The 121,896-nt window shown below is 46.8% G+C and overlaps 2 protein-coding genes across 4 annotated transcripts; both read left to right on the forward strand.

Annotated features, from left to right (window-relative positions):
- The first annotated feature begins 48,669 nt into the window (after positions 1 to 48,669).
- On the forward strand, positions 48,670 to 83,109 carry SLC25A33 (solute carrier family 25 member 33). The gene is made up of 7 exons (XM_049877847.1): positions 48,670 to 48,907; positions 57,646 to 57,825; positions 70,500 to 70,577; positions 72,763 to 72,863; positions 74,651 to 74,717; positions 77,784 to 78,064; positions 82,641 to 83,109. Exons 1-7 carry the CDS (start codon positions 48,852 to 48,854, stop codon positions 82,841 to 82,843), a joined length of 966 nt encoding a protein of 321 aa, XP_049733804.1. The 5' UTR covers positions 48,670 to 48,851; the 3' UTR covers positions 82,844 to 83,109.
- A 3,625-nt stretch (positions 83,110 to 86,734) lies between these two features.
- On the forward strand, positions 86,735 to 113,090 carry TMEM201 (transmembrane protein 201). Of its 3 annotated transcripts, XM_049877850.1 has the most exons (12): positions 86,735 to 86,937; positions 93,966 to 94,083; positions 94,814 to 95,008; positions 96,294 to 96,470; positions 97,759 to 97,864; positions 97,955 to 98,111; positions 98,751 to 98,954; positions 105,291 to 105,523; positions 106,926 to 106,997; positions 107,658 to 107,957; positions 108,721 to 108,858; positions 110,161 to 113,090. In XM_049877850.1, exons 1-12 carry the CDS (start codon positions 86,825 to 86,827, stop codon positions 110,256 to 110,258), a joined length of 1,911 nt encoding a protein of 636 aa, XP_049733807.1. In that variant the 5' UTR covers positions 86,735 to 86,824; the 3' UTR covers positions 110,259 to 113,090. The 3 variants fall into 3 exon arrangements, with proteins under 3 accessions (XP_049733807.1, XP_049733805.1, XP_049733806.1); XM_049877848.1 differs by having other exon boundaries at positions 97,759 to 98,111; positions 110,161 to 113,088; XM_049877849.1 differs by lacking the exon at positions 86,735 to 86,937 and adding an exon at positions 86,958 to 93,691 and having other exon boundaries at positions 97,759 to 98,111.
- Positions 113,091 to 121,896: the final 8,806 nt, after the last annotated feature.

A 121,896-nucleotide genomic window follows, 5' to 3' on the forward strand; every position in this document is an offset into this window, starting at 1 on the left:
CGCCTCTCTCCGAATATGTCTATAGAGTTTTTCTGTCTCTGTGGGACTGCCATGGGGTTGCCTCCATGTGTTCTTCCCCTAGAGTCACTTCTGGCTTTGTCTCAAGATGGCCACGTTGAACTGGGCAGTTGGTAGAGCCCCTCCATTTCGTATTACTCCTCACTGGACTTGTTCAATTTTTCCTTTCAGTTGTTGTTTGATTCAATTCTTTATCCTTCCTTTTTGATGTTCAGGGTTCCAGGGCTGTTGTCTGCCTTTGTTTCACTAAGTTTTTTGGGTCTTTGCTGTAAGGGGAGGATAACGTGCATCTGACTAATCTGACATCTTGGTTCTGCCTCCACAGGAGTTCTTTTTGAGGTGATTAAAAAGTCTAAAATTGACTGGGATGATGGTTTCACATAGCTGTGAATATACTAATACCATTTAATTGTACACTTTAAATGGTGAATTGTGTGGTATATCTCAACAAAACTGTTAAAACAAACACAAGGGAGACTGGAAACCCTGGTACAGAAACCAAAGAAATAAAGTTCTTTGAGGTGACACTCAGATAAGAACACAGTTGCAGCCCCTGCAAAGGTACGAGAAAGCCCAGCTCTCTTCGTTTGCAAGTTTTCAGCAAAATTCAGTTTTGGCCCTCACCTTTACCTCACACATATCCCTCGTGTTTGTGTCCAAAATTCCCCCCACCAGGCAGGAGTGTGAAAGCTCAGCGGATCTCTCAGGGAGTCATGAGAGGAGCTGAGAAGAGCCTGCCATGCCTTTGGTCCTGGGCTGGTTAGCGTGGTGTTGGCCGCCCCCTGGCGGGCACTGTGAATTCCAACCCAGTTTTTTTTTTTTTTTTTTTTTTAACCCATAGAAAAGGACAGCTGGACTAGATCAATCTGATGTTGACTTTGCCTGGCGCCTTCTCCCAGCCACAGCTGTACCTCTCGGTAGCCTCCAGTCCCTGTGTGCCCAGGGAAGGTGAGTCTCAGTCCCTACATAACCGCTGCTTTTTGATTTTTAACACTTTTTATTATGGAGAATTTCACACATATTCTTAAAAATAGAGAGAATAATATAATGAACTCCCATGTACCCAGTCCCTGGGTAGTACAAATTGTTAAAGCACATAGCTGTGAACCAAAAGGTTGGAGGTTTGAGTCCACTCAGAGGTACCTTGGCAATCTATTTCCAAAAAATCAGCCGCTGAAAACCTGTGGAGTGCAGTGCTACTCTGACATACGTGGGGTCACCATGAATCAGAATGGACTCAACAGCAATTGGTTTTATGTACCCACCAACAATTACCAACATGTGAAACAATTTCATTTCAACTTGACCTCCATATACTCCCCTGTCAGCATTACTTTTAAAGCAAATCCGAGATAGTATATCACTCCAAATCCCAGAAAGCGTAATTCCACGTGTCTCTAAACGATAAGGACTCTTAAACATCACCACAATACTACTATCACATTGAAAAAATTATGATTCAGCATCATTAAATTAATCTAGTCGGTGTTCATATGATCAATAGTCTCATAAACCAAAAACCAAACCCACTGCCATGAAGTCGATTCAGACTCATAGCAACCCTATAGGACGGAGTAGAACTGCCCCATAGAGTTTTCAAAGAGCACCTGGTGGATTCAAACTGCCAACCTTTGGGTTAACAGCTGTAGCACTTAACCACTGCGCCACCAGGGTTTCCAGTGACCCTATAGGACAGAGGAAAACTACTCCCTAGGGTTTCCAAGGCTGTAAATCTTTATTGAAGCAGACTGCCACATCTTTCTCCTATAATGCTATTGGTGGTTTTGAACAGCTGACTTTTGGTTAGGGGCCGAATGCTTTAACTTCTGGGCCACCAGGGCTCCCTAATAATGTAAAAAAAAAAAAAAAAAAAAAATTGTAACAGTTTGTTTGAATCAGGATCCATTGAGATTGGCTGATCTGTCATTTAAATTTTTATTAATAAATGTTTTTTTAGAGCAGTTTTTGTTTTACAGAAAAATTGCACAGAAAGTTCCCATATACTCTCTCTCTGGCCCTGCCCATTGTTTCCCCTGGTATTAACAGCTTGCATTTCTGTGATACACTTGTTACAACTGATGAGCCAATGTTGATACAAGATTATTAACTGAAGTCCACAGTTTACATTAGGATTCACTCCTTGTGTTTTACAGCCCTATGGGTTTTGACAAATGCATAATTGTCCTGTGTCCCCCATTACAGCATCATACAGAATCCCTTGAAATGCCCTGGGCTCCACCTATTCATCCCTCCTCCCTCCCCCTGAATCATTAGCAACCATTGATCTTTTTCACTATCTCTATAGTTTTGCCTTTTCCGGAATGTCATGTAGGTGGAATCATATAGCATGTGGCCTTTACACTTAGCATTTCTCATTTAAGGATCCTCCACAGCTTCAGAGCTTGATAGCTTTCCCTTGCAATTCATTGGTTGAAGAAGCCTTCTTTTCTCTCTGAATTTGCCAGTGGCCTGGGATTGCAACTATGTTAATGAACAGAGGGAAGGAAGCTGTGGGCTGACTGTGTTGTGTTGGAGCTACGGCAGTTTTATTTGTGTCTCTGTCACCGTTTCCTGGCTTTCTGTAAGAAAAAAACCATTGCCGTAGAGTTGATTCTGACTCATAGTGACCCAATGTGTTACAGAGTAGAACGGCTCTGAAGGGTTTTCTTGGCTGTAATCTTTACAGAAACAGATTGCCAAACCTTCCTTTCGTGGCACCCCTGGGTAAGTTCAAACCGCCAACCTTTAGGTTAGAAGCCAAGGGCAAACCATCTGTGCCACTCAGGGACCTTCAGCTTTCTGTGACATGGTTCTATTGCTTTTGTCATGGAAAAATGATTTTTTAAACAGAAAATGCACCTGAGGACCAGGACCAAAATTTTTCTTAACTCCTTTGGAGGTTTCTGAGCCCCTTAAGAAGGGTTCTATCTGTGAAGAAGATGATGTGAGCACAAGGGACCCTGAGAGGCAGGTCTGGATGTGGCCACGTGAGGCCGTCCTTGGTCTCTCTCCCGACTGGCTTCCTGGCTCAGCTTCAGCGTGTGGGGGGCCCTTGACCACCCTCTTTGAGCCACCCTTCTTCTCTGGGTTCAGTTGCCCTACTCTCCTCCTTCTGAAACCGTCTATCATCTTCAAGCCCTGATGTCCCGATCATGGAGCCTATTTGCTGGCAGAGCCTTAACTTCCAGGGGGAGGTCAAAGTTATGAAACTTAAGTATTGTGACCCAGGTGTCACTTTGAGCCAACTTAGCCCTTTGAGATTATAAAAGTGGCATGGGGGGTGGTATATGTTCTCCTCTTACTTCACGAGGGGGAAGGAGAATCAAGAGTAACAACCCAAGGCTGATTCCTATGAGGCGGAGAGGTCAGACGTGCTTCTTCTCTCCACCATCTTTGCTAATTCTGACACCAACTCTCCCTCCCGCGTCACTCTACTTCTGTGCTGGGTTCGATTATTCATTGCACTGTCCGCACAGAACTCACAGACAATACGATTATCGGGTTTATTAAGGGAAGTAACAGGTTACAATTCAGGCTCAGGAACACTCAGGATGCAGTTCTTCCATCAGAACAGCTTTTTTCCGCTGTGTTCACAGGCACACCTCTCTCTGGCCCTAGGCCTCTGCCCTGCTCAGGCAAGTGTTACAAAGCTCTTTTAGCCTCTGCCAATTAAGTGCCCAGAGGCACCACACTCCACCAGGAAGCCTTGGCCCAAAGGCACTCAGCTTTCCCACTCTATGGACTGGGAAGCCCACTGCACGGTCTCCTGCTAGACACTCCTGCCACTGATTCTCGCTGTCTTCAGGGTGGCAGCTCACACTCCCTCTCAGTCTCCTGGTTCCAGGAGCTTCTCAGCACAGGGATCCCAGGTCCAAACGATGCGCTATCCTCTCCTAGCTGTCCTTCCTTGGTGGTGGTCGGACCCTCTCTTTCCTGCCTCTGGTTTGGCTCATTTCAAGTCACAAGGTAAAACTGACCAATCCCTTTGATGGGCCACAATTACCCTATCTGCACAGTCCCACCTGCAAGACCATGGTGAGAAAGGCCGCACAAAAGTAATCTATCGCACCACAGAGATTCAGGAAAACTTGGCTCGAATGCACCGATTTTACAACTTGTGCATGTCCAGTCTCAAACCTCAGACAAAGAGACACAATTTCTTCTAGTTTGCAACCTCACTTCCCCGTAGCCCTGCTGTCTTCACCCCAGTTGGGTCTGCCTCCATTCAGCTGCCAGTCAGTGGGCCTGGGTCCCTTTGCCAGCTTCCTCCATAATCCTATCACACTGAGGATGCCCTGGGACCAGTACCTCTACTAGGAGCCAAGGCTGGGTGTGGGGGCAAGACTCCCAGAGTGGGGGTCAGGGCTGGCGATGGATACAGCTGGGCTAGGGCTAGGGACACATTTACCTGAGTGATGTCATTAGCCAGAGGATGTTGTTGTCGATTACCATTGAGTCGGCTCTAACTCATGGTGACGCCATGTACAACAGAATGAAACCTTGCCCAGTCCTCTGCCATCCTCACGATCATTGGTATGCTGAAGTCTGTTGTTGTGGCCACCTGTGTATTTTGAGTGCCTCCCAATGTAGGGGACTCATCTTCGATGACTATATCAGACAATATTCTGTTGTGATCCATAGGGTTTTCATTGGCTAATTTTTGGAAGTAGATCACCAGGCCTTTGTTCCTAGTCTGTCTTCATCTTGAAGCTCTGCTGAAACCCATCCACCATGGGTGACCCTGCTGGCATTTGAAATACTAGTGGCATAGTTTCCAGCATCACAGCAACACACAAGCCACTGCAGTACAACAAACGGACAGATGAGTGGTAGATCTGAAGATGAGTACTAAAAACCCAGAAAGATGCTGCTATGAATTGAATTGTGTCCCCCCAAAAAAGATATGTTGAAGTCTTAACCCCCAGAATCTGTGCATGTGACCTTGTTAACATGAGTTCATACTTGAGTAGGGTGAGTCCTAATCCAGTCTGAGTGGTATCTTATAAAAAAGGAGAAGAAGCACAGAGAAACAGAGGAAGGAAGGCTGTGTAAAGTTGTCCCTACAAGCCAAGCAATGTCTGGGGCTACCAGAAGCTGGGAGAAACAAGAAAAGATCTCCCCCTAGGCCTTCAGAGAGAGCATGGCCCTGTCAACCCTTTGATTTTGAACCTCTAGCCTCCAGAACTGTGAGACAACACATACTACCTAATTTGTAGTGTTTTGTTACAGCAGCATTGGGAAACTAATACAGATATTATTAATAAATATGTACCCTCACTACTTTGTCCTCACAAACTGGCTACCTAATGGGATTTTTAAAGTGGAATCTAGAATTTTCCCCTCTTGGCCAGTCAAGTATTTCAGCAGTAAATTATCTCTTAATTTCTTCCTTTCACGAATTAAACTACAGTACTACATCAGCTTCAGAATTTGAAATACGTACTTTGCAGATTTTTTAAATCCTTGTTTGAAGTTGCTAGAGGAGATGGGAGCCCTGGTTGTGGAATGGTTAAGTGCTCACCACCAAAATGTTGGTGATTTGAACCCACCCAGCGGCTCCTCAGGTGAAAGACTTGTCAACCTGCTTCCGTGAAGATTGTTGTGTGCCATCAAGTCGATTCCAACTCATAGCAACCCCATGTGACAGAGTAGAACTTCCCCATAAGGTTTCCTAGGCTATAATCTTTATAGGAGCAGATCACCAATTCTTTCTCCCGAGGAGCAGCTAGTAGGTTCAAACCACCCACCTTTCAGTTAGCAGCCAAGCACTTAACAATTGAGCCACCAGGGCTCCTGCTGTAAAGAATACAGCCTAGCTGATCAAAAGGCAGAAAATATAGAACAGAATTTCAAATTTTCACGGAGTCCAGATTTTCTGGAGCCATGGAGGCTGGATGAACCTCTGAAATTATTGCCCTGAGATAATCTTTAATCCTTAAACCAAAAATATCCCCTGAAGGTCTTAAACGCTAGCAAGCAGCCATCTAAGATGCATTGATTGGTCTCAACCCACCTGGATCAAAGGAGAACGAAGAACACCAAGGACACAAGGCAATTACGAGCCCAAGAGACAGAAAGGGCCACATGAACCAGAGACTACATCATCCTGAGACCAGAAGAACTAGATGGTGCCCAGCTACAACCGATGACTGCCCTGACAGGGAGCACAACAGAGAACCCCTGAGGGAGCAGGAGAACAATGGTATGTGGACCCCAAATTCTCATAAGACCAGACTTAATGGTCTGACTGAGACTAGAAGGACCCCGGTGGTCATGGCCCCCAGACCTTCTATTGCCCCAGGACAGGAACCATTCCCGAAGCCAACTCTTCAGACAGGGATTGGACTGGACAATGGGTTGAAGAGGGATGCTGGTGAGGAGTGAGCTTCTTGGAGCAGGTGGACACTTGAGTCTATGTTGGCATCTCCTGCCTGAGGGGAGATGAGAAGGTAGAGGGGGTTAGAAGCTGGTGAAATGCACACGAAAAGAGAGTGGAGGGAGAGAGCGGGCTGTCTCATTAGGGTGAGAGTAATCGGGAGTGTGTAGCAAGGTGTATATGGGTTTTTGTGTGAGAGACTGACTTGATTTGTAAACTTACACTTAAAGCACAATAAAAATTATTAAAAAAAAAAATCCTCTGAAGTTGTCTTAAAACTGAACAACAATTTAGCTTAATTAGTAAAGACTGTCTGTCTTGAGCATTGTGCTCTTTTAAGAACTATCTATATGGAACCTTATGAACAACAGCAACTAGAAAGATCAGATAAGAAACTTGGGAGGGAATGAGTTTATGTTAATGGGAGAACAGCTCAGAAAAGGAAAGTGAAAATAGTTGTACAACTCGAAGAATATAATCAATGTCACTAAATTGAACGCGTAGAAACTGTTGAATTGGTGTAAGTTCTAACGTATATCCTCAACAACAAAAACAACAAATTATTAAAAAAAAGATTACAGCCTAGAAAATCCTATGGGCAGTTCTCTGTCAGATGGGGTTGCTATGAGTCAGATTGACTTGACAACACCTAACAACAACAGAGGAGATGGAGGCTAGAGCCCCACCAGCCCTCTCCACTTGGGGTCCCCACTGTGTGCCTTCACACTCAGCCTCCCTCTCAGGACCTGACAGTGGGGCCCTCCTGGACTCTGCACTCCCTGAGGGAGGGTCCCAGGAGAAGAATCTCTGTACACCCAACCCTAGCAACTCTGCTTAGTGGGGTGGGCTTCCCGGGGCCAGTGCAGTCTTCCTAGGAGGTGACACGAGGGGTAGGATTTTCACGAGTGGGGCCGTGGGGGTCTGGCTCCCTCCACCTCTGGTAGGGTGTCCTGGGAGAACCTGAGGGACACAGCCAAGGGGTCTCCATCCCAGGCATGGTTGGTTGTAGGTGGGTGAAGGGGTTTGGGGCACAACCCTCTATGTTGTTGTTTTGTTAGGTGCCATCTAGTCAATTCTTGGCTCATAGAGACCCCATATGAAAGAGTAGAACTGCCCCCATAGGATTTTCTATTTTTTAATCTTTATAAGAGCAGATTACCAGGTCCTTTTTCCATGGAGTTGGTGGGTGAGTTTGAACCACCAACCTTTCAGTTAGCAGCTGAGAGCTTAAACTATTTTGCCACCAGGGCTCACACCCCCAAACATCCACCTGTCTAGCCCAGGATGGTGGCCCAGGACCCTTGAGAGAGAAATCTGGGAGAAAACACATCATGGCCACCTGTGGGGATGCTCGATTAGTAAATCCTAGTGCCCACCCCTAGCAAAGCCACCAGGGCCACCATGGGCACTATGGGGGTGGCTGTGCCTGCTGCGGCCACCAGGAGGCACCGCAGGGACCAGTCAAGGATCCCCAGAAGGCTGCAGGACTCTGCCCACCCTGCATCCAGCATCCACGTGTATTATCTCTGTTAATCTTCACTGACACTGGAGGAAGGTACTGTTACTGCCCCATTTTACAGGTGTCACCAACCTGCCCAGCCTCCCAGCTGGAAAGGGGCAGAGCCAGTACCACACCCCTGACACTGGGCTCTTCGCTGTTCTGCCCAGGGGAGGGAGACCACTAGCCCTTGCTTTTCAGTCACAATTAGCTGCTTTCATTGGCCCCTCCCAAACAGATGAGGCCTGGGGACCTCAACATGCTGGGACTGGGAGACCCTTCTGCCAGGGTCCCTCCCTCCCAGTCATTCCTTGTTTAAGGTGCTTATGGGGGAGGAGGGTGCTCAGAGTTTTGGGCTTTTTTTCTTCACCGAGGGAATAATTTTAAACCGGTTTTGGGTCCCATATGCTGCCTCCCTCACCTACTCCAACAAAACTGACCCAGGAGATCCTGCTGCAGGCTTCCAATTGGGAGAGCTCCCTTCTTCCCTCAGAGAGAATATTTCCAGCACCGCAGAGCAGGTAGACGTGGCCAGGAACCTGGAATCCCGACACCGTCCTCCTTTCTCCTCTGCCCATCCTGGGATTGTGCCCTCAGGCTCTGCCCTCTCAGGCTGGGTCCCACCCCAGACCTTTCTCAATGGACAGGGGGCTGAGCATGCCTGGGCCACACCTCCACTACTCCACATTCCTCATGTGGTAAAGCCCAGGCTCCATGGCAGAGCACCCAGGCCCAAACACCTGTCCGTCTCCAGCAGTCTTTCTGGTCTCACCTTCTCTCACCCTCCTTGCTTCCACTTCCAGACCCTTAGTTACACTCTGCCCACAGCAGACCACAGATCAGCATTTGGTGCACTCATTCTGCAAATATTTACTGAGAGCCTTCTGTGCCAGGCCCTGAGCCTAGTGCTGAGGATACATGGTGAACTAGACACTGTCTCTGCCCTTGGAGCCTGTGGTGCAGTGGGAAGGAGATGTGAGTGACCCCTCATTGTAATACAGGTAGATAGGCACCATAACAGGGGTGGAACAGGACCTTTGGAAGCTGCGTGGTTTCAGGCTTCCATATCTCTATTCCTTCACTTCTACACTCCTTTTAGAACGTGCATTCCCAGCTTCTTGGCATAGCAAAATCCTATTTATCCCACAAAGCCCAGTTTAAGTGTTCCTCTTCTGTGAAATCTTTGTTAGTTGTCCCAACTGTCCAAGCAGAATTCACTGCTCCTTCATCTTTGCTTTTGCAGCACTTGACGTACACTCTAAGCTCTACATTTTGTGTACATTATGCTGGACCTTCCTGACCCCAAGTGCTGCTCCTGGGATGACATAATCCTTGTCCCCAGTGTTCATATGCAGCCACCATGCCCCATCAGCCAGCCTGTGCTTCTGTCTTCAGCTACAGCACTCCCCTCCTCACCAGATCCCCCCTGGTTCCAGGCTGCCCAGTGCTACCTCATAGGTTGTCCCCATCTGCCCAGTCCTCAGGATAAGAACATATTTTCTCTCTCTTTTTTATGTTATTGTAGTGAAAATGTACATAACAAAACACATGCCATCTCAACAATTTCTCCACGTGACCTTGATTACATTCTTGGAGTTATGCCACCATGCTCAATATCCTTTTCCAAACCATTTCACCACCATTAACATCAACTCACTGCCCCCTAGGCAACAACTCCCCCTCTCCCTTTCCATCCCACCCCTGATAACCACTAATAGCCTTTGGTTTCTATATATTTGCTTCCTTCATCCAAGTGAGATCATTCAGTATTTGCCCTTTTGAGACTGACTGATTTCCCTTAACTTGTTTTCAAGGTTCATGTATCTTGTGGCATGAATCAGGACTTCATTTCTCTTTATGGCTGAGCAATATTCCACTGTGTGTATAACATTCCTCTGTTGATAGAGATCTTGGTTGTTTCCATCTTTGGCTATTGTATAAATGCGCAGCAATGAACATTGGTGTACAGATTTCTGTTTGTGGAACATGTTTTCTCTTGATGCCTGCTGTTCCTTGGATTTGAAAAAAAGTATGTTTTAGGAAAATCTTTCCCACTGCCTCTCTCTGCTGTGAACACTTTGCCAGCCCTGAGCTGGCACCAGACTATCACCATTTCCTCCCATGATTAGAAACTCTTGAGGCCTGGGCAGGGCACCCTGTATGGTTGGGCAGGGTGTGCGCTCCCCAAGGCACCACATCGAAGGGGATACCATTCACATCGTAGACATCCTAGACATTGTAGATCTGTATGTTTGTGGTAACAATTTCCTCGCCAGTGGCAGTGAAGTGTCTTGAGGAAGGAGTACCTGGGGGAGCTGAGGCTAGAGTGAGCCGGCTGCCTCTAGTCCTGAACAGTACTGAGGACATTGGCCTGGCCATGACCAGGAAAGAGCTGGGAGGCTGAGTGTGGTTTCAGGTTCAGGTGCAGCCACTGAACTGTGGTTCTCACTGTACTGTACTTTCTGCTCTTGGTATCACTCCTGGGTCAGATGCAAGCAGTTACTGATTAACAGAGGCCTATGGGAATCTGCGTGGGGCTTTTAGGATGAACTGTGGGCATGTAAACTTTTAAAAATCAAATGTAGGTAAAGAGGCATCTGGCATAGAGGTTAAGAAGGAGGCATGTGGAGTATGACCAGCGTTGGTTTCAGGCCTAGCTGTGTGTGACCTTGGACAGATTACCATTTTCTTCATCTATGCATTGGAGACAGTAAGAGTAGAAGAAATACAATTGTTATGGATGAAATTGTGTCCCCCAAAATATGTGTTGGAATCCTAGCCCGTAGTCCTAGTAGCGCAGTGGTTAAGAGATATCCCTGCTAGCCAAAGGGTCGGCAGTTCAAATCCACGAGCTGCTCCTTGGAAACAATCCCAGGAGCGGCTAGCAGTATAGCTTTCACAGGTCAACAGGTGGAGAGGAATTTTGCCCCAGTTTGAAACACACCCAAAGTCTCACCCATACGTGATTTAGATGACTCAGAAGATGAGATTTTTGGACTTAGATTAGATGCTGGAATGGGATTAAGTCTAATTGTTCATTTGTTTCTGCGTTTGTTTGTTTTAATAGAGGAAGGAGCCTACAAAGGCAAAAATGACCAAACCGAAAAACCAAACCAGTTGCCATTGAGTTGATTCCAACTCATAGTGACTCTAAGTGTGCAAAGAAGAACAACTCCATAGGGTTTTCTTGGCTGTAATCTTTAGGAAAGCAGATCTCCATCCCCTTCTTCTATGGTACCACTGGGTGGGTTTGAACCACCAACCTTCAGGTTAGTAGTTGAGTGTAAATCATCTGTATCACCCAGGGGCCTTCCAAAAGTGTCCAGGGCCCCCAAAAGTCACAGTATGGCTCTGAGCCCTACATTGGATGTGTTTTGTTTTTTCACCATATGTTTTAAGGCCCTTTCTCCAAGGACTTCAGCCTATTTTATAAATAAAAATGAAGCTCTAATACATCCCTCTCTGACAAAGACAAGCCGAGGAATAAATTCCAGGCAAATGGTCTTGGGAGCATGGTCACCTCCTCCCCCTTCCTCCCACAGTCAAGATATTTGTCCAGAGGGAAAGTGAACAACAACAAAAAAAAAATTTGCACATTTGAGCCTTCACAGCCTTGAAAGTGAATGGCTCCCAAGAACCAATGCAGCTCTTTGCGTCTGGATTTACCTGGCTATGTTCAGGTTCAGATTCTCATTTGGAAAAAAATTAATAAAAGGACTTGGCATGGGAGACTCAAACAAACCAGTCTGACCCAGGAGCTACTGGATCCAGGGCATAGAAATAAGTGCACTGTGGCTGGCTCCCAGGGAGGCTGTGCTGTACACTGCGTCCCCATGAGGGCCAGGCGTGGCTTTCACCCTATGGCATCAGCTTTGTCTTCATTTGCTGCAAAGAGAGGAGGGAGCAGAGGGAGGTGGCTCAGATGACTTCCCGTGAGCCTCTTCACCCGTTCTGGAAGGATGAGTTCTGGGCAGCTCAGGAAAGGTCACGGGGCTAAAGTTACTTGCCTTGAACTGGTGTCCCTCAGAGCCCTGTACCCCAGAACACACACCTGTTTGTTTTATTATTATATATATTTTTTAACAACCAATGATGTTTTCTTTTGGGGTGCCAGGACAAGGGATGAGAGGTTGTGCCTGGGCAGTGTGATGAGGAAAAGCCATTCTTAGCGGCCGTGGTGTATGCTGGGCTGGGCAGGCCTGGGTGCTGGGTAGAGATGAGGGGACCTCACCTTCAGAGGGAGCCCAGTGAGCCCACCCTGCTGAGCAGGCCAGGGGCAGGGGGGTCAGCCCCTGTGTACTGGTTCTGACCACTGTCCCTCTGACAGGGCGTGTCTGTGCCTCTCAAGCCTTTAACATCTTGCCCAGCACTCCTGCTTATTATTGTTAGTTGCTGCTGAGTCGGCTCCAACTCATGGTGACCTTACATATATTAGAACGAAGGGTTGCCCAGTCTTGCACCATCTTTATGATCACTGGTATGTCTGAGCCCAAAGTTGTAGCTATGGTATCAATCCATCACATTGTTACATTCGTTTTCACTGAGCCCCTACCAGACATCATGTCCTTTCCTAGCAATTGATCTTTCCTGATAACATGTCAAAAACAAGCAAGCCGAAGTCTCTCCATCCTCTCTTCTAGGGAGCGTGCTGGTTGTATTTCTTCCAAGACTGATTGGTCTGTTCTTCTGGCAGTCCATGGTTATAGTCGATGTTCTTTGCCAATGCAGCAGTTCGAACGCATCACTTCTGTCTTTCAGAAGAATTCTACCCTGCTCACACACAGCAGAACCAAGCGAGGGGCCATGGTGTGTCCTCACCGCTGGCTTCAGACTCGTGACCTCGCCTGTACAAGCCTCCTCTGGGGTCACGCCTGGCTCTGACTTCGCATTCCCCACATGACTAGAAGCATCCCTCTCCGGCAGAGAGTACTTTAGGGGCTGGTGGAGGCAGGAGGAGGTGCTGTAGGAGGGATCTTTGGGACAAGGCAACAAGTGACTGGCAGCCTCATTTCCATCATTGCCACCTAAGGCTTGGATTTAACTCTTTAATCCCCCATCCCCTCAGGTAGTGATAGTCCAGTCCACAGACTTGAAGATCCCGGAGCTGGACGGGTTAAAGTCAGTACCATGTTAGATTCTGGCCCTTGTGTACCTGGTGGCTGAGGGCAGGCGCTCTGGAGGGAGCCAACTGCATAGCAGGCCCCTGCTCGGACACCTCCACTGCCAGGTCAACCCCCCTGAGCCTCCCTTCCCTCATCATCAAAATGGGAGTATAATAGCACCACCTCGCAGGATTCCAAGGATTCAAGGGTGTAAGGTAAAATGCTTAACCTATGTAGCCATTGCATTCAAGTTGATTCTAACTCCTAGTGACCCTGTAGGACAGAGTGAACTACCCCATAGGGTTTCAAAGGCTGTAAATCTTTATGGAAGCAGACTGCCACACCTTTCTTCTGCGGAGCAGCTGGAGGGTTCAAACCACTGACCTTCCAGTTAGCACCTGAGCTCTTAACCACTGCACCACCAGGGCTCCTACATAGTCCTCCCCAAAAAACAAACCAAACCAGTTGCTGTCAAGTCAACTCCAACTCGTGGTAACCCCATAGGTGTCAGAGTAGAGCTGTGCTCCATAGTGTTTTCAGTGGCTGATTTGGGGGAGGTATATTGCAAAAAAAAAAAAAAAATTTTTTTATACTGCCAGGCCTTTGTTCCGAAGCACTTCCAGGTGAACTTCAACCTCCAATGTTTTGGTTAGTAGTTGAGCACTTACTTAACTAGTTGCACCACCCAGGAACCACACATAGTCCCCAGCATGTGGTAAATGCTACTGTATTTTAAAATACGTATTGTAGGTGAAGTGCCAACACCCGGGTGAGTTAGTGCTGACATCATCTGCTGGTGGCAGATATGGGGGACCATGCACTAGGAGATACACTGAGCATCCAGGGTCACCACTAATATGCTGAGAGGTTACAAATGAGGCATCAAGAGTCTGAGGTACAGCTGGAATGCAGGGGAGAGCAAATTCTCAGTAACTGCTATGAACACTCACTTGGTGCCCTTCTAAGTCCATCCCTCTGTGACAGTCCCACTGACTGAGAACCACGTGTGACGCTCCCTCTCAGGCTAGTGTCTGGAATCCAAGTCTCTGACTGCTTTGCCGCTCCTTCCTAACTCTTCCTGCCACAGCCCTGGCTGCGTTTGATCTGGCACCATAAAGTGGCTTCCATCCGAGGCAGGACAACCGTTCCACAGACGAAACTAAAACTGTGCACCTTGCAAAATAGTCCTGGGTCGCAATCCCATTTCCCAGCCTTAGAGTAGAGACCAGTCAAACCAAACCTGCTGCCGTCAAGTCAACTCTGACTCATAGCGACCCTATAGGACAGAGTAGAACTGCCCCATAGAGTTTCCAAGGAGCACCTGGTGGATTTGAACTGCCGACCTTTTGGTTAGCAGATATAGCTCTTAACCATTATGCCACCAGGGTTTCCTAGAGTAGAGAGAGATGACAATTAGAAGCTAATAGGCTGTTAATAACTTTTCATTGAGCATGGCCTGCTTCCTCTTTGTTCCTGCTTAATTTTCATCTCCCCACAGCTGAAGACCTCACAGAGGTGTGTGATGCGGTTTACTGACCAGTGGAAGAAGCCTCTTCAGCTGGTCCTGCCTTGGCTGAAGCTGCTCCACCTGAATTGGGGCTGTCATTAGAGTGACTATGACTTTGACACATCCTGTTTGTGAGTTGTTGTTGTTGTTGTTGGGTGCCATCAAGTCAATTCTGACTCATAGTGAGCCCATGTGACGGAGTGTAATTGCCCCATAGGGTTTCTAGATTGTAATCTTTGCAGGAGCAGATTGGCAAGTCTTTCTCCCACACAGCCACTGGGTGGGTTAGAAGCATGGAGTTTTTGGTTAGCAGCCAAGTGCTTAACTGTTGAGCCACCAGGGCTCCTTCCGTTTGTAAGTGCTATATTACTAGTTGAAATGAGTATTGCTTCAAAGCAATCAATAATGTATTTTGTTCTGTTTTGTTTTGTTAATGTTTTGTTGAGATATAATTCACATACCATAAAGTGCGTGTTTAAAGTATACTATCCAATGGTTTTTAGTATACTGTATTCACAAAGTTGTATAACCATCACCCCTATCAATTTTAGAACATCTTAATCACCACCAAAAGAAGCCCGTAACCGTTAGTTATCACTCCCAACACACTTCCTTCCATCTCCCGGCAACCACAGAGTTGCTATGAGTTGGAATCAGCTTGACAGCAAGGGGTTTGGTTTTTTTGGTTTATAGATTTACCTGTTCTGGACATTTCATATAAATGGAATCGTAGAATATGTGGTCTTTTGTGACTGGCTTCTTTCATTGAACATCATGTTTTTGAGGTTCATCCATGTTATCAGTTATCAGCATATTATCAGTACTTCATTCCTTTTTATGGCTGAATAATATTCCATTGTATGGATATGTCACACTTTGTCTATCCATTCATCAGAAGGTGGACATCCGGGTTGCTTCTACCCCTCGGCCATTATGAATAATGCAACAGTGAACCTTTTTGTAAACAGTTTTTGAGATAGTGCTTTGCTTTTGGAATTGCCACCCAGACAGTGTATCAATGTCCTTGAGAGAACCAAGTGCATCATCTTGTCTGCAACCCTAGGAAAACTTGGGTAAGAAACTCCCTCAAGTACTTTATACATAGACAGATGCAGCTTAAGCTTCAGGGTTCCTGGCAGTGGTGTTCACAGGGTCAAATGTTTTTGCTAAATTTGCAAACGTGAGATACTTTACTGCAATCAGTTAAATACTGTTTCTTTCCACTCCAACTCACTGCCCCTCCTGGCAATGGCACTGCAGTGGCTGTAGGCGTCGTCAGAATCTGTTAAGGGGAGGCTGAGTTGGGTTTGGTGGAGTATATTAATGTGTTCATAGTCGAGTGCATTGTGTTAAGTTATTGTAGGAAAACCAAAACCAAACTAAACCAGTTGCTGTTGAGTTGATTCCAACTCATGGCCACCGGTGTGTGTCAGAGTAGAACTGTGCTCCACAGGGTTTTCAATAACTGATTTTTGGGGGTAGATTGCCAGGCCTTTCTGCCTCTTATAGGAAAGGCTTCCAGAAATGTTTCCACTGCTCACTGCAGCTTACCCTGCGTGGTGACAGGATGGTGCAGAGCCAGAACTGTGTAGCCAAAAGATGTAGGACAAAGAACAATAGATGACTGACTGTCAGTTGTTATTTTTTTAATTGTGATGAAATACGTATAACAAAAAGTTTGCCATTTTAACCATTTTTAAGTGTAATCAGTGACATTAATTATACTGACCATATTGTGCTACCATCGCCACTATCCATTTCCAAAAGTTTTACATCACCCCAAACAGAAACTCAGGACCCCTTCAGCAGTAACTCCCATTCCCTGCCACCCAGCCCCTGGTAACCACTAATAAATTTTTGTCTCTGTGCTCGTGCCTAGTCTAGATGATTAAATTAATTTTTAAATGTTGTTTTTAATTTTCTTATTTTATGTTCACCACTTTGTGGTGATTTCTGCTAGCTTCGCATTGGGCAAGCAAGAGAATAAGATCAGCTTGGGCCCTGTATTGTTTGAGGCACCTGTGAGAACATCCTAGCTGAGGTCCAGGGGGCGGTTCTCTAGACAGATCTTGTGCCCAGGAGAGAATCTGGACCGGAGGCGCTGACATAGAAGCCTCCAACATATGTTGTTGTTGGGTGCCGCCAATTTGATTTCAACACATAGTAACCACGTGTGACAGAGTAGAACTGCGGCATCGGGTTTTCTAGGCTGTAACCTTTATGGGGGTGTCCTTGGCAGGAACAGTTCCAGTGTGTGGTGAAGACGGAGTCAGGCTGAGGACAAACACAGGATTCAGTTATGAAGGGGAAAAGGAATACAATGCCATGAAGGTCTTCAAAAGACACTAAATGCTGGTGGGCAGGAGCCCGGAAGAAAGTTCGATTCAGTGGAGATGCAGAAAAGAGATGGGAAACAGTTCAATGGTTGCCAGGGGTTATGGGGGAAGAGTGTTGAACAACTGAACCTAGAGGTTTGGGGGAGCATTGAAGCTGTCCTGTATGACATTGCAGTGGTCAATGCGTGACACTGTACATTTGTCAAGACCCATTCGAGTTTTATAGCTCAAAGAGTGGACTTTTTAAGAAAAAAGAAATTAATTAGGAGTTCAGGAGATTCCAGAATGGAATGCAGACTGTGATATAAGAGTTTAACTACAGGCAGTCCCCGATTTATGACGTATTCGAGTTACAACAAACTGCACTTACAACCGTCTGTTTTGGGGGCCAGTTTTTTGTACATCCTATCTGTAGTAGTGTACACTAGATACAGTGTTACAGCACGTAATTTGCTGACGTTATCATCGTCAGATGTTCACTCACAGATATTCAGTTTTGTGATTTGTTTTTCAAAACACTGCCATTCAGCAGGTGATAGGAGGCAGTTATGGAAAATGCATGCAGGAGATATGGAAAAAAATGCTGAGTTATGTGAGCATGCTCCAAACATTTGATCAGGGTAATATGGAAGAGATCGATGGGAAAATCATCCATATGGCAAGAATGCTGAATTTAGAACTTGATATTGCTGTTGTGGAACACCTTATAGATCACAAAGAAGAGGAATTGACAGATGAAGACTTTATAGATTTTGAAGAGGAAAGAAATGCTGAAGAAGAAAGAAATAATGAGGAAGATGAAGGAGAGCAGTTGTCAAAAAAAATTAACAGTGAAAGGATTAGCTGGAGTTTTTTCTAAACTAAATCAGGGGCTTCAGTTGCTTGAAAACATGAACCCAAACGCTGATTGCTTTGCTAAAGTTGATTGGCAGATTCAGGAAGCAGTGAAATGTTACTGCAAAATATATGAAAAAGAAAAAAGAAAAGGACTATACAGAGAACTCTTACTAATTTTCTGACTAGAAACGCCATCCCCAGTCCCAGGAATAAACCAGATGATCCGTGATCTTCCATAAATGGAGTTATTACTACAACTGACAAAACACCAATGACATCATCAAACTCTTCAATGTCGGGGTAAATTTTTATGATTGGTGTAATTATTATGTATGTATGTATATATGTATTAAAATATATCCGTAAGTTTATATGTAATGTTTCCAGTGCCCAAAGACAAATAAAAATAAAGATCAGATTTATAGAAACTGATAATAAGGCAATAATAATGAAAACCAAAAAAAAAAGGAAAAAACGAAACAAGATATTCAACTTATGTCAGAACTTTCTATGAAATTATCTGAACGGAACACTGTCATAAATCAGGACTACCTGTATATTACAAATGTATGGCATAACCCCACTGAGGAGGTGGGGGGAAAGGTGCTAACTTTAGTAACTTTGAAGATGAGTGGAGGCTGTAAGACTAAAGACAAAAGTAACTGCACATAAGCACTGTACTCTAGCTGATAAAGTCCATTTCTCATGGGAGTACATGCAGGTTAACAATTCTGAACCACTATACATGTATACTTGGTGCATTTGAATTATGATGTTGGCAAAGAATATTGAATATACCATGTACTGCCAGAAGAATGGACAAATCTATCTTGGAGGAAGTACAGCCAGAATGCTCCTTAGAAGCGAGAATGGTGAGACTTCATGTCGCTTACTTTGGACACGTTATCAGGAAGAATCAAACTCTGGAGAAAGACATCATGCTTGGTAAAGTAAATGGTCAGTGAAAAAGAGGAAGACCCTTGACAAGATGTATTGGCATAGTGGCTGCAACAATGGGCTCAGACATAACTATGACTGTGAGAATGGCTCAGGACTGGTTAACATTTCATTCTGTTATACATAGGCTCAACAGTAGCTAAAAAGAATGGAAGTAAAAGAGCTTAATAGAAGACTTCAAAAGGCATTTTGAAAAGAAAAAGTAAAATATTATCATGAAGTGTGCAAAGACCTGGAGTTAGAATGCTCAGCATTTATCAAGCTGAAAGAAATGAAGAAAAAATTCAAGCATCAAGTTGCAATATTGAAGGAGGATTCTACCAGGAAATTATTAAATGACAGAGGAAGTATCAAAAAAAGATGGAAAGAATATAGAGAGTCACTATACCAACCATTTCAGGAGGTAGCGTACGATCAAGAACTGATGGTACTGAAGGAAGAGGTCCAAGGTGCACTGAAGGCATTGGTGAAAAACAAGGCTCCGGGAATTGATGGAATACCAACTGAGATGTTTCAGCAAACTGAAGCAGTGAGGCAAGTGCTCACTTGTCTATGCCAAGAAAGTTAGAAAACAGCTACCTGGCCAACCAACTGGAAGAGATCCATATTTATGCCTATTCCCAAGAAAAGTGATCCAGGCGAATTCCAAAATTATCGGACAATATCATTAATATCATACGCAAGTAAAATTTTGCTAAAGATCATTCAAAAGCAGCTGCAGCAATATATTGACAGGGGACTGCCAGAAATGCAAGCTAGATTCAGAAGGGTGCATGGAACCAGGGATATCATTGCTGATGTCAGATGGATCCCAGCTGAAAGCAGAGAATACGAGAAAGATGTTTACCTGTGTTTTACTGACTATGCAAAGGCATTGGACTGTGTGGATCATAACAAATTATGGATAACATTGTAAAGAATGGGAATTCCAGAACACTTAATTGTGCTCATGAGAAACCTGTAGATAGATCAAGAGGCAGTCTTTTGAAAAGAACAATGGGATACTGCTTGGTTTAAAGTCAGGAAAGGTTTGTGTCAGGGTAGTATCCTTTCACCATACTTATTCAATCTCTATGCCGAGCAAGTAATCTGAGAAGCTGGACTATATGAAGAAGAATGTGACATCAGGATTAGTAGAAGACCAATAAGCAAATGATAAAACCTTGCTTGCTGAAAGTGAAGAGGACTTGAAGCATTTACTGATGAAAATCAAAGACTATAGCCTTCAGTTATGAATTACACCTCAACATAAAGAAAACAAAAATCCTCACACCTAGGCTAATAAGCAACATCATGATAAATGGAAAAAATATTGAAGTTGTCAAGGATCTCATTTTACTTGGATCCACAATCAACATCCTTGGAAGCAGCAGTCAAGAAATCAAACGACATATTGCATTGGGCAAATCTACTGCAAAAGATCTCTTTAAAGTGTAAAAAAGCAAAGATGTCACATGAGAACTAAGGTGCACCTGACCCAAGGCATATTTTCAGTGGCCTCGTGCATGCGAAAGGAAGACCAAAGAATTGATGCCTTTGAATTATGGTGTTGGCGAAGAATATCGAATGTACCATGGACTGCCAGAAGAATGAATGAACAATTCTGTCTTGGAAGAAATAAAGCCAGAGTGCTCCTTGGAAGCAAGGACGGTGAGACTTTGTCTCACATATTTTGGGCATGTTGTTAGGAGGGACCAGTCCCTGGAGAAGGACATCATGCTTGGTAAAGCAGAGGTTCAGCAAAAAAAAAAGGAAGACCCTCAACAAGATGGGTTGACACAGTGGCTGCAGCAATGGGCTCAAATATAACAATTGTGAGGATGGCGTAGGACCAGGCAGTGTTTCATTCCATTGTACATAGAGCCGCTATGAGTCAGAACTGACTTGACAGCACCAAACAAGAAAAAAAACAAATACTTCTAGTGTCATGAGATATTCTTCCCCCCACCCCCAACTGCTTAAAAATGTAAAAATCATCCTTAGCTCATGGACCATACAGAAACTGGCCCACCAGCACTCGTTGGCTGACCCTTATTCTAACCGAAGAAACCATCAAGCCAGATGTATAATAAAATGCTCTTGAGGCTAACTGATTAATCGGCTTTTCTTTGTTTTCATCCTTATTGATGGACGTGATTCCTGGTGTCAAATCCAAACTATAAAAATTAAAAAGTTAAGTTGCAGCTGTCTTCGAAGCATGACTTCTCCCCTCCATCCCCTCCAGGGCATCATCCTTGAGTGGGAACACCACCTGAAGTCACTTTGCAGCAGGACTTTGAACTGGTTGGTTCTGGTTCGAACCCCTGCTGAGAATTTGCATTTCCACCCCAGATACACTGAATAAGAATCTACGTTTTAACAAGATCCCCAGGTGATTCTTAATAAATTTTGAGAACCACTGCTTTACTAGTACAGGAACCCTGGTGGTGCAGTCGCCAGTAACCAAAAGGTAGGCGGTTCGAATCCACCAGCCTGTCTGCGGGAGAACGATGTGGCAGTCTGCTTCCGCAAAGATTTACAACCTTGGAAGCACTATAGGGCAGCGTGAATTGGAATGAACTCTACAGCAGTGGGTTTGGGTTTTTTTGTTTCTACTAGCGATTTTGTTTTTTAGTGATTCTCATAGCTGTAGGATCGTTATGAGTTGGAATCGACTCAGTGGCGACGGGTATGGTTTTTGTTTGGTTTTGTGGTTCTCAGAATTGGTCCCTAACCAGCAGCATTCGCATGGCCTGGGAACTTATTAGAAATGCAAATTCTTGGCAGGGGTTCGAACCTGCGTGAACCAGTTGGAAGCCATGCTTTGCAGTTTGCACCTCACTCAGACTTTCCCCTCACGACCTAATCTGCCGTCCAGGAACAAGACGCTTCTCAAGTCCTGAGTATGGAAATGTGATAGGTGACTATCGGCTCTGGTGAGGACACAGGTGGGGCCAGGTCTCCGTGCATGTTCTTGACAGCCAGGGTCGGAGCGCCAGCTCAGGAGCTGCTGCCAGTTGAAAGGCTGGCTTGTCCCTGGTGGTTGCCTAGGAAGTACTGGCAACTCAGACTCCTCCTAGAGTCTCAGCTGATCCCCTCCACCTCACAGGAGGGGGAGAGGAACGCTGGAGGAAGGGAACATCTCCAACGCTCTCACAGAACAACAAGTACCCGGGGACCCCTGCCAGGAGGAGCCAGCCTCCCGAGGGAGTGTCAAACAGGCAAAGAAAGGCAGTAGCAGCAAGCTGGCCAGTGTGTGCCCCCAATCAGGAGGAGCATTTCAGACTCCACTGACCCTCACGTTTTGAAGGGAGGACCAAAAAACACCAAACCCTTTGCTGTCAATTCTGACTCGCGGCGACCCCATGTATTTCCGAGGAGAACTGCTCCACGAGGTTTTCATGACTGACTTTCCCGAAGCGGATTCCCAGGTCTTTCTTCTGAGGCTCCTTTGGGTGGGTTTGAACTGCCAATCTTTTGGCTAAGTTGCTGAGAACTTAACTGTTTGCACCACCCAGGGACTCCTTCTGAAGGGAGACCAGTCTAAATTTCTCACACTGTTCGAAAGAATTTCCGTGTTATTGCTTTCAAGGACATGGGATTATTGAAACTAAGCTCACCAACTTTCTGGAGAAAGGCCCTGCCTTGATGAAGGGCTAAGGGCATTTCGGATAGGCCTGGTTTCTGTTATCTAGTCATTGTGAAGGTGCCATCTGGGCGGGCACAGGCTGGGCAGTTGAGACTCAAGCAGGGAGACCAATATAATCAAACCCTTCTCCACTGGGATATGTGGCCGAGGTGCTGAGCGTGCAGAAGAAGCAGGGTTAGCAAAGCCTAGAGGTGGAGAGCAGGGACCTCCTTGGGGAAGTGACACTAGGGGTCAATCTACAAGCAGGAAAAGGGGAAAGAGTCCTAGCAAGGGCACAGCACATACTAAGGCATGGAGGCACCAAAGACTGTGCTGTGGGAGTGCGGCGGGCGGGAGGGTCTAGAACTTTTGCAGCGGGGAGCAGATAATGCTTTGAAATGTTGGGTTTGAACGTATATTCAGCTGGGCCTTTTCGGGGGAAGTCCTGCAAAGCCTTGGAGAGGGAGCTGAGCTTCTGTCAGGCCTCCCCCTGTCCCCCAGGGACTATCAACTGGGACTGTTTAACTTAATGGATCAGACAACGTGGAGCTCCACTCGTATCCCCTCTGCCAACCCCAAAAGTGACCTGCAGATGGTCCCGTGCAGCCCCTGCTCCTCCTTGAGGGTATTCCCTGGCTGTGGGAACATGCCCGTTCTGAGGAGGCAGCCAGGAGTTAGCTCCCTGGGAGCAACCGTTAAATCATGAGCAATGAGAGGGCAGATAAAACACCCCGCTTGCTCACCCCTCGAGGGGTGACTGTGAACTGCTTTCCACATTGTCTCCCAGGGGATCCCCAGAAGGATTGCGCCTTAGGACCCCACACTGGTAACTGCTCATCGGCGCAGCCTCTATGGCTCCCTCCTCCCCTCACTGAGGGGGGGCCTTCCTCCCTGTGCTTCCTGGGACCACCTCCCAGAAAACACCAGTTGCTGTCAAGTCGATTCCAACTCGTGGCAACCCCATGTGTGTCAGAGGAGAGCAGAGTATCACGGCGACCCCATGTGTGTCCGAGGAGAGCAGAGTATCCTGGGACCGATATGTGTCCGAGGAGAGCAGAGTATCACGGCGACCCCACGTGTGTCAGAGGAGAGCAGAGTATCACGGCGACCCCACGTGTGTCCGAGGAGAGCAGAGTATCACGGCGACCCCACGTGTGTTCGAGGAGAGCAGAGTATCACGGCGACCCCACGTGTGTCAGAGGAGAACAGAGTCTCACGGCGACCCCACGTGTGTCCGAGGAGAGCAGAGTCTCACGGCGACCCCACGTGTGTCCGAGGAGAGCAGAGTCTCACGGCGACCCCACGTGTGTCAGAGGAGAGCAGAGTATCACGGCGACCCCACGTGTGTCCGAGGAGAGCAGAGTCTCACGGCGACCCCACGTGTGTCAGAGGAGAGCAGAGTATCACGGCGACCCCACGTGTGTCCGAGGAGAGCAGAGTATCACGGCGACCCCACGTGTGTCCGAGGAGAGCAGAGTATCACGGCGACCCCACGTGTGTCCGAGGAGAGCAGAGTATCACGGCGACCCCACGTGTGTCCGAGGAGAGCAGAGTATCACGGCGACCCCATGTGTGTCCGAGGAGAGCAGAGTCTCACGGCGACCCCATGTGTGTCAGAGAGCAGAGTATCACGGCGACCCCATGTGTGTCCGAGGAGAGCAGAGTATCACGGCGACCCCGTGTGTGTCAGAGGAGAGCAGAGTATCACGGCGACCCCATGTGTGTCAGAGGAGAGCAGAGTATCACGGCGACCCCGTGTGTGTCCGAGGAGAGCAGAGTATCACGGCGACCCCGTGTGTGTCCGAGGAGAGCAGAGTATCACGGCGACCCCGTGTGTGTCAGAGGAGAGCAGAGTATCACGGCGACCCCGTGTGTGTCAGAGGAGAGCAGAGTATCACGGCGACCCCGTGTGTGTCAGAGGAGAGCAGAGTAGGCTTTGCAGTGACTGATTTTTTGGAAGCAGATCACCAGAACTTTCTCTCGAGGTGCCTCTGGGTGGACTTGAACCTCCAACCTTTTGGTTAGCAGCCAAATGTGTTAACCATTTGCACCACCCAGGGACTCCCCGCAAACAAACCTCGGACACCCAAACCCTTGTCACAGGTTGTGCTCTGGGGAAACCAAAAGGAGACAAAACTTTGTAGTTTGGTGCTTTTTGGATGCCAAAAGCAAGAAACCAAACTCATTGCCACTGAGTTGATTTCCACTCATAAAACTGAAACTGACGACCCTATAAAACAGGGTAGAACTGCCCTATCGGGTTCCAAGGCCATCAACCTTTATGGAAGCAGCAGAGTGTCTGGTGGGCTCAAACCACCGACCTTTTGGTTAGCAGCCGCCAAGTGCTTAGCCACGGTGCCACTAGTGCTCCTTTCTGGATCACGATAGTATCAAACCTCAAACCACATGAGGACAGGCCTATGGGCACAAATTTTCTGAGGAATTTTTTCCCTTCCTCCTTGAGTCCAGATGGACAGACAAGTCTCCTTACTTATCCTTGATGGTAGACAAACATGTTAAAGTTCCCCTTCACATAGGGTTGGTCCTCAGACAGCCCTGCCTGCACCCCTCCCGCTCAACCATCTCGGCCCAAACATCTGGGCTACAAAGTGCAGCAAACAATTCAAAGGCAGCCGTGATGCCCTCTGTTTTTGAGATTTCCCATAGTTTCAGAATAACTCAGTTTTACGTCTAAAAAGTCATTCGTTAGGTTTTGCCTTGGATTTGTAGCTTTGTAATGGGGGCGGGAGCGGGGCATGGAGCTGCTTTTCAGGATCTAAATCAGCCGTATTTCCGGAACCAGAGGACTCCAGAGTCAGAGCCAAGGGCCTCTAGGCTGGCAGCAGGTGCCTTTGCCATTTCATAGACACCGTTCAAGGCTTTGCATGCCTGCTTCTCCCTGACAGTGTGCCAGCCATTGCCATTGTCACAAGCTCATGAAGCTTGAATTAATTCAGCTTTGGTGTTTGTACTGGGATGTATTCAGAACATAGGCTGCTGTAAGACAATCCTGGATGGGGTGGGGAGTAAGACCGACTGTTAAAGGTAAAAGGCCATATCTATAGGGTCGCTATGAGTCGGAATTGACTTGATGGCAGTGGGTTTGGTGTTTTTGGTTTTACTGACATGAACATGCAGCCTGCCTCTCTACCACAACCACACCCCACACCCCCACACCTCTCCTCTCTTCACTCACCAAGCTCCAGCCACACTTCCTCCTTCTTTCAGTTCCTCACACAATCCCAGCTCATCCCTGCCTACCTGCTGTTGCCTCTGATTGAGACACTTCTCCCAGAGCCTTACAAGTTTAGCTCCTTCGTATCCTCCACATCTCAGCCTAATGCCACTTCTGCAGAGAGGCCTTCCCTGCCCACTCTTTCCATAGATAACTCTAGATCATTACAGCAGTTACTCAGCACAACACCCATTTATGCCCTTCCCAGCATCGGGCACAAGGCAATGATTTAATGTGCCCTTTGTTTCTTTGTTTGTGGTCGGTCTCACCCACTGGAATGCAAACTCTGTGAGAGGTGGGGACCATGTCTTGTTCACAGCTGAATCCCAGCGCCCAGACATTGAGGAGGAATTCAGGCATAAATTTCACACAAAAAAGAAAATACAATATTATCAGACTTTTCATGATTTGATGGTACCACTAAGACTTTTGGCTCTGATTCCACCATTGGCAAGCAACCTAATGGTGACTCTTCAGTGGGAAGATGAAGCAGGCGGGGCAGGGAAAGGAACAGATATGGGGAGGGTGAGATGAGATGTGGTTTGGTCCACATTAAATTCTACTTGCCTATTTGTAAAAATGTCGTGGTGGCGTCTGACCTCTTCTAACTTCACAAGGTGGAAGGAAAATCAAGATCAACACCTGAAGGCTAATTCCTATAAGGCGAGGTCAGACATGCCTCCACTCTCCAACCTTTTTACCATTTCTGATATCAAGTCCCTCCCATGACGCTCTCTACTTCTCTGCTGAGTTCCATAATTCATTGCTATGGCTACACGGAACTCACAGACAATACTCGTGATTATGGGGTTTATTTTAGAGAAGTACCAGGTTGCAATTCAGAATCGGGAAGTTCTCAGGATATAATTCTTCGGTCAGAACAGCTTCTTGGCCTGTGCCCACAGGCAAGCCTCTCCCTAGCCCTTGGCCTCTCAGCCCCTTGACTCCTTGGCCCCTTGGGCCCCTTGGGCCAGCCTGGCCTCTGCCCTGCTTGGCCAAGTGTTACAAAACTCTTTTAGCTCTGCCAATAAGTGCCTGAAGGCACCCCGCTCCACTGGCAAGCCTGCTGCCCAAAGGTACTCAGTATTCTCACTCTGTGGGCTGGCAAGCCCACTGCACTGTGTACTGTTGGTCTGCTAGTTCTGCTGACTCTGCTGCCACTGTTTCCCTGCCACTGCTTCTTGCCATCTATCACTGTCTCTGATGTCACAGCTCTCTGTCTCCTGGGTCTAGGAGGTTCCCGGCACAGGGACCCTGGGCCCAAAGGACTTGTACCCCTTCCATCTCTTCTTTCTTGGTGGTAGTGAGTTCCCTCCTCCACTTTGAAATTAGCAGGATGGCAAAACTGACAAGCCCCCTTTTTAGGGTTCCATACACCTTATTTGCATGGTCCCACCCACACAAAGGTGCCATGCACCTTATTTGTATTACTAGCCAGCCATCCAATCCCCTTGGTGGGCCACAAGCTCCTTATTTGCATAGTGCCACTCAGTCTTTTGGTGGGAGTTACAAGGCTATGGCTAAAAGGGCCATATTAAGTAATTCACTGCACTGTGCTATTCAATACCCACCTGGCATCATGTAGGTAGATGGATGCTCCAGAACACACATCAGGGAAAGGGCAGAGCTGCAGGTAGATATTGAGAGTCACATGGATGCCATATAGAAGGTTTTTAAAGTCTTGGGAGTAGATGAGGTCACCTGGACAGAAAATAAATAAACCAGTGGCCATAGAGTTGATTCTGACACATGGCGACCCCATGTGTCGCAGAGTAGAACTGTGCTCAAATGGGTTTTCAATGGCCTTGACCTGTCAGAAACAGATTGCTGTGCCTTTCTTCTGAGGCGTCTCTGGGTGGGTTCAAACTGCAACCTTTTGGTTAGTAGCTGATCACTTAACAGTTTGCATCACTCAGGGACTCCTGAGAGAGAGTATAGCCCCCAAATCACAGCACTAAGAAACTTGGTGGGTTTTGACCAGTGTTGTTGTGTGCCATTGAGTCGATTCTGAGTCATAGTGAACCTATATGACAGAGTAGAACTGCCCCATAGGGTTTTCTAGGCTGTAATCTTTATGGAAGCAGACATCCAGTCTTTTCTCCCTCAGAGTGGCTGGTGTTTTTGAACCACTGACCTTTCAGTTAGCAGCCAAGCGATGAACCATTGCCAACCCAAGGCTCCTTTTTTGAGCTGTGGGGACCACCCAGCATATATCCTTCCATGGTGGGCATTAGGGCATTGCAGAAAGAGCAGAATCAGTCATGGTAAGACTTACTAGCTGTGTGTCTCAGCAAGAGGCAATGTCTTCAAGCCTCAGTTTCCCCATCTGTAAAATCACTGTGAGTCACACGGCCTACCTTATTTATACATCAACACTTCTCCAGTGCCCTTCAGTGTGGCGTTGGGAATGTAGAGGAGAATGAAGTGCCCCTGCCCAGGAGGAGCCATGGTGTAGTGGAGAAGCCCGAGGTAGGGTGGTGAGAGCTGGAAGGAAGGAATGGGCGCAGTTCCAAGGAGGCAGGAGGGGCTGCCTCTAGCTCTGAGACAGGTATGTGCTGGCGAGACTCTCAACAACCGGGTGAAATAAACATGCTAAGCACCACTTTATAAAAGAGGGAAATCAGGTTCAGAGACATTAGGTGACTTGCTCAAAGGCACACAGCATGAGAGTGGCAGAGCACACAGTGGAGCACTCAAGTATCATTAGCTTTGATGGTAGTGTCCACGACCATCGCATACAAAGCACCACCCCACCTTCCTCCCCCTCACCAGTAACAGAGTGATTGTTAGGGATTGAATTGTGTCCCCCCGAAATGTGTATCAACTTGACTATGTCATGATTCCCAGTATTGTGTGATTGCCCACCATTTTGTTATCTGATGTGATTTTCCTATGTGTTGTAAATCCTCTCTCTATGATGTTAATGTGGCAGGACTAGAGGCAGTTATGTTAATGAGACAAGACTCAATCTACAAGATTTGGCTGTGTCTTTAGTCAATCTCTTTTGAGATATAAAAGAGAGAAGCGAGCAGAGAGACAGAAGACCTCATAGCACCAAGAAAATAGTGCCGGGAGCAGAGCATGTCTTTGGACCCAGGTTCCTGCGCAGAGATACTACTAGACCACAGAAAGATTGATGACAAGGACCTTCCTCCAGAGCCAACAGAAAGAGAAAGACTTCCCCTGGAGCTGGTGCCCTAAATTCAGACTTCTAGCTTACTAGACTGTGAGAGAATAAACTTGTTTGTTAAAGCCATGCACTTATGGCATTTCTGTTATAGCAGCACTAGATAACTTAGACAGCGATCAGTAGGGAAGATGGCTTATAATACGGAGGATCAGTTTACAATAGGGAAGATCAGCTTAACTTGAATTTCAGAGGGAGAAAGGCTAGGGGTGCACCCTGCCTTGAACCTCTAGTCCAGTCTTGGGTGGAGGCTGGAGCCATCAAACTCCTTGTTCAATCTGATCTAGGTAGCCTTGGGCAATGATTTCCTCTCTGTGCCTCAGTCTCCTCATCTGTAATATGGGCACAATAGTCTCTACCTCATAGGGTCATTGTGACAATTAGGTGAATTAATACAAGTAAAGCACAGAGCAACTCGTTGCTGTGAAGTCGATCCGAACCGATGGCGACCCCATGTGTCTCAAAGCAGAACTGCTCCATAGAGTTTTCTTGGCTATAATCTTTACAGAAGCAGGTTGCCAGGACTTTCTTCTGTGGCACCACTGGGTGGGTTCAAACTGCCAATCTTTAAGTTAGTAGCAGAGAGCAAACCGTTTGGTCTTCCCAGGGACCTTGCACAGAAAATGGGCTCCATAAATATTAGGTAGAATTCTGGGTGCCCTTTGCAGACCTGCTCCCCCCCCACTGACCTGGGCCCAGGGTGGCAGCGTCGCAGCTCTGCCCTAGCTCTGCCCTGGTTAGACTGTGGTGATTGCAAGCCTGCGGCTGGAGCCAGCTCCCCTGGCAGGGTGAGGAACATTGGATAATGTCCAGGAGCTAATGAATTCTTCAAACCCTTAGGGCTTGTTGGCATATCATGGTTTCAGCCCTCTGAAGGGTGCCCTGATTCTGCCACTCTGGGTGATCAGGCCCTGAAAGAAAGCCCATCGGAGATTATCTCGTCACAGCCCAAGCTGCTCTGTTTCACGCAGTTGCTTGACACATGACAGTCACAGCCAGTGGCACCAGTGGAGACCTGCGCCCATCTGCTTAGTCTGCATGGAGCCACTGGGACTCCCAGCTTCGCTCTTAAGTCCTCTGTCTACCAACTCGTGGGTTGTCTTACAGGAAGCCAGAGAAAGCTGTTATTTCTCAGAACGCCTTGGGGCACAACTGAAGTGGAGCTTCGCCAACAAAAACAGCTCTTCCCAGTTCAGCCTGGCCAGGGCGGCTCCTCATTGCTCTATTGTCTCTCCATTTTCTTTCTGGGGGCAGATTCTAGATCAGAGTGGCCAGGGAGACTCTGGGGGCACTGAAGGGCTCACCAGTTCGGGGTCTCTGAGATAAGCCTTTTGGCTGTGATCCAGGTAACCTCCTTTGATCCCACACTTTTAAATCGCAGCAAGCCCAGGGTAGGCCAGGAGAGCCCAACATGATCAGTGACAAGTTGAGGAATCGAGGAAGAACAGGACATGGCCCCCCACCATCCTCTGGCTATAACACGTGGTCCCATGAACGCTGAACTCCCAAGTTAGAGGGGTCTCTGAGCCCCTCCCTCCTGGCTACAGGAGCTCCGTCACCCACCTTCACAGTGCACCTACCCATTATAAGTGGGCCTTCTCAATGGGTGCCTCACAGAGGCTTGAAGAGCCAGCTGTGGGCTGTAGGAACCATGGGTTTCATTCCCACCCCCACCTGACCCCTCACAGAGCCTTTGGCGTTTTCCCTCTAAATAACAGCCAATCCCCTCCCTCCTCCCCCTCTCTTGTCTGCACCATCAGAACACCCTCCTCATCTTTCTGATTCCACTCTTCCCCCCAACCAATTCTGGGTCCACACAACGGCCAGGAGTATCCTTTTCAAAAGCCAGCCTGAGCCATACCACAGCTCTTGAAAAACCTTTCAATGGCTTCCCATTGCCCTTGAGGCAAAGCGCAAATCCATGGGTCTTCCGGGTGGATCTGGCCCACCTCCTCAGCCAGGTCCCTCTTTATCTCTCCCTTCCATTCTCCAGCCCTGTGGGACTGGTTTTCAGATGACCTTTCTCTCCAGCCTCAGACCCTTTGCCCCTGCAGTTCCCTCTCCCTGGACCATTCTCCCCACCTTTCTTTTGGCCTGGGATAATTACTGTTCCACCTTCAGGTGTCACCTCCTCAGGGAAGCCTTCCCTGACCCTGCCCAGACAAGCATGGTATGATGAGGGGCTTCTCCTCTAGGACTTGTCCATTGTCCCTCTCTCCACCGGAGTGAGCTCCAGCCAGACAGGCAGGACTTGTGAATCTCACCCACCAGGGATACCAGGTGCCAGGCTCCCAGGCTTGCAGTGGACGAGGAGGCAGATCATTTGGGGGAATGAATGAATGAATGAGTGATACTTATCCTGCTTTTCTGTGTTGCTCTGCCCCACCCCTCTGTGATGGGAGGCTGCTGGAAGAGTTCTCACTGTGGTCCAGATACCGCTTGCTTCCCTCTATGGGATGACAATGTCCATGTTGATGGTCTGTGGCCCAGCATCCCTTGGTGTTCAGAGTGGTCAGCACTGGGTACCGGGCTGAAGAGGGAAAGGGGCCCCCTTGCCAATTCGGGGCCACCCTCTGTCGACAGGAGCCCAGAACCCCAATCCTTGTGCCCAGGATCCTGAAATTCTCTTGCTCAATAGCCTCTTAAACTGCCAGCTCCCAGCTCACCAACCAGCATGGCTTAAACCCACACGGAGGGAGACAAAAGCATAGCAATGACAAAGCTCTGGTTCCCAGGCACAGTCTCTGGCCTAGGCCCAATTTTCTTGTCATCTTGCCACAACCCGATAAGGCAGCTACTACTCTCATCCATCTCCACTCCATGACTGGGGAAATAGATGCTCAGAGAGATGAAGTAACTTCCCAAGGTTCTGGGATTTGAACTCACACAGCTTCGCTGTAAGGCAATCATGCCTAACCTCTGTGTATGTTGCCTCTCTACCCTGGCTTGATGGTTAAGCACTCACATTCTGCAGGCACAGGCAGCTGGGTTCAAATCTTGACTCTGGACAAGTTATTTAACCTCTGTTAAGCTCAGTTTGTTCATCTTTAAGATGGGAATAATCAGAGGGAGGGAGGAAAAAGTGCCTGCCCCAGCCAGCGAGATAGTCCAATTACAAGTCTCCTTGGTTGATATTGAGTGTGCATCAAAGTCTAAGCATTCTTCAAAATAGATGGGAATTGACCTTCTACCGAAGGTGCTTTCTTTTGAAGAAATGATCAGGAATCATGTGGGTAGGGACAAAAAGCTCACAAAGGGTTTGAAAAAACAGGTTCCAGCCTTGTGGACACGGAGATGGAAACTCGCTGGCAATGAATTGTCCTTGCCAGAGGAGCCAGGAACAATGCAAGCCTTTCATGGTCAAGAAAGCTTGGCTGGTGAGGCCTCATTAGGGCTGCACCCAGAACTTGGCTCAGGAGAAAGTAGCAGCCTGCTGGGTAGTCGTCCTTTGCCCCCAAACAACTCCACCTGTCACCGTGCCCTCCAGCACCTAGGCAGAACACACCTGGGGCCTCAAAATGGGGAAACAGGCCTTAGACTTTCTGCAAAACTCCAAACCCAGGGGGAAGGTTTTCCAAGAGTCAGGAGCTTTTGCAGAAAAACAAGGATTAAAGACACAACTAGAGGTTCGACAGCCAAAAGTCAGAGGAGGAGCAAGAAGCCGGCAGGCAGCAGGTCATCAGGAAGCCTCAGGTCTGCATAGATTCCAACAGTCACAAAGGCCCAAACAAGCTCCTCCTCAACCAACCCCCTTCTCCCGCCCCACCCAATGTCAGGGAGCAGGACTTGTACCTGCCTGGAATCTGGTGTCTCGTAAGTGAGCTCTGTGTAGCACTGTCTACGCACTTTCTAATCTCTAAATTGATATGTTGTTGTTGTTAGCTGCTCCTGACTCATGGCAACCCCACCCACAACGGAGCAAAACACTGCCTGGACCCCATGGTCATCTTCAGATTGGACCATTGTGATCCGTAGTGTTTTCATTGGCGATTTTCTGAAGTAGAACGTCAGGCCTTTCTTCCCAGTCCATCTTCCATGGCAACACGCAAGCCTTCACTGACAAACATGGGGTAGGAGGGAGAAGTAGAGGAGGGTGTGGCTGTGCATGGGGTGCCGTGGCTGGGAATTGAACCTGGGTATCCTTTTTTTTTATCCTGCATAGAAGATGAGAATTCTACCACTGAACCACCAATGCCCCCTATATGTTGTACGTATGGTTGTATATTTTGTCTGCTTTGCTTTTTCTCTCTCTGATCAGCTTAATGGAGATAAAGGTTATATATAATTAAGCACACTTGTCTTAAGGGTATAGTTCAATGAATTTTGACAAATGTATATACCTCCATGAGGATATAGAACATTTTTATCACCTTTGAAAGTCAATCACCTACCCATTCCCAGTCCTGGACATCCACTGATCTTTCTCAGTCACTATAGATTAGTTTTGCCTTTTCTAAAATTTCATATAAATGGAATCATGTACTCTTTTATGTCTGACTTCCCTCTTTGTTTTTTGATGCTACTGTAAATAGAATATTTTTGAATTTCATATTCAAATTGTTTGCAGCTAGCAAAAAGAATTATTTTTTGTATATCGACCTTGTGTCCTGAAACCTTGCAAAATTCAGTGATTAGCTCTGGTAGTTATTACATGAATTCCTTAGGGTTTTCTATATAAACAATTACATCATCTGTGAATAAAGACAGTTTTACTTCTTCCTTTGCTATCCTTATTTCTTTTTCTTGCTTTATCGCACTGACTAGGAGCTCTGGTATTACACTGAATGAGTAGTAAGAGCAAACATCTTTGCCATATTGCCAATCCTAGGAGCAAGTGGTCAGCTTTTTACCATTAAGTATGATGTTAGCTGTAGGGTTTTTGTAGACACCCTTTAATCAAGTGAAGGAAGTTCCTTCCTATCCCCAGTTTGCTGAGAGCTGTTTTCATGAATGTGTGTTTAGTTTTGTCAAAGACTTTCTCTGCATCTGTTGGGATGATTGTCTGATTTTTATCCTTTATTCGATTACTATGCTGAATTATACTGATTGATTTTCAAATATTAATCCAATCTTTCATTCCTATTTGGTCATGATGTCTTATCTTTTTTTTATATTGCTGGGCTTGATTGCTAATGTTTCATTAAGGATTTTTATCAGTTTTTAAAATAATATTTTATTGTGTTTTCGATGAAGGTTTACCAGCAGTTTAGGTTCCCATTCAACAATTTCTACACAAGTTGTTCAGTGACATTGGTTACATTCTTCACAATGCATGAACAGTCTCATTATTGCCATTCTGGTTGTTCCATTAGATTTTTATCCACTTTAATCACTGCTGTATCCCAGAACCTAGAACACCGTCTTGAACAGAGTAAATGCACAATAAATATACATTGAATGAATGAATGCAAGAATGGAATAACTTCCTTGATATGAGATTGCTGGGTCAAAAGTGTAGCTATAGAAGCTAAAAACAAAAATGGAGTTACTTATGCCCAGTCTGGAAGAGCATGGCTGCTACCTGGTTTCACAAAGCAAAATTTTAAGCTAATAAGTAAACTAAACATTTGTTGTTGCTTTTGTTGTTGTTGTTCCAAAGAAAGGTGATCCAACAGGATGCAGAAATTACCTAACGCTATCATTAATATTACATGCAAGTAAAATTTTGCTGAAGATCTCTCAAAAACGTTTGCAGCAGTATATCGACAGGGAACTGACAGAAATTCAAGCCAGATTCAGAAGAGGATGTTGAACCAGGGATATCATCGCTGATGTCAGATGGATCCTGGCTGAAAGCAGAGAATACTACAAAGATGTTTACCTGTGTTTTATTGATTACACAAAGGCTTTGGACTGTGTGGGTCATAACAAATTATGGATAACATTGTGAAGAATGGGAATTCCAAAACACCCAATTGTGCTCGTGAGAAACCTGTACATAGATCAAGAGGCAGTCGTTTGAACAGAACAAGGGGATACTGTGTGGTTTAAAGTCAGGAAAGGTGTGCATCAGGGTTGCATCCTTTCACCCTGCTTACTCAATCTGTATGCTGAGCATATAATCCAAGAAACTAGACTATATGAAGAAGAACAGGGCATCAGGATTGGAGGAAGACTCAGTCTGTATTATGTGGATGACACAACCTTGCTTGCTGAAAGTGAAGAGGACTTGAAGCACTTAATAATGAAGATCAAAGACCACAGCCTTCAGAATGGATTACACCTCAACATAAAGAAAACAATCTAATTTTTAGAAAAAGTAATTAGCTTGTTTCTGTGTATATATGTATAATCAACAGTCCCTGCTCTTTAACTCCTGCATTCCAAATAAGCAGATGCCTGGTTATTTGAGGGCCACTCAGCAGAAATTGATTCCCTCAAACCTTCGACATTTGTATTCTTAAGCAAATCAACATTTTAAAGAAGAAAGGATTTCAAAGGACATTTTAATGAAAAAAATTTTTTTTTCTGAAAATCTGGTTAAAACCACTGGACTTCTCAGACTCTCTTTGTTCCCTTCTGATTATATAAACCCCAATGTTGGCACATTTCTTTGGAACATGAGGTTTAGGCTGTGTGCTGTCTGGTCCTGGAATCATTGATTGAATAACAAAGCTCTAGTACTGTTTTCAACTTTGTTTCCATTCTCAGAGTCTTTTACATTTATGGTGTCAGAAGTGGGATTCCCTAGTGTCTTAGGCACCTAGTGCTGCTGTAACAGAAATACTGTAAGTGAATAGCTTCAACAAAGACATATTTATTCTCTCACAGTGTAGTAGGCTAGAAGTCCAAATTCAGGGCAACAGCTCCAGGGGAAGGCTTTTTCTGTTGGCTCTGGAGGAAGGTTCTTGTCATCAATCTTCCCCTGGACTAGGAGCTTCTCCACACAGGAACCCCAGGTCCAAAGGACCAGCTCTGCTCCCGGCACTGCTTTCTTGGTGGTATGAGGTCCCCATGTCTCTCTGCACACTCTTCTTTTTTATATCTCTAAAGAAATTGGCTCAAGACACTATCTAAGTGCCGCTAATCCATCTCATTAGCATGGTAGGGATAGGATTTACAACATGTAGTGAAATCACATATCAGATGACAAAATGGTAGACACTCATACAATACTGGAAATCATGACCTAGCCAAGTTGACAGATATTATGGGGTGACACAACTCAACCCATGACACCTAGGTAGCCTCTGAGATCCTGGGATCAATTGCCAGTTTTGAGCTTTGGTACCAAGCTGAACTGATTGCATTCCTTTGTCTCCACTTTATTTCAGGGCTACTCGGGTTAAAAAAAAAAAACCTCTCAGAATCTGAGCTCCTCGCCTTGTGTAGTAGCTCTTCTTAGATTTATTTTTCTATTTGTGTTTTGAATTGCTGACTTTGGAACTGCTGTCCTGATGGGTAGCATGAACTCCCATATTTATTGTGACTTTGGTGAATCACAGTGCTTCGGACTGTCTCAGTATGGGTTATGCTGAATCCCAGAAAGCAGCTGATTTTCCTAGTGGAATTCTGGCTCGCTACATGGCCAAGAACTATGGATCTAGGCCTTGTTTGTATTTGGATATTTGTTTGAGCTCCCTAACGACAGTTAAATCACTGGCCATTTTAGGGTATTTTCCAGTTGGAGAGACTAGTATATTTAAGATCTAAAATAAGAGACTAGGTCTCTAGCCAGCAAAATGAATTAGGTTCAGAAAAATGGAATCAGGTTTTGTATGGTTGTTACGAAGGAATCCCAGAGACTTTAAGTGCACATGGGTTGAGCATCATAGATGCTCTTACGGCACTTGCCACCAACAGAAAATCACCCACGAAAGGATAAGCTGGGACGTGAGATGGGCCAGAGCTTTAGGCTGTCCATCTCAAGAAAACTCTCATGCAAAGGAGGCACACTGAAACAAAACACTGACCTAACCCCGTGGCAGACTCCCTGCTAGGAATTTAATTTGATTCTGGGAAACTAAAGTTTCAACCTAAGAGAATAAAATTCTTGGACATCCTTGATAAATGAGCCTGAATTTCCCCCCACGGGGATGCTTGTTTAGGGTTCATGTTCAGAAACGCTATAAGCTGAATATACTTGAGGTAATTTAGAATTTCAGTGATCACTTCGGGAAAATGAGTTTTCATTAGCATTTTTTTTTTCTTTTGAGAACTTTAGTTTAATGCTCAGTTTTAGGCAAAAGATCTGAATAAAATCCCTCCATCTGAGACTCTGCCAAGTTAATGAGTTTATCTAGGACCTGTTTTTCTTTTGAATTGAGTCAATCTCATCCAAGAATTGTTGTATACATTTTGAGAAACTGGCTTCTCCATATGTTTGTCTTGTGTGGTGTTGAGTATAAGCCTGTGTTTTGAGATAGCCTCACAGAACAGTTGTCTTAGTTATCTAGTGCTGCTATAACACAAATATCACAAGTGGATGGCTTTCACAAACAGAATTTATTTTCTCAGTTTAGGAGGCTAGAAGTTCAAATTCAGGGCACTGGCTTTAGGGGAAGGTTTTCTCTCTGTGTCAGCTCTGGAGGAAGGTCCTTGTCTCTTCAACTTCGGTTCCCTGGTTCCTTTGAGATCTCCACGTGGCTTGGCATCAATCTTTCCCCATCTCTTCTTACTTGCTTATCCTAACCTGCTCTTTTTATGTCTCATAAGAGATTGATTCAAGACACACCCTATACTAATCCTGCCTCATTAACATAACAAAGACAAGCCATTCCCAAATGGGATTATAACCACTGGCATAGAGGTTAGGATTGACAGCACATATTTTGAGGAGACAAAATTCAACCCATAACATTCCATCCTCTGGCCCCCAAAATTCATGTCCTTCCCACATGCAAAACACATTCACCTCATCGCTTCATCCCAAAAGTCTTTAATCACCCTGAAGAGATAAAGTACTTAGGAATAAATGTGACCAGGGATGTAAAAGACCTATACAAAGAAAACTACAAAATACTACTACAAAAACCAAGTGAGAGCTACATAAGTGAAAAAACATGCCATACTCATAGATAGGAAGACTCAATATCGTAAAAATGTTAATTTTACCCAAAGTGATCTACAGATATAATGCAATCTCCATCCAAATACTAACAGCATTTTTTAATGAGGTGGAAAAACTATCACCAACTTGATTTGGAAACGAAAGAGGCCCTGGATAAGCAAACGATTATTGATGAAAAAGAACAAAGTAGGAGGCATCACACTATCTGATCTCAGAACCTACTCTATAGTCATAGTAGTCAAAACAGCCTGGTACTGGTACAATGACAGATACATAGACCAATGGAGAATTGAGGCCCCAGATGTAAATTCATCCACCTATGGTCAATTGATCTTTGATGAAGGGCCAATGCCCATTAAATGGGGAAAAGATAGTCTTTTTAACAAATGGTGCTGGCAAAAATGGATGTCCATCTGTAAAAAAAAAAATAAATGAAAGAGGACTGATACCTCACACCATACACAAAAACTAACTCGAAATGGATCAAAGACTTAAATATAAAACCTAAAATTATAAAAATCATGGACAAAAAAATAGGAACAAAGCTAAGGGCCTTAATACATGGCATAAATATAATATAAACTATAACTAACAACGCACAAATACCAGAAGATAAACTAGTTAACTGGGAGCTCCTGAAAATTAAACATTTATGCTCATCAAAAGACTGGGGAAAAAATTAATTGACTACAACATATCAGACAAGGGTCTATTCTCTAAAATCTATAAAATACTTCAACACCTCAACAACAAAAAGACAAATAACCCAATTAAAAAATGGGCAAAGGATATGAACAGATATTTCACCAAAGAAGACATTCAGGTGGATAACAGACACATGAGAAAATGCTCATGATCACTAGCCATTACAGAAATGCAAATCAAAACTACACTGAGATACCCTCTCACTTCAACATTACTGGCACTAATCAAAAAAAAAAAAAAAAAACAGAAAATAACAAATGTTGGAGAGGTTTTGGGAAGATTGGAACTCTTATGCACTACTGGAGGAAATGTAAATTGGTACAACTACTATAGAAAATGATATGGCTCACCCCCTTAAAAAGCTAGAAATAGAAATATTATATGATCCAGCAATCCTACTCTTAGGAACATATCTTAGAGAAATAAGAGCTGTCACACAAATAGACATATGCACACCCATGTTCATTGCAGCATTATTCACAATAACAAAAAGATGGAAACAACCTAAACATCCATCAACAGATGAGTAGATAAACAAGTTATGGTACATACACACGATGAAATACTATGGAATAATAAATAACAATGATGAATCTGAAAAACATCTCACAGCATGGATGACTCTGAAGGGCATTATACTGAGTGAAATAAATCAAGTACAAAAGGACAAATATTATATGAGACCACGGTTATAAAAACACAAAAGGTTTACACACAGAAAAAAACAATCTTTGATGGTTATGAGAAAGGGGAGAGGTGGTGAGGGGAAATCACTAACTAGATAATAGTTGTTGTTAGGCACCTTTGAGTTGGTTCTGACTCATAGCAGCCCTATGTACAACAGAACAAAACACTGCCCTGTCCTGAGCCATCCTCACAATTGTTGATATGCTTGAGGCCATTGTTGCAGCCACTGTGTCAATCCATCTCTTTGAGGGTTGAGGGTCTTCCTCTTTTTCGCTTATCCTCTACTTTACCAATCATGATGTCCTTCTCCAGGGACTGATCCCTCCTGATAACATGTCTAAAGTACTTGAGATGAAGCTTTACCATCCTTGCTTCTAAGGGGCATTCGGGCTGAACTTCTTCCAAGACAGATTTATTGGTTCTTCTGGAAGTCCATGTCATATTCAATATTCTTCACCAACACCATAATTCAAAGGTGTCAATTCTTCTCCGGTCTTCCTTATTCATTGTCCAGCTTTCACATACATATGATGCAATTGAAAACACCATGGCTTAAGTCAGGCGCACCTTAGTCCTCAAGGTGATACCCTTGCTTCTCGACACTTTGAAGGGATCTTTTGCAGCTGATTTGCCCAATGCAATGCATCTTTTGATTTCTTGACTGCTGTTTCCATGGGTTTTGATTGTGGACCCAGGTAAAATGAAATCCTTGATAACCTCAATCTCCTCTCCATTTATCATGATGTTGCTCATTGGCCCAGATGTGAGGATTTTTGTTTTCTTTATGTTGAGGTGTAAGCCATACTGAAGGCTATGGTCTTTGATCTTCATCAGTAAGTGCTTCAAGTCCTCTTCACTTTCAGCAAGCAAGGTTGTGTCATCTGCATAACACAGGTTGTTAATGAGTCTTCCTCCAATCCTGATGCCCCGTTCTTCTTCAGTGAGTCCAGCTCCTTGGATTATTTGCTCAGCATACAGATTGAATAGGTATGATGAAAGGATACAACCCTGATGCACACCTTTCCTGACTTTAAACCATGCAGTATCCCCTTGTTCTGTTCAAATGACTGCCTCTTGATCCATGTACAGATTCCTCATGAGCACAATCAAATGTTCTGGAATTCCCACTCTTCGCAACGTTATCCGTAATTTGTTGTGATCCACACAGTCGAATGCTTTTGCATAGTCAATAAAACACAAGTAAACATCTTTCTGGTATTCTCTACTTTCAGCTATGATCCATTTGACATCACCAATGATATGCCTCATTCCACGTCTTCTTCTGAATCAGGCTTGAATTTCTGGCAGTCCCCTGTCGATGTACTGCTGCAACCATTTTTTAATTATCTTCAGCAAAATTTTACTTGTGTGTGATATTAATGATATTGTTCAATAATTTCTGCATTCTGTTGGATCACCTTTCTTTGGAATGGGCACAAATATGGATCTCTTCCAGTCAGTTGGCCAGGTAGCTGTCTTCCACAATTCTTGGCATAGACGAGTGAGCATCTCCAGTGCTGCATTCGTTTCTTGAAACATTTCAACTGGTATTCTGTCAATTCCTGGAGCCTTGTTTTTAGCCAATGCCATCAGTGCAGCTTGGGCTTCTTCCTTAGTACCATTGGTTCTTGATCATATGCTACCTCCTGAAATGGTTAAATGTCCACCAATTCTTTCTGGTATTTGAATAAGAGTCTTCCTTGTGGGTGAATGGCTATTATCTAATCACTGTTGGCGTTGTCCTTCAGGGTAGATCTTGAAATTCTTTTTAGTACAATGACTGTGCCTATTCCTTCCATCTTCTTTTGATGCTTCCTGTGTCATTTAATATTTTCCCCGTAAAATCCTTCAAAACTGCAACTCAAGGCTTGAATTAAAGTGTTCTGGACTTCCCATTTTCTGCAATGTTACCCATAATTTGTTATGATCCACACAGTCAAATGCCTTGGCATAGTCAATAAAACACAAGTAAACATCTTTGTGGTATTCTCTGCTTTCAGCCAGGATTCATCTGACATCAGCAGTGATATCCCTGGTTCCACATCCTCTTCTAAATCTGGCTTGAATTTCTGTCAGTTCCCTGTAGATATACTGCTGCAACCGCTTTTGAATGATCTTCAGGAAAATTTTGCTTGCATGTGATATTAATGATATTGTTTGATAATTTCTGCACTCAGTTGGATCACCTTTCTTGGGAATAGGCATAAATATGGATCTCTTCCAGTCAGTTGGCCAGGCAGCTGTCTTCCAAATTTCTTGGAATAGACAAGTGGGTACTTCCAGCCCTGCATCTGATTGTTGAAACATCTCAATAGGTATTTCACCAATCCCCCAGAGCCTCGTTTTTCACCAATGCCTACAGTGCAGCTTGGATTTCTCCCTTTAGTACCATCAGTTCCTGATCATATGTTTGAAATGTTTGAAGGTCAGTGAATTCTTTTTGGTACAGTGACTCTGTGTATTCCTGCCATCTTCTTTTGATGTTTCCTGCATTGTTTAGTATTTTCCCCCTAGAATCCTTCAGTATTGCAACTCGAGGCTTGGATTTTTTCTTCCTTTCTTTCAACTTGAGAAATGCTGAGTGTGTTCTTCCATTTTAGTTTTCTATCTCCAGGCCTCTGCACATTTCCTCATAATACTTCGACTTCTCGAGCCGCCCTTTGAAATCTTCCTTTCAGCTCTTTTACTTCATCATGTTTTCCTTTTGCTTTTTTTTTTTTAGCTACTTAATGTTCAAGAGCAAGTTTCAGAGTCTTTTCTGACATTCATTTAGTTCTCTTTCTCTCCTGTCTTTTTAATGACGTCTTGCTTTCTTCATGTATGATGTCCTTGATATCATTCCATAATTTGGTCATTAGTGTTCAACACATCAAATCTATTCTTCAGATGGTCTCTAAATTCAGGTGGGATATACTCAAGGTGGTACTTTCGCTCTCGTGGACTTGTTCTAATTTTCTTCAGTTTCAATTTGAACTTGCATATGAGCAATTGATGGTCTGTTCCATAGTCTGCCCCTGGCCTTGTACTGACTGATGATATTGAGCTTTTCCATCATCTTTTTCCACAGATGTCGTTGATTTGGTTCCTGTGTATTCCATCTGGTGAGGTCCATGTATATAGTCGCCTTTGATGTTGGTGAAAAAAAGTATTTGCAATGAAGAAGTCATTGGTCTTGCAAAATTCTATCATGCGATCTCTGGCATTGTTTCTATCACCAAGGCCATATTTTCCAACTACCGATCCTTCTTAGTTTCCAACTTTCACATTCCAGTCACCAGTAATTATCAGTGCATTCTGACTGCGTGTTCGATCAATTTCAGACTGCAGAAGCTGCTAAAAATCTTCAATTTCTTCATCTTTGGCCTTAGTGGTTGGTACATAAATTTGAATAATAGTCATATTAACTAGTATTCCCTGTAGGCATGTGGATAGTATCCTATCACTGACAGAGTGGTACTTCAGGATAGATCTCGAAATGTTCTTTTTGACGATGAATGCAATGCCTTTCCTCTTCAAGCTGTCGTTCCTGGCATAGTAGACCATATGATTGTCTGATTCAAAATGGCAATTCCAGCCCATTTCAGTTCACTAATGCCTAGGATATCCATTTTTATGCTTTCCATTTTATTTCTGATGATTTCTAATTTTGCTAGATTAGGATATTTGGAGACTTGATACTCTTGGTATATTCTTGGTATATCCTGACTATCTGGTATTATGTCTTAAGAGTATCACGTGTTATATCTGAAGCTTTTTGAAAATAAGATTAATCATTATGTTTAGAGATATTTTTGTCTAAAGTTTTTTTTTTTTTAATTGACTTTATTGGGCTTTGGGTTACTTTTTAAATTAATTACCATCAGATCTTTTACTTTTAAGAATTATTATTATAAGTTAATCATTGTCATTTTTAAGTTGTCTTCTGCAGGTAAATTTTACTTTCTGATTCACTCAAAACACTTGACCAAAATATTTCAACAAAGACCAACTATATCAGACTTACGAAGAGGACTCTAATATTTTGAACGGGGATACAATTGGAATGAATCGAGATTTCTAGAACTCTTATGTAGAAACTGATGAAGTTTTCAAACTGCTGCTGAGCCAGAATTTCATGAAACCAAAATTAACTACATAGGACTGAGTAAACTAAACAAATTACCATAAAGTTTATATGAGAATATTGCTATTGTTTGGCATTCTATTTTCTAGAGATAAGAAACTGTTTTTTTCCTTTCCCTCTTTTAATGTAACAATCAGCAATTTCAGTAACTAATAACACTATGCTGGCTATAGAATACCCTATGGTAAGGGTTTTTCTCATCTCCTGATTCTTGTTATTTGACTTGGTTATGTGACTCTAACCTTTGGCCTTCGCTCCCACCAGGATGGATTAGCAGATGCACTATAGGATTGAGCTGGACTAAAGGTCAAATACTAACTGATTTACCTCTTCTGGCTGATGTCCCCCTTTTAAGAGCTCATTAGTCCAGATCTGTATTTCAATAGTATAATCCTTTAGCCTCTATTTTTGCACCTCAGTGTCTTAGTTGTCTGGTGTTGCTATAACAGAAATACCACAAGTAGATGGCTTTAACAAACTGAATTTTGTTTTCTCACAGTTTAGGTTACCAGAAGTCTGAATTCAGGGTGCCAGCTCTAGGGAAAGACTTTCTGTCTCTGTAGGCTGTGGAGGAAGGTCCTTGTCTCTTCTGAGCTTCTGCTCCTGGGCAATCTTCATGTGGCTTGGCATCTCCTCCCCCCCAATCTCTACTTCCTAGCCTGCTTGTTTAATCTCTTTTATATTGCAAAATAGATTGACTCAAGAAACACCCGACACTAATATCCTGCCTCATTAGTATAACAAAGACAACCCATTCCCAAATGAGATTATACCACAGGCATAAAGGTTAGGATTTACAACACATATTTGTGGGGGACATAAGTCAATACATAATGCTCAAATAGGGTTAGAGGATGTTATGGCACAAGTCAAAGCTCTGACTAAATGTATTCAGAGTATTTTTAATAATTTTACCCATGGACTCTAAGAAATGAATACTGAAATAACTATGATAAGAAAAGTAATTCTTCAAAATGGAAAGGCTCTTGAGATTCTCACCGCTGTTCAGGAAGCCTCCTGTGCCATTGTTAAAAGTGTTGTGTTTATATTCCTGATAATGGTGCTAATATTACTCATAGGTTTCCCATACGCAACCTACAGTGTCAAATCCCAATAATCCTGTTCCCCCTGTGACTGATATTTTAAGTAATTGATTTAGTTCTTGGGGTGGATAAAGGAAGAAAATATTGATTTACCTTGGCTTGTTTCAATTCATCTTTGTATCTATCTTTATAATTATATAATGCTGTTTTTTGCTAATCAACTGTTGTATTTCTGTGGAATGTTGTGTACCCAAATCTTCTCAGCCCACATATAAACTAATGTTAATCCCTCATGCTTTTCAGCAAAAAATAAAAATATGTAACCCTGTGCCTGTTGATATACAGGTATTAATATATTTTTACACAAATAGCGTGTATTTTCTGGATTTGTTTGCCTGCTTCCCCCTCCCCCCACGAGGCACTCTCAGTAAGTGCTGCCATGCCAATCCTCTTCCACATGTTGCTGTAAAAAAAAAAAAAAAATTTTTTTTTTTTTTGAGCATAGCGCACTTAGTAAAATACCTTATGGGGGAAGGGTGTGGCTGGCAAACAAACGCAGAAGGCACTTGTTATTTGTGTAAAAATATGGTAGCTAATGTTCTTCAGGCTGGCTAAGGAGTTCTCAGATTTGGCCTAAACCTTCCCCTGATAAAACCCTGAAACACCTCACTCAGAAGAGGAGGCCTATTAGCATGGCAAGGTGAAGAAAATATATGTGAGGTAAAATGACACTAAAATAAGACAAACGACGGAGTGGTCAACAATAAGACGTAAAAGGAAGATTACTCCATCTGTAGATGATCAGTGCCTCCTAGTGTAGGCTTGGTCAAAAAGCAAGAAATGTGGCTGTGGAAGCTAAAAACAAAGATGGAGTTACTTATGCCCAGCCTGGAAGAATACGACTGCTACCTAGTTTCACAAGGCAAAAGTTTAAGATAATAAGTAAATCTAACTTTTAGGAATAGTAATTAGCTTATTTCTGTAAATTTATGTATAATCAACAGTCTCTGCTGTTTAACTCCTGTATCCCAGATAAGCAGACACCTGGTTATCTGAGAACTGCTCGCAGTGATTAACCTCCTTCAGACCCACGGCATTTGTCTCCTTAAGCAAACTAACATTTCAGAGAAGAAAAGATTTTGAAGGACATTTTAATGAACCTCTGAAAAAATGGCTAAAAGCGCCTAGAGTTCTCGGACTCTCTTTGTTCCCCTCTGACGATATAAACCCCAATACTGCCACATGTCTTTGGGAGGCACAGTTTAGGCTTTATGTTTCCCGATTCTCAAATCAATCAAATAAATCCCTAGTATTATTTTTTGAGCCCTGGTGGCTCAATGGTTAAAACACTGAGCTGCTAACCAAAAGGTTAGCAGTTCGAACCCACCAGCCTCTCCCCAGGAGAAAGATGTGGCAGTATGCCTCCCTAAAAGATTTACAGCCTTGAAAGCCCTATGGGGCAGTTCTACTCTGTCCTTTAGGATTGCTATAAGTTGGAATAAACTCCTTGGCAACGGGTTTGGTTTTTTGCTTTTTTTAATATTGTTTTTAATTTTATTTCTATTCTCAGAAATTCTTTTACAGAGGACCTGTGCATTTCAACATTTTAGCAGAAATTGCCAGACTTCCCACTGAAAATGTCCCACCAACTCATATGCCAGGGAATAATGCAGTGTGGTACAATAGAGCTCTGAGCAGTGGGGGCGTAGGAGGGAGAAGCCCTTGATTTCCCAGGTGAGCAGAGAAGCTGCCATTTGAGCCAGTCTTAGAGGAGCTCCAGGAGTCTGGCCAGCAGAAGAATGAGAACAACCTAGGCGGAGAAAACAGCGTGTTCAAAAGCACAGAGGCATGAAAGATGGTTGCATCAGCCACTATCTGGAGGTGTGACCTTAGGCACATCCATCCTGCTTATCCAGAAAAACAGAATGAAAACAATGGTGCTGTCAAACCTTATGAGTATCCAAGGAGATAATTTAGGTGAAAGACCTTGGAAACACGGGAAGGCTGAAAGCATGGCTGACATGAAGGAAATGGGGAGGGCTGTTGATGTGCCCAGAACAGCACTAGGCTGAGGAGGGGTCGGGACGTATTGGGAAAAGAAGGCAGGAGGCCATGGGTTGCACTGGAGTTAGCAGCCTGGGTCCCAGCCTCAAACGCCTCTGTGAGCAGGAAGCAGAGATGGAGGACTGTGGTCCAGGGATTTAGGATCCTGCCCAGAGGGGGAGCAGTTCCCTCCTGGTTGAAGCAGCAACAGTACTGTCCTCTAGCTCCACTCATGCCTAATAAACCATCTTCAACTAAGAAAAATACCAACTTTCTAAGGGACTAAAGCAAGGGATTTGGGAGATGCAGGGAGTATGAAGAAACTTTCTTTCCTTCCTCTCTTCTTTCTTCTTTTCTCCATTTATTGAGCACTGCACTGGGTTTGGTTTTTTGGTAGTATGATTTCAGAGCCCTGGTGGTCCAGTGGCTAAGCGTTGCCTCTTAACCAAAAGGTCGGCAGTTTGAATTCACCAGCTACTCTTTGGAAACCCTATGGGGCAGTTCTATTCTGTCCTATAGGGTCACAGTGAATCGGAATCGACTCAATGGCAATGTGTTTGGAGTATGACTTCTCTCTCTAGGGCTGGGAGCAAAGGCTTTAATGCAGAATAATCACTCTATTCATATTTTGGATGACCGGTCGTAAGAGTGGTTTTTAAGAGTTCCAGAAATCAAATGCAGATTGGCCAGCTAACACCTGTGTTTGCACACAATTCCCCCGCTACTTAAGCTCTTCTTGTGTTTACGTGCAGGACATCAAGCTGCTTGGTCTGGTCCAGGTACCGCTTTTAACAGCTCTGGGATGGTGCGCTCTGCTTCTGGAGGTGGGTGGGGTCAGGGTAACAGACTGAAGGGGAGAAGGGGTGGCTGGTGAGAGCAGTTAGATTTTGCTACAAAGTAGATGAGAGACAATGAAGACTGGAAAGCAGCAGCAGAGCTAGAGGAAACAGAGAAGGAGATAGATTCAGGAGAATTTTAGCACGTAGAAGTGCCAGGTGAATGACGGGCTGCTTAGAAAAACAGGGGGGTCTAATGCAAGGCAGATTTCTGACCCTGGAGGCAGTGGGAATGGTGTTGTCACCACCACGACAGGAAATACAGGAAGCAAAACAGGTTTGGGGGAAGGGAAGAATGAGTTCTATTTGGGACATGTATGCATTTATATCCTTGGGCGTTACTAGATGGTAGGTATTGTGTCAGGAACAAGCGGTGAACAAGAGAAACAAAGTCTCTGCACTCCTGAAGTTTACATTCCCTGAGTGCATGGTTGGCAAGAAACAAATAAATCAACAAACAAAGTAACTGCATAAGCTTATCTCTGGCTGTTGAAATGAGGTTATGTGATAGATTGTGTGGGGAAGGGTGGTCAGGGAAGGCTTGTCTTTGGGGAAGACCTGAGGTTGAGTTGATGCCAGGCTAAGTTTGGCAGTGATCCAGGAGCATACAAATAGAGAAATAGTCTGGATTTATAAACCTGGAGTTCAGAAGTCTGGGCTGGAGATGATTAGAAAATACAGACCAAAAAGCATGTTGCAAAATACGCGCAGCGTAGATAATACTATTTATAGAACGATCAAAAATACACAAGGTAATAGTAGGAGTACAGGGATTTTGCGCTGTTTTCAGCCCCCCCCCCCAAACTGGGTGGTGAGTCCAGGACTGCGAGATGTAATTTTTATACCTTTTTGCACATCTTAAATACCACAAAGCAAACTAAAAAAACCAGTCTATTAGAACTAATGGTAACTCATGTGTGTCAGACTAAACCTGTGCTCTATAGGGTTTTCAACGGCTGATTTTTCAGAAGAAGATCACCAGGCCTTTCCTCCAGGTGCCTCTGGGTGAACTTTGTTTTGATTAGCAGCTGGGGCATTAATGCTTTACACCATTCGAAAATTCTCGTTGGCGTGGAGTGAATTCCTACTCATAGCGACCCACCAGTGGCTTTGCAAGGGAAATATGTGGCCGTCTGCTTCCATAAAGATTACAGCCTTAGAATCCCTGCGGGGCAGTTCTACTCTGTCCTGCAAGGGCGCTTTGAGTTACACCACCCAGGGAGGAAAAATAAAACAGCCAAGGCCAAGGGCCTCTGCAAAGCCGGATTTTGCCGCCTCTTGCGGAGAGGAGGGGAACCGGGCAGCCTCCAGCAGGACCAACTCCAAGCATTCCCCTCCCGGCAGACCCCCGCCCAGGCGGTGCAGCCACCCGGCCCGCGTGCGCTCGCCGGCCTATGGGCGCGCAGGATCCGGGCCCACACCCCCGCTGCGTCCCGCCCCCTGCCTCGCGCCCCGCCCCCGTCGCCTGCGCCACCGCGTGACGTCACGGCCCGGCCCCCGCCACGTGACGGCCGCGCGCCGGCTCTCGCTAGCGCCGGGCTCGGGCCGCAGAGGCCGCTGAGGCGCCGGCGGCGACGCCGGGAGGGCGCGGGCCGGGAGCCCTGTGGTCGGCCGGCGCGCACATGGCGGCGGCGCAGGCGGCAGCCTGAGCGGCAGCGGGCGAGCAGACCAGCGACCGCGAGCGTTCCTCGAGCCCCACGCGGCTGCGGCCCCGGCGGCGGCGGGCCTCGGAGCCGGCGTGGCCATGGCGACCGACGCTCAGCAGAAGGAGAACACGCTGCTCCACCTCTTCGCCGGCGGGTGAGCGTCCCCAGTGCGTTCGCCGAGCCCCGCCGGCCCCCGCACCGCGCGGGTTACCGGCCTCCCGGGCGGGTGGCGACGCCGGGAGGAGGAGGAGGAGGAAGAGGAGGAGGAAGTCCGGGCTAGGTGGCAGGTGGGAGGCCGCGGGCCTGAGCCCGCCATCCGGAGCGCACCCCCGGGGCGATTGCACCCCGCGAGGGTCGCGCTCCTGACGCCACCCTGCGTCCGGGCTTTTCCTCTTTCTGAACTCGTAGCGGCTGGCGTGAGCGAGCGTCCCGCGGGGCGGCTCTGCCCGGCCGCTGTGCCCCGGCCATCCCGGACTGGCTGCCGCTCGAGGGCCTTAGCGCTTCAGAGCCGGTGGTGGCCTGGCTGGTGCCCACATTCGCACAGGGGCTCCTCGGGGCAGGGCAGGAGCTGTGTCAGACAGTCACAGGGACTGCGGGGGTGGGCCGTCAGCCAGGGCGTGAGAAGTGCTGGTGACCCGTGATGCTGGCAGCAACCTGTGGCTAACGGGGGACCTCGGAAGAATGTGGGCAGGAGGTCAGGAAGGTGTGTTGAAATTTTTTCATGGGGTGGTGGATACTCCCAACACTGGAGACAACGAAACTCTATGAGCCGCATTAATTTGATAATCGTGCATCATGCTTTTTTTCAACGGAGGCAACAATTTTTTAGGGAGCAGGGGGCCTAGGAAGGGAGCTAATTTTATTCAAAAATGAAAATTAAAATGTTTGATTTCAGTAATTTTTTTTTTTTTTTATTGCAGCCAATGGCTTTTGGGGTCTATTTGCCAGCCTCACAGGCCAGGCACAACGTTCTGCATAACATAGAATTTATCCTGTATTGTCATCTTGAGTTGAGTTTTTTAGATGCAGCTTGGACTGCTACCTAGATGTGCTGCCTAATTATGGTTGAGAAACATATCTTCAGAGATAGCTATGATGAAAGTGCTCTTCCTGAGCTTTTCATACTTTTTGTTGTAGGTGATCAAGGAGTTCTCCAACCAGAAAACTTTTGTGGTTTTTCATGAATAGGACGAATTTCTCATTCATCTTCTCCCTGTCTTTCTCTAAACTATCCCTCCACCTCCCCATTGATATTTCCTTTGGAAGTAACACAAGGATGAAGCCTTCTTAAATTAAGATACTTGTTATATAAATTTATCATTCTTGGAAATTTTAAACAAGTTGTCCATTTTATTAAAGCCTCACACATTTTTAAAGCCAAGAGAGATAATTTAAAAAAAATTTTTTTTTTTTTTTAATGCTTCACTGAGTTTGAATTACTGTTTTCAGTGAGGTGGTCTTTTAAAAAATACTTTGTATTTCAAACTGGAGCATTCAGTGCTCTGGGGCAGCCTGTGCTGAGGCTTCTGCAGAATTTGTCTGCTGTCTTGATGAATCTCCAGTGCCCTTCACAGTGCCCTCTGGCTGCTGCTGCTCGACAGGAGCAACCAGCCTCTTATCTTATGATGGTGGAAACTGCAGTGGACCGGACAGCTCGCCTGGTTGATGGAGTTGTGAGTAGTGCCTGAAGCTATTGTATTTAGTAGGTTTCAGTCCCTTCAAAAATAGCAGTTCAGGATAACTCCCACCCACTGCGGTCGAGTGGATTCCGACTCATAGCGACCCTATAGGACAGAGTAGAACTGCCCCATAGAGTTTCCAAGGAGCACCTGGCGGATTCAAACTGCCGACCTCTTGGTTAGCAGCCGTAGCACTTAACCATTACGCCACCAGGATAACTAGATACTCAAAAAAAAAAATCTTCCAGAAGAATGTTTTCAGAGTAACTAATTGGATTTTGATCAGTTCCCACTAGCTTAAAATATATTACTTCAATTTCATTTTAGGGTAGAACATTAAAGAAGCACAGTAATGGATATATTATATAGTTAAAATTAGTTGGCGCAGTGGTCCCTCTAGGTCTGGGTGAAATACTCGCTGCTTTGTCCTAAGTAACTAGTTTCCACTGTTAAACGGGCATCTTTCCAACGAACTAAGTTCACTTCCTTTGAAAAGAAGTCCAAGCCCCTGCTTTTAATATCCTTTACATCTTTCCTGTTCATTGAATAGCCACTGGAAACGATGATAACAAGTTTAAGCTATCACCAATCAATGATATTGAATAAATACATTTTATCACATGTAATAGGCTTACGAACAGTTTTAGATCATGGAAAATACGGGCTTTGCAGTAGCAGAACAACTCAGTCTCTTTCATCTCACTGATTTTTTTAAGTCAATTTCTTGGATTCTTTGTAAACGTGAAAATACTCCTTCATGGACCTGCGCTAGTCATATTTTTTATAGAGTGTATTGCCCTTTAAGAATAAAGAATTTACATAACAGATTGGCATACAACAAGGCAAAGAATTGAATACCTATGTTATCTAATTTGAAGGTATGATTCAGTTTATAACATTTCAGTTTTGTACTTGGCTGGGAATAAACCTATTGCATGAGTTGCAGTTTGACATTGTTACCAAATTGATGAGATGCCAAGTTATTCTAATGTTATAATACCTGACATATATATATGCTGTGTGATGGTTTTAAGTTGTGCACCCATTCTCATCCTCCTTTTCCTAATTGTTCCCCATTAACATCAGCTCACTGACCCCTTTCTATCTAATCTTTTGAGTTGCACTTGCCAGTTTGATCCCATATACAAAATCCCATTATTATCGAGTTGATTCTGACTCATGGCGACCCTACAGGACAGGGTAGAACTGCCCCATAGGGTTTCCAAGGAGTAGCTGGTGGATTGAAACTGCCAACCTTTTGGTTAGCAGCTGTAGCTCACTGTAACTCTTAACCACTGTGCCACCGGGGCTCTTGATCCCACACAGATACTTCTTAAAAGAGCTCAGTACTCAAAGCAGACATTCTTTACTAGTTAAGCTAAATTATCGTTTGGTTTTAAGAAGACTTCAGGGAGTATTTTTGGTTTAAGTTTTAAAGATGATCTCAGCAAAAGTTTCAGGGGTCGATCCAGCAGCCATGGCTCCAGAAATCTGGACTCCATGAGAACTGGAAATTCTGTTCTGCATTTTTTCCCTTTTTATCGGGATTCTTCTGTAGGCTTTGATCAAAATGCTCAGTAATGGTAGGCAGGCACCATCTAGTTCTTCAGGTGTCATGGCAAAGGAGGAAGTTGTTCATGGAGGCAATTAACCACACATTCCATTTCCTCCTCCTGTTCTTCCCCTTCTTCTGTTGCTCTAGGTGAATAGAGACCAATTGTACTTTGGATAGCCATTTGCAAGCTTTTAAGATTCCAGGCAGTACACGATAAAACAGGAGGTAGAACAAAAGCACTAAACACTTTATTAGGCCAATTAACTGGACTGTCCTATGACATACTGAGTTTTAGTGGCAACATAGTGAATATTCTGTGAGTATCCCACTAAACCAGTTGAGTCAGAGAAGAAGTGTACTCCAAATGGTTGATTTTTCCAGAGTAGAAAGAACTAGATCTTTCTTTCAAGGTGCCTCTGGGTGGACTTGAACTGCCCGTCTTCCGGTTAGCAGCCAAGTTCTTGTACCATTTCTGTTCAGTGCCTGGGTCATGGGGATATAGCCGTGAAGAAGGCAAGTGATTGTGGAGTTCAGTGAGGGAGTTTTAGTAACTTACCACAGGGTTTTTATTCTAATTACATAACTTTTGTATAACTCCTCTGATTGCAAAGTTTTTGCTAGTGTAAATAAGTAGACATCTTAATGTGTACTTCTCTAATTATTTTCTTAGGCTAAACCATTAAAAGTAAAAGTGCTGAGTCAGAACATTTTTTTGAGGCTTGGTACCTAAGCAACACATTCATAAACCATCTCTCAGGGTAGGGTACTTCTGCATGAAAGAAGCTCATTCATATGATGCTGATTTTTATGATCTTTTTTGGGGTTTCTGCTGTTTTCTGCCTTTTTCCCTCCCACCCCCAAGTTTGAGGTCTAGATGTCAAAACAATTTACACTTTCCTCACCCCAAAATCTGGGTAGCAGTGTTATCAAAACAAAAATGTGCTCAAACGAATTTTCTTGTTACTACATGACAAGCAAAACCTGTGATTCCTTTTCCACTGTTTAAGCTAATTAAGAAAAACAGTGAAAGCATCTGGGTTTAAACAGTGAGGCATTCTTGGCAAGTATACCTGAATTCTAGAGGAAGAACAAACTTCAGGTGAGGGTTTATCTATTCACTCAACAATGTCACTGTGGTATCTGCCTTATTCTAAGGCTGGTCTCTCCCCCAACACAAAATGGATTCCAGTTGCTCCTATTTTTTCCAACCATTGAACGAGTCTTTGTGTCTAGTCTTTATTTGCTATTGAAAGAAAGACCTTAAAACTTTCCCCATCCAATGACTTGGGGTTCAGCTTGCCCACAGAATGTGAAGGGATGTCCTTCATCTGCTGAATAAGCAGTAACATAAGGGGGCAGTGACTTAGGAGATCTCTGCAGTACCTGAAATAGCTGGACTGAGCTGTAAGCAGATTTGGAGTTGAAGGCCTGGATTACATGTTCAGGTCTTATTTTTATGGGATGATTGTTTTGTTTTGTCATCAGATATACTTCCATAGCCTTTAAAATGCATTTTAATGGAAATATGTTAAGCCTTTAAGCTTTTAAAATATAAAATTGACATGTTTTCAAAATTCTGTATTTTTTCTCCTACTGTGGACAGCTGTTGCTTGGTGTACACATGCACTGTGCTTGTCCCTACACACTTAATGTTCATCAGCTGATGGCTACTTTTAAAGTTTTAGGGAGTACAGAGATGGTGCCTGTTGATACATTTGCTAGGGGAACAGTGTTGAGAAGATACAGGAACATATTTGAATCACTTAAACTCTTGTTGTTGTTAGGTGCCATTGAATCGTTTCCCACTCATAGCAACCCTGTGTACTACAGAATGAAACACTGTCTGGTCCTGTGCCATTCTCATGATCTTTGTTATGGTTGAGCCCATTGTTGCAGCCACTGTGTCAGTCCGTCTCATTGAGGGTCTTCCTCTTTTTTGCTGGCCCTCTGCTTACCAAGCATGATGTCCTTCTCCAGGAACTGGTCCCTCCTGATAACATGTCCAAAGTTTGTGAGACGTGGTCTCGCCAGCCTTGCTTCTGAGGAGGATTCTGGCTGTACTGCTTCCAAAACGGATTTGTTCGTTCTTTTGGCAGTCCATGATATATTCAGTATTCTTCGCCAACACCATAATTCAAAGGCACTGATTCTTCTTTGGCCTTCCTTATTTATTGTCCAGCTTTTGAGTGCATGTGAGGCGATTGAAGACAACATGGCTTGGGTTAGGTGCACCTTAGCCTTCAAGGTGACATCTTTGCTTTTTAACACTTTAAACATGAGTCCTAACTGCCTTTTGGAAGATTTATTTACAGTAGTAAAATTTTTTAAATGCTTTCTTGAAAAACTTTAGATGTAATTTTTCTTGGATAGAGTCATTTAGAAGGCTTTCAGTTGTGAGTAACAGAAAATTTAGTTCAAACTGGGTTTAAACAGTGAGGAATTCTTGGCAAATATACCTGAATTCTAGAGGAAGAACAAACTTCAGGTGAGAGTTTATCTATTCACTCAACAATGTCACTGTGCTATCTGCTTTATTCTAAGGTTAGTCTTCCCCCCAACACAAAATGGATTCTAGTTGCTCCTATTTTTTCCAACCATTGAACAAGTCTTGAGCTTAACTCGTATTGGACCAGTGTGGGTGCACGTGCCCATCTCTGAACAGATAATGTAGCAAAACCAAAACCAAACCCGTTACCATCGAGTTGATTCCAACTCATAGCGACCCTGTAAGACAGAGTAGAACTGCCCCATAGGGTTTCCAAGGAGCGCCTGGTGTATTCGAACTGCCGACCTTTTGGTTAGCAGCCATAGCTCTTAACCACTACACCACCAGGGTTTCCAATAATGTGGGTGGTACTTTTTTGGCTTAAGTGAGTCAAGGCTGGAACTAGAGATGGGTTTCAATCCCATCCAAACTGTATGGCTTCAGAAATTTGGGGTCTTGTTAATACAGAGGAAGATGGGGATGGATGCCGGAGAGGCAACCAGCAATGCCCACCATGTTGGTTATTCAAATATATTGTCCATTTTTTGGTCTAGTGCAGTGTTTCTGAACCTTGTCTGGATAATTCTTTGTTGTGGGGACTTTCCTGTTTAGGATATTTAGTGGCATCCCTGGCCGAACGCACTAAGTGCCAGTACTTGACGGCAGCTGGTTATTATACATATTGTAAAACATACGTAGAAGATAGAAATGAAGTGATGGAGATTATTAATAAAATGAAACTGAGATTGTAGTATTTTCTTTCTGTATGCCAGTGGCTCATTATGCATGTCTCTTGGAATATGCATCCCACTTTGGAGATTAATGGTCTAGTGTATTGGTGTCCAGTCAGATTCGTCAGTTTCCCAACCATGTGATGCTACTCTGTATCACCTAGATATTGAATGTGACTTTTCCCGTTGTCTGAGCACTGGCTACTCGGGTCAGCTGAACCAAAGAAGTGCTTTGGCCCACAGGTCAGAAAACACTGTGATAGATAAACAATTTAGGGTGTATGTTATCATCATGATTGTAAACCAGGTTTACTTTAGTGGCTATGAGTCCGAGCCAGCTTGATGGTACCTAACAATGGCAACAACCTAAATAGGGTGAAATGGCTATTTTTCTTTTCTCTCCTTCCCCCTTCACCCCTGAATCTGTATATTTCAGTCTCTCATTCGGACATTCATGTTCTTCACTGTAGATCGACACTAAATGATAGTTCCTATTTGTAGGAGTATTAGAGGATTGGTTACTTGTCATAAAGTCATCATTCAATAAACAGCAGTAGTGGCTTCCAGCTCTTAGTTATCAGGATTTACTTGCTATATGGAACTGTAGGCTTCTGGTTTTCAGGTACTGCTGGGGGTTTTACTTCATTCATTATGTCAGGGCCTGTGAGGTGCTGGATTTGCTCCTAAATTTCCAACACTTGCTGCTGGTGGAGTAGAGAAGTTGACTTAAATATTCTGTGTGTGCCCAGGCCCTCCTTCCTTTCTGTGGTCACTTTTCCCAGTTAAAGATGCTAATGCTATGTCATTTTTATTGACCTACCTTTTGTGGGTCAGGTCCCGTACTCTAGTTAAGTACAAAAATATGTGACTACACAGCTCTTCTTCCTTAGCGAGCTCCCGGTCTAGTGGGAGAGACAACGTGATAGAAGGTAGACCTATGTCAAACCAGAAGATTTAATTAATGACATGTTCCCAAAAAGCCTTTTTAAAAGGTTGAGGGAGTACTTTTGAATAAAATCTTATTGATTGCTAAGTGGAGAGGGATTATATTAGCAAATCCTTAAATTATAGAATTACTTTATTTCAGGGTTGTAGAGTAAGTACTGGACTTGTTAGTATTCTTGCCAAGGACCTTAGTGGTGGTTCAGTGGTTGACTTCTCATCTTCTACGTGGAAGACCTGGGTTTGATTCCAGGCCAGTGCACCTCAAGTGCAGCCACCAACCCGTCTGTCAGGGGAGGCTTGTGTGTTGCTGTGATGCTGAAAAGGTTTCAGTGGAGCTTCCAGGCTAGGACCCCGTGGATCACAACAGTCTGACCCCATTGTGCATGGGGTTGCCATGAGTGAGGGGCCAACTCAGTGGCAGCTAATAACAGCAATTCTTGTCAGGTAGAAGCTCTGAGAGTTTGTTTTAATGAAAAATTAATACATTTATGGTTTGCTTATTAACTTTCTGAAAAAACTGGTGTGTAACTTGCCTAGAGACTATAAAATGATACTGTTAAGAGTAAATGTTATTTTCACATATTTAGATATCTTAAAAGATATTTTCCTTGAAATCTCAATAACTCCTTAGCTTAGCAAATACTGTTTGTGAACCTGATGCTGGGGGTATGAAGGTGAGTAATACACAGATCCTGGCCTTCAGGAACTCATATTGTGGGGCAGCATTTCCCAAAGAGTAAAACATGTATCACTACCAGTATGGGTGATGATTTCAGATGATACATGATGTTGCTAAGTATAAGTAGCCATTAAACATGTAATTTCATGAATATTATTGCTTAGGGAAAGATGAAAGTAGGTATTTTAGGATAAAGAAATGAGTTGTTCGGAAGAAAATATTTAACTAGTAATTCAGGTCATATTTCAATATCAGCAACTCGTAAAGACAGCACTCAAATGACTGACAGCAGGGAACACTAGTCCAGAGAGATGTGTCAGTAATGGGGACACGGGACGAATTTGATTACTTCTGACTGAGGGAATCCCAAGAACTTTATTGTTAAAAGTAAGTTTTAGTTTAATTTTCAGCGGAGTCCAAATTAATCAGATTTTTAACAGAAATCTGTATTTTCCTAAACATAGATTTTCAAAATAGTAGCATTACCTGAATAACTATTTTGAGTGTGCTGAGATACATTTTGTAGACTATTGCAATATGGTAGTGAAATTGAAAGTACATGAACATCCAACAGTGGGAAATTGGTTAAAATATTATACATCAATGCAAAATGATAGTATGCAGCTATTAAAATGATAGTTATCTCTTTAGTTGATGAGATTTCAGCTATTTTTCAACTATTTTTTTACCTCCCTGTGTGTTCTAATTTTTATTAAATGAACATATATACATCTATAGAAATAGAAAAATGTTCACATTTCCTTTGTGTAGAAAATGGTGTCACTTTTCTGATCCTGCTATGACTTCTTTTCTTCCAGGTGTGGGGGTACAGTTGGTGCTATTTTTACTTGTCCACTAGAAGTCATTAAGACGAGGTTGCAGTCTTCAAGACTGGCTCTTCGGACAGTCTATTACCCTCAGGTTCATCTGGGGACCATTAGTGGAGCTGGAATGGTGAGACCAACATCCGTGACACCTGGACTCTTACAGGTTCTGAAGTAAGTTCAGTCCCCTCCCTCCAGAACTCTGTGCCGCTGCCACCCACATACCCGCCCCCACCATCCCATACGAGATGTTTGTAAAGCACAGCAGATGAGATGCTCTGTTTGCACATTCTGTGTGTATCTAAACTTAAGAATTAGGTTTCTTTACCAATACCATGGACCGCTGACCTTGCTTACTTAGCGACAGGAGTCATGCTGTACATGTGACCATCATCCAGACAGTTAAAGTAAACCTAACAGCAGATGGAAAATCCTCCGTTACACAGTGGCATTGGATTGTCACGCTTGTCCAAAGTCTGTCCTTAGCAAGAAGATAATTTTATTCTACTAGAGTAAAAAGTAAAAATTTTAAGAAATCAAACGAGAAGCGTTGTGAATATTTTAAGAGGAAGTAATACAAAAATAAAATGTTTTTATTTTTTACCTTTTTTGGGAAATAAATTTAAATTTATAGAAAAGTTGTGGTATAGTGTATTCAATATATATATTTTTAATTTGTTTCATGCCTGGGCTCTCTGGCCATTTTATTTTCACTGCCTTAGAAATATCTTGTATACTGACAGAGTAGCTAAATATTCATAAGTTGGATTTGGCTTCTCAGTCTCTATGCTTAAAATAAAAACTCAGAAATTCAGATGTCCACTTAACAATATCTGGCTTTCTAAAAAGGTTGAGGCTTTGTCCTTTCAGAGATATGCTCAATAAATATTCCTTGAATTTAACTGAATGTGATATTCAGATCTTTGAAACTTATCATTTCAGGTAAGATATTTTTAAGATTCTCCAGCATACCTCCGCTATATTTGATAATTTTCAAGTGAAAAAATGACTCCTTTTATGTTCAAGAAAGACCTAATTGCCCTTTATCAATATAGACATTTAATTGGGAACTGTTGGAAAAAGATGTAGTAAAATAGAAATGCTGTGTCTGAGTAACCACGAAACTTAGCACTTTGACCAGAGTTCAGCCACATTTTAGATAAGGGAGAATGAATTGGAAAGTGCTTTGTTTATTTTTAGGTACGTTTTGTTTGTAAAAACCTATCTTTGAGTCACTCAAGCATCCATGCCAAACGTGTGTTCGATGTCTCTGAGCTTGTTGAGCAAAGACAGGACAGCAGGGCAGCAGGTGGGGACAAGGTCCCGAGAGAGAACCTGAAACTGAGTAAGGAAAGGAGAGGGAAGCTAGTATCTAAGACTCTAGGAGAATGAGTTTTTTAAATTAAACATTGAGAAGGGGAGTGGAAACACGAAAGGCAGGCAGAAGGTTAGGGATAAACATAGGAAAAATAGAAACAGAATTATGGAGGCAACCTTTGATCTCAGAAAGAAGAACTACAAACTCAGTGTCCTCAAAAAGACAGGGCTGTGAGAAACACCCACATCTTGGTTTGCCTTTTGACACTCTTAGGCATTGCAGTGCCTTGGATGGCACCTTTCTTCTAAGCAATCCAAAGTGCTTTGAACATAATGAAACAGAGACAGATAATTTGTCAACTAACATTCAAAGTGAACTTCCTCTTACATGCTTGCCAAATAACTCATGACTAGTGAACTTACGTTTACTGTAACTGGGAAACTGTTACCCAAAAGTTGTGGGTGTCAGCAGGGCCAAGCCCGTAAGGTAAATGGGAATGTTTCTGTATTTCAAGTTTTTTAGGATTCATATTCTGCATGCCTAGGACCTGTGTGTCTCTCTATTGCCAGCAAATATCTCTGGGTATATATTTTAAGATTCTCCAGCCCACTTCAGCTGATATTTAATATCTTTCAAGTGAAAAAAACAACTGCTTTTACGTGATAATGATTTTATTGAGTTTTCACAGCACGTTAGCACTCAGGCATGATATTACCCGTATTTCGTAGATGAAGAGACAGATTGGAGGTTAAATGACTTATCTGACATCATATTTGATGTACATTTGCCTGTTTCTAAGAAAGATATGAAACAGCTTGAAGTAAAGTAAAAAAAACAACAAAAGCCCTAGAAACGAGGCTAAACCTCTGTTTCTTTCAGGTGAAGACAGCAGTGGTAGCTCAGAGAATTTTAGCTACTTCAAGTCCTTCTACCTCACTGGCTGCTGCTGCTGTTTTCTTTGCTGTTTCACCAGCCTCACACCCTCTTGATATTGGAGGGTCTCAGGGCTCAGACCTTGGACCTCTGTAGTTATATCTATTCTTTCGGGGATCGCATTTAATCTCGTGGTTTGAATACCATCTGTTAAGCTGACAGCCCTTCTCTGAGCCTAACACTCCTCTTCCAACAGCTTATTTGACAACTCTACTGGGATGTTTAATGAGCATCCAAAGCGTAACATCTGTGACACTGAATCTTCCTCCCGTCCGCCCCCAAAACCTACTGCTCCTAGGGCCTTCCCTGTCTCAAATAAACGCAACTCTATCCTGATTATATAGCTCTAAAGCTTCAAAGTCGTCTTGGCTCTTATTTCTCTTTTTAGCAAATCCTCTCAACTCTGCCCTCAAAATATATCCAGAATCTGGCCCCTTTTCACCATGTTCTCCACTACTGATCTGGTCGAAGCCGCCATCTCTGTCACCCGTATTATCTCATTAGCTTCCTGACTGGTCTTCTGACTTCAGCCTTGCTGCCCTCACCATCCTCAGCCTAGCCTCAGTAGAGCAGACAGATGATCCTCAGTCCACAGCCCTTCAGGTAAAAGCCAGAGCTGTTCCATTGGCCAACCAGGCTCTACTCAACTGTCATCCCCTCCCATGACTTTTCGGACTTCAACTACTCTATCCCCTCTCTCAACTCCTCCTGGCTGTGCCTTTCAAAGGCTGGGAACATTTTCTGCTGCAGACCCATTGTACTCCTTTGTACTTGGCTGGCACACAGTTGTCATCTTTGCAGGAAGGCTGTGAAGCACCTGTGCTATTTAAAACTAAACCCTCCTTCCACTCCCCACCTTTTGTTCTGCTTTATTTTTATCCCCAGCACTTACCTCCATCCAATATAAGTGTAGTTTACTTATATTGTGTATTTTTCTCTATTCCCCTCCAGTAGAATGGAAGTTCCTCAGAGGTTTCTCAAGGTAGGGACTTTTGTTTGTTTTGTTTACTGAGGTATCCCCAAGGACCTAGAATGCTGCCTGTCTCATAGTAGGCATTCAGCATATATTGAATGAATGGATTTTGAGACATTAAGATCATGCATATAAAGGGCTTCACACACATATACACCCACACACGCCTCCCACTATATAAATAACAGCTGCTGTCATTGTAGTATGATTATAGTATGTACTTTCTGTGCTTTTTAATAATAAGATTTATAACAGTTTCTTGATGCCCCAGGCAAAAAGGGAAATACTACATAAGTCTCATTTGAAGAAAGAAAGCATGCTCACTCTTCAGGAAAAATTGTGTCTTTTCTTGATAGTTCTAAAAGCAACCTGTTACTCAGTAGTTGTTAAGATGGTTTACCAACATAAGAAGCGTTGCTTTCGAGGATGGTTTAACCGAAGATGACCGCTTTTCATTCTACTACCTGCATTATTGCATTAGCTTTCTGTCTCTTCTATTGACCATCCCTTACCTAAGAGCCCTGTGGGCACAATGGTTAAGTGCCAGGCTGCCAACCGAAAGGTTTGTGGTTCAAACCCACCCAGCTGTTTCGTAGAAGAAAAGTCCTGGCGATCTGCTTCCGTGAAGATTATAGCTTAGGAAACCCTATAGGGCAGTTCTACTCTGTTCTGTGAGATCTCCATGAGTCAGTATTGACTCAAAGACACACTACAACAAGCTAAGGGCAGGGAAGATGGCCTGTAGGGAGGGGTCTTTAGTAAATGATAAGACAAGGAAAAAGGTCCAGACCTTTCCCACAGAGACCATTGTGGTTGTCTGTTCACACTTCTAAAAGACACGAGTTTATCAAAGACCCAAATGAAGAATAAAATGGTCATTCATTTAAAGCTAAGCTGCTTATTATTAGTTTTACTCTTTTGGGAAGTACTACTTTAAAAGACTTAGCAGATAACAATTTATCAGTAGTTTTTTCTTCAAAATGTAAGTTGGATGTTTTTGGTGTCTCATGTTAGCTTAAAGAAAACAGAAATTCTCACAACTAGAGCAGTAAGCAACATCATGATAAATGAAGAAAAGATTGAAGTCATCAAGGATTTCTTTTTGCTTGGATCCATAATCAACACCCATGGAAGCAGCAGCAGTCAAGAAATCAAAGTATGCATTACATTGGACAGATCTACTGCAAAAGACCTCTTTAAAGTTTTAAAAAGCAAAGATGTCACTTTGAGGACTAAGGTGCGCCTGACCCAAGCCATGGTGTTTTCAGTCGCCTCCTGTGCATGTGAAAGCTGGACGGTGAATAAAGAAGACCAAAGAAGAATTGACACCTTTGAGTTGTGGTGTTGGCAAAGGATACTGAATATACCATAGCCTGCCAAAAGAATGAACAAATCCGTCTTGGAAGGAGTACAGCCAGAACGCTTGTTAGAGGTGAAGATGACTAGACCTTGTCTCCCATACTTTGGATATGTTATCAGGAGGAATCGGTCCCTGGAGAAAGGACATCATGCTTGGTAAAGTGGAGGGTCATTAAGAAAGAGGAAGACCCTCAGCGACATGGAGTGACACAGTGGCTGCAGCAATGAGCTCAAGCATAGCAACTGTTGTGAGGAGATACACGACCAGGCGCTGCTTCATTTTATTGTCCATAAGGTTGCTGTGAGTTGGAACTGACTTGAGGGCACCTAACAACAACATGTTAGCTTAACCTATTCAGAAAAATTTCTCCCGTAGAGAGCCAATACCTTATATTTTAAGTACTGTTACTTAGAAAGAAAAAAGGTAAGATTTTAATACGCCTAGACTCTCACTATTAAGTTTACTAATAAACCAAAACCAAACCCGTTGCTGTCGAGTTGATTACACCTCATGGTGATCCTGTAGGACAGGATAGGACTGCCCTGTAGGGTTTTCACAGGGCAGCTGGTGGATTCAAACTGCTGACGTTATGGTTGCCGGCCAGGCTCTTAATATTGTGCCACCAGGGCTCCAGGTTTACTGATAGGTAATGATATATCAATTTATTTCAGGTATTTGCTTTTAAAAAAGTCTTCTAACTTACCAATTTTTCCCCCCTAATCAGTGCTGCTATTCTTTAAACCGCTCAGGTACCTTATTTTTGTTTCTGAAGTACCTTTTTAAAAAAATTTTTTTCTTCTTCTTCTGTACCAGTATCAAAGGTTTCCAGAGCTAGACTAACCATTGATGGTTTGAAATACATATATGCCAGTGGGTAGTTGAAAATTTCAATCTGAGAAGTAACATTAGTGAGCCCATCTCCATCTTTTAAAAACTGACGTATTCTGATATGAAGTATTTGTCTTGGGCTTGTCTGTGACATGCATATTATGACCTAAAACTAGTGACAAGAATGAATGGCTCCAAACAAGACTGTAATCCTTTTCTGCATTTCTTTCCTAAATGAAAGTTTGCATTACTGTGGGAAAATTTGTCTAGTCCTTGCATGCTTTATTATGAAGCTGAAGTGTACCATTTATAGTAGGAACTTGATTGTTCCAGAAACATTTTGTAAACATTCAGCTAGGTTAAAAGTTTGGGTTATGTAACAGACTTGACTGCTTGCCCACTGTTAATATGCATAACTCTGAGGACAGTCTCTCTGCAGTTCTAAAAGGCCTGAGTCACTTAAGGACAAAAGTTCCCTGCTGCATTATGGATGAGAGGCTCAGAGCTTCCTGGAGCCAGAGATTCCCCTAATTGTCTTTAAATGGTCCCTGGGCCGCACAGCATACATTAATGTTGGCCACAGATATCTGAACTTTTACAAAAAATTTTGAATGTGCTTGGCATTTGAAAACCTTTATTATATACTGATAAGGTATAGGTTGCTTCAAGATGTGATTTGAGAGAAGTTTTTAAAGTTCAGAAAGTTCAGCTTTTACTAACACAATATACTGGTTTGAGAAAGATAGTAAGAGTATCTCAAATGGAAAACAATAAATTCTCATGGCTCTCTTAACGGCCAAATGGCTTATTTTTGGACCACTGTGAAAATTCACTGAAACTCCATGAATTTCATTTTGACGTGTTACATTATCAGTGTTTATTCCAATCATGCTTTTCATGATTTTGTGGGCTAAAATAATGAGCGTGGTATTTTTTTATGGCCTATGGTAAGCTGTTTTTAAAGAATATTTTATTTTGAAATGCAAGAATGATACAAATAATTTGTTTATACCCTTTGTCTATATTTACCGGCCTTGAATATTTTGCCACATTCATGTTTTCACTTGTGCTCTGTTGACGTGCGTATTTTTTTCTGAAACATTTGCAGATAGGTTACATGAATCATGCCCCTTTGCCCCTTAATACTACAGGATTTATTTCCTTAGGACACGGATGTTCTCTTAAAACCACAGTGCAGTTTTCAAACTAAAGGAATTTAATATTGATACACTACTTTTCACTTTTTAAATCTACCAGCCTTATCAATTAGCTATTTTAAGTGAAGAATTTAGCACAAGAACTAAATTTTATTGTAAAACTTTGTTCTTGCCAATCTCTCTCCTGCTTTCTAGATTTTTTCCAGTAGTTTCTTTCCTTCTTGTTGTATCTTATTTATTCTTCAGCAGTTTTATTAAGATGTTATTCATACACCGTGCAATGTACTCTTCCAAAGTGTGCAATTCATTGGTTTTTAATATATTCATAGGGCTGAGCAACCACTGCCACCATTTAATTTAGAACATTTTCATTCTCCCTGAAAGAGACCCCATCCTCCTTCCCCTCCCCTGGCAGCCAATAACCTACTTTCTGTCTCAATTGATTTTGTCTGTTCTAGACATTTAATATAAATGTAATCATATAATATGTGGTCCTTGGTGACCGCCTTCTTTCACTTAGCATAAGGTTTTCAAAGTTCATCTGTGTCATAGGATGTATCAGAATTTGATTTCTCTTTATGACAGATGTTATTCCATTCTTTGTATATACAGGTAGTCCCCAACTTATGAGCAGTTCTATTCTGAAGACTCCGTCGTGTGTCAAATATCTTTTTTTTTTTTTTTTAGTTTTCATTATTAATGCCTTTTGTTATCAGTATCTTTATCAGTCTTTATTTGTCTTTGGGGCTTGATGTGAGAATGATAACATCAGGAAATTACATACTGCAGCATTGTGTGTAGTACATATTACTAATGATAAGATGTACAAAAATAAAAACAGACGGTAATAAGTGTGATTTGTCGTAACTTGAACATATTATAAAGTTGGGGACTACTTGAACCACATTTTGCTTATCCATTCATCAGTCAGTAGGCATTTGGATTGTTTCTATCTTATGGCTGTCGTAAATAGTGCTGCTGTGAAAATTTATGTACAAGTATTTGTGTGGATCTTGAAATTTTATGTACAAGTATTTGTGTGGATCTGTGTTTTCATTTTTTTTGGATGTATACCTAGGAGTAGAATTATTGAAGACGACTTGAAGCACTTACTGATGAAGATCAAAGACTACAGCCTTCAGTATGGATTACACCTCAACATAAAGAAAACAAAAATCCCCAACTATACCTATAAGCAACATCATGATAAATGGAGGAAAGATTGAAGTTGTCAAGGATTTGATTTTACTTGTATCCATAATCAATGCCCATGGAAGCAGCAGTCAGGCAGTCAAACAACACATTGCTTTGGGCACATCTGCTGCAAAAGACCTCTTTAAAATGTTAAAAAGCAAAGATGTCACTTTGAGGACTAAGATGTACCTGACCCAAGCCATGGTGTTTTCAGTCACCTTATATGCTTGCGAAAGCTGAACAGTGAATAAGGAAAACCAAAGAAGAATGGATGTCTTTGAATTACGGTGTTGGTGAAGAACATTAAATATACCACGGACTGCCAGAAGAGTGAATAAATCTGTCTTGGAAGAAGTACAGCCAGAATGCTCCTTAGAAGCAAGGATGGCAAGAGTTTGTCTCACATACTTTGTTGTTGTGTTTTTTTGAGTGGCTTACCACAATAAAGCTTTATTTATTTATTGAATTTTAGATGAAGGTTTACAGAACAAACTAGTTTCTTATCAAACAGTTAGTGCACACATTGTTGTATGACATTGGTTAACAACCCCATGACATGTCAACACTCTCCCTTCTCAACCCTGGATTCCCTCTTGCCAGCTCTCCTGTTTGCTTTTGCTTTCCAGTCCCTGCCCCAGGGCTGGTATGCCCCGTTAGTCTTGTTTTGTTCTATGGGCCTGTTCAGCCTTTGGCTGAAGGGTGGACCTTAGTAGTGGCTTTATTACTGAGGTGAAAGGGTGTTCGGGGGCCATACTCTCTGGGTTTCTCCAGTCTCTGTCAGGCCAGCAAGTCTGGTCTTCTTTTTTTGAGTTAGAATTTTATTCTGCATTTTTCTCCAGCTCTGTCCGGGACCCTCTATTGTGTGTCACATACTTTGGACATGTTATCAGGAGGGATCAGTCCCTGGAGAATGATATCATGCTTGGTAAAGCAGAGGGTCAGTGAAAAAGAAGACCCTCAATGAGATGGATTGATTCAGTAGCTGCAGCAGTGGGCTCAAGCATAACTTCCGTGAGGATGGCTCAAGCCTGGGCAGTACATAGGGTCACTATGAGTTGGAAGTGACTTGACGGCACCTAACAACAACAGAATTATTGGGTCGTATGTGTTTAATTTGTTGAGGAACTGCCAAACTATTTTCCAAAGTGATATCCCATTTTACATTTCCATCAGCCATGTATGAGGATTGTAATCTCCCCACATCGTTGACAACACTTGTTATTGTCTTTTTTATTATAGTTATCCTAGTGGGTATTAAGTAGTATCTCATTGTAGTTTGATTTACGTTTCCTTCATCACTTAGATGTTGAACATCGTTTTAGGTGCTTATTGGCCATTTGTATATCTTCTTTGGAGAAACATCTGTTCAAATCCTGTGCCCATTTTTTAGGTAGGTTGTCTTTTTCTTGTTGAGTTGTAAGAGTTCTTTATATCTTGTAGGTATAAGTCTGTTATCAGATACGTGATTTGCAGCTATTTCCTCCTATTCTGTGGGTTGTCTTTTTCCTTTCTTGGTGGTGTCCTTTAAAGCACAAATTTTTTTATTTTGATGAAGTCCAGTGTGTCTTTTTTTAAAAAATTTGTCACTTGTGCTTTTGCTGTCATATCTAAGAAACCATCCAAGGCCCTGATGATTTATTCGTATGTTTTCTTCAAAGAGTTTTATAGTTTTAGATTTTACATTTAGATCTATGATCCATTTTGAGTTAATTATTGTATGTGAGGCTCAGAATGTGAGGATGAGGTAAGGTTCCAACCTCCTCCTTTTATATGTAGATATCTACTTGTCCCAGCACCATTGGTTGAGAAGACAGTTCTGTCCACCAGTGCATTGTCATGGCACCCGTGGCTGTAATCAATTGACCATAAATATGAGAGTTTATTTCTGGACTCTCAATTCCATTCCATTGATCTTTATGTCAGTACCACGCTATCTCGATTACTGTGGCGTTGTAGTAAGTTTTGAGTTCAGGATGTGTAAGTGTTCCAACTTAATTCTTTTTTCAAGATTTGTTTATTCTGGGTTCTTTCCATTTTCATGTGCATTTTAGAGTCAGCTTATTAATTTATGCAAGAAGCAACTGAGGTTTTTTTTTTTTAATTTTTATTGTGCTTTAAGTGAAAGTTTACAAATCAAGTCAGTGTCTCACAGAAAAACTTATACACATCTTGCTACATACTCCCAATTGCTCTTCCCCTGATGTGACAGTCCACTCCCTCCCTCCACTCCCTGTTTTCGTGTCCATTTTGCCAGCTTCTAACCCCCTCTACCTTCTCATTACCTCTCCAGGCAGGAGATGCCAACATAGTCTCAAGTGTCCACCTGATCCAAGAAGCACACTCCTCACCAGCATCCCCCTCCAACCCATTGTCCAGTCCAATCCCTGTCTGAAAAGTTGGCTTTGGGAATGGTTCCTGTCCTGGGCCAACAGAAGGTCTGGGGCCATGACCACCCGGGTCCTTCTAGTGCAACTGAGATTTTGATAAAGATTGTGTGGAATCTGTAGATCAGTTTGGGGAGTATTGCCATCGTAACGATATGAAGTCTTCTAGTCCAGGAACATTGCTAGCATATAGAAGTACAGTTGATTTTTGCCTGTGGCTCTTATGTCTTACAGCTTTGCTGAACTCATTTATTGGTTGTATTTTTTAGTGGATTTCTTAGTATTTTCTATATGTGAGATCATATTGCCTGCAGAGACAAGTTTACTTTTCAGTCCAGCTACCTTATATTTCCTCTTCTTGCTAATTGCCAGCCTGCTACATTTTAGGGAAGCTTTTACAAGTACAAACATTCTTTATTTCAAGCAATTAAGTATTCTGTAAACATCCAGAGACAGAAAAGAAGCTAAGATTTAAAATTTGTGCATTCAAGGAGTCTAGAACATGAGAAGCTGTAGTTAGTTATCTGAGGAAGGAAAAATGGGAAACAAAACTATAAACGGACAAAACTTGTATCCAGTATGCCATGGACCAAAACATCAGCTTAACCTCTTTTGCACCAAAAATTTCAACTTGGTTTTGGAAACTTTATGTCTATGGGAAAAGTGGAAGTTGGCAGAAACAGAATAGGCATGATCCGTTTTACTATTAGCTTTATAGGAACATCTTTTCCATAAAGTGAAAGAGAGCTTTTTCCCTTAACCTTAGTGTCACAATGAAGGTCAGACGGGGCAGGGCTATGATAATTTGTGAACTAGAACTTAGGATGCTGTCAAAGTGGCGGTACTGTTACCAAGGAGAGAAACTCCTCAGGATGAAAAGGAGAGTAAGTTAGAGAAAACAGCAACTTAACAATGTAAATCCTGTTAGGTTCCATGAAAACTGAGCTGCTGGAAAGAATAAATTAAACTAACTTGAATCACTATATTGGACTGGGAAAATGCCTGTAAAGGATGTTCTGTACAATCCGCTTAGGATTTATTTAGTCACTTTTAACCAAAAAACATTTAACATAAAACAAAGGTAGTCACAGTAATATCTTTGGATTTGAGATGCTAGGTGTCGACTTTAAATAACACTCATTTCCGGCCGTGAAAATGATGAGAAGCATCTGGTATTTCTATTCCTGATATCCCTGCCTAGGGTTCTGCTAGAATAGGTAGAGATCTAGAAGATAGGAGAGTTATAAATTAGGAATAAATTCAAAAGAAATACCATCGAGTGAAATCCCTGAACCTATTTCTGGGTGAATCTTACAGTGAAGACATTGTTCCGTGTATTGGACCCTTTGCCAGATGCTCAGGCTTCCTTATAGGATGTTGGGGTGGGGTACAAACCCTGAAGATGGTGCTCCCGTGCAGGCAGTGGGAAAGGCTTCTTGAAATCATGTCTAACTGATGCTTTTGAAGCACATTTTTTCACTGTATTAAGGAAAGCGATGTTGTAGAGCCTCCTCTGATTCTGTATTGTGATAGGTAAAACCTCTGAAAGCTGGAACCTGTGTAATGAAAACCTGTCATAGAAGGAAAACAAATATTTTGTAGTAACAGAGAGTGATAGATAAGTAGAGAGAGTGTAACCTGTCAAAGGTGGAAAACTTTTTGACCTGGAAAAACAAGGCAGTCTCATCAAGTTCTGGCCTTTACAGCTTTCACTGTATTACAAACAGGCAAGAGTTCGGGGTCGCTTGTACATTTTATTAAGGAGCTAATGTAAAGGCTGACTCTGGTTTCCATAGTCTTTGCTTAAGAGTTTCTGTTTGTCTTGTTTTTTATTGTGCTTTAGGTGAAGTTACCAAGCAGATTAGTTTCTCATTCAACAATTTATACACAGTTGTTTTGTGACGTTGCTTGCAATCCCTGTGATGTGTCAACACACTTTCCTTCCCCACGCCAGTTTCCCTGTTTCCATCTGTCCATCTTTCCTGTCCCTTCCTGCCTTCTCATCATTGCTTTGTGGGCAGGTGTTGCCCATTTGGTCTCATACACATGATTGAACTAAGAAGCATGTTCCTCATGTATGTTATTGTTTGTTTTATAGGCCTGTCTGATCTTTGGCTGAAGGGTGAACTTCAGAAGTGGCTTTAGTTCTGAGTTAAAATGGTGCCTGGGGGCCAGCCTTGGGAGTTCCTCCAGTCTCTCAGACCATTCTGGTCTTTTTTATTTTTTCCTGTGAATTTGAATTTTGTTTTACATTTTTCTCCCGCTCTGTCCAGAAACCTCTATTATGATCCTTGTCAGAGTAGCTGGTGGTAGCTGGGCATCATCTAATTGTTCTGGGCTCAGGCTGCTGTAGGGTGTGGCACTTGGGGTCCATTAGTCCTTTGGACTGATATTTCCATTGTGTCTCTGGTTTTCTTCTCCTTTGCTGTGGACGGGATGGGACCAATAGATGTATCTTAGATGTCTGCTCGCAAGCGTTTAAGACTGCAGACGTTACTCACCAAAGTAGGATGTAGAACATTTTCTTTATGAACTTTGTTATGCCAATTGACCTAGGTGACTCGTGCAAACACGGTCCCCAGCCCTCAGCCCCAGTAACTCAGTCCCTCAGGGTGCTTGGATGTGTCTAGGAAGCTTCTATGACTTTGCCTTGGTCAAGCTGTGCCTAAGGGGTTTTAAAGATACATCTTTTCTTATTCAGGTCAATCTTGGAGAAGGAGGGACCAAAGTCACTTTTTAGAGGCTTGGGTCCAAATTTGGTTGGAGTTGCACCATCAAGGTAAGCGTTACACTTTTCAGCTAGTTTACTATATAATGCTGAGCCCTTTCTTACTGAGGGCAATACTGCTAAATGATCGGTGTCTTTTTCTGTGTTGGATTTGTGTCAATACATCCAACATATAGAAATAGTCAGCAGTGCCTGTGCGTGTGTGTTGTTGTGTGTGTGTGTGAAAGAGATTCTGGTTGTTCTATTCTTAATTATAAACATTTACCTGCTATCATCAGTTGTAATCTAAAATTTGCTACACAAAGTGTGGAATGGTTATTATCTGGGAGCTTGTTTAGAAATACACAATCTCAGCCCACATCCCAGGCCGACATAGGAATCTGCATTTTAGCAACCTCCCCTGTGCTTCATATGCACATTGAAGTCTTGACCTGGAGGAATTTTAAAAGCTTCTAGGCTTTATCTTATATAAAACATTCTTATTTTTGTAACAAGACTTAATTCTCTTCAAAGCTTGTTAAAATATAGGGAACTGTACTGCCTGACACTATAGCCACTGGTCATGTGGGACTATTTAAATTTAAATTAATTAAAATTAAAAATTCAGTTTCTCAGCCTCACTAGCTACATCTCAGTTACTCATTATCTTAGCGGCTACTGTATTGAATAGCATAAATATAGAACATTTCTGTCTTCATAGAAAGTTCTACTGAACAGTGTTGATACAGAGGATAAATGTGTATAGATATAAAAGTGAGCATGTGAGTGAGAGACTGTGTGTGTGTGTCTAGAATATCTCTGGAAAAATAGATAAGAAACTGGTACTAGAGATTGCTTCCTGAGAGAGGAGCTGTGGGGGGCTGGGTGGCAAGGGTGGGACATATATACACACACACAAATACACATATATATCCACCTATATTCATACTCCATATAATAGTCAAATAGACTTTAATGAGAATTAAGCCTTATTAAAAAGATGAGAACACTGTTTTATATAAGGTGAGGGTTAAAGCTTCTAGAATTCCCATAGATCAATGCCCCAGTATGTACACAAATCACCTGGAGGTGTAAAAATGCAGATTCTTACTAAACTCTTCTGTTCCTTTAGAATTTTGTAGCATCTGAGCACAGTCTATTAAAAAATAGCAAGTGTTAGTCTGATAGTTAATACAGGTTATAGCATTATTGGAAGATGGTAAACATATTGCACGTACATGGTAAATAAGTGCCTTGTCCACATGTGGGCAGTGCTAACGTGGTAATACTTGCTGTCTTATGTAGGTAGATTCTTGACTACTTTACTCATTTAGAACGGATGGGACCTAGAGTGAAAAAGGAAGATTTTACAATACAACAATAATGAACAGTCAAATCCTAAGTTGAAACATAATAGTTTTTGCTTGATCCATTGGCCAGCATAGAAAATCCCAACCAGACCCTACTTCCCAGCCCCAAAAGGAGGGGAGACAGAAGGGAAAAAAGCAAAGAGGGAGAAGAGAAGATGGAGGGATTTTGAAGGGGGGGTGGTGAAGTCCAACCCCCACCTGTAGCGTTCAACCTCTGGGGGATTGGGGAGCATATTCAGTGGAGGAGCAGACCAAAAACAAACAAAAACCAAACCCATTGCTGTCAAGTTGATTCTGACTCATAGCAACCCTATAGGACAGAGTACAACTCCCCCATAGGGTTTCCCAGGCTGTTTAATCTTTACGGAAGCAGACTGCCACATCATTCTCCTGTTGAGTGACTGGTGTTATGAAAGCATCGTATGATGGCTATTCCTATGGGATCCTGAGACATCAAAAAAAGTTCAAATTATATTTGACATTCTCAACTTTGGTGTAAGGCAGGACAAGTATGGTATATTTTTAAAATATTACAGATTTTAGAAGTTGTATATGTTGGCACCCAAAGGATTGACTTTTACCAAGAGTTAATCCAGAATGAAGACTGTAAAAGAATTTTGTATATATGTTTTAGTATCTCATTTTCCCCAATTATTTTGGATACCTTTGTTATCAATAAATAATTTTTGGAGTGGCAGGAACTTCCTGTGTAACAGGTTTTATGTAGAAGGTTTTGGTTACATATCCACTTTTTTCTCGTATTAGTTTCCTGCATTTTTCAGATGTTGCAGAGGGTGTGTGTGTGTGTGTGTGTGTATAATCATATGCATATATGTTATATGGTGTCATAACAATTTCTTTACAGCTCTCTCTCTTTGTTCTAACAGGGCTGTGTACTTTGCATGTTACTCCAAAGCCAAAGAGCAATTTAATGGCATGTTTGTGCCTGATAGCAATATTGTGCATATTTTCTCAGCTGGCTCTGCAGGTATGTTACACTAATGAGTGGAGATAAGAGTTTCTCACTTTCCTTAAAGCATGTGTTGTGCCAAACGGCTTTTTCCAGGAGTTAGAAATGAGCTCCCTGCTTCTTTTGCACCTAAACTTGTTTATTTAAAGCTTTTGTTAGACCTGACAGAATATGAGTGTTTGAGTGTAGTTTATAACTTGGTTCCAATTTCCTTGACCACGAAAGCTTTTTAATTCTCCCTAAAAATTTACATGTTCTCATGTCTGCTACTTGTTAGTGTTATGATTCTTTTAAAGGAATATTAATGTTTTTTATTCTATTTCTCCATTAAGTTATTTTCTAAAGTCAGAGCTGCTTTCTTCATAACCCCCGACAGCGTCCAGCTCATCCTACGCACAGTTGGCACTTCTGGCTTCAACATTTGGATTATATAATGGGCATTTATTCAGGGCTTATAGTTGAACCCTTCAGTAGGGTCAGCGGCAGCTCAGGTAGCTTCGGCTTGCTTTTGGTGGAGTTGTTTCACCAAGATGTTTTTCTGCAGAAGTTCTTGGCAAAAAAAATTTTGTAGATTTCTAGGGTAAAAGCTATATATACCTTCTTATATGCACTTTTATGTCTGTTTAAATAGAAAGATATTTTAGAGAGCTTAAATTGGCATTTTATGAAAAATCTAGGCCTTCTGCCAGCCTGTAAGGCGTGCTCTTGTTTTGTCTGCCTTTGTTATTCCAAACAAAAGCACTTCTGAGTGCTTTCCCATCTGAGCGTTTATAGATAACAATGTCTGACCCTGAGTAGAAAATAAGTAAAGCTGCATCACACAAGATAGGCATTTCTACTTAATATGGAGGAAGTACAGAGTTTCAAAACAGGTTGATCTTCGTTTATATTTCACTTAATAGGCCAATGGTGAGTTAGCCAGGGCTAAAAAATGTTAATCAGGTTTGTAACTTTCTCAGAGATTACTTAGAAGAGCCCTTGGTAAATAAAGCAGATCTGGAGAGAGTTTTTAAACCTCTGTCTTCCTAGTGGAGCCCTAGTGGCGCAGTGGTTAAGAGCTCAGCTGCTAACCAAAAGGTCAGCAGTTTGAATCTACCAGCCCCTCCTTGGAAACCCTATGGGGCAGTTCTGCTGTGTCCCATGTGGTCATTATGAATCAGAATAGACTTGATGGTGACGGATTTGTTTGTTTAATCTTCCTGGTATCAATCCACTTAGGACTGTGGAGGGCTGTGATATTGGGGAAGAGTTAGACCAGCACCACAACATTACTTTTCCTTGGTTGCTTTGGAATGATTAGTAGTGCTAAGATGGAGAAGGCTTACTTCAACAACAAAAGAATGGTGCCTCTAAGCAGAACAGTCTTAAAACTTCAATTTTCTGCAATGATTAGTCAGGTATTACAATTTTTAAGTTTGGATTCAGGTAAATGGAGATTTAGTTCCTTCTCCAAGTTAGATACAAGGTAACCTTCTGGATTAGATCAGCAACTTTTTTAAACAAATTATTTCTGGACCTGAAATTTGTAAATTGAGTTTAACATAGCTTCATAGTTACCACAGAAGCCACCTGAACAGAAATACCAACAGCACCACCTATAGGTTAAAAAGACGAGACAGGGCTCTAGAAAGTTGAAGAGATTTCTTTTAGGCCCAACATACCAGTATGTTGTATAGTTTCCACCTATATTATAGATTGTAACTGCTTCCTACTATCCATTTTTATTGTTAAGCCACTGAAATCTTGATTTCAAAGTTTATCATTTGGTGTAGACAGTGATGACTTTTTTTTTTTTTTCCTTCCAGCTTTTGTCACAAATTCCTTAATGAATCCAATATGGATGGTTAAAACCCGGATGCAGCTAGAACGGAGGTAAGCTATTGATTGTTCCTATGCTCACTTCCCTTGATATAGAAAGAATTCTTGGGGATTTTGTTTTCCCCCTCAGCCATTCCTGGCCTTTTTTATTATTATTATTATTATTATCGGCATATGTAGAAACCCCTTTTGTTTTGAAATTTGGGCTGCCAACCGTGGTGGGGACATAAGAGCCAGCTGATTTCTGCCTGGGGCATTTTAAAACGTGGTTCCAGTGAGCTCTGCTAGCATGTTCCTCAACAATGAATGTTTGTTGCATGCTTCCTATGTACTAGCCACTAGGGAAACAGCAGGGGGTAAAACATAGCCCTTGTCTTCCAGGAGCTACAGCTCAGTGGGGGCTACAGAAAGTAAAGAGAATGATTATAAAAGCCTGGTATAACAAGGGACTTAAGGTGCTGCAGGACCATGGAGGGTTACCTAATGCAGTCCAAGCAGGGAGGAGGTTCGTGGAGGGTCACCTAATGCAGTCCAGGCAGGGAGGAGGTTAGGGAAGCTTCCTGAGGCCACGACATCCACACTGCCATCTTAAGAACAGCCAGGGTGCTGTCAGTGAATTGTATGCCTTATAAAGTTGAATTGGCAAAAGTTGTATGATAGATGTATTTACAACAACGACAACATGAAGAAAAAAGCTGCTGAGGCTGCTTAAATACAACTAAACACCTGATGGGATTTGGTTCCTTGGTCTGGAGGTGGTCATGGTTTCATGGGACATCCCAGTTAATTGGCCTACTAATGTGTTTAGTGCTTCTTTTTAACCTCCTAGTTTGTTGTATAGTGCCTTGGGTCTTAAAAGCTTTTCAGGCAGCCATCCAAAGTACAACAATTGGCCTCTATTCGCCTGCAACAACAGAGGAAGAAGGAGAGTCAGGAATTGGAGGAGGAAGTGGAATGTGTGGCTAATTGCCTCCGTGAACAACTTCTTCCTTTGCCATGAGACCGGAACTGGATGGTGCTCGGCTACCATTACTGAACATTTTGATCAAAGATTCTAAAGAAAAATCCTGATCAAAGAGGGGGAAATGTAGAATAGAATTTCAAATTCTCATGGAATCCAGATTGCTAGAGTCGTGGAGGCTGAAACTGTTGCCCTGAGATAATCTTTAAACCTTAAACCAAAAATACCCCCTGAAGTCTTCTTAAAATCAAACAGTAGTTTGGTTTAACTAGTAAGAAATGTCTCCCTTGAGCTGATAGATAAGATCTATCTATATGGGATCAGATTGACAGCAGCAACTCAAAAGATAGGAAACTTGGGGGGGGGGCAGTGAGTTTATGTTAATGAGAGAGGAACAACTTGGAAAAGGAGAGTGAGAATGGTTACACAACTTGAATGTATAATGTCACCAAATTATGCATGTAGAAATTGTTGAACTGGTGTATGTTCTGCTGTGTATATTCCCAACAACAAAAATAAAATACTAAAAAACTTTTTTAAAAATGAAAGGTATGCCCAGCAGGAAAAGTTTAAAAAAAAGAAAAAATAGCCAGAGTGGTGGCTAGGGGCTGGGGTGGCAGTGAAGGGTGGTTCAGGCAGAGAGAACTGTGTGCCAAAAATCATGAGGCAAGATAGCATCGTAAATTCTGGGGAACTGGAAGAAGGGTAGTGCGGGGAGTGCACCACGTGCATGTGTACACGCTAGAGAAGGAGGGAATTATAGAAAGAGAAGGCTGGAGAAATAAGCGGGGACCAGATCCGTAAAGGCCCTGGGAACGAGTTTGGAGTTTAGACTTGGGCTTTATTTTGAAGGCAGTGGAAAGCCGTTAGAGCAGCTGTTCTCCTTAGAGGGATGTGATTTTACACCCAGGGAATATCCAGCAATGTCTGGAGATGATTTTGGATGTCACAACTTGGGTGGGATGCTACTGGCATCTAGTAGGGTGAGGCCAGAGATACTGCTAAATATCCTACCCTACACAGGACAGCCCCCACAACAGAGAAGTAAAAAAAAAAAAAAAAAAAACCCATACCCATCAAGTCGACGCCGACTCATAGCGACTCTATAGGACAGAGTAGAACTGCTCCAGAGTTTCCAAGGAGCGCTTGGTGGATTTCAACTGCTGACCTGTTGGTTAGCAGCTGTAGCACTTAACCACTACGCTACCAGGGTTTCCAACAGAGAATTATCTGATGCTAAATGTCAACAGTGCCTTAAATGTCAACCTGCACTAGAAGATTTTAAGCAGGGGCATGACCTGGTTGGATTTGTGTTAGAAAAGTCACTTCAGTTCAAGTGTGGGGAATGGCCTTTGAAGAGACAATCAGGGAGACAGAGAGACTCGTTGAGGATTGTTTGGCGTGTGACCCAGAGTCACTTATTCTGCCTGGCAGCATGCAGTTACAAATACTACTTTAAGTCGTTGAGTAGGAGCACCTAGTTTTAAGGTTTTTATTACTTTAAAAAATATTTGACATTTGTAATTTTATTAGAAAATTAAGAAACCATAGTCTCAAAATATGCAATTTGGAGACTAGAGAAATTAGAGTACCAGTATACTCACCACCCTGTCAGAAAGGTGAATATCCCTTCAGTATTTTCCTAAAGCACATTTGTATCATAGTTGTGGTTATTCATTACATATAATTTTGTCCCGCTTTCCCACTTAGAGCATTTCCCTGTATCTTACTGGCTTCATAACCATTTAAATCTCGTAGATGCACAGTAGTTTACTAGTTACTCCTATTTGTAGATATTTGGATTATTTTGATTATGTATATATTTGATGACCTAACAGTTGTATTTTCTCTGTGATTAATGTCTTTTCAAAATTAGGTCAAAGGCTGTGAACAAACATTTTCCATGACTCTTGATACAGGTACATATAATATCTTGTGGTCCTGCCAGATGTCCCAGCTAATGGACCTGGCCTCCCTCTCAGCCCTGAAGCCTGGCCTCCCAGTGGGCCAGGGGTCAGTGTGACCACAGGGCCAGGAGGACACAGGTCACCTGTTGTAGGACTTCTCTTATCACACCAAGCGTCACGTGGTGTGATGGGCGCAGTTGCTGGTTCGCTGGTGTGTGTTCTCATGGGTCTTTCCCTGGTCTTCTTGTGCAGAGTGAGAGGTTCCAAGCAGATGAATACACTTCAGTGTGCACGCTATGTTTACCAGACAGAGGGCATTCGTGGCTTCTATAGAGGATTAACGGCCTCATATGCTGGAATCTCAGAAACCATCATCTGTTTTGCTATTTATGAAAGTTTAAAGAAGTATCTGAAAGGAGCTCCGTTAGCCTCTTCTACAAATGGGACTGAGAAAAATTCCACAAATTTTTTTGGACTTATGGCAGCTGCTGCTGTTTCTAAGGGGTGTGCCTCCTGTATTGCTTATCCACACGGTACGTCACGCTTTTTCTTCCCGAGCAGTCCAACAGCTGTCAGGTCTGTGTCAGTTGTCAGTGTCTCTAAACTTCTGTAGCACAGATTGGCATGCAGATGCCTGCAGGTAAGGTCAGTGGGTACAGGTGTCAGTTGTTCCTACTGTAATTGCATGTACATCCATCATGTGAGTGGTGGGAGCTTGACACAACTCCAGCTGATTGTGGCCAGAGCTGTTGTTGTGCAGAAATGTGGGCCATGTGTTGCTGAACTTCTGATGTTTTTGAAAGATGCCAAAAATCTGGATTTTTTAATAAAAGTCCTTGATTTTAAGGAATATGGGAGCCAAACTTAAAAAAAAAAAATCTCTCAGCTTCTACTCTTTCAGTGAGGCGCTGAGGAAGGCTACTTTGGATAAACTTATTTTTTAAGGAATTGTAGAACTGATGACCTATTGGCCTACTTAAAAAAATAGAGCTTAGGGATTTGCTTTCAAAAGCCTGTGTACTGTTGGCTATGACAAATGTGTACAGTCAGCTGACAGGCATTGAACCTCATTGTGTGCATTGACACTGAGCTGGGCCCGACAGGGCTTAGGGAGACGAGGTCCGCAAGGTATCTTTCGGCAGGGAGACAGATGCACGCGTCCACTGAGGCCCGCAGAACACATAGGAGGTGGTGAGCTCTGTGCTGTGAATGCCTGGATGAGGGAGAGCCAGGTTGGCGAAGGCTTGAAACAGAGGTGGCTTTGAAGCTGGGGCAAATGGAGCCAGATTCTAGTAGAGGAAAGATTGGGGCGGGGGTGGGGTACATGAAAAGAATGTCTTGTTGAAAGATACAAATTACACCCTCAGTGATTTTATGGTATTTGTTTAATTAGGAATGTTAGGTACTGTCAGGTCAATTTCAACTCACAGTGACCCCATGAGACAGATTAATTACCCCATAGGGTTTTCTAGGCTGTAATCTTTAAGGGAGAAGGTTGCCAGGTCTTTCTTCTGTGGAGCTGGTGGGTGGGTTTGAACCTTTGACCTTTTGATTACCAGCCGAGAGCTTTAACCCTTGCTCTACCAGTCAATGCTCCTTAATTAGGAGTGGAAAACCATAAACTATATTTAAGTCCTATTAAAACTAAGCTCTTCTAAACCATTGAAAGTTGCTTCGTACTTGTGTTATTAGGTCCCATCGAGTCAGTGTCAACTCATAGTGACCCTGTGTACTACAGAACAAAACATTGCCCAGCCCTGAGCCATGCTCACAATAATTATGCTTGAACCCATTGTTGCAGCCACTGTGTCAGCCCATCTCCTTGAGGGTGTTCCTCTTTTTCGCTGACCCCTACTTTACCAAGCACAATGCCTTTCTCCATGGACCAATCCCTCCTGATAACATTCCCAAAGTATGTGAGACGTAGTCTTTCCATCCTTGGCTTCTAAGGAGCATTCTGGTTGTACTTTTTCCAAGACAGATTTGTTCGTTCTTTAGACAGTCCATAGTATATTCAATATTCTTCACCAGCACCACAATTTAAAGGCGTCAATTCTTCTTCAGTCTTCCTCATTCATTGCCCACCTTTCACATGCATATGATGCGATTGAAAATACCATGGCTTGGATCAGGTGCACTTTAGTCTTCAAGATGACATCTTTGCTTTCTAACACGTTAAAGAGGTCTTTCGCAGCAGCTTTGGCCAACCCAATGCATCCTTTTATTTCTTGACTGCTGCTTCCGTGGGTGTTGACTGTGGATCCAAGTAAAATGAAATCGTTGACAACTTTAGTCTTTTCTCCATTTATCATGATGTTGCTTATTGGCCCAGTTGTGAGGATTTTTGTTTTATGTTGAGGTGTAATCCATACTGAAGGCTGTGGTCTTTGATCTTCATCAGTAAGTGTTTCAAGTCCTCTTCACTTTCAGCAAGCAAGGTTGTGTCATCTGCATAATGGAGGTTGTTAATGAGTCTTTCTCCAGCCCTGATCCCCCATTCTTCATATAGTCCAGCTTCTCAGATTATTTGCTCAGCATACAGATTGAATAGGTATGGTGAAAGGATACAACCCTGATGCGCACCTTTCCTGACAACTGTCTCGATTTATGTACAGGTTCCTCATGAGTACAATGAAGTGTTCTGGACTTCACATTCTTCACAGTGTTATCCATAATTTGTTATGATCCACACAGTCCAAAGCCTTTACATAGTCAATGAAACACAGGTAAACATCCTTCTGGTATTCTCTGCTTTCAGCCAGGATCCATCTGACGTCAGCAGTGATATCTCTGGTTCTACGTCCTCTTCTGGATCCAGCCTGAATTTCTGGCAGTTCCCTGTTGATATACTGCTGCAGCCACTTTTGAGTGATCGTCAACAAAATTTTACTTGCATGTGATATTAGTGGTATTGTTTGATAATTTCCATATTCGGTTGGATCACTTTTCTTTGGAATAGGCATAAATATGGATCTGTTCCAGTCAGTTGGCCAGGTAGCTGTCTTACAAATTTCTTGGCATAGACAAGTGAGTGCTTCTAGCACTGCATCCATTTGTTGAAACATCTCAGTTGATATTCCCTCAGTTCCTGGAGCCTCATTTTTCTCCAGTGCCTTCAGTAAAGTTTGGACTTCTTCCTTCAGTGTCATCGGTTCCTGATCCTGTGCTACCCCTTGAAATGGTTGAACGTCGACCAATTCTTTTTGGTATAATGACTCTGTGTATTCCTTCCATCTTCTTTTGATGCTTTCTGTGTTGTTGAATATTTTCTCCGTGGAATCCTTCACTATCGCAACTCAAGGCTTGAATTTTTTCTCCTGTTCTTTGAGCTTGAGAAATGCCAAGCGTATTCTTCTCTTTTGGTTTTCTATCTTCAGGTCTTTGCACATGTCATCATAATACTTTGTCTTCCCAAGCCACCCTTTGAAATCTTCTGTTCAGTTCTTTTACTTCATCTTTTCTTCCTTTTGCTTTAGCTACTTGACGTTCAAGAGCAAGTTTCAGAGTCTCTTCTGACATCCATTTTGGTCTTTTCTTTCTTTCCTATCTTTTTAATGACCTCTTGCTTTTTTCATGGATGATGTCCTTGATGTCATTCTACAACTCGTCTGGTCTTCAGTCATCAGTGTTCAACATGTCAAATCTATACTTCAGATGGCCTCTAAATTCAGGTGGGATATACTCAAGGTCATACTGTGGCTGTCGTCAACTTGTTCTAATTTTCTTCAGTTTCAGCTTGAACTTGCATATGAGCAATTGATGGTCTGTTCTGCAATCGGCCCCTGGCCTTGTTCTGACCAATGATATTGAGTCTTTCCATCATCTCTTTCCACAGATGTAGTTGACTTGATTCTTGTGCATTTCTTCTCACGAGGTCTACATGTATAGTCACCATTTATGTTGGTGAAAAAAGGTATTTGGAATGAAGAAGTCATTGGCCTTGCAAAATTTTATCGTTCAATCTCCAGCATTGTTTCTATCACCAAGGCTATATTTTTCATCTACCGGTCCTTCTTTGTGTCCAACTTTTGCATTCCAATCACCAGTGATTATCAGTGCATCCTGCTTGCATGTTTGATCACTTTGAAACTACAAAAGCTGGTAAAAATCTTCAGTTTCTTCATCCTTGGCCTTAGTGGTTGGTATATAAATTTGAATAATAGTTGTATTAATTGGTCTTCCTTGTAGGCCTATGAATATCATCCTATCACTGACAGCATTGTACGTCAGGATAAATCTTGAAATGGTCTTTTTGACAGTGCAACACCATACCTCTTCAAGCCGTCGTTCCTGGCATAGCAGACCATATGATTGTCCAATTCAAAATGGCCATTACCAGTCCATTTCAGCTCACTAATGCCCAGGATATCAGTGTTTATGCCTTCCATTTCATTTTTGGTGATTTCCAATTTTCCCAGATTCATAACTTTGTACATTCCACATTCTGATTATTAATGGATACTTGCAGCTGTTTCTTCTCATTTTGAGTTGTGCCACATCAGCAAATGAAGGTCTGGAAAGCTTGACTCCATCCACGTCATTAAGGTTGACTCTACTTCGAGGAGACAGCTCTTCCCCAGTTGTCGTTTGAGTGCTTTCCAACCTGCAGGGCTCATCTTCCAGCAATATATTAGAGAATGTTCCACTGCTATTCATAAGGTTTTCACTGGCTAATTCTTTTCAGAAGTAGAAGGCTGGGTCCTTCTTCCTAGCCTTTCTTAGTCTGGAAGCTCAGCTGAAATCTGTCTACCATGGGTGAACCTGTTGGCACCTGAATACTGGTGGCATAGCATGTAACATGCAGCAACATGCAATCCCCTACAGTACAACAAACTGATAAATATGTGAGGACGTGTACTTGTATGTGTATGTAAATGTCCATAATTGACCCATTCCCAGAGTCAGAAGATGTTCTAAAAAGAACTTAGCTTTGCATTGTATCTATGTATGTGACTGTCCTGTCCAAGTAGAGCTTAGATGGCAGGTGAACATAGCTGCGCATTGACAAACTGTGTGACAAAGCTATATGCTAGCTGCTTTAGACTTTCCCTGTGTTGCCTGGAAATAAAGCTTATTTGTAGCATAACAAGTGTCTTTCTCTCTTCGCAGAAGTCATAAGGACGCGACTCCGTGAGGAAGGCACCAAGTACAAGTCTTTCATCCAGACCGCACGCCTCGTGTTTCGGGAAGAAGGTTACCTTGCCTTCTATAGAGGACTCTTTGCCCAGCTCATCAGGCAGATACCAAATACTGCCATTGTGCTGTCTACCTATGAGTTAATTGTGTACCTGTTAGAAGACCGTGCTCAGTAACAGGCCAGAAAATTGTGCTCTAGAAGAATAAAACTGAGAAACTCTAGAGAATTTTTTTTTTCCATTGATGTTTAGAATGTTTGAAACAGGAAAGGCCATAAAAGAACTGACTCATATCACCTGTTGGACATTTTCCTTTTGGATTCATGCTTTCTGGAAGGTTCTAATTCGTTAACGTTGAGTTAATTATAACTTTTTTTTTTTTTTTTAACTTAAGAGGATTCAGGATTAAGCAGCAACTAAATTAAATCATGCTATTTAACTTAAGTATAAATTTGGCTTGTGTCCTCTTTTATGATCACTGTCCTGTAAAATACAGCTAAAGACTTCAGTATTTCATGCGGTCACTGTACTGTAAAATACAGCTAAGGAGTTCACTGTTTCAGGCAACATGCGGAGAAAAACTCTAAAGTCTGACTTGTTTCCAAATCCGAATTTAAGACCTCACACTGCTGTACGAGTAAGAAGTGTCACACTTTGGTGGTACCGTGTGGACCAGGACAGAGTCCCAAGCTATTTTCCTCCTTTGTACATTTCAAATTCTTTGTATCAATTATAACCTAAGCTTTCAGGCTGCTGAGATGAAAAAATACGTACAGTTTTCTGGCACTATATGTTTTAAACTGTATACATTTTCCTGAAATTGTCCTATTATCCCCCATTTGAACCAAAGGAAAAATTTTAAAGAATGGTTTATCAATTCCAGAAGTTAAGCCTAGGGTGAGCCCTGGCAGCTTCTAAGTGTGTTATAGCACAGCCTCCAAGCCATCTGTGAATGTGGACTGTGATGAGTAATGGTCCATCCAAGGTCTCCCTTCACCCCTATTCTTGGATCTCTGCTACTAGAGAAAGGGAGCTCAAACGCAGGATGGATCGCCCACCCCCGGCTAGCTCACTTTCATTCTGACAGGAGGCGCTTCATGGCGTTTAAATACCATAGTTCACGGTAAAAATAAAAAAAATCCCAGAAGTAAGAAGTTGCCAGAATTTTACCCCTTTGTTTTAATGGAAATTCAACAAGGAAAACAAAAGATTAATAAGACAGAAGGCAGATAAAGTTGATAATCTCCCGTTGGTTCTTCCATTGGAATTTGAATATAGCGACATTAAGGTTATTTTTCAATCTGGATGTATAGAAGGACACTTACTTCTACTTCCCGATGCACTGTCGTTTCAGATTCAGCCGCAGTTACTCTGACTGGGGTGAGAGTTGGATATTTTCAAATTGTGTTAGAGTTTAATTTTGTTCACCTTTATAGTCATAAAGGAGGTTAGTTGATGTTCCTGAGCCTTCTAGCATAAGCGGCTTCAACAGCTCTCTAGAAGTCAAAATGAGTGCTGTAATCAAGCTCCAGTGCTTCTAAAATGCATGATAGTAAAGTGATATCCATTCCAAAAACTCGGTTTTAACTCTGATAGTGGCATGTGGCAACATCCTTCTATTTTAACATTCAGATTAAAACCTGAATTTTTCCTCAGATTTTGATCCAATATGAAGGTTAAACATTAAGTGTGACATAAATGGTCAAGCACTCAACTGCTAGCCGAAAGGATGAAGGTTTGAACCCACTCATAGGCTCCTCAGAAGACAGACCTGGCGACCTGCTTCCAAAAGGTCATAGCCTTGAAAACCGTATGAGCGGTTTTATTCTGCACACGTGGGGTCACCATGAGTTGGAATCTACTCGACCACAACTAACAATAACTATTTGCTTTTTGGATGTGAAGATTATTTAGAAATAATTTCCATTTATACAAACTTGAATTAACAATTTGATGTTGATCTAGTATAATTTAGGTCTCCACTTGCTTTTCCTGCACCAGGGCATTAAAATTAAATTTCAGCACGGAAAGTGGGAAGAGAACAAAAAGGAAGTAATGCGTCCTCTGTGAAGAAGCTTGTTGGATTTTTAAATAGGAAGTATTGTTTGAGCTGTTGTTGGAGAAATCCCATTGTTTATTTCTCTCTTCTCCACAAGCTTAGTCATTGGGATTTCATTTTTTTTAAGTCATGTAAAGCTTTAAAAAACCTCATTGCATATCCAGTGTGTGCCAGGCACTTGGAAGGTATTAAATTTTTTTCTTTAAATTCTGACAATTTTGTAAAGCAGGTATTATTGCCACCCACGTTTTGCAAACGAGAGGCTCGGGGTGGGGGACTTACGTGATTTGCTTGTGGTCGTGCAGGTGGTAAGTGGTAAGCTGACCCAAAGGAGACTTACACGCTACCTGTGGAAGAAACCCGTTAAGAGGCAGAGGGGTATTTGAGCCTATGGCATGGCCCATCATTTTACTGAAGGACTACAAATCCACAGGCGTTCTCTCTGATCAAGGTGAGCATGAACTAATGCATGTGGCAACTGCGTGCAAGCTTTGTCTGCAGAGATCAGAGGCCTTTCCCTGCGCAGGACATCGTGCAGACATGGAATCTTGCTTGGAAAGAGAATGATACTTAAGACACAATGCTACACGTCTGAGACAAGTGATGCTGGTTATTCTATTTGTGTGCTGGCGGCTGGTGAAAGCAGCAGGAGGGCAGAGAAAAGCCTGTGCTCTGATACCCACTTCCAAGGTGGGTGGCTGCCCTGACTAACCTCCCCAGGTTTCAAGCTTGCCCCCTCACTCTGATCCCTCCATCATCCAGCCTAGTGAATGCATGTGACAGAACGATGGGGCACCAGGAAACAAAAGTAGCATTTGCCCCCAAGTCTAAAATTTATCACTATCCACAAAGAACTTCAATGATGAGCTCAAAACACTGGAAGAGTTGTAGGAACATTGAAAACATGTATTGTGTAATTAAATACAAATATTTCCTACCATTATGTTTTTATTTTTTAATTACAAAAGCTATTTAGTTCAAACCAATGATACTGACAGTTGCATAAAGTTAATCTCCCCTCACCCCCTCCCCCCCAAATAACCAGTGTTAGCAGTTTGACGTTAACCATTCTCTTGTTAGGTACCCTTGAGTAGGTTCCGACTGATAGCCACCCTATGTACAACAAGGAAGCTGCCCCCATCCTCACAATCCTTAGCTTGAGCCCATTGTTGCAGCCACTGTATCAATCCATGTCCTTGAGGTTTTTCTCTTTTTCGCTGACCCTCTACCAAGCATGATGTCCTTCTCCAGGGACTAGTCCCTCCTGATAACATGTCCAAAGTATGTGAGACAAAATTTTGCCATCCTTGCTTCTAAGGAGCATCCTGCCTGTACTTCTTCCGAGACAGATTTGCTCATTTTTGCGGCAGTCCGTCGTATGTTTTAAGATTCTTCCCCAACGAGGCGTCAGTTCGTCTTCAGTCTTCCTTATTCACTGTCCATTTTCTACTTCCTACAAACAAACTTTCTATAGGGTTTTTTGTTTTTTTAACTTTGGCTATTATAAAAATTAATCTGCGTGTTGCTAACACCTATAGCTCTGACATTCTAAAGGTTGCATTACAATTTGTTCAACTTCGCCCCCATCGATGCTTTAATATAGTTTTTTAACCCCTGGGGTGGTAGCTTCAGTGCAAGTGCCTTAAGGAGCTGCAACAATCAACAAAACTGAGCACTGAGCACATAGGCCGCCTTTGGCTAGGGTTTGGGAAGACAGTAGCAGGAGAAAAAGACTAATAACAAAGCAGTCGAATGTGCCCGAGATGCTCCCCTCCCACCTGAAGAGGATGGGCGCGCTTTGAGCCCAGGGGCCGCGAGAACAAACGCTGCCGCAGCCAGCTCCGACTGCGGGCGGACAGGACGCGCCTGGGCGGCTTCCCACCTTCGGCCGCACGGGGGCGCTCCGGAGCAGACAAGGCGGCTTCCGCCGGCGCCCCGCCCCCCAGGGCTCGCCCCGCGCCCCGATTGGCTGCGCCTCGGGCGCGCGCCGAGTCAGGGGGCGGGTCCGCGCCGGCTACAAAGCGCGGCGAAGGTCACTGCGCAAGAGGCCCGCCTGCTGCCCGGGCCGCTGCGCCCGGCCGCCATCCCGCGTGGGAGCCATGGAGGGAGTGAGCGCGCTGCTGGCCGGCTGCCCCACTGCCGGCCTGGCCGGCGGTCTGGGGGTCACGGCGTGCGCCGCAGCCGGCCTGCTGCTCTACCGGATCGCGCGGAGGTGAGTGCGGGCCCGCGCCGCCGACGTCCGCAGGCCCACGCGGCCGCCCCGCCCGCTCTCCCGGGCCTGTAGCCCGCTGGCCGCCCTCTGCCTCGGCCCCGCGGCCTCCCGCGTGGTGGGTGCCCTGCCGGCGGCCCCCGTGCGCCCCACCCCCCCCGACTGCGGGCCTCAGAGGTGCCTCCTTTCCGGGGGTCCCGCGGAGGCCGCAGCGTCGCGCTGAGGGGCCGGCTCTTGGCTTACAAGCAGAGACCGGGTCTGCACGCCCACCCTCCATAAAAAGTCCGAGTTTGGAACCTTTGTTCGGGAAGCGGCTGAGGCGTGTAGATTGGGGTCGGGGGCGTTCAGAGTGGGCATGGGGACTCCAGGAATGTGGGCTGCAGGCGAGAGCATCCACGTAGCTCCCTTGTAGGGTCGCAGTCCCTCCCCCACACACCCAGGCCACCCAAAATGCAGAAGAATCAAGCCGCGGATGGAAGGCAGATGCGGTCCTCTGTGCCCTGTCTTTGGCCTTGGTCCCCGGGCAGCATGCTGGGATGGTGATGTTAACAGCCAGCCTCTATCTATCTGCATACAATTTTCCAGTCATTGTTCTAAAGTCCTCCTATTAGCTCGTTTTATACCCCCAGCTCCTGCTCCCCCGCGAGACGCAGAGGTTAAGCAAGTGGTTAAGCAGAAGAGCCATAATTTGGACTGAACAATCTTGCTCTGGAGCCTGCATTCCTAACCGTTGGACTACACTGCCCCCAAGATCCTGCTTGAGATACTTAAGGGGACTTTAAAAGGGGACTGAGCTAGTTCAGTGGCAGCCCCCAGCTCTGGCTGAATGGCACCAGAGATCATGCTGACCCCTCCTGGCTCAGCAGGGCCTCAGAGAGAGTGGACTGTTTGCCCACCAAACCCACCTTCCCAGGAGGCAGGGAGAAAAGGCAGGGTGGTGAGAACATCCTTGGGACAGAATGGGTGGGTTTGCAGCTTTGTCAGGCTATGCCAAAGGGATGCTCAGATCTTTGGTGAAAGTGAAAGGTCTTGCCCAGGGTCACTCAGTGGCAGGTAGTGGAGCTGGGATTTGAACTCAGGCCGTCTGGTTGGTGAGTCTGTTCTTCATAACCACTACCATGTAATGCATCTGGCCTCAGAAGGGGGAAATAAGTGAGAGTGGTTGAGTCACAGGCTTCTTGGAGGAGGAAGGGGTAGGAGGGACTTGAGCTGTGCCTGGAGGATGAGCCAGACTAAGGAGGGGGAGGCTGGGGATCTCGTGGACAGACCACAGCCGGCCAGAGCAGCCAGGGATTGAGGGGGCTGTCCCTGCCCCTCAAAGGACCTCTGAGAACCCAAGTTTCTACATGTATTAGTTCCTAGAAGTTGAGTCGGGGGGGCTGCAAGACCATCTGACTCATGCTGGCCCCTTTATCCATGGGTGCACTAAGGTCCAAAGCGCAGGGTGCTCTGATCCAGGGCGTGCTGGCAGCAGAGCTGGCCTAGAGCCCAGAGTTTCTCCTGGACAATGCTGCCTCAGTTAGCCGAGGCTGGGGAAGTGGTCCCAAGGGTCAGAGCCTGGACGGGGTAGGGAGCAGGCATGGTGCTGCGTCGTTCCCAAACTTGCTGGCATCTCCTGTACTGCTGTGTGGCTGCATTTGCTCACTGCGTCTCGCACTTTGGTGCCTTGTGTGATGGTCGGTCTCAGGTCCTATTTCCCCATCCCAGACCCTACAGCTAGCTTTCCCTCTTGGAGACAGGAATCTGGGGCCTGGTGAAGTGCTGGGGAGCTGGGTACAGAGGGCACGGTTGGGCGGGTCAGAGCTGTGGTGTGGCATTACACCAGTGCTGTTGGTTGTGGTTTGGAAGGACCAGTCCCTCCCGGCATGCCCAGGGATGTCCACACAGAGCATTGGGTTTGTCCAGAGGTCATAGATTCAGAAACAAGGCCAGCCCTGCAGCCTGAGCCTCCACCCTTTAGGAAGGCAGCAGGCCAGGGGGACACCGGGATGGTGATGAAGCTGGCTTTGGCAGCAGCTCGTATTTTGAGTGGCCATCAGGAGCGTACATAGGAGAGTTGTTTTTGGAAGGCAACTTGGCAGGTGGGAGTTTGCGGGCTCAGCACAGGGCTTGCAGCGGGCAGGGGCATGGCCCTGTGGCTGGACATGGAAGGAGAGGCTGCCTGGCACACCGTGGGTCTGTCCCACTGCCCTCTGCTCAGATGCCAAAGGGCTGGCGTGAAGGGCATCCATCTTCCCAGAGCCTCCGTCAGTGCAGACCCCAGCTTCCTGCCTGTGGAGCCCTCTCATCCATACTACTGTTAGTGCGGTAGCAGCCAGCATCTCCATGCTGGTGACAGACCAGACACTGTTCTGAACAGTGCACACAGCCCCCTCAAGAACCCTGGTAGCATCCCCACGAGGGGCAGGAGCTGCTGCTCTCCCTGCTTGACAATTTACAGAGGTTAGGCCACCTGCCCTCAACCACCAGCTCTGCCTGACTCCAGCTCTGAACCAGGCATCACGTCTGGGTCCTCACTGAGCACTTTGGCCTCTTATTGGCCTCACAGGTGGCCACCACCAGCAGCACGGTCTCAGGGCTAGGGACCAAAGTCCTCTTTTATACACCACCTCCCCCCCGCCCCGCCCTGGCTTGCCCACCCTATGTCCAGGGGCTCATGGCAGCTGTTAGCTTTTATGCCCACCCTACCCCAAACTCCCCCACCCCAACTGTCTCCCAGTCGGGTGTGGCCTTGCCCACACCCTGTGCACGTCCCTATCCTGTGGGAGCTGCAGGGGCCCCTGTGTTCCTGGGGTTGTCCACTTTGCAGTGTCCCAGGCTAAGTGCCTGAGCTCCGTCTAGCATTCAGAGTCCACCAACACCCCCCTGCCCAGGCTCAGTGCCCCTGTGCACCAAGCCCCAGCTGAGCAGCACTGCTCCCTGGGTGCACACCATGTGGTCCCTTCCTGGGCCTTTACCCACAGCCATGCCTGCTGGAGGGCTGTCTCCTTGTTTTGCCCCATTGGAAAGGACACCACTCTTTAGGGCCACAGCAAATGTGCCTTCTCTTGGGCCCTTTCCAGTGTCGTTTGCTACCATCTGTCCCGTGAGGTTGACCTCTTTATCCTTGTGTCAAGTTCAGAAGCAGACAGGGCCTTGCTCTTGCATCTCTGCAGCCTAGTGGTTGGACTGAGGTGACTGGGGGTGTTGCCCTGCCCAGGCCAGGGTCTGCCCCCATAGCAGTGGGTTTGGGGCTTCTGTCCTAGTGTCAGAAGGTCTGCTATGGACTTGTGTGTTTTGCTCTAAGTGGGTCGGTGGGGGCGGGAGGAGGCCCATTATGTCCTTTATGCCCAGCTGTGTTTTGATGCCCAGTCGCTGCAGCCCAGGCTGGATGGGATGGCACATCTGCTTGTGCTACTGCAGGGAGGTCAGTGTGGCAGGTGTGGGCACAGCATGAGAATGGCCTCCTCGGAAGCCCAGCAAAGGCCTAGAGGAACAGATGTGGACCCCTCCCCTGTGAGACTGTCCCAGGATGTCCTCTTGGGGCTGACCTCTGAGTCCCTGGGCTGTCGGGGGAGCAAGGCCTGGCTCAGAGAGACGTCCACTGGGCCCAGCGCACAGTGGCCAGGGCCCTTGTCAGGGGGGAGGAGGGCTGGGCCTCCTGGAGGGGAAGTGTCCTTCTCAAAGCCTGGAGACTGGTTCACACAGGCCACCCCCGGGTGGCTCTGCGGTCTCCAGGCAGGACTGTCCTGTCCCATGTCTCTGCGTGGCACCGCACTGGGTACATAGGTGCCTGACCCCGGCAGATTCCTAGACATAAGACTTGCAGCTGCAGGCCTCTGGAGTGGTGGGCTTGCTCCTACAACAGGCCCCCCACCCGCAGGTGCTGATGATGATGTCATCGTTAGAGGCACATGTTTTTCTCATGTTCACACTTCTTTGCAGTGTGTGTTCTTGGGCTGGTGTAGGGGCAGCCCAGAGTGTGCAGCTGCCTGTGGTACCCAGACCCAGCAGAGCCCAAAAGCCTCTGGATCCAGGTGGTCACAGCCCGTGTGAGTGGCCTCAGACCTGTTGCCCATTAAGCCAGACAGAGACAGGGTTTAGAGGCCTTCGAGGCCTGCAACTGGGCTCCAAGCTGCCTAGAACCCAGACTGGGTGCCCAGTAGGAGGGACAAAGGCCCCTATCTCTGCTTCTGGCTTTTTTACCTGTGTAACAAGGACATTCTCATCTTAAACCTGGCCACAGAGAAGTGTAGTTTGTCCCAGAACCAGGTTGGGGCTGAGGTTGTTGGCCTGGGGGAGAGATGGAGGTTGAAGCGTTCCTGGGGGGAGCGATTACTTGAGCAAAATCAGCAAGCACTGTGCTAAGCCTGGTTCTGGGCTGCATAGGAGGCAGGCGTGGCCTGGATGCCAGGATCCCCGGCCAGGCAGAGGGACTGTGTGTACTGTGAGGGGGCTGTCGGTGTGGCCCTGCATGGGGTTCACATCCACTGTGCGTTTGTCTGTTGCATGGAGCTCCAGAAGCCACGGCGCTGGGGCATGGAATAGCCGAGACTGGCGTGGCAAGTGGACTCCCCATCCCCACCCACCACAGGGACCACGAGCCATGACTCCTGGCGTTCAGACCCTGCCTGGTACTGGGCAGGTGGTGTAGGTGACTGGGAGAGAGGCCCCCCGCCCTGGCAGGGATTTCCATGGGCTAATCACCCTTCCCTTTCGTCACCGGCTTCCTGCCCAAGCTCAGTCTGAGGCTGGAGTCATTTCTCTGGCAGTGGAGCTGGAGATTCAGAGAAGGGGCAGTGGTTCCCGAGGAGGGCTTGGGGCAGGCTCTCTGGGCCAAAGCCACAATCCCTGTGCACACGTTGTTGGTCCCAGGCCAGTGTCTCTCCCCTCCGTGTGTCTCTGTATCTGTCAGCCACTAGTGCCACACTCTTGCTTGGTTTCTCAGGCTGGTGGGGTGCAGTAGGGTCTGGGGCAGGTGTGGGCAGAGTTAAAAGGGCTGGGCCCCTTGGTGAGGATGGAGGGGTTCATCATGCTGCCCCAGGTGTGGGGCTGCAGGGTTGAGGGAACAAGAGGCTCCAAGGGCTGTGTCACGACCATAGGACACGCCCCCACAGTCACAGAGAAGCCAGGTACAGATAAACAGAGTATGTGCTGGGGGCCTCATTGCACAGGACACCAAAAGCCAAATCCTGTTGAGGCCAGTGCCCTGGCAGGGTGGGTTTCCACCCCTAGCCGTGGCTGGCACCTCCTGCCTTTACTGCCCAGGTGGTGAGGGCTGGCACCAGGCTAAGTACGGTCACGAGTTCTCTTGTGGGCCCTGTGCTGCGTGGCCCCATGCTGCTGACAAGACATGGCTGCCCCTTGCCATCCTTCATGAGGGCTTTGGCCTGTGCTGGAGCAGTGGGCGCTGGAGCACAAGGGAGTGGGGTGTGAGAGGGTGCATGGGCTGAGGCTGCTAGGGAAGTCCAAGGCCCTTCTGAGGACCTGGTTTCATCTCCTCTTCTCCGCTTCCTTCCCCGCCCTTTAACTCCTGCTTATTGGACATTTACTCTAGGAGTCCCTGGGTAGCACAGTCAAGTGGCTGACTACTAACCAAAACGTTGGCAGTTCAAACCCTCCCAGAGGCGCCTTGAAAGACAAGCCTGGCAATCTGCTTCTGAAAGGTCACAGCCTTGAAAACCCTATGGAGTAGTTCTATTCTGCACACATGGGGCCTCCATGATTGAAACAGACTCAATGGCAGCTAACAACAGCAACTGTGTAGGCCCTGTCACAACCTGTCACACAGCTCCTGCGAAAGAGGCGGTCGTCATCCTCAGTTGACAGGTGATAAGACTGAGGCCCGAGTTTGAGGAACCCACCGTGATTGGTGGACAGGAGTGGGAGGGGCAAGGCCAGGGCAGTGGCTGCTGGTATCAGGAACCAGCCTTGCTTCCCAGGGGCTGGCCTTTGTCCCAGGCCAGGACGGGGATGGGTCATGACAGCACTGGCCCTCTGTCTTCGGAGCACCTGCCTGTGCCTGTGTCACTGGGTCCTTGTAACGCTCAAATCGAGGGTGCTGTGATCGCTCCCACTTTACAAACACTGCACCAAGGCCTGGGGAGGGTAAGGGACTTCCTGTGTCCACTCCTAGAAGCGAGGCGGGGGGGCAGGGCAGGGATGCTGACAGCTGTGCCATTGGGACCCATGGGCAGCGGGGCCATCTGGTGTGGCTCCTACCCAGCAGAACCCAGACAATACAGCTCCCCCAGTGCTGGAGAGGGCAGGGGGGCAGAAGTGTGAGGCCTGGATGCTGGGGTTCAAGCAGCTGCTATCATTACCCACGTTGTTTCTAGATTTCTGGGATGGGGCTGTTTACTGAGCAGTTGCTGCACGCCCTCCCCGTGTCCGGTGGCAGACAGATCCCCCAGTGTCTGGGCCGGGATTATCCTGCAGGCTCCACCTGTCACCACACGTGTGGCCAGTGAGGCCCTCATCCCATCACCAGGGAGGGCTGAGGGCTGGCCCCAGGCTAAGCAGCTGGCCCGGCTCCACCCCTGGGCCTCCAGGGGACTGTCTTCACAAGAGCACACCAGGCTCCCTTCAGTCTGGGAAGCTCCCAGGAGCACTATTACTGCAGCCTGGGAAGCTGGGGGGAGGGCAGTCCTGGAGCCTGCTGAGTTGGTCCTGTGGCCTGGCCAGCCCTGGCCGTGTTGCCCCCTATGTCTCAGTGCCAGGACAGAGGGGACTGGTGGCCCTGGGTCCATGTGTGGACACGCTGGAGCCCAGGGAGCTGGTGAGTCAACAGCTGCCCGCTGGGGTTGGGGTGGGGGTGCTTTGCTACAAAGGATAAAGTGAAGTCCAAGTCATTTGCGTCCTTGTTCCATCTTATGCAGGCGTGGCATCATCCAGTCCAAGTGCATGTCCTGGTCGGGCCCCCCCACACCCTGCTTTGGTCCCCTTTTCCTTGGTGGTCTGGGGCAGGATAGGGCTCAGGTTGGCCATTCTGCAGGTAGGAGAGAATGGCCTGATGGGGGCTGCGGCTGACCCCACTCTTCTTCTGTCCACAGGAAGCCAACCCACACCATTGTCAACTGCTGGTTCTGCAACCAGGACACAGTGGTGCCCTATGGGAACCGCAACTGCTGGGACTGCCCCCACTGTGAGCAGTACAACGGCTTCCAGGAGGTGTGGTGATGCACGCTAGCCGGGGGATGGGACCTTGAAGCTACACGGCTCTGTGCCCTGTCCTGGGCCTGGCCCACACCCTCCCTGTGTAGGCCCTGAGCATGGGCTCCTCCCCTCCCCCTGGCCCTGCCTTTCTGCCCTGTCTGGGCATGAGGAGGAGGCTCAGGGAGCTGAGGTGGCTTGTCCAAAGTCACACTGCTAGCAGGTGGTGGACTTGGAGTTCTTCCCCAGGTGTTGCTGACCTATTCTCAGTGGTCAGCAAATGTTTTCTGTACAGGGCCCATTAGTAGATATCTCAAGCTTTAAGTGCCGTGTGGTCTCTGTCTACTTACAGCGTCTCAGCTCTGCCTTGGTAGCACAAAAGCAGCCGTAGACAATAGGAAAGCAAGTGAACGTGGCTGTGTGCCAATAAAACTTGACTTTTAAAGAAAAGTGGCCAGCCCCTGCACTAGACAGCAGATTGCAGACTGAGCCCTGGGGAGCTGTAAGCGCCTGAAGAACCAGGCCAGTTGGAGATTTGGACGGGAGGGCAGGGCCTGGGCCTCACCTGGGCTCCAAGCTGGGGGCCTCCCTCAGTGTTTTGTCTGTCAGGGTTCCATGTGAAATTACTCTGGAAGGAGAGCTGCTGCTGTTGCACGGAAGGAAAGGAAGACTGTGCTGGGGCCTCCCTGCACAAGGTCTCTGCTTTGGGGTTCCCCAACTGACTGCAGATCCTGCCCCCCCCCCCCAGAACGGTGACTACAATAAACCGATCCCCGCCCAGTACCTGGAGCACCTGAACCACGTGGTGAGCAGCACGCCCAGCCCCCGTGACCCCGCGCAGCCCCAGCAGTGGGTGAGCAGCCAGGTCCTGCTGTGCAAGCGGTGCAGCCACCACCAGACCACCAAGATCAAGCAGCTGGCCGCCTTCGCCCCTCGTGAGGAGGTGAGGCTGCTGGGCAGGCGGGGGGACATGGGCAGGGCACCGTCCTGGTGTCGTCTCCGCGCCTACTGCCTCTGCTCTCCCAGACAGTCGCTCTTCTGTCCTGAGCACCCGGGGCGGGGGGTGGGGGTGGTGCTCACCCTGACCCTGTGCTGGCCCAACATTCTGGGGTGTGCTGTTTCTTCTCGATCTCCCTGTGTCTTGTGGTTGCTGCTGCCTGGGTTCCAAGCCTGGGAACACCGTGGAAACCACAACTTCTGCCAGTCCAGAAGGTTTTGTCCCTGGGCAGAGGGAGACAGAGTCCCTGGACTCCTGGCAGGTGCCCCCAGGGAGGGTGAGGATTGCCCACTCTCCCCAGTTGGGGCCCCGGTGGGCCTGTCCTCTACTCCTCCTTCTGAGTCGTTCTTGCGCCTCAGGTGGCCGGGCAGCCTGTCCGGGAGTTGTGGGGAGAGTATGCTTCTGGCTCCTCAGAGAGAAAGGGGGTAGAAGCTGCCGAGAGGCTTGGCGTTAGGAGTTTGCCTAAGCCGGCAGTTTCGCCTCCCCTGAGCCCACTGTGGTGTCCAAGAGCCTGTATCTGGCTCAGCCTGCTTGCCCAGATTTACCCAGTGCCAGGGGCTTCATGCCCTGAGGGGCCAGATCCCAGCCGAGGCTCAGGGGCCCAGGTGGAGAACAGGTGAGCTACAGCTGGGGCAGGGAGAGGTAGGCCTGTGGGAAGAAGGAAAGGAACGTGAGGTTTGGCAACCAGGGCAGCCACTGCCAACAAATTTTGGGGTTCCCATAGAAACAAGAGGGGTGTACTGGGGAGGGCAGGCTGGGTCTTAAGTCTTCTGGGCTGCTCCTGAAGCTCACAGACTCCTTCAGTCCAGGCCCACCAGGGGCTTGCTAGGGCTTTCCAGGCCCTGGGCATCAGGAGAGGTGGCAGCCCTGTCCCCTGTGCTACCCACCTTCCTGGAGCTCTCAAGTCTAGGGGGCCTGATGCAGTAATGACGTCCCCATCTCCTGGCCTTCAGCTGCCACCTCTGGGTGACAGAACCTCATCAGAGTGGCCTCCGTCCCCTGCTGGGCCCCTGCTGTCCTGGGCTCCGTGCTGGCCCTTCCTCCCTGCTCGGTAGGCTGAGGAGCAAGCAGGCAGATTAGGGGGACTTGCCCTGGCCACCCCACTTGTGAATGGGGGGCCAGGTCTACATCCAGGCTGGGCATGGTAGTTGGAGGGGCAGCCTCGTCTCTCTCAGCACCTCTGCCCTCCCCGCCCCCCGCAGACTCTGATCCTCTGCCCCTCTCCCTGCAGAGCAGGTACGACGAGGAGATTGAGGTATATCGGCACCACCTGGAGCAGATGTACAAGCTGTGCCGGCCCTGTCAGGCGGCCGTTGAGTACTACATCAAGCACCAGAACCGCCAGCTGCGCGCCCTGCTGCTCAGCCAGCAGTTCAGGCGCCGGGAGGCTGACCAGTCCTGCGTACAGGTCAGTTACAGGGGTGTCATGGGCACATGGGGGCATCCCAGTCCTTGCATTGGTGCAGAAAACCCCTTCGCAGAGGGCCAGGCCCTCATACTGTAGGTCCGCTCTTTGGAGTTGAGGCCCTTTTCCTTGGGGAAGCAGCCTTCCTGGGGGGGCCTGGTTCCCCACCAGCCCCCCAGCCCCTTCATGTCATCAGTCCCCATGGATGTCCCAGGAGAGTGGCCACAGTGACACGTTCGTGGTCTGCACCCTTCAGCGCACACTTCCCATTGCCCGCTGTCTCTGAGTGCGTGCATTCCTTGCAGCACCCCTGCCCTGCACTCTTAGGCCTGGGACCCCTGTTTACAGCTGCGGAAACCGAACTCGGGGCAGCTGGGTAGCATGCCTGGGACCACTCCCCTAGCTTGCAGTGGACTCTCTGGCTAAAATCTATTATTACCTTTTTTTTTTAATAAAACCTATTGCTGTCAAGTCTGTCATAGTGATCCTATACGACAGAGTAGACCTGCCCCATAGGGTTTCAAAGGAGCCGCTGGTGGATTTAAACTGCCGACTTTTTGGTTAGCAGCCGAGCTCTTAACCATGGAATGGTGTGGTTGTTTTAAAGAATCAGATAGAGTAGCAAGTAGAGTTAGAAGTGAAACCCAACTGCCTGCAAAGAGACTGCGGGCCCCACCCCTCTCCCTTCCCCAGCTGTGCCCTGTGACCAGTTGGTCTGTGGTTTCTGACCACATGGCTGCATCTCTGCCACTATGGCGTTCAAGTGTTTGCACAGCGGAAAACAAGGCAGACTCCGTCATCTGGGCTTTTTGGGTTCTGTGACTTGTAAGACTCCTTATCTTGGCTGTCTTTTTTAATTTAATTTTTGTCAGTGTTATCTGTATGTTTTTTGCAATTCCAGTTAACATCCCAGTAGGAATGTTTGGTGACACAATGCCTGGTAATTCCTTTGGGAGAACAAGGTTACTGTGATCTGGAAGGTTTCTCTAGGGGAGGTTGTGGGGCAGTGCCCTCCCACTCAGCAGCTTTCCTGGGGGCATGGAGGCCCAGAAAATGGGGCCGGTCCATGGAGCAGGAGGTGAAGTATAGAATCTAAGCCAAGAACATTCGAGAGTTTAGGGTCTAGTGATCTTTGATCACCAGGAACTGAGTGGCTCCTTCAGTGAGTGTTGCAGCCCTAGCCAAACTCCACACTGCATCCAGAGCCCGCACCCAGACAGGGCGGCAGGCAGGGCAGTGGGGGACATGTGGCCATTGCTGCTGACCAGCCTCTCTTCCTCCCTCCCTCCAGAGCTTCTGTTCCTCGGCTCTGAAGGCCCCAGTGCAGGTCATTGTGCTCCGAACCCTCGCCTTCCTGGCCTGTGCCTTCCTGCTGACCACTGCACTCTACAGCACAGGTGACCCCTTCACCCCGGGGGCCGCCCTGCCCCCTGCCCTGCCGCCTGGTGGCAATGGCTCAGCTGCTCCTGACAACGGCACTGCCCCAGTGGGTGAGGGCTGGCAGCAGCTGCTGGGTCTGCTACCAGAACCTGCGGTGGAGAAGTTGCGGGAGGCCTGGGCCTTTGGGCAAAGCCACCAGACAGGCATCGCGGTGCTTGGCCTGCTCACCTGCCTGCTGGCCATGCTGCTGGCTGGGCACCTCAGGTGAGTGTAGGGCTGGCGGGTAGAGGTTTGCACCCTAGATGACTGTCCAGGACAGTGCTCTGGAAAGGAGGGTGCTCGGGGTGGAGCCAAGAGCCCAGGTGTGCTGGCCGAGTCAGTGCATTGGCCCCAGGCAGCACTCATGTGTACGTGGAACAAGATGTAGTCTCTGTTCTCCAGTGGTTGAGGGTCTGGTGGGTAAGACAGGCAAGGCAGTGGCCCTCAGAGATAGCCCGCTGCTCACTTACTGTGTGCTGGGCCAAAAGTACCTCATCTGTGAAATCGGGGTGACAATAACCACCTACCTTGGGGGGTTCAGTGGGGTGTTTTAGTCCCTTGCTGTCCTTGCCTGAGCAGCAGCAGGCCCCAAACCAAGGGCTGCGTCCACATCATCTTCCTCATCAAGGTGACTCGAGGGAGGGTTCCTTAGCCCCATCTTACAGACTATAGCTCTGAGGCTGAGGAGAAACCCTGTGGCCTGCTCAGAGGCGGGATTCCAAGGCCCATGTTCTCTCTTGGCTCTGGGATCTGTCCTGATCTGGGCCAGGCCTAGGGCCTGTGGATTAAGGAGGCAGGAAGGGCTGGGTGGGGAGGGCTTATCCTGCCGGATGGGCACTCACTCTGCCCCGCTGTTCCCTGCAGGCTCCGGAGAATTGATGCTTTTGCCTCCTGCCTGTGGGCCCTGCTGCTGGGGCTGCACCTGGCCGACCAGTACCTGCAGGCCACCTCACCCAGCTGGCTGGACACAGTCAAGTTCAGCACCACGTCCCTGTGCTGCCTGGTGGGCTTCACGGCAGCCGTGGCCACGAGGAAGGCGACAGGCCCGCGGAGGGTCCGGCCCCGAAGGTCAGAGAAGCAGCAGTGACTGCGGGGGGAGGACAGACGGACGGACAGGCCCAGAGCTTTACCTCCCAGCCCAGGGCAGGGCTTTTCTCTCTCTTTTCCCTCTTTCTTGCCTGCCTCACTCCCATTCTGCCCAGCTTATAGCCTGGGTCTGGCCCAGCCTGGCACTTCCCTGATGAGCCAGGCCTGCCCCCTGCCCTTCCCAGCAGGACCAAGCCACCTCCTGACCTAGGGTGTTCCCCAGGTACCCTCTAGCTGCTTTTACTGCTGCCACCTCTCTGGCCAAAGACCCTTTAGCTGCCTCCCCCGGGGACAAGCTTGCCTGTGACCCGAGGTTTCCTGCTGGCAGCTCCAGGCCCCCACCCTCACCTCGGCCATCTCCTGCCTCTGACACCACTGAGGGGTGCGGCCCTGGTCTTGGCTTCCCTCTCGTCTCACCCTGTCTCTGAAGCCCTAGGCACATGCAGACTGGACCCTCACCACATGGCCTGACCATTCGGGCTATGTGACACAGGCAGGTGGGGTGGCAGGGACCAGGGCAAGGCCCCCTCATCTTTTTCCTCACGTGGACCCTCTCCATGGTCCTGCCTGTTGCTGGGCCAGCCTTGCTAGAGGCCAGCAGGGCTGGAGGGGTGGGTCTTGTCCCTCTAGAGCTGCCCCCAGCACCCTGTTCTCAGACCTTCTGGAGACTGTTAGCCCTCAGCCTACTTCCTTGGGAGTTGGGAGTACAGTTCCTGGGCCCAGCTGCCTGCAGGGCAGACCCACATCAGGAAGTCCTGCTTCTCCTCATGGCCAGGAGGTGGTCTCTTTACCGCCAGGCCCGCTGGGAGTGGTCCTGGGTCGGGGGGGTGGGGGGGGGGGCGCGGCGTTCACAGTCTTTCCCTTCTTCATCCATTAGTTGTCTGACTCTACTGTGGGCCAGACAGACAGCACCGGGCATTCATGCCCTACCATGCCACCGGGATGCCCTGGCTCCACCCTGCCAACTGGGCCCTCCACACCTCTTGCTGGGCCAGCCAGGGCTTCCTGGTTCAAGGCTGCCGCTAGCTGCTGGGGCCTGCACCCACCTCCACCCTGCTGCCTGGAGATGTCCCCAGTTTCCCCCATTCACCCCATATGATGCCTGGAACCAAGGTGTAGGGGCTCAGGCTGCCTGAGGATGTGCCGGTCCATGATGATAGCAGACTATTTCTCCTCTTGTCTCTCTGGCCTGTAGTCACCACCCTCCTCCAGCCCCTGGCAGCCACTCACGGAGGGTGCTGTGGGTGCCTGCTCTCCATTTCCACTGCAGGGCGGCCGCAGAACCCTCACAGCCTCCCACCCTCCAGGGCCACCACCTCCCTTCCTTGAGTTGGGTGGGGAGGGAGACTGGGGACTGACTCAAAGTCACCAGAGGGCTGGCCTAGGGATGCCATCTCCCAGAGTCAGCCGCCCCAGGGGAAGGTGTGTGGCCTCGGCACAGACCTGCTACTCTCCAGCTGTGTGGTCTTGGCTAGGCCCTTCCTGTTCCCAGCCTCAGTTTGCTCTCTACAGAGTGAAGGGCAGACCCTCTCCAAGACCCTTAGAGTGTAGTCTCAGCAGATCTCACCCTCCTTCCTTCCCTACTGTCCCTGCCTCTGTCTTTTGTTTGGGTCCTGCTAGCGTCAACTCTTGCCAGCCTTGGTCTCCTGTCCCTGTCACCAGGGTCAGGGCCTGGAGCAGGTCCCAGGGTGAAAACTAGGAGAGGTGGACCCTAGAGCCCACTGCGTACAGACCTACAGCATAGCCCTGGGCAGCTAGTGCACATGACCTCTTGGGGCTCAGTTTCTTCTTCTGTACTTTGGCACCATGTGACTGTCTTCCACTCACAAGCTCTGGTGAGGATCACACGAACTGGTGCATATGGGCGCGCTCTGAGAACTGGAACCGTGTCCGCGCTCTGAGAACTGGAACCCTGTCCGCTCGTAGAGAATGTTCCCTGGCAGGGGGTTGCATCAGAGAAGGCCACACAGGAAGGTGGACCACAGCTATCCCCTCCCTGGTGTGGCGCCCTCTGGTGACCCCAGGCAGGCTGCACCAGCCCCTGCACTCCATGTCTGCAGGGCTCAGGGAGGGCAGGCTCAGCCACAGGGCTACCAGCTAGCTGGCCCAATGGGCCCGTTGGTGTGAGCACTCTCGCGCTCAGCATGTTAGGATCCTTGGTGCCCTGGTCATGCCTAGGTGGAGCCCTGCAGAGGGGGCGCATGTCGTGCCTGAGCCCCGCTGTTCAAGGCAGGCCTGAGAGGCTGCCCCACCCCATGCAGCCAGATAGCAGCGTGCCCCCTCCTTGGCATCTGTCCGTGTGCGAAGACGCTCAGTGCTTGAGGAGACCTTCTGTGACAGTCCCTCCCCTACCTGTGACAAGGCCTCAACCTCTCTGGCCAGCTTGTTTTCTGCTGCCCTCATAGTATGAAGGGTGGGGTGAAAACCACTGTGGAGAGACCTGAAGGGGTCCATGTTTTCCCATGGCAGGCTCAGCGGGGGCAGAGCCTGGAATCCCGCCCATTGGCCAGAAGCCATTCTGGTGGTGTGCCTTGGGCGGGGGGGCGGGTAGGGGAGCCACCTGCCTGTGCCCCACACTCCATGCCCCCAACCAGGGCCCCTCAGAGAGCAAAGGCATCAGAGTGGGGCCCATTGGCTGTGCCTCCCCGTCCCTGTATGCTGGCATCTCTTCTGGAGGAAACTGACAGTGAGATGCTAATTACTGCTTTGCTTGGCATTGGGTAGAAGCAGGACATCTGTGTGTATGTATGTATTTAAATTAAATTATTTATAATAACCGTAAGCTCTCTTGCTGGCCAGGAGCCCCCTGCTAGGCAGACGTCTTTACTACTTCTAGCAGAGTATGGAAAGACAGACTGCCTCGGGAGAAGAACCTCTTTAGAGGAAGGGCTCCCGACCTTTTTAGAGTTTTGTGTGGCTTTTTAAATTACCCATCTGTCCCTTAAATTTTCATGAATAGGATATTTATTCCAACCCCCTTTTGATGTTACTGGCAACGACGGAGGAAGTGCTGGCGTCCCTGGGATTATGGCTTGTAATTGAGAATGTGTCACCCCTGGGGATGTCCCTTTCCTCCCCCACGGCTGGGGACAACCTGTCAGAATATCACAGGTCGGGTAGGATCATCCAGGTGGCGCACCTGGCTGTCTGCGCCCTCCTGTTCCAGCCCCCGCCCACGGGCCCTCGTTCCTTCGAGTTACCTCCTACGAGTTACCTGAGAAGGCTGCTCCAGTAACACTGGCCCAGGAACAGACCGCCAGGACTCGTCCTTCTCCAGCCCCAGGGCCCCACCCCACCCCACCCCAGAAGGAGCTTGTGTCTTTTCTGACTGTTCTGAGTCTTACTGTCTCTCTGTGTAGTAGATTGTGGAGAATTGTCTAGTACCCTCTAATCACTGTAAACACCACTCCTGGCCACCGACGCTGGTTTCGATGCCATGTTTTCAATAAATGCCTCCCGGGCCCGCTTTCTACCGGTTTGGCTTCAGGTGCCATGTCTTTTTTGTTTATTCCTTCGTGTTCCTTTAGAAGTGTTTCTGTGCCTGGGAATGGGGAGGGGGCTTGGGGTACAGGCATGTCCACGGGAGTCAGGCTGGCAGTCAAGTATGGAGCTGGTATCCTGGGCCCAGATGGCTCAGGGCCCAGCTCTTTTCACCTGCCTTGCTGGGTCACAATGGCTACTTAAAACCTTGTCTTCTTCATTCCACCCTCAACCAGGGCTATTTGGCTGGGGAAAACTGCCTCCCCTCGGTGTTGGATCAGAGTAGGACATGCCTGACCCCTCCCCAGAATCACTGTCTTCCGAGGTGGGCGTGAAGATTTGGGTTCTGGGCTCTTAGTCCATCTCTGAGACCTGGTTTGAGGATGCAGGGCAGTTTGGGGGCTCTCACCAAAAGGAACTCCAGTACCTTTGGAAGCTCTTAGGAGCATCCCTTGGGAGGTCCATCCTGGGCTCTCCTAGCTGCTTCTGCACCCTCTTCCAGAGCAGGGTCCTCCAGCGATACGGTCATGATGAGAGTTCACACTTGGAGCTTTACAAGGATCAACTGATTGAGTGATGTTACTGTTTAAGTGTCACAGCAAGAGGGGTCAGACCTCCAAGAACTTTCTCTAACCCCCGCCGGTACCAGCATATCCAGTGACACCAGAGACCAAGTAGGACATTTGCCAAGTAGACAAGAGACTGGAGTGTTAATCAGCGGGGCAGTCCCAGGTGTGAGCAGGATCTGGAAAAAGTGGGAAAGAGCTGGCAAGACCCAGCTTTTCCTGGCCCCAGGTGGCCTCTCTGCGGCTCAGGCAGCCCACTCGGAGCCTCTCATCCCACTGCGCCACCACAAGGCTTGCGGCTACTGAGACTCCCAGCCTGCCTGCTTCAGGCTGAGTGCAGTGGCTTTGCCTGTGTGCTGCCCAGTGGGGGCGGGCACGGGAAGCCTGGCACAGGGTCCTGCTGCCATCTGCTGGGAGGGCCTGGGCGTGTGCACATGCATGAGGGCCCCAGTGCCCTGCTGTCCTCACTGCTCGTCCGCTACAGACTCTACAGGAGGAGACGGGCACCCACTCTCCTACAAAGGCTCCCCGCAAGTTGTCAGAGCAACTTGTTCCCAGGCTCCAGCCCACCTTGGCTGCCCCTGCAGGTGCCTGGCACTGTCTTCCTCCTGGCCACTGCCCAAGGCCATGGTGCTATCTTGCCAAGTGACATCACACTTCTAAAATGGCAACGCGAAGTTATATTTTCTACTTAGAGGTGGAACCACCCCCAGATGTCCCTTGGGGGCAGAGAGGTGGGGGGTCAGACAGGCTTGGGAGGAAGGCCAGTGGATAGAGCTTAGGCATATCCAACCTGGGGCACATCCTGCCTTGATTTCCCCATGTTCCCCAAACACTGGGCCTTGCCTTTGGTTCTGAAGTCCAGGTGCTTTGGAAGGCATTAGAAAGGTCACATGATTCTCCAGCAAGTCAATGGCTGACCCCATACTTTCCCTATAAAATGCTTTTAAAAGGCAGGGAGGTGAAAATAGCTCGGGAGATCTGTGGGACTGGAACCATAGCTTGGCTAGTGATGCCCCAAGCAGTCGGTCATGACACACGCCAAAGGCCTTAGCCAGCCTGCAGGAGGGCCCAAGCCAGCCTGCCTGCTTGGTGGCAGCTGTCAGTGGGCTCGCTTGTCCCTGGGGACTGAGGTAAGGTTGGGCTCCCCGCCATTGGCGGACTAATGTATTAACTGCCCCACCCCTCTCTCCCCTCTGTAATCAGTTGCCTTAATCAGAAGCATGGTTGACCTTCTGGCTTGGGGCCCTCAGGCCCTGTTGTGTGATTTGTACTCTTCTCGAGTTAAAGAGACACTGTCACCTTTTGTCTCTCGGGCAGCATTTGCTGGTAGTTGTCAGAACTTCCCTAAGCTTCGAGTTTGGTTTGTGGCCTGGTGGTCAGGTCTGTGACAGCCTCTTTCCAGGGGGAATTCCAAAGCTTGCCACCACCCCTCTGTGCCACACAGGGCTGTGGAGGGAATCTCCCAGCATCCAGGAGCCCTGGTAGCGCAGTGATTAAGAGCTTGGCTGCTAACCAAAAGGTTGGCCTGTTCAAATCCTCGAGCCACTCCTTGGAAACCCTGTGGGGCAGTTCTACTCTGTCCTGTAGGATTGCTATGACTCGTAATCGACTGGACAGCAATGGTCATTTGGTTGGTTATGAGTCAGAATTGACTTGATGGCAGTGGGTTGGTTTTGGTTTTCCAGCGTCCAAGAGCAGGAGGCTGTCCCCCATGGGCAGCACAGCCATGGGACTCTGAGGAGTCGGGCCCTGGGGAACAGAGGACATCTAGGTTGCCACCTGGCTTCAAGAACCCTGCTGCAGCCTTCCTCCCCGTGGTCCGAGCTCGACTGCTCTGTTGGGCCCTGAGGTCACCAGAGGCTCTGGACACAGAACAGGAAGTGCCAAGGACAGGGCCAAGCCCATTAACCTTGATGGAGTGCCTGGCTCAGGGCTGGGTGTTTTTGCCTCAAGGCAAAGGGATGGCGTGAGGTTGGCAAGGGCGACAGTGTCACTTTAATACCGAGACTCGTAGTGAAACTAGTTTGCTGTGAGCCTGAAGGGGGTCGGAGGGGCATGCTGGGAGGGGTGGGTCATGCTGGCACCTCCCAGCCACCCGCTCCTAATGGCGTGAATGTGTTGGGACTGCTTTCTGCTTTAACTAACGCACGCCTTCTCCGGGGACCCAGACTCAGGCCCCCTGGCACGGTGGGGAGGGGTTCAGACCAGCTGCGCAGAGGCCTCCTGGGCTGACGCTTTTCCTTCTCCTGGGCCCACTGGGCTCCCGCAGGTACTTCCCAGGAGACCCTACTGGCCTCTTCCCCACAGTTCCCAGCCTGACCATCCCCTGCCCGGGGGTCGGAGGTGCCTCACCGGCTCTGCTCATCCCCACCCCACCTGGTTTCCTGCCCCTCACCAGCCAGCAGCTGTTTCGGTCACCCCGACGGGCCTCACCCTCCTCCCTGCCAGGCCGCCTCCACCGGGCCCTCTCGCTGGGAACCATGCCCTCTCTGACCCGAGCAGGTAAGAGGCACAGATGCTGGGCACAGGGTTTCTGGGGAGCAGGAGGTGGGAGGTCATGCCAGAGAGCAGGCGGGGCTCTTGCCAGCAAAACAGGCAGAACTGGGCCCAGGTCCCAGTGCATCCAATCCGTAGCTGGCCTTGGCCAAGTGACTTAACCTCTCTGAGCCTGTTTCCCCTCAGAAAAATAGAGGTGGTAGAGGAACACGCCTCGGGGTGGTTGTGAGGGTTGAGAATGATGTGCTTAAGGCCTGAGAAGGCACCAGCCGCAGTAGGTGAATGTACGTGGTTGTTGGGGTTTGTCTTTTACTGTCATTCTCACCATTGTTACCACTGTTGTGGTTGAGGCGTGGGAGGCTGGAGCCTTCCCATGAAGTCCAGAAGTCCAGGGCATTCAGTTCAAGTCACTGGTCAGCATACTGAGTGCTTCTGCCAGTGGACTCCGGGGTAATGAAGACCTGGACACCGTCGTCAGGAGTTACCAGCCACAACGGAAGACCCTTGTCTCCCCTCACCTTTCCCGACAGGATCTCCAGGCAGTTGGCTGGGATTCAGATCCAATTTTAAACATACTCTGAGCCCTACAAGTGTTTTGTGGCCGAGCCTCTGCCGCCTTTGGAAGCGCCCTGGTGTGGACTGGGTTTGCCTCCCTCTTTGGACGCTGTGTCCAGGGGCTGGCTCCCTGGGTGTCAGGCCTGGTGCTGGGGGGCTGCAAGCTGGGATCCTATTCTTAGAGTCTGGCTGGGATCTTGGTCAAACCAGCAGGAACAGTGTTCTCACAAGACTCTGATTGTCCCTGTTTGGGTCACATGACCACCCTTAGCCCTTGGCGTGGGATGGTGTGGGGGAAGGGTGGCTGTGTACTGTGGCTGCAGGCCCTTTAGACCCAGCGGGTGGGGGAGGGCATGTGGCGGTCACCTGCTCTTTCGTCATTAAGTTCTTGTCTGGCACTTGGGGAAGATGAGACCCCTGAGATGAGGTCCCGGTAGTTGGGGTGTACTTGTTTCAAAAAAAGGGCATTGTGCTCCATCCTCCCGAGAGTCCACACAGGCGGTGGGGGCTGGGCTTAGTGGAGGAGCTGGAACTCAAGATGGCTGGAAAGCCGGGCCTCACAGGGGAAGAAGGGCACAGAAAGTGGTATCGGAGGACTTGAGCCCATGCCCAACTCATCACTGAAACTTGCCCTGGGTTTTGGTTTCTTAATTCCACAAAATGGGAGTGATTGCTTGGGCCTAGCTCAAAGGTTGTTTCAGGGGTCAGTCAGAGCCTGTGCTCTCACGCAAGCATGGTATGAGTAACAAGGATTGGATTTAGACAAGATGGTCTGGGAGTCATGGGGCACGAGAGCAGGTAGGAGGCACAGAGTATGCAAGCTGACCTGGTCCCCACTTTTCTTCCACTCCAGACTCAGGGTATCTGTTCAGTGGAAGCCGCCCACCTTCTCAGGTGACTCGGTCAGGGGAGGTTCCTGTTCCAGGTAAGGAGAACTGATAGCTAAGGGCGGGGGGGGGGGCTGCCTCAGGTGTGGGCAGCATGTCAGGACCAGGGGCTCCAAGTGTGGTGGGGGGGAGTGATTAGCACATCCTTTGGGGTCAGACAGCTTTGCAACAAAACACCAACCTAACACCCCCAGCTGCGCAGCCCTGAGCGAGTAGCCCTCTGCCTCAGTTTCCTCCTCTGGAAAATGGGGGTGATGGTTATTGGGATTAGATGACGTGGTACCTCTGGAGCATCCAGCATACTGTATTTGCCATCATCGTACTGGGGAACCCAATGAAGAAGCTGCTCTTGGGAGCTGGCCATCAGCAGGGGCCCAGGTTAGCTGACCCTATGTCTCCAGAGGGTGTGCCTTTCTGGGCCCTTAGCCAAGGGGGGATCAGGGGCTTGGACAGAAACTGAGGGCAGGGGGGGACATGGTTGAGGCTCTGTGAGTCTTCTGTGCCTGGCAGGGTGCAGGCCCTTCCTCCTGGTTTCCAACAGATGCCCTTCTGCCCCCCAGTTGCCCTGCAGCCATCCTTTCTTCCTGGGTTAATATATACAGAAGCCCCAGGAACACAGAGCACACAGTGAGCGTTAAGGCAACAGCAGCAAGCATCATGCCTTATTGTCGTCGTGGTTTTGTCACTCCCCCACCCAGACTACTTCTCTCTGCTGTCCGGGAGCTGCCTCTCCTCCTCACTGCCCTCCCCCGCGCCCTCTGTGGCCGGCTCCTTGGCCTCCAGCTCCAGCTCCCTGCGCCACCGCAGACCCCTCATCAGCCCTGCCCGGCTCAACCTGAAGGGCCAGAAGCTGCTGCTGTTCCCGTCGCCCCCCGGAGAGGCCCTCAACACGCCAAGCAGCTCGGATGAACCCTCTCCCCATGATGGCAGCCTCTTCACCGTTGAGCCATCCCAGGCCACCCTGAAGCCACCCCCGAGGGACACCAAGCACACTGTGGGTATGGCTTGGTGGGGTCTTGAGGACCAGGGGCCAGCAGGGTTGGTGGGTGGCTGGTGTGGGACAGGGCCCTGCTGAGGCCTTACCTTCATGACTTATGTCCTCTGTGTAACCTGGGCCTGTGTTGCTCAGAAGGTGGCACTGCTCCTGTCCACGTGTGTGCGGTCACTCTCCTAGCCCCAGGCAGCCCAGCCTGGAGATCTTAGACCCCAGCTAGAACACTGCCCTGTGCTGGCTCATTGCCTCTTCCTTTCCACTTGGCCTTTGGATCCTCTGCCCCTCAGGGTGGATCTGAAACAGGCCACACACTGCCAGGCTGCATTAGGGCACAGATTTTTGTTTTGCTCAAACAGTGTTGCTCTTCAGAGCATTTTTGAAAGTTTTAATCAGGCCCCAACACTTAAAATCTAGTCATTTTCCACAAATGTGTAAATATCCTATGTCTTTTACAATGTCAGAAGATCTGGCTGTCCTGGGCCTGAATTCTGCCCAGGCAAGCAGAGGTACCTTCTCTAGCAGGGCCCAAACTCGCTTGTCCCAGCCCTGCCCCACTGACTAACCCATCCTGAAGCCCCACTAGAGTTTGCTACCCTGATCTCAAAGCACCTGCCTTGAAGGAAGGACTAGCCTCCGGCTGGAGCAGGTGGGGACTGGCACTGACCACCATTCCCAAGGCCCGTGTCCTGGGTGAGAGGTGGAGCTGCCCCACATCTGTCACTGGGGCAAGCTGTCAGCACCTGCTGAGCTGTCTTTTCTCTCTACAGACATGGGAGCAATACCAGAAAGAGGCCGTGCCTATAGCAGCCGCTCCATCAAGAAGGAAGACGACTCATCCCAGTCATCCACCTGTGTGGTGGACACCACCACCAGAGCAGGCTCGGAGGAGACTGCTGCCTGGAGAGGTATGTACCATACCACATTAGGGTGGGGCGGGGGTGAGCGGGGGCTGCCACCTGGAGAGGTCTGCCACTGCGCCAGTGCAGGGCAGGGGTGGCGGGGAGGCCAGTTCCTGGAGAGGCTTGTGCCCTGACATGGCAGGGAGGGCAGGGGAGGCTGCAGGTATGAAGGAGCTGTTGGGTCTGGGACCCCAGAGGGGACTACAAGCCCTCTAACAACTGAGGGTGGATTAGATAACCACCCAGCAGACAATGCCCCGGTCCCCGCCCCCCAGGATTAGGGTCTAGACCTGCCCTATTCGTTACAGCAGCCTGGTGGTTATTTAAACGTAAATTCATTAAATAAAAAATCCAAGTCATCAGCTGCAATAGGCATGCTTCAAGTGCTCTAGAGTAGCGTGTGGCTGGTGGCCTTCGTGCTGGACCAGCAGATAGGGAATATATTCTTTGTCAAGGAACATTCTCTTGGACCGAGCTGGTCAGCAGAGTGTGGTAAGAGGCCAGTGTGCTTCTGGGCACCTGGTGGCCTGGGTTCAAACCCTGCTGACCAGGGCGGGGGGTGAGGTAAGATCAGTGGTTCTAGGCAAAGCGCCCAGCACCTGGTAAGCACTGGACAGGGTTGTCCACCAGCCCGTTAGTCTCCCCTGTGGGGAAGCGCCGGTACTGATGAAGGTGGACGGAGCAGCTGAGCAAGCTTTCTTGAAAAGGGTCCTTTTGAGCTGAACCTTGAAGCTAGGGTGGCCTCACACCAGGCTGGAAGTCAGGTGTGGCCAGCAGGGTGACACAGGCTGGGGGCTGACTGGCCTGGGTCAGTGGGCGTGACCTTGGAGGCTGGGCAGTCGCTTGTCTCCCTGAGCCCCAAGCTCCTCATCTGCAGGCATGGGGGCTGCAGCCCACTCCTTGCTGAGGTACAAGCACGAGGAGCCCAGCCTAGTGCCCACCCGGTGGTATGGGTTGGTAAAGGCTGCACCTCCAGGGACGTGGCACTTCAACAAGGGACCATGGGCAGGCTTGGGTGGCCTTTCCAGGTGGGGAGGCCTTTCCGGCGGGGAGGGCTTTCCAGGTGGGGAGTCCTTTTTAGGTGGGGAGGCCTTTCCAGCTGGGGTGGCCTTTCCTGGTGGGGAAGCCTTTGGGCCGGAAAAAGACATGGGGGTGAAGTCTCACCTATCTAGGAGGGTGCCCTCGCAGCCCCCAGGAACTATGTTCCATGGACAGGCGTGGATGCTCTGCCAGCTGGCCCCCCATCCACATGTCCCCACTGTCTCCCTTGAATTTTGCACCCTTGACCAAGTCTCTCTGCCCTTGCAGGTCGTTTCAACCCCTCCCTGGTCCGAGGCCTCCTGGCTGTGAGCTTGGCTGCCAACGCCCTCTTTACCTCAGCCTACCTGTACCAGAGCCTGCGCTGACCCACAGCCCGGCCACCTCCACCACTGCCGCTGGCCACCGGGGCCGGAGCGATCGGCAGCCAAGCCTCAGAAGCCTCCTTGGAGCAGCCACCACTGCCTCTGCCTGCCCCTTGAAGGCCATGACCTCGTGGTTGCAGAGAAGAGTGAAGGGAACAGCCAGTAGCTGCCTGCACAGTGGGACCCTCTCCTGCCCCAGGCTACCCCCTCCTCAGCCAGGTGGCTGCAGGCCTAAGTGGGTGTTCCTGAGCCACACACCTTGCTCACTGATTCCAGGGCTAACATCGGGGATGTGTTTGGTGCTGACACTCTGATCCCTGGGCCTGGGACCCCCAAGGGACTGCCGGCCCTGGGACCCCTGCCCCCATCATCCAGCCTGGCCTGGCAGGAAGGCCAATACTACTGCACCTGGAGAGGAGCCGGCAGGGGCCGCCGCCCTCCTCCATCCAAGGCCGCGGTCACATCCTGCTACTGTACTCCCGGAGCTGCCCTGGGGTACCTCAGAGCGCATAGAGCTAAAGGCTAGGGGGTGGGGGAGTGGTCCTACTGTCACCATGTCCTCTCCCCATGAACTTGCCCTTGGGCAGGCCCCTTGAGGATGTTGTCCTCTCCCATCCTGCCCTTTTCTGCCCCCTAGTTCTATCCCTCACCTAGCTGGAGGCTCCTCAGAACTCCTGGGTCTCAGCCACCTAAGGGCCCTTCCAGGCCCTCAGGCCCAGTGTAAGCACCTGCCCAACCTCTCCTGTCCCTCTGTTTTGTTACCTCTGGTGACCCTCCCAGGAAGCAGCCCCATTAGCCACGAGTGTACGGAGCCCAGGCCCCCCTCCCCGTTATTCCCTTGCTAGACCCTTCAACCTACATTGGGCAGCAGGTCAGGGCTTGGGCCCCTGCCCTCAGAGGAGACTGACCTCCCGCACATCTGGCTCCTGTTGGCCACTGGGAGCCCAGGCCACCTGGCCTGGCTTCCTTTCCAACCCCTTGGCTCCTGCCACTGACCTGACTGATACTACAGTATCAGTACATGCCCCCTCCCTCTCTTGTGTTGGGGATGGTGTCCCAGGCTGTCCCCAGAGAGGAGGATGGCAGGGCCTTGGTCTGGCGCTGGGACCCTCGAGATGCTATGAGGAGGGGGGAACCGTGTGCACCTGCAGGTGTCAGAGCCACCTTCCCCATTGCCCAGGCCTTAGATGAGGGTGCTAGGTGGTGCGTGTGTGCGCGCGTGTGTGTGCCTGCGTGTGTGCAAGTGCACATGTCTGTGGTGCAGATGGCATCGGGCGGGCCTCGGTGAATCCCGAGGCTTGTGAGAGAGGGTTGCGGAGTGGAGGAAGGACCTTCACTCTCATTCAGGGATAAAGGTTAATTTTATTTTTGTACACATTTTTGCAGGAAAGGCATTCTGCTGATGGGCAGACGCCCAGTTCTCCCTGCCAGGGAGGTTGCATTTTCTTAAGCTGTGGGTGCTTTTTTAATTGTTTTTTTAACGTGTGGGTAAGGAGATTGCTCAGACTTCAGCCCCCACTCCCCATTCCTGTCCCGAGAGCTGCTGGTGCTCTCTCCTGCCTTTTCACCCCCAGAGCGTGGGGAGGGGTTGTGTCCTGCCAGAGACAGTTCCACTCAGAGGTGGTGCCTCAACCCCCATTTGTATGGTGGGCACGTGTGTCGGGTTTTTAAGTTTTATTTTTGCTTAACAAAGCCAAACACCATTCCCAGTGACCCTCCTCTCTGGCTCTGGGACGAGCCCAGTGGCTCCTCCTGCCCAGGATGCCCATACCTGCACCTGGCACCCTGCAGGAGGGGAACATGGGCTGGCGAGGGAGTGGGTTTTACTTATGTTCTGTTTCAGACAAAAAACACACCTTATTTTTCTTTACAAAAGCAAAAAAAAAAAAAAAAAGGAAACCAAAAAAGATACCAACCTTTGAACTATACCTGAGTCCATTTTGTCTTTGTTCTTGTTTCTTGTGTGGCTCTGGCCCTGGAGAAGGCCCCAGGTGGGGCGGGAGTGAGCCCAGCGGAGGGAAAGTGACTCCATCCATGTGTGTGTTTGTTCACTGTAGAGCTCAGGTGGACACTCAGGTGGACTTCGGGGCTCACTGTGGGGTGGCAGGCAGGTGGGCAATGCAGGTGACTACCTGGAGGCGGCTGAGGGCGTGGCTAGAGAACCTCAGGGCCTGGGATAGGAATGGGGAACAGGAGCTTCCTGAACAGAGAGGAGAGAAGGGCACCCCAGATTGAGCAGCCTGGCAGATGAGCTCGGCTTGTACCCTCAGAAAAGTCCACCTCGCCCAGCCACCCTGACTGTCCTAGGCGGCAGGGAGAGGATCATCTGCAGGGAGAACCAGGGCAGGGGCCTTGTCTTCCTTGAGCCCACTGGGGCTGTCACCCTGCCGGCCACTAAGCATCAGCACCTGCAAGTGCAGCGCTGGCCAGGAGGCCCATGCAGGCCAGGAGGCCCGTGCAGGCCAGGAGGCCTCGCTCTGGGGAGTGCAGTCAGGTTGAGCTGACTTGGCCCTGCTGTGGTGCCTGTACTGGGGTGGTGAGCTGGGCGTGTAGGGCGCCAAGCAACAGAGGCACACTCAGGTTTGTACAGGTGCAAGTGGGCACCAGGAGGGAGGCTCTGGAAATACGGCGCCTGGGCAGCGGCAGCCTCCTCAGCCATGCACACCGAGCCTCCTACAGACACAAGCTGTGGCATCAGGTGGGGTTGGGGTGACGGTGAGGCTGTGTGCCCGTGGGCCTCAACTTAGTTCTCAAATATTAGGGTGGCTATCTGGGTTGATGTGATCCAGCCAGGAAACGGAGCAGCGGGAGCTCCCAGCAAGTGTTACCTATGGCCACTCAGTGGGGCGGGATGGTGAACTGGAGCCCCAGGCAGTCTGGAGGCAGGGTGGGCAGTGGTGCCCTTACCCAGAAGCCACCCCTCTGCAATGGGAGCCAAATGCAGGTGGAACCACAAACACACCCCATAGCTCCCAGACATGATGTCCCTGGAGGCCTAGGGTAGCTACTGTATCTTAGTTATCTAGTGCTGCTGTAACAGAAATACAAGTGGGTGGCTTTTACAAACTATTTTATTTTCTCACAATTCAGGAGGCTGGAAGTCTGAATTCAGGGCCTGGTTCTAGAGGAAGGCTTTCTCTGTGTCAGCTCTGGGGGAAGGTCCTTGTCTCTTTTCAGCTTCTATTTCTTGGTTCCTTGGAGATCTCCTGTGGTGTGCCGTCTATCTTTTCCCATCTGTGCTTGCTTCCACGGTTGATTGCTTAATCCACTCTTGTATATCTCAAAAGAGACTGACTTAAATTATACCCTATGCTAATACTGTCTCCTTAACATAACAAAGACAACCCGGTCCCAAATGGATTATAACCACAGGAATACCAAAAAAGCAGACCCATTGCCATTCAGTTGATTCAGACTCAGGCAACCTAGAGGACAAAGTAGAACCGCCCCACAGGGTTTCCAGGGAGCAGTGGTGAATTGGAACTACCGACCCTTTGGTTAGCAGCAGCCGTATCTCCTAACCACTATGCCACCAGGGCTCAACCACAGGTATAGGGGTTAGGATTTACATGACATATACTTGGGGGACAATTATATTTGGGGGACAATTCAATCAATAACACCCACATCTTAGATGCCATCTCAGACAATTCTGCGGGCACAGGCACTAAACATCCCGTGTAATGTGTGAAGAAACACAAGCCACACCCATCCCTCGTGCCCCGCCCTGGACGCCCCTACCCCACCCTGCCCGCCCCTGCTCCCCAGCCCTGCCGTCATCCCCCGCCCCGTCCCGCAGGGAGGCAGTCCAGTTGAGGGCAGCCAGAGGGGAACTCATCACAGCTGCGGTGTTTTTGCGAGGATATCTTTTTTCCTTTCTTAGGTATCTATATTTTCTTACTAATGTTTTCTTCTGTGGCTTTCTTAGAAAAGGAAGACATGGTTATTGTAAAAAAAAAATCTAGAAATACAAGTGAGAGGAAAAAAAAAAAGCCCATAATCCACAGCTAAAATGTTGATGTTTGTCTTGTGTCCTCTTTTTTCCCTGTGTATACACGTACATATTTATTTGTATGAAAATAGTATCTTGCTGTACATAACATTTTGTAGCTTTATTTTTTCACCTGACAACATCATGAACACATTTCCAGATCATTAAATACGCTTTTTCATCCCTTTGAAAGGCTTCCTTCCAGTATGTGCGTGGATGATTCCTCTTTTACCTTCCCCTACTGCTGAGCCTCTAGAAGGCTATTGTCAGTTGCTTTCATCATTGGTACAGAGACTCTGGTGGCATAGTGGTCAAGAGCTATGGCTGCCAACCAAAAGGTCAGCAGTTCAAATCCACCAGGCAATCCTTAGAAACTGTATGAGGCAGTTCTACTGTGTCCTATAGTGTCACTATTAGTTGCAATGGATTTGGGTTTTTTTGGTACAGAGACCCTGGGTGGTACAAACGGTTAACGAGCTAGCCAAGAGCAAAGAAGGCAAGTGGCAGGTTGGGAGAGGGGGCGGCAGCATGGACAGGAGGGGGCAGGGTGATGGAAGGTGGGGAAAAGGGGTGTCTGGTGGACCTCTAGAATCATGACTGGCTGGGTGGGGTGTCCCTTCCTGACCTAGGGAGACTAGAGGGGAGCAGGTGGGGCAGAGCACCTTGTACATTCCGCTTTAAGCATTTGCACGGGAGGTGGGTGGAGACATCTATGGGCGCCGGACTGCTGCGCCCACTGCCTGGAGCATTCTTCCCTGGTGCTGCCCGCAGGCCCATCTCAGCTGCAAGTTCACTCCTTTGAGGACCTTCTCCAGGGGTTCCCCATTGTTCTCTGTAAACACCCTTGTACTCACAACCATTCAGTTACAGGTTGTTTGGCATGACGACTTGCTCACCACCTCCCCCTTTAGAATGGAGTTTCCACTAGAGTGGAGACCTGGGCACATAGTTAACCAAACTAGCCAGTTAGAGTGAAGTTGATTGAGACTCATAACTGCTCCATAGGGTTTTCAAGGCTGTGACCTTTTGGAAGCAGATCTCCAGGTCTGACTTCTGAGGCACCTTTGGGTAGATTTGAACTGCTAACTTTTCAGCTAGTAGTTGAACGCTTAGCCATTTGCACAACCCATGGACTCCTGGCACGTAGTTGAGGCTCATGAAATGTTGAACGAATGCATGCAACGTGCAGGTAGACCCAGGTCTCAGCTCTGAGGAGAGGTTGGGGAGAGATGCTTGTTTGGGGTCCCTGAAGACCAGATGGGGGAATGTGCTTCAAGCTGCAGCCTTTGGAGGCTTTGCCTGTGGAGCTGGTGGGAACAACCCGGGCAGAGCTGAAGAGAGAATCGAGGTTTGAGCCCAGGGGAAGCACTGTGGAAAGGGCCGGAGGTGACCTGGGGGCTTAGTTGATTTAGGGGCCATGTATATTCCATCTCCAGGGAATTAGAGAAGTCATTCGGCTCCAATATGGCAGGGTTCCTGTCTGACGTTCCAGGCAGGAGCAGGGCACAGTCCTTGCCCTCCAGCGCTTATAGTGCTGGGAGAAATGGGTACAGGCAGGATTAAAGGAATAATCACACGAAGAATTAATGATGACTATTGGAAACCCGGAAACACTGTTGGCGTAGTGGTTAAAAGCTATGGCTACTAACCAAAAGGTCAGCAGTTCAAATCCACCAGGCACTCCTTGGAAACTCTATGGGGCAGTTCTACTCTGTCCTATAGGGTTGCTATGCATCGGAATTGACTCAACAGCAACAGGTTTGATTTTTTTTTTTTTTTTTTTGGTATCCTAAACCTAAAATGTACCTAAAGTGAATGGAAGAAATGAAGAATTAAAAAAGAGTTGAACAGAAGATTTCAAAGGATTGGCTTGAGAAGATAAAATGAATTATTGTAATGACATGCACAAAGACCTGGAGTTAGAAAATCAAAAGGGAAGAACATGCTTAGCATTTCTTAAGTTGAAAGAACTAAAGAAAAAATTTAAGCCTTAAGTTGCAATATTGAAGGATTCTATGGGCAAAATATTGAATGGCATACGAAGCATTAAAAATGGAAGGAATACACAGAGTCACTGTACCAAAAGGAATTAGTTGATGAACAACCATTTCAGGAGATAGCATATGATCAAGAACCAATTGTACTGAAGGAAGAAGTCCAAGCTGCACTGAAGGCATCGGCTAAAAACAAGGCTCCAGGAGCTGATGGAATACTAATGGAGATATTTCAACAAAAGAATGCAACACTGGAAGCACTCATTTGTCTATGCCGAGAATTGTGGAAGACAGCTGCCTGGCCATCCAACTGGAAGAGATCCAGATCTGTGCCCATCCCAAAGAAAGGTGATCCAACAGAATGAGAAAATTATTGAGCAATACCATTAATATCACACACAAGTAAAATTTTCTGAAGATCATTCAAAAGTGGTTGCAGCAGTACATTGACAGGGAACTGCCAGAAGTTTAAGCTGGATTCAGAAGAGGACATGGAATAAGGGATATCATTGCTGATGTCAAGTGGATCTTGGCTAAAAACAGAGAATACCAGAAAGATGTTTACCTGTGTTTAATTGACTATGCAAAGGCATTGGATTGTGTGGATCATAACAAATTATAGATAACATTGCAAAGAATTGGAATTCCAGAACACTTAATTGTGCTCATGAGGAACCTGTACGTAGAAGCAGTCGTTCGAACAGAACAAGGGTATATTGCGTGGTTTAAAATCAGGAAAAGTGTGCATCAGGGTTGTTTCCCTTCACCATATTCGTTCAATCTGTATGCTGAGCAAATAATCTGAGAAGCTGGACTGTGTGAAGAAGAACAGGGCATCAGGATTGGAGGAAGACTCATTATTAACAACCTGCATTATGCAGATGACACAACCTTGGTTGCTGAAAGTGAAGAGGACTTGAGGCACTTACTGATGAAGATCAAAGACTACAGCCTTCAGTATGGATTGCACCTCAACATAAAACAAAAATCCTCACAACTGGACCAGTAAGCAGCATCATGATAAACAGAAAATATTGAAGTTGTCAAGGACTTTATTTTACTTGGATCCACAATCAACCCCTATGGAAGCAGCAGTCAAGAAATCAAATGACCTATTGCATTGGGCAAATCTGCTTCATAAGACCTCTTTAAGGTGTTAAAAAGCAAAGATGTATTGTGGGGAGAACAACTACAGTCACATAACAATATGTGTATAAGTTTTTGTATGAGAAACTGACTTGAATTATAAACTTTCACTTAAAGCACAATTAAAAAAAAAAAAAAGCAAAGATGTCACTTTGCCATGGGTCAATCACCTCATATACATGCAAAGCTGGACAGTGAATAAGAATGACCAAAGAAGAACTGATGCCTTTGAATCAGGGCATTGGCAAAGAATATTGACTATACCATGAACTGCCAGAAGAACAAACAACTCTGTCTTGGAAGAAATACAGTCAGAAGGCTCCTTAGAAGGGAGGATGGTGAGACTTCATCTCACGTACTTTGGACATGTTATCAGGAGGGACCGGTCACTGAAGAAGGACACCATGCTTGGTAAAGTACATAGAGGGTTGATGAAAAAGAGATAGTCCCTGAACGAGATGGACTGACACAGTGGCTGCAACAATGGGCTCAAGCATAGCAACGACTGTGAGGATGGCGCAAGACCAGGTGGTGTTTTGTTCTATTGTATGTAGGGTCTCTATGAGTCAGAATCGACTTGATGATGCCTAACAACAACAACTATACCATTCTAAGCCTGGAGCCCTGGTGATTCAGCGGTTAAGTGCTCAGCTGCTAATTGAAAGGTCAGTGATTCGAACCTACCAGCTGCTCTATGGGGAAAAAAAGCCCTGGTGATCTGCTCCCATAAAGATTGCAGCCTTGGAAACACTATGCCAGTTCTACTCTGTCCTATAGGGTTGCTTTATGTGGAAACTGACTCAAAGACAAGATTTTTTGGTTTTGTCCTAAGCCTAAGAGAGAGAATTCTGCAAGACAGCAGGGGCCAGGAAGTGTCCAGAGCCACCCTGAAAATTGAAGCCTCTGGATGGGGTGGGAAGGAGGGGCAGGCTGTGCTGATAGGCGTGGGTGGGGGAGGTGGAGGCAGGGGGAATGTCAGGTGGAGGCTGCTGAGAGAAGTGGTCATGTGCTGTTTAGCACTTCATGTTGCAAAGGCCTGAGTGGCCTCCTCCTGAGCCAGGGTCTGGGAGCTGAACCAGGATGCTGGTGGCCCACAGACTGTGAGAACCCGGGATGCCCCTGGGGAAAGCACATCCCCAGTCTCATTCATGATGGAAGACCAGGGGAGAACAGGGTCTGATTTATACAAGTTTTCTTCCTTGGGTCCCTTTTGGGGAAGGTGTCTGTGCCACCCACACTCAGAGTCTGCAAGATTTAAGACTAGGGTAGGGCTCTGGGTAAAGGTAGTCCCCCCTGCGCTCAGTCTGTCAGGGGGATGGGCATTTGCTAATGTTTTGCCTGCGCTGGCCCCACTGACCTGTCTTGACCCTAAGCAAAAGCAAGGGGGTCAGGCTGCATCCAGGGGCTGCAGAGAGGGGTGAGCCCGCTGCCCGGTTCCCGCCAGGCACCCCCACCCTGCGCTGCACGCCTGCAGCCCAGGCGCCCTCCACAGGGCCGCTGCACCCGAGCTCTGGGCGGCGATGCCCCGCTGGAGTCCCTGAGCAAGGGACAGAGACCTCCACGGCCCGGCCCAGAGGCCGCCCCTCTCCGCCCAGACGAGCGCGGGGCGGACAGATGATTGACCTCCTGGGGCTCAAGGTCGCCGCCTAGGCCGGGCTGCAGTTCCGACTTAAGGGTGCCCGGGCTTCCGCAGACCGTGGGCGACGGCGGTGGCGACGACAGGCATCGCGGTGGCGCTGCCTGCTTGGACCTGGCCTGAAGCTGGGACTCTGGGTCACAACAAAACCAAGGGGTAAAAGTGTAGCTGACTCTGCTCTTCCCCCACCCCAACCAAATAAGGACCACATGGGGTCGCTATGAGTCGTAAATCGATTCCACTAGCAATTAATAACAACAATAATAAATACTTCATAGCTGCCGTGAACTTGCAGCTCGAGCATAGCCGGCTGGTTTCCCACTCGGTGAAAACCTTGGGCTTGGGAAAACCTCCGCAACTGACGCAGACGCCGTGTGGCCGGCACTGCCCTGGCTGCCTGGGAAAGAATGTGAATACCTGTATCATCTACCTAGCTATCCAAGATGTCCAGAAAAAAGTCCCCTTGAGCAGAAACAATGACCCTTCTACAACATGCTTTTGGGTTTACAGAGAGTCATTTTTGGTGTGACTCTGAGGTTTTTCTACTCCACTCAGTGCATCAAGCAGCCCCAATTGGTCAAGGGTAGGCGGCAATTGGAGCCCTGGTGGCACAGAGGTTAAGAGCTTGGCTGCTACCAAAAGGCCGGCAATTGGAATCCACCAGCTGCTCCTTGGAAAACTTTTGGGGGCAGTTCTACTCTGTTCTTTAGGGTCCTAAAAGTTGGAATCAACTCCATAGCAAACGAGTTTTGGTTTTTAGGGGGCAATTAACATTAATTGAGATCCTTTAAATAGTCCTTTTGACTCTGAAGGTGGAAAGAGTTTTCTGGTGGTTTTGGTGTTTCTTAAAACCAAGAGTTATTCAATTTTTGGAAAGTGAAGAAAGGTCTAAGATCTATTTGTAGAGCCTCATTTTCTGTGTTTGATTTTTTCTTCTACTTGACTGAATTAAATACCTGCTACTCAGCTTGAACTGTGTGTGGGTATTAGTACGTTAAGACATAAGGTAGTTGCCGTGGGGTCATGTCAGAGTACAACTGTGTTCTGTAGGGCTTTCAAAGCTGATTTTTTGGAAGCAGATCGCCAGGGCCTTCTTCTGCAGTGCCTTTGGGTAGACTGGAACCGCCAACATTTTTGCTAGTAGCCAAGCACGTTAATCATGTGCACCACCAGGAACTTTTAAATTAGGATCTACGTAGGGGCAATTCCACTCCTGGGTATATGTTCCAAAGACTTGAAAGCAGGGACTCGAACACATTCTTGTACACCAGTGTTTGTTGCAGCATTAGTCACAGTGCCAAAAGGTGGAAACAGCCCAAGCTCCATCAATGGATGAATGGATAAACACAATGTGGTCTAGTCATACAATGGAATATAATTCAGCCATAAAGAGAAATGAAGTCCTGATGTATGCTACAACCTGGATGAACCTTGAAAATGTGACCCCACTTGCATAAAACATCTAGTATAGGCAAATGCGTAGAGACTCAAGTTTATTAGTGGTTACCAGGTTACCAGGGGTGGGTGGGAGGGGGAAATGGGGAGTTGCTGCTTAAGGGGTACTGAGCTTCTGTTAAGGCTGTTGAAAACTTTGGAAACAGTGGTGGTGACAGCATGACACGGTGAATGTAATTAACGTCACTGAATTATACACATAAAAATGGTTGAAATGGCAAATGTTTTGTTATATATGTTTACCACAATACAAAAATGTTGAAAACTGGAAAAACAAACAAACAGAAAGATCTATGTAGGAGCTTCCTCACTGCTCACGGGCATCTTAGGCTCGGGAAGCCAGCGTGGCAGAAGGATCAAAATGTGGGGGCTACTCAGTGCTTTTTACAGAAATATACATTTAAACAAATTTAACTCTTTAATACTAGTGGATATTTCCAAATTAATGCATCTAAATTATATACATTAGCACAAATCCAAGTCACACCGCGCTGACTTGCCTGCCAAATTGCCAGAACTGCATTACCCAAGAACTCCAACCTGTAGCCTCACTTTACCTTCCCAGTTTGTTGTTAGTTGCCCTCGAGGCAGCTCCAAAATATGGCCACCTTACGCACAAGAGAACAAAAAGCTGTCTGGCCCTGTGCCATCTTTGTGATCATTGGTATGTTTGAGTCCATTGTTGCGGCAATTGTGTCAATCCATCTCATGGAGGATTTTCCTTGTTTTCAGTGACCCTCTAACAAATAAACCCCCAAAAAACCAAACTAGTTGCTGTCGAGTCCATTCTGATTCCAACTCATGGCAACCCAATAGGACAGGATAGAACTAGCCCCATAGGGTTTCCAGGGAACAGCTGGTGGATTCAAACTACCAACCTTTAGGTTAGCAGCCGTAGCACTTAACCACTATGCTACCAGAGTTTCCATTTTAACAAATAGGATGTCCTTTTCTAGCAATTGGTCTTTGTTGATGACCTGTCCTAAGTAAGTCTGACCATCCTCGCATCTAAGGAGCATTCTGGCTGTATTTCTTGCAAAACTGATTTGTTCATGGTACATTCAATATCATTAATATTCTGTTGAAGGTAATTCAGATACAACGGTAGCTGTACATCGACAGGGAACTGCCAGAAGTTCCAGCTGGATTCAGAAGAGGCTGAGGAATGAGGGATATTGTTGCCCTTGCCACATGGATCTTGGCAGAGAACACCAGAAAGATGTTTTGTTGTTGTTTTCGTTACTTACTGTTTAGCTTCCACATGCATATGAGGCAACTGAAAATACCATGGCTTGGATCTGGTGTACCTTAGTTCTTAAGGTGATATCTTTGCTTTTTAACATTTAGAGAGGCCTTTTGCAACAAAAGAAAGATGTTTACTTGTGTTTTATGGGCTAGGCAAAGGCATTCGACTATGTG

Source organism: Elephas maximus, chromosome 3 (assembly GCF_024166365.1).
Source record: "Elephas maximus indicus isolate mEleMax1 chromosome 3, mEleMax1 primary haplotype, whole genome shotgun sequence".
Lineage (NCBI taxonomy): Eukaryota > Metazoa > Chordata > Mammalia > Proboscidea > Elephantidae > Elephas > Elephas maximus.

What these genes read in the sequence shown, in the direction of transcription:
- SLC25A33 (XM_049877847.1), top strand. Translation starts at nt 48,852, where the DNA reads ATGGCGACCGACGCTCAGCAGAAGGAGAACACGCTGCTCCACCTCTTC. An exon ending in CTCCACCTCTTCGCCGGCGG is followed by an intron (nt 48,908 to 57,645) that starts GTGAGCGTCCCC and finishes CTTTTCTTCCAG; the next exon opens with GTGTGGGGGTACAGTTGGTG. An exon ending in GTTGGAGTTGCACCATCAAG is followed by an intron (nt 70,578 to 72,762) that starts GTAAGCGTTACA and finishes TTGTTCTAACAG; the next exon opens with GGCTGTGTACTTTGCATGTT.
- TMEM201 (XM_049877848.1), top strand. Translation starts at nt 86,825, where the DNA reads ATGGAGGGAGTGAGCGCGCTGCTGGCCGGCTGCCCCACTGCCGGCCTG. An exon ending in CCTTCGCCCCTCGTGAGGAG is followed by an intron (nt 95,009 to 96,293) that starts GTGAGGCTGCTG and finishes CTCTCCCTGCAG; the next exon opens with AGCAGGTACGACGAGGAGAT. An exon ending in CTGACCAGTCCTGCGTACAG is followed by an intron (nt 96,471 to 97,758) that starts GTCAGTTACAGG and finishes CCCTCCCTCCAG; the next exon opens with AGCTTCTGTTCCTCGGCTCT.